Source organism: Haliotis rubra, unplaced genomic scaffold (genome assembly GCF_003918875.1).
Source record: "Haliotis rubra isolate DU_JTF1 unplaced genomic scaffold, ASM391887v1 Scf367, whole genome shotgun sequence".
NCBI classification, from domain to species: Eukaryota; Metazoa; Mollusca; class Gastropoda; order Lepetellida; family Haliotidae; genus Haliotis; species Haliotis rubra.
The window spans coordinates 295,559-439,737 of record NW_025767043.1 but is presented as its reverse complement, the minus strand read 5'-3'; the positions used below and the strand labels follow the sequence as shown (position 1 = coordinate 439,737).

The window sequence follows — 144,179 nt, the reverse complement described above, 5'->3', positions numbered from 1 at the left end:
TTTCAAGTCCGCGTGGGTTCTACCCTGTCTGATCATTACAATCAGGATCAGAGTGCTCCACAAGGCAGTATTTTGTCTATCACACTCCTTAGTATAAAGATAAATAGTTTATCAAGAGTTTTAAACAATTCAATTGATGGATCGTTATTTGTGGATGATTTTAATATTTCTTGTGGTAAAATTATGCATACTATTGAACGGCAACTGCAGTTGTGTTTAAACAAAATAGATAAATGGTGTCTTGAAAACGGTTTTAAATTTTCTAAATCTAAAACTAATTGTATACAGGTTTGTAAGAAATATAAACCGCATAAAGACCCTGAACTGTTTCTAAATTGCTCTCCCATTAAAGTTGTTAAAGAAGCAAAGTTCTTGGATTTAATTTTTGACTCATATCTAACTTTTCTTCCACATATCAAATCCCTTAAAACTAAATGCCTGAAGGCACTTGACTTGTTGAAAGGCGTTTCCAATTCTAAGTGGGGAGGGGATCAAGCTACCCTCCTCCATCTATATCGATCACTGGTCCGTTCAAAACTTGATTATGGCTCCATTGCCTATGGTGGAGCCTGCAAAAGCAACCTAAAACTATTAGATTCTGTCCATCACCAAGGTCCAAGACTTTGTCTTGGGTCCTTCAGAACTTCTCCTGTTGACAGTCTCTACGTCGAGGCAGATGAACCATCTCTTACACAACGCTGTATAAAATTGTCCTTGCAGTATATAACAAAACTTTATTCTATTGAATCTAACCCTGCATTTAACTGTGTCTTTAATCCTCTTTTTGAGGATTTGTACAACCCAAAGCCTTCCCTTGTTCCGCCTCTTGGTTTAGGAATTAAACCATTCATTTCTGCTGCCGGCATTGAGCTGGAAAATATATCTCCTTCCCGTCTTCTTTCTTCTCCGCCTTGGCAATTAGTTAGGCCACAAGTTGACCTAACATTAACTACATTTAAAAAATCAGAAACAAATGAATTACAGTATAAACAAGAATTTAGTCAATTAAGTAATAAATATAATACATACAAATCCTTATTTACAGATGGGTCCAAGGATAGTGGCGCGGTGGCATGTTCCACTGTCATTGGATCCAAAACATTATCTTCTCGATTGCCCAATAACAGCTCTAATTTCACAGCAGAAGCTAATGCCATATTAACAGCTCTTCAATATATTAATAAACACCTTAAATATAAACAAAACATAATCTTTTCCGATTCTCTTCCGTGCCTTCAGGCTATCAAAAATATCTCTTGTAAACATCCTCTTTTAATTGAAACTATTGAATTGTATAATAATCTTGCTACTGGCCAATGCGTCTTTTGCTGGTCTTTTGCTGGTTACCCAGCCGTGTTGGCGTTTCCGGGAACACAGTGGCTAATCTTGCTGCCAAGGCAGCACTCAACAAATCTGTGACACCCACTTCTTATTCAATACTCTTATTAAAACGCTAGCATTAAAACTTACATCTGTGATCTGATGCAAAAGAAGTGGGACACCCAAGTAGGTATTAACAAATTACATGAAATAAAGCCCTATGTTGGTTACACCTACTTGGAATGTCAGTCCAGATTTGAAGAGGTCATCATGGGACGATGTGGCATTGGTCATACAAGGTATACTCACAAATACTTGTTGAAAGGTGAAGATCCTCCATTTTGTATCCCTTGTGATGAGAGAGTCACAGTCAAGCATCTCCTGCTTGACTGTGTTGAATTCTCCATCATAAGGGATAAGTATTTCAATGTGAAAACAGTTAAGGATCTTTTTAACACTGTTAATTTTCATTTAATTATGGGCTTTTTAAATAATATGTTCTGTAGATAGATGTATTTTAATGATTGTTAGTTTAGATTAGTAACTTATATTGTTAGTGGCTGTACCCCCAAAGGAGGTTAAAGAACTGTAAAATTATTGTCCCCCTGAGAGGGTATGTAAGTCCCAAAACATTTGAAGTAAATTTAAGTCTACCAGGTTTTTAATCGTAGTATTTTTGTCATTTTAATGTATGGCTAAATCTCAGTATAAACGCCAATGGCTGAAGGGATGGTGTAAATCAAGCTAGGGTCAATGCAGGTAGCAAAGGTGCTGTAAGTCACCCTCATTTCGACTTGTTGCAAGATATAAATTTGTTGAATTGCCTTTAGCAATCGATTTGATGTCGTTGCCTCTTGCAGATGACTTAATCGTAATAATAATTTCTCCACACAGTTGTGCAGCCATATTTAATAAGATGCCGTGGATTGCGGAGAAAGGACCAACCCAATTTTGTCATTCATCACATAATGAACACGTTTATAAAACAGTATTAATCTAATTAGCTACTAATGTCAACCTTCCTCTTTTGTCTTATCTTTTTAATCTTATACATTAAGTATTATATATCTTATTACTATTATGGTTACTGGTGAGAACATGTATTTGACATCCTCTGCGAGCTTGCCATGGCAGTTGATACTGAGTGATCATATTTAGAGCTACATATACTTTGACAGAATGATATATTACTATTTGCGTTTCAAATCGAAGTACTGGTGATGCATCTCTCCCATAGCCAACATATTTGAAGCGATTTATTGGTAAACTGTCAGACCAAAACAAATTAGAACAACATTTAAAAGGATCCACTCTTCATTATACCCACTGATCATGTTCAATATATTTCTCTATCCACACCCCATCACATTTTGGTTACATGTAACCGTCTCCTACATAAACAGAAATGACAAGCACCAATATTCAAATATCTGAATTGTGAGTGAGTGAGTTTAGTTTTACGCCCCACTCAGCAATATTCCAGCAATATGGCGGCGGTTTGTAAATACTCGATTCTGGACCAGACAATACAGTGATCAACAACATGAGCATCGGTCTGCGCAATTGGGAACCGATGACATGTGTCAACCAAGTCAGTGAGCCTGACCACCCGATCCTGTTAGTCGCCTCTTACGACAAAATTCATGTTTGACAGAGAGCACTGACTGACAGACTGAGTTTGGTTTTACGCCGCCTTTAGCAATATTCCAGCAACATCACGGCGGGGGACACCAGAAATGGGCTTCACACATTGTACCCATGTGGGGATTCGAACCCGGGTCTTCGGCGTGACGAGCCAACGCTTTAACCACTAGGCTTCCCCACCGCCCCTTGAGCGAGAACAGGGTCACATTGACATATTCAACTACCCCGACCGTTACCTCTCGTATATTCTCATAAAGCACTTATGTTTGTTATTATCGACAGTTTAAAACACTGTTTCTTCCATAAAGCTGTGTGGGATGCAGTGTGTAACAGATTGTGATATGCGATGAAGTCAGACCGATGGAGAAATGAACCAGAAATGCAATATCAGGTATCTGATAATAAACAGCTTTCAGTGGTTTCGGCCAATAAGATGTAATGTCAAATAATACCCAGATTGGTATTAATACTCTGAATACTAGATCATTGCCACAAGCATCATACGAATTGTACTTATTTCTGTGAATTTAACAGAACGTTATTTAAAGGTCTTTCAACTCACGTCCTTCTTTTGCCACTTCAAGTGAAAAAAAACAAAACATTCACAGTTATTTGACAGGTTAGCTGAATGCCAATGAAAAACCATCCAGCAGTTCCAAATATTTGTACATTAATCAAACAAATGAAGTCTTTTTGCGATGCATTTTCCAATGGCATCGAAGGAAAATGTAATCATGGTATCTGAATTGCCCTATCATGATCATCGTCTTCTTCTGAACCTTATGAACTTTCAACACAAGAGACGAGACTAGGGATTTCAATCAACGAATTGTCAGCATTTTGAAAATTGCTGCATTGCGAAATAGATCGAACCAAATGGAAGTTAATATCGTCAATATATTGGATAACCGTAAAATAGTTATACTGTATTAATGTTTAATGTTACATTCCATCAGTTATGACATGACAGAGCAACAGCAGTTTTATGGAAGATCGTGTAGTGCTTGACTTTTCTGAGCAGTACATACAATATTATTATTACTAACATAAATCAAGTAGAACAGGTTCCTGTTTTATCGAACCAAAATATAATCACCAAAATGATGTGTGTTGGAGGAGAGTCCATTATGAAAAAAAACAAATATTGATGTTGGTAAGGAAAACTAACTTTCAATTTTTAATCTAAATCATATTTAATAAATTGACACAACTTTGCTAAGGACATCAATTTCCCATGGCGACAAAAGATGCAAGTGCTTCATGAGAACGTCGTTTAAATGATTAGATAGAGAGTGCCATGTTGTAGTTACATCAGTCTTTATTGCAGCGCCAATTGATTTAACAGTTTAAAAACATAGTGTGTGAAGGGGCTGACATTGAGGCAAATCAGAACAAGTAGTAGGTCAGTGTGACCTCACGAAAAATATTGTGTCAACGTAATGAAACAATGACCAGACTAATTGTATGTGTCTTAAATGATCGGTTGCTGCTGGCATCAAATGGAAAGTGCTTTGTCAGCAGAATAAAAAACCTGTCAGTGCAGTATCTATATAGTACTTAAATACATCAATGACCAACCCTTTGACGACTTAAAACATGAACTGGAACAATATGTATTTTTGGGAAGCACTGATGAAGCATTTTTTAATATGGCGCTGCAAAGGCAGATCTAATAGTTACAACCTTTACACGACAAAGAACCATTTGGTTTTCCACAAGAAGAGAAAGTCATCAATATCCCCGGCAATGGCAAAGTAATCTTCATGATTATGTCTACGAGTTATGATTATGTCAAATATTTAGGTGTGTATGTAGAAAAGTGAAGGAGAGCATTGAAAGGTTTTTTTAAGTTCTGCTCCAGAAAGGAGCACAACCACCAATTTCAGTCTAATCAAACTTGTTGCCATGGAAATGCCACAAATATTTTATTCAGAATTCCAAAACTACCAAAAGGCACCAGTACACCACCAGACCAATCTATGTGCCAAGTTTGGTGAAGAAATAGTGAACGGTTTTAGAGTTCTGCTCCGGAAAAGAACACTACCACCAATTTCAGTCTATGTCGAACTTGCTGCCATGGAAACGCCAAATATATTTTATTCAGAATTCCAAAACTGCCAAAAGACACCAGTACACCACCAGATCAATGTATGTGCCAGGTTTGGTGAAGAAATATTTAACGCTTTTAGAGTTCTGCTCCGGAAAAGACAAATGTGCACGGACGGACGGAGTCCATTTTAAAACCCCCCGCAAAACGCGTTGCGGGGGATAAAAACGGGTTGTGTTCACCTTTAAAATGTGATTAGAAGAAATGTGATTAATTGTGCGTTTATCAGGTCATTTAGTTACTGACAATTTCTCAGAATGAACATACCCTCCTTGAACTCTTTATGGCTGTATTCGCTTAAGATTCTTGTTAAAATGTATACTAATTATGATCAATAAAATACTTTGATCACTATATTTCTTTTTGAAAGGTACAGGGTATTACATGTTTACAGACACAATCGTATGAATAAATTTACAATGCATAGTTATGAAGTGATGTTGACACCGTGTCGAACTTATTCCAGAACGGCCAATGAATAGGGGTGATTTCTTACTACTGCACTTCTTAACATTGCACCGCCACCATATAGCTGGAATATTGCTGAGTGCGGCGTAAAACTAAACTCACTCGCTCACTCTTAACACTGCATTGAGTGGAAATGACATGCGTCTGACTCTCTGGCCTTTTAAAGTTAACATTGTAGGTCACTCACTCACTCACTCTTGAATATGCTTTGCTTTTTCGTGCAATTCGAACAACAAATGATTGTTCTGTTTCTTCGACCAGTTTCTTTCTCTGGTTGAAATCCAGAACTTCATTCATAAGATTACCAATGAAAGAATTCCATATAACCATAAAATGTGCTTCTGAGTGCGCTACGTACATGATCAATAAACGATTGTGTTATTGTCGTCCTGCTCCAGGTGTGAATGTGATTACGTTGTTCAGTTGTCACGGAATATTACCCCCTGCATATGTGTATTCATTTTTCAGAGAAAACTATGAAATTTGTATAAATATTCTTGTACAATAAGTACAGCAACAATAGGACATCAATAAAACTTTAAAGTATATCAAAGAAGTTATATTTACAATACATTTTTGTACATCCCAAGGGGTGAGTTCAAGAACTGGATGGCAGATAAATGATGCAGATGAAAAAGCTTAACCTGCTTACGATTAGTCTGATATGATCTGTCTGGTGTAAGGAGGAAACGTTACCCCACCTTAGATAAGTAAAAGGTAAACTGATTCCAATTTCCACCCGCCTAAGAAGACAGGGATCAGTCTGGCAATTGATCGGACCTTCAGTATGATGCATTGCAGAAACAACATCTTGACGTAAACTGATGTTTTGTCAAACTGGTACAGCTGTCTACCTCAGAGAAATTGACGAGATTGATAGGTATTTGTGAATTATGTTCCATAATCATAAGGGTGAGGTTGTGAATCATTCAGAGAAGACAAAAAACACGTGAATCAGCACAATACGAAATAGTTTGCGAGGAAATAATGTTCGATGTATTCAGTTGATACATATATCTTTATTTACTTACACACGTGTACTTCGGAAAGTGCAGGGATGGTTTTATAATGAAAACATCATAGTTTCATGACGGTACCAAACAAGTGATGGATACACATGACACCATGCCAGGTACTCCAACTCAACGATTCACTGAGGTTTTCTCCTATGCACCTTCACATCATCCCGGGTACGTAAGTCCCAAAACTTTCAAAGTTAAATTTAAACTTACCATATTTTTAATCGTAGCTTATTTGTTCTTTTAAAATTCGGCTAAACGTTTCCTACAATCGCCAGCAGCTGAAGGGATAGTGTAAACCCAACTAGGGTCCATGTAGGTAGCAAAGGCACTGTAAGTCCCCATGGTTCCTAGTATGGTGATCTACCTTCAGTTGGCGATCTGTAGCCTGTTTTTATATTGTATCGTCCTCTATAGTTAAAGTATTTTAGATTTAATTACTAGTTTTAAATATACATCTGTGATAGTCTAGTTAGTTTAACTGTCCTTTGTCGACAGATATTTTAAGTTGATTACCTTGTTTCCCTCGCTATATGGCTGTAATATTGCCGATGCGATGTAAAATTGTACTCACTCACATCATCCCGAACAGAAACACTCATGTTCAAAGCATCCCAACTGGCAGTGCACTCTTTCTTTCAACGAAAATGCCAGACGTTTAATCTCTACTTTCCATTCCTGTTCTTTGAGTCCGCGTCTAACATGTCAAGATTCATGGTTAATGCATATATTTCTGACAAATTCATATAAGCGTTTAAAGTCAGTTTAATGCAGAATCGTTATTCAACGTCAACTCTGGAACTGGTTGTCACTGGCAACACCATTACAGTTTAAAGTGTATTATTTCAATATTGACATGCTATGGAAATGTGATTCATGTGTGTTTGTGTGAATCATACAGATTTTACAAGAAAAATGTCTGAACTTTTATTCCCGATAAAAAAACAGCACCACTTTAGATACCATTCCCAAATGCCTGTTTGAATTCCACCACCCCGATTCACTCTGCCATCATACTTTGCCATCATTAGTCAGCACACTATGTCGATAAATAACTGGACTTGTCTGTTGAATGAACTGACTACAGCCCAAACTGGACGTCACATTGCAAACTCAAGTGATACTGGTTATTTTGATATATTTTACAAAAGTATTAAAACCTGTACGAAATGTACATTTTGACCCCAAAGAAAAAAATCTCTTTCAAATGAACATGCATCTTGATTCTAAACTGAGATGTTTCATTTAGCGCAATTGATTTCAATACTGCTTACGGAATATTTTGTTCTCCGATGTCGACTGCCTTGCATGTTATCAATGACGTCGTTCAATTTTAATTCACATTCCTGTTTAAAATACTTTAAGCAAAGAACAGTAAACAATATTTTGCAAGCCATAATGGGTATAATTACCATTACAATTGTAATTATCTTTGAACGTCAAGAAAATATCCAAAGTACATAATCAAGTTTGAATTGTTTGAAATAAAATCGCCTGTAGTGATAAAATATGAATATTTGGCAATGAGTCAAAACTGAAGACATATTTTTAAAGATTAAATTGCAATGTATTTCATCGCGTGCGAAATATATGAGATAGGATCTGTGATGAGCACCGGATTTGAATGTTTTGGTGTGTAAAAATTCAATGTAAATAACAGTTCCTCCAATGACTGGTGACGCAATTAAATCTTCCTTCAAAGGTGTCCGAAAACTTCTTCATATGAATACGTAAATAATGTTTTCATATGATTAAATAAACTTATGTGATTTAAAACCACACTTTAACCTTCAGCCTGTCATTAAAGATTTTATTTAAAATGTCGTTGGTCTTTTCCATGATTTATGATACCAGAGTAAAATTATCGATATTATTAATTATTATATTAATATAATAATTTCAATAATATTATTTGATCAAATATCCTCTGAATAATTCTGTCATGTCGTACTGGAATGAAATGTCTTCGATTGAATGGATCTGGGCCCCGTTTCACAAAGCTCTCGTAAGCCTAAGATCTCGTAACTTTTCTCGTAGCATTGATAGGAATGCTACGAGAAACGTTAAAATGTTAGGCTCTCGAGATCTTTGTGAAACGGGGCCCTGGTGGTCAAGCACGGTGCCTAATAGTTTGTTCATTGCGCGTCACCGTACCGCGACGGTGGTCATCATATCAATCACTGGTTTGTCTTGTCCAGATTCGTTGTTTCCAGGCAGCCGTCATGTAACTGGAGTTTTGCTGAGCGCTGCGTTGAACTGCAAACACACAATAGACACTGCAGCTAAATACTACTCAGACATATCAGCTTTGATGGGTGTATATGTACTATAGTCTGTTTGCAGTGAAAACGTACCGATTAATTTCACTCTAAACAAAAAGGTAAATCGAATAAAGTGAAATTAAGGTTTGCGAATCCTCATAATTTTACCTTGCCAATTGAACATTCAAATCTCAGAATTTTATTCAACTTAGGATAAAACTTGTTTAACAAACGATCATAGTTTCAAATCGCTATTATTGGTTTGTATTACAAGGGGGTATGTACTTTAAATGAAACATCGAGGACAAGTAGGGTTGGTGTAAGTTAACGCTCATCACATACCGCACGTGCATTTGTTTCACTGTTCCATCTACTGCGCTCACCCCCTTGTAATATAAACCAATAACGATTTGGATCTATGATCGTTTGTTAAACAACTTTTATCCTAAGTTGACAAAATTCTGAGATTTAAATGTTCACTTGGCAAGGTAAAATTATGAGGATTCGCAATCTCAATTTCACGTAACTTGATTTACTTTTTTGTTCAAAGTGAAATTCATCGCTACGTTTACACTGCAAACAGACTATATGTGTTGACGACCTAACAGAACCTGTAACATGTTGCTGAGTGCAGCGTTAAACAGCACACAAACAACCCATCTCAGTAAGCAGGCACAAAACCACTTTCCACAACACGTTTTTACATTGTTCAGAAGGGTCACATCGATTCTCATCAACAACACAGACAAAAAACTGTTATTTCTCCATCTTCCATTTTTTCTGCAAAAAGTAAAGAAGGATAATTATACTCTCTACTTTTTAGACGGAACTAATTATATTTTTCTCAGCAATTCCCAAGTCTCTTTTTACCACCGGATTTTACCAGGCCGCTTTTTTATGCCCAACCCACTGCGTTACCCATTCAGGTGGCTGCATCATACGATGTAGGGGCATACAGTAGGAATAGGTTTTTAATATCATAGGTAATATTCTTCTGAACATACTTTGAAAAGAAAATAAAGCCACTCAGAGGCACTTTTACCGGTGAAGACGTTAGCACTGACACGTATGGCTTCCACTGAGCTCTCAGCGTGTACGTGCAGGTCGATATCAATTCATCATTTTAAAAAGAAGTTTATGTCTTGATAAATGAAATATTGCTATTTTCAGAAGAAATCGAAGTGCCCAAGATGATGTTCCTCTGAATTCCACATAATTGAAAACGATTTATCGATAAACTGTCATTTAAAACGAGTTAGACTGAAGGTTCCACATACGATAACTTTAATAGGGTTTCGTTTTATACAGAGGTTCATACCGTCTTAAAATGGCTAATGCGAGCTGCGCCACCCAGTATTCCCCATCAATCGTCGTTGTAACGGTCTTAAAATTAATCTTACCTTAGACAATGGTGATATTGCTTGTATGTTTGCAGGAATACGTGTGTATGTTCTTGTGTTTGGCTGTGCGTGTGCTGTAGCTTTTGATGCTCTGTGTGTTTGTGTGTGCGTGTGTAAATACGTGTGTATGCACTTGTGTTTGTCTACGTGTATGCTCTAGCTGATCGCGATTAATACTGTGTGCGTATGTGTGTTCGCGCCTTTGTGTCTCTTTTAAATGCACAGTTCAACCCAGGAATATTCAATTAAGATGTTTGCGGAAACAGTGTGTGTCTCTTGCGCTGTCACAAGAAGAGTAAGTGTGAGAGTAATTAGGTTTTTTGTCACTCTAATGCTGACAGGATTCACACAAAACTAGCAAATAAACTTCACAATACAAACTCTTTTAATCTCGTTAACAAATTGTGGTGATCGATGGAATTCAGAAGCAAGAATATAACACACTTTCTGGAATCAAAGCAATATCAAGACTAATAGTAAGGATGACACATTCCATTTTCAGTCTTCGGTATTCTTCTGCATTTAACTGGTAAATTTTAAGACTATACACCCTGCTCATGTTTTCTATAAAACCTTTTGAAAGCTTTCGTGAGACCTTGAATGTTCTAGTCATGATCAAACAACTTATGAGTATGAGTGAGTGAGTTTAGTTTTACGCCGCACTCAGCTATATGGCGGCGGTCTGTAAATAGTCGATTCTGGACCTGACAATACAGTGATCAACAGCATGAGCATCGATCTGCGCAAATGGGAACCCTTGACATGTGTCAACAAAGCCAGCGAGCCTGACCACCCGATCCCGTTAGTCGCCTCTTACGACAAGCATGGGTTACGGAAGGTTCGTTCTAACCCGGTCCTTATGAGTATGAGTCGTACGACGATTTTTGACATTTTCGCAGAGGATATGTTCAATTGCGCCTTAACCTAGAGAGACAATAAAGCCTAGAGCTGCTGACACATTGTTCGGGATAAGCTGGATGACTACTGGATAGTTGAAACCACTCCCCTTGCCCTACAATCTTGCGGAATGTTTCTGGTCACTCTTAATCTTTATGTGTAAATCTCAATATGAGTGTATCCTTCATGAGATAAATGCGTACCGATTCTTAAGATGGGTGGATAAATGGATGTGAAAAGTGACCAAACCTTTCTTGAAATTTAGTGATAAATGCATGTAGTTCCTGTAATATCTCAGACATATATATATATGTGTGTGTGTGTGTGTGTAGATATATAGATATATATATGTGTGTATATATATGTGTATATATATATATGTATATAATCAAGTGATTTCTGCAGGTGTGTAAGCAATAAATATATAAAATATGAGTCCAGATATTTCTTCTTTATATCTGCACAAGATCATACATACGCATGATGACGACATAGCTATTACCGTTATGTGTCTCCTATGACGACAGTCAGCTTTCATTGTACACCTGAAGAGCCGTTGAACGGCTTGTGCAGAGATATAAAGGAGATTTGGCAAGAAGAAATATCTGGACTCATATTTTATAAAAAACACTAACAACAATAATATTTGATAATCTGCTTAAAATGAATTCCAAATATATCATAAGCATTTCATTAGGATACCACATGTATGTGAAAAGGCGAACCTATTGTACTCAGTGACACATATGTACCTGTCATATTCAGTACATTACATCGAATACTAACCTTTGGGATCCTTGATAAGGTCTGTGAAGATAAAACTGTTGACAAAAAAACATTGCCAATTCGTACTGCTTTCAATGAAGGTGCAGGACACACGTACGCCATTGATTAATAAGCCGTGAAAAGACGTTACAATCAGTGAAAGAAATTGCTTATTCATGTTTCATGTTCTGAATGCCAATCAATCAAATGACTTCATAAGAAACATTAACGCTGTGATTATACAACTGGAGACGTGAGCATATATTTCAACATCGTTCTGATGCATGTAATACCCAGGAACTGCCTCACCTTCCAACAGCGCCTCGGACGAAACAGGATACGTTCAAAACGCTCCCGTTTGATCTTCAACCACCAAACAAAGCTGTAGCTTGGAGTGGTGGTGTGGAAAGGTGTGTATGTGGAGGGGGAACAATTTTTGTTTGAATGAAATTATTTCAGTCAGTGCTTCCAGACTATTTCTTTCTCTATAAGGAGGAACACACAGTTTTCTTCGGATTCCGTCGTTATTTTCAGAGCAGCAATCATGTCCTGTGAAATATTCTCTTTTGTTAAAAGAAAATATGAATATACAATACATATCCAATCCCAGACCGAAACTCAAACTGTCTTCAGCGAAGCCCATAACTTCATGTCCCACTGACGTCTGTAAACCAGGTAAATGCTTCTACTGATTTACTGTTTTGTGTGACAGTAGAAACTGATGTGAATATATCTGTAGGAATTGTCGGGGGCACATCAATGAATAATCGTGGTTTCGATGCCGGATTTGAATGACAGCCAGCACCATTATGGATATTTCCAATTTGGATTTGCGCAATGTCATTTAAAGTATACATGCACTTGGGAGGCTTCATCATTCACGAAGTTTTTGAATCGGAAAGTTTCTGGAAAGTTAGTTGTACCTGTGAAAGGAGAGAAATGAAAATTTTGGGTCTGACCCTTGACCTGACTTGTGTCTTATCTAGTTGCAAAGCACGGCTTGCATAACTGTAAAACTTCAAACATGTAAGGAGACACACCTCCTTCAAGACAGCCCCTTTGGTGATGTCCCCGTCGTGGTATTGCTGGAATAAAAAAAGTGGCGTAGAAACTAAACTCTCGCACTCACTCCTTTAAGAAAGTACATTCACGGATTTCAGCTGCCTCCTATTTGACCTACCTTTATCAGTGTTAACAAATACATCTACCTGAGTGTTTCAATATGATTTCCATTTCTCTTGGGTACTGATGTCGGTTTTGTGCTTATTGAGTCCTGCATAAATCTTTGCTTTTCTATGTAGAAATCAACTTGTAACCCTGTGGCAGCAGTCTATCCCAGTTAGACGTTTGACGCGTGTACTCATCCAGTGCTCTGAGTGGGTAGCAACATAAATCATAAGCTCAAAATGTAGACATTCATATATATAACGTTGAGACAGTTACAAAGAAAGTTCTAATGCCAGAGGTTACGGGCAATTACATGATTACAAAGTTTCATAACAAAACTAGCATGTTGGCTTCCCACTGATTCCTTGATGTGGAAAATGTTAGAACCGATATTATGCCTCAAAGATGTAATTATTCATGGACAACGTCTTTCATTTTTTACATCTAGATTTCTTCTTTCGAAAAAACACCCTTCCGGGTGATTTCCCCAAATGACAAAAACTTTGTAATTATTCATTGTGGTTGCCACGTCACTGAATTGTTTTTACCACATTCGTAGTCAGTAGACTCAGGCAAAGAGTATACCTTAGGCAAATAAGATAGAGAACCATACTGATGAAATAAAAAATGTCTAATATTTTTTGTCCTATAACAAGCAGTTGTTTGGAGGTGGCAGTTGAGTGTGTACGTCTCTTGATAACGTCACATACAATATCTGGCCTCCGGGAGTCCTAAATCTAGTGATACACGACAGAAACATTTTATTTCGATTTCATTATCCTTTACGTTAACAAGTAATATGATTTTAATCAACCAATTGTCTCCTACAACAAGAAGAAGATCATGAATACTCTTTGAAAATTGTATTGTCTGAAATATGTTTTTTCAGCTGATTTGCTGATCAATATCAATTAAGCACTTTCAGACATTTTTTTCGTAGATCTGAAGCCTTTTCCGAATCTTCCTTCCCTAACAAGGTCTAAGGTGCCACGTGTCTTGGGACCGAGGTCTCGCTTTTATCTGTGTCTCCGTTCTACTGACATAACACACGTTGCTGTTCGGAATCGATTAAGGCTTGTAACTGAATTCATTTGGACAAATATGCTCTTGAGGTTTTTCTGGATGTTATTTCTTCTGTTTCGACTAATGCTTTAGTTGATCATTTACATAGTTGATATGACAAACATGTTTGACTGCTAACTGAGAACTATGTGTCAGACTCATACCACTGTGGATACAGCGTCGCTATTGTAGGTACACCTCAGAGTGCCAAAGATAAACATATGCAAGCCAGCGTCTGTGAGACTTATAAGATTGATATGCATAACAGTTGAAGAACTGACTGGTGTCTTTTTTTGTAAAATTGGGAAAATGGACCATGGCCATTAATAACGATAATGTGTACAAGACTTAGGTATGAGTTTTGGGTAGAGTTTTCGCTAAGCACAAACATCGGTTTAGCCCATAAATGTATAAAAATATTGGTTCATTTCTGAACTGTACTCTTTGAAGTGAAAATGCATTTACCTCTGCTTTACCCCTCAATAATGGCCATGAGTACAGTTCAGATACGGTATGCTCCTCTATTGCTCAGTTCACACTATAACATTGACGAAATCCGTCCAAGCCTTTCGAAAACAACCAATTAATCCAAGTCTATTCTCTTTAACACTTCTGTCAAAGCAAAACTTGACCTATGGAAATGATATCACTTCGGCCCTGCAGAGTACAACCATGTTGTTCCAATGAAATGGATCTATTTGTGAAAGTCTTATAGGGTTTGACAACGATACCTCGTCGCAATCCGCAGGTTACAATACATAGGAGAATTAATATTTATGACCCAGCATTGAAAAGAATGCAAATGCATCTCAGCATCACTGCAGTTGTCAACAAAGCACACTTTATGCATGCTCTATTAGTGCATGATGCACTAGTTATGCTTTTGTCAGATCAAACATCAGCTTTGAAAATACAGATTGCGATGGCATTGAACTTATGAGTGCACATTGAAAACAGCAATTTCATAGGTCTCACGACTGCTAACCTGTCAGACAGAAGCATGAATATTTTACTCGGGTTGGCGCACGTTAAATCATCTGTACGTAAGTTGAGGTACCGGAGGTAACATACTGTCATTTTCTGTTCTATTTTACCAAACTGCTTACCGTCATGTTTGGCTTTTCTCCAGAAGCAATTTTAATTAGGGTCCCTTTGCTCATCGCTCCGTCATAGTTTCCACAATGAATATCGCTTTGGGGGTAGGTCATTAGCATGTTATAGCTGTGTACAAAAACAACTATATCCTCATCAGTTTCCTACGAGTGAAGCGAAATGGCCCGGAAGGGACTTTTACTCTTTGCTCTTATCATATACTTTTTATACGGACTGTTGGAATTTCAACCTTTCTTCTGAAAAATGTATGATTTTCTGACGTAAGTTTCCATAGATGTTTATGTTCTGTTATTGGTGTTTTTGTTTTTTCATCTTCCATGCAACGTCGTTACGGCAAAGGTCTTCCTTGACCTGGTGCAAAAATGGTTAAAATAACTTGGGAACGGTGCGGTGGACTGATAGCTGTGACACTCGCACGTGTTTCCCTGACAGATATGTTAATGTGTCAACATGTAATTATCGAAATATCCATTATATTTTTTAACAGATTGGAACTAAAATGCAGTAGAGAGGCGTCGGGTGTCCTTAGCTCAGTCCGGCTGGTCAAGCTCATCATCAGCTCAAGTACCCTTGTCCCTTCTACACAGAGCCAAGACATCGAATATAGGGACACAGAACATTTTAAAAATCAATATTGAGATCGTGTCGTGATCTCATTGTATTGGTATTGCGAAAAGAATGTGTATCCATCTGATTTGAAGGATCAGACAATCCTTTTCTAGAATCTCCAGCGTGCTGTTCACTGCTGTAGCTTCTGTAACCCGCTTATCACTAACCTGTGCACTTAGAGTGATCAAAATCATTTTATACTCAACAGTGATAGAACACTGGCAATCATGCCTTTCATCCCGTCAACAACAAAAACCTTTTCCGATTGCCCGGATTCCTTGAACTCAGGTGGCATTTAATTTGTTGAAAAGCCTTAAACCTGGACCTTTAAGCATACTACTTCACATTTACATCATATTATGATTTGCACAGAATATTTATTTAAATTGTTTGAAGAATCACAACTATCGGTAAATGAAGATGGTATCACAAGATTAAGGGCTGGAGACATTGTAGGGAATGATGCATCCAGAGCAATGTGTCCTTGATGAAGAATCCCGGCGACTTCAAAATAGGAGCACAAATAGAAGCCCCAGTTGGACCAAAGCGTTATGTACCTTTCCCCTCTCTATTGGGTTATATTGTTTGTACGAGAGAGTAGGTTGACGCCTGGAAGTGATAACACTGCCAAGTTGTGAGAGAATGTTGGTCTGCATAGAATGTGTGATCACTGTAAATGTGTCACCTAAATGATAATACAAAATTTCTTTATGTTCTCTTGTACGGTTACACTTTTGTTAGATTACAGACGCAAAAATTAGACCAGTCAATTCATGAATAAAATTAAGAAATGATAATTTATATAGAATAGACTTAGGTTAATTTGTTGTTTTTAAGAATCATCGACGTATTTGTATCTTAAATATGGTAGTATAACCTGTGTCCCGATGCACAAAACTTTCATAACCAATGACTTAAAGCTTCGAACGCTTTGTGGATTGGGCCCCAGAGCAGTAGAGGAGCATGCGTTGCTCAGGGTGTATTTTTCTTTTTTTTCGTTGTTGTTTTGTTGTTGTTTTGTTTTTTGGGGGGCGAGGCAGAGGTAAAAGCGTTTAAGAACAAATTCCTACCCCACACGTGTCAGGTATTGTACATGTATGGGCTAAACCAATGTTTGTGGTCAGGTATGAGTTTTTGGTGGAGTTTTCCATCACATTACATTCTCTACATATTATTGTTAATTAAGAGCCATTATACATTTCCCGAGTTTTGCGAAAAATGTCCCGTCAGGTTGGTCCAGCCATAAACAACATGATCTTCAACTGTTATGCATATCAATCTTATCAGGCTCGCTGACGCTGGCCTACATTCTGAGGTAACCTTACAATAACATGGATATCGTGGTATGTGTCCACAGAGGTATGGGTCTTATACATAGCTCTCAGGTAGCAGTCAAATCAAATGTGTACATGGATCAACTATAGCATTAATCGAAATAGATGAAATAACATCCAGAAGACGCTCCAGAGTAGATTTGCCAAACTGAATTCAGTTCCATGCTTCTATAGATTCTGGAGAACATCTTGTGCTGTGACAGTAGAACGTAGATACAGAAAACACAACACTTCGCTTCTCAGAAACGTGGCACCTTAGTGAGTGAGTGAGTTGAGTTTTACGCCGCATTCAGCAATATTCCAGCTATATGGCGGCGCGTGGCACCTTAGACCTTGTGAGGGACGTAATATACGAAAAAAATATATCTGAAAGTGCTAAATCGTTTTGGATTCATCAAATCAGTTGAAAAACATAATCCAGACAATACGATTTTCAAAGAGTATTACTTTGTTTATTGTTCGAGGAAACAACTGGTTAGAGATGACAAGACTTTATGGATGATCAACTTCTTTATTTTAACAATGGCGACGTTTCGGTATAGATTCTTATACCGTTTTCAAGCATATGAGGGAATGAAGGGGTACACCAGTTTATATACAAGATAAGATAAGGAGATACCAATAACAAGGGTGGAAAACAAAGCATGTCAGAAGGTTACATGATGAGCTACAATAACATGATGATGAGCTAAGATAACATAAATGAGATGAGTGAGATTACCATGACAATTAGTGACTGTAAGTTAATTAGGCAGAAGCCAAGGTGGTGGGGGATTGATTAGTGGGAAGCCAGTGGTGAGAAATGTAAGTGGCACCGAAACTTCGCCATTGTTAAAATAAAGAAGTTGATCATCCATAAAGTCTTGTCATCTCTATACCACCAACTTCTAGAATGCCACTCAAACAAACAATTGGTTATTTGTCTAAAAGTAAAGGAAAATAAAATTCGAAGAAATCGTGTACGTCCCAGTCGTGCATTTCTAGATTTAGGGCTCCCAGAGACTAGACACAGTTTTGTCGACGTACGCACTCGACATCAAATAACTGCTTGTAAAAAAACACCGAGACACCTTTCAATGCATCAAAATTATAGTACTCTATGTTATTTGCCTACGGTACACTCTTTGCCTGATCCTTTTGACGACGAATGAGGTAAAACCGTTTCAGTGACGTCGTAACCACAATGGGTAATTGCATTTTTTTTTATTTGGGGGAAATCACCCGGAAGGGTATTGTTTTGAAAGAAGAAATCACGATGTAAAAAACTGAAAGAAGTGTCCATGATTAGTTGCATTTTTTAGGTATAATATCGGTTCTACCCTTTTCCACATCAAAGAAATTACACGTAGGAAGCCAGCATGCTCTTTTGTTATGAAACTTGGTACATCATGTAATTGTCTGAAACCTCTGGAATTAAAACTTTCAGTATAACTTCTTCGACGTTTTATAGAAGAATATCTACACTCCTCAATTGATGCGTTAGGTTTCCACGATATGTTTGGAAGTGTATGCGTTAAATTGCCTGAATTGGGTTCAATGCTGCAACGCAATGTCATGATTTGATTTCCACATTGAAACACAATGGTTAACTCAGGAATATATCAGCACAAACCTAAACATTAGTTACGTACATTAGATCACTGAAAACACTAAAATCCTTAGTTTTAGGTAACATAGTAGGCAGTGGAATTATATAACAAGCTTTAGAATTCACGAATGTTCAGAAATTTGTTTATTGTCTTAAAAAGAGGCCTGTCTCCATGTTTGAATTTATAGGAAATTTTGTTTTTTCACAGGGATGCAAGCCATACTTTAGAAGCAGATAAGACACGAGTCAGGCCAAGAGATTTCTCCTCTTTCACAGGTACAGCGAACTTTCAGACACAGTCCGATTCAGAATCTTGAAGACAAAGCCTCCTACATCCATGTATATTATAAATGGCTGTATATATAACACAAACCCATGATGCTCCTGGATGTGGCTTGTGCAGGAGGCGACTAAGGGGATCGGATGGTCAGGCTCGCTGGGGGGATCGGATGGTCAGGCTCGCTGACTTGGTTGACACACATCATGCGTAGATCGATGCTTATCACTCGATTGTCTGGTCCAGACCCGATTATTTACAGACCGGAGCCATATAGCTGAGTGCGGCGTTAATCTATAAACCAACCGACCAACCAACCTGGATGTGATTCAGATCCGACCACGAAACGGATAAATATATTTTGTCCGTTGACAGTTCTCACAGATTATATTCACATCATTTTGTATTGTCATACAAAACAGCAAGTCAGTAGAAGCATTTAACTGGTTTACAGAAGTTAGTGCGCGCACGAACGCACACACACACGCACCTCCCCGCACTACGAACCTTCCCGCACTACGAACCTTCCCGCACTACGAACCATAGCTACAGTCAAATGTTGGAAGATGAGGCAGTTACTGGGCATGACATGCATGCATCAGAAACATGCTGATAAATATTTTGACGTATAATCTCAAGTCTTATGGAGTCCTTGAATTGATTGGCATTTAGAACATGAAACATGAACATGATAGCTTGTTTCATTGATTGTAACGTCTTTTTCATGGCTTATTCGTGTTTACTGATCAGGACGAGGTCTTCACCTTCACTGGAAGCAGTAAGAAATGCCAGTAGTTTTAACAGTTTCATCAACACGGACCGGAAATAATTCCCCTAAACATAGTCAAAATTCATTGGAAATTACTGAATGAAAATACATGACAGAATACGACATGACAGACAACTGGCATCCAAATAAAACTCTGATGATATATTCGGAATCTATTTGCAGGTATTGGTGTCATATATACATATATATTCCAGAGGTTTCAGGCAATTGAATGATGTACAAAGTTTCATAACTAAAATAGCATGTTGGCTTCTAACTGATTCTTTGATGTGGAAAAGGTCAGTATCGACATTTATCCCTCAAAGATGTAATTTGGATGGGTACTTGTTTCTTTTTTCACATCAATACTTTTTGCTTCCGGGTGATTTTTGACGAAGTGACGAAACTTTGTAACTATTCATTGTAGACGCCGCGTCACATTCCTGGCCTTGGGCGAATAATGCAGATAACTATACTTATGGTGAGTTAAGAAAGTGCCTCGACGTTTATATAATAAGCAGTTGTTTTAAGGTGACATTTGCGTGTGTTAGTCTCTGTATTACGTCAAAAAACAATATCTTCTCCCGGGGGTTTCTAAAATCTAGAAATGTACGACATAAACATTTTATTTGAATTTCTTTTACCTCTAATTTAGGACAACTAATTTATTTTAGTCAACTAATTTTCTCGTCCAGCAATAATTTAAACCTATAAATACTCTTTGAAAATCGTTTTGTCTGAAATATGTTTTTTCAACCGATTTGAATTGTCGAAAACATTTTAACACTCTCAGATATTTTTGGTCGTATATATGAACCTTTTCGATTCGACCTTCCTTGATAAGGTCGAAGGTGCCACTTTTCTGAGAACTGGCGTCTTGCCCGCATCTGTATAGCAATGCCCCTGTCATAATACAATTTGCTGCTTAAAATCGGTTGAGGCATGGAACCGCTCACATACATGCTCTTGAGCGTATTCTGCTTGTTTCATCTATTTCGAGCAATACTGTAGATGCTCATATATATTTTGTATGACAAACATGTTAGACTGCTAGTTGAGAGTTTTGTATAATACTCATACCAGTGTAGCTTCAGCGCCGTAATTGGTGGGTCACCTGAATATGTAAGGTTTTAAAGATGAACATATGCCAGCTGGTGTCAGTGGGTCTGAGTATGATTATGTTTCTTTGTAGACTAGTAACAGATTCCCGTGTCCGAACAGTAAATATTTCCATTTATTATTGATTCCAAAATATGCTTTCACAAATTATTAAAAATAAGAATTCACAAAATTATTTAACAAATTCTAAACATCGGCAACAGCACTGATTTACAGCGCCTTTCTTGCTTTGACGTCTGATCTTGACGTTTCACAACATGTAATTTTTATCAATATTTATCTTTTCATATCAATTTCGCCAAACAAATATAGAACCCCTGTCAACATAAAAAGATCCCTTGGAGAGTAAACCTTGAAATATGCATCAACTGAGACGAAAACATACCATCGTCACATATAAGTAAAGACTTATGTGTGTACATGTATCTATATCAACACGACATTACCGTCAAATGACTTCTCCGAATCCTGCCGTGCAACCCTAGTAGGTATAACCTTTGGCTGGATTTACGTCATGAAGTGTATTAATACCTACTTGTACATCCTATTGCTTTGTATTAGACTTCCTATGAAGCATTATTACAGATTTGTCATCTTTATATGGTATAAGAAGTAATAGGAATATGTGCTGCAGCATCAACAAATGTGTCACCACTGACGCCACGGTGGCTCCGTAACAAACAATAGACGATGTATTGGCCAGTAGCAAGATTATGATTTAATTCAACAATGATAAGTAAAAGTGGATGTTTTCCCGACATGTATTAAATAGTCTGCAGGCAAGACAGAATGTCTTAAAATAGCAAGACTATTTATATTAAGACTAGTTAATGATATATCTCAGAGCTGTTACGATGACATTTCCTTCGGCTCTGATAATAGCGGCGTAAATTGGTAATCGTTTTGAATCCAATATCAGTAGTGATAGCAAACAGTCGTCGGTGAGGTTGTAAATATAGATATGCCGGTGTCGTATGTTCTTATTATATTATATTCATGCTGATTTTAAAGCTGGGATGTTTCAGGTTTCATTTTGTGTCCTAATGCAAATACTTTGGACGAAAGGACAAAAGAAGACATTAAATCTATTGACAAGTTCAATATTTGTAGATGGTTGGTTTTTAATTCCTAGAGGTTGAATAACATTTCCATCATGAAGTTCCTCGTGACGAGCTATAAGGAGTCAACTGTAGGCTGGTTTTTCGTCATTTAATCTTAGCTTTCTGACATGAGTAAAAACAGAATTGGCTAAACCGCAAACTACAGACTGTTTATTGAAATTAGAGACCGTAATAGTCACCAGAACTTAAAAATTGAAAGTTGCTTTTATTAGCTTTCCATATATGATGGAGACATAGTTTAGTACGATTTAGTGATTTAAATTATTAAAGGGAATTGACTGGGCACTTTACACACTCTGTTTAAGTTTCGTGACTTTACTTGACTTAAGATGACAAATGATATAATATATGAGTGAATATTATTTAACATTTGTGCTGTCCCTTGGGGCAAATAGCACACCCACTAACTTTGTTTCCTTTACATTCAATTATTTCAGTGATAGCTAGATATAATACTGGGTCTTGCTTGTATTTCGGCAAGAAATTTATGCAGTTTGTAACTGATTTAGGAATCCTTAAGACGTTGTGAGCCATCATTGATTTGTTCTGAACATAACTGCCAAGGTCTTCAAAGGGTTTTGTACCTACCAACATCATCAAACAACAAGGAACCATTAACAATTTCTACTTATTTCAAGGCAAAATATTGTTATTCATACCAGGCTACCTGCTCAGGCAGAATGATCCTAGCCCGAAAAACCAAGTTTTAGAACCCAAGACAAGAAGATCCTGTTACGACAAAAGGGAAATACTCCTCGTAACGCATTACGTTGCCTTAGACCATTGAGGCGTCTGTGTGTTTTTGTGTGGTTTTTTTAAGGTTTTTGGTTCGGTGTTTAAATGTTTCAGTCGTAGGTCCATACTCTTAAGTTTTTGTGTCATTTTGCTAAGGTTTGCAAACATTATCACTGAGTCTGTTGATGTTGCTGTGGTCCGTACCCATGTAACACGCTGGTTTTCGCTCACAGCACGTTGCAGGAACTTCCTCTGTATGTGTACGTTTGAAAACAATCTTCAGATGTTTCTACATGGGTTAGGGTGACTGGTCATCTATTAGATAAATCTGTCAACTTTCACTTAAAATGATGACGTAGTGTGTTAATACGTCAGAGGTATCATTGCACATAAACATATTTCCATGACGAAGTACCTTGAAACCATAGCAACACAGACACACAGCTGATCCCTGTTTACAAGACCTGTCACAACCGAGCGGTGTCTAATAATAGCAATGTATCTGTGCCATAGCTATTCAAAGTTTAGATGAAAATGAGCTGACATAATTGTGCTCACAATGTTAGATTTATTGTTGATTTATTTCTCTAAAACTGACCTGCACCTGGTGCAAGTTAGGCTAATAACTAGGTTGCATTTTGTAATACTGGGATGCACCAGTGCAAGTTGCAAAGAATTTAATCGAGCCCTGTCTAAGATGGCGACTGGTTGTGGAGTCTAAGATGGCCTCTGGTTGCCCAGTCATCCAATGTGAACCAATTCTCTGTGTAGAGCTGCATCATTTATACTCACCAGGTGTTAGATTATTGGTTCGAGTCCAACCTGCGCCCTGTGTTTCTTGGTTTGTCACCTCCTTCGCTGTTTGACCCGTGAAGATCTGGGTAAGAATATTGATCTTCAGTAACCCATGCTACTAACGGGATCAGGTGGTCAGGCTCGCTGACTTGGTTGACACATGTCATCGGTTCCCAATTGCGAAGATCGATGCTCATGCTGTTGATCACTGGATTATCTGGTCCAGACTCGATTATTTACAGACCGCCACCATATAGCTGGAATATTGCTGGGTGTGGCGTAAAACTATACTCACTCACTCACTCCTTCGTTGTTTGCATTACTCTGATATAGGCTGACCATGACATGAAATAACCGAAATACTGTTCAAAGCGGCGTGAAAACTAGCTCCCTTGGAGGAATATTGTTGGAAGGTACTCATTACGGCACGGATAATCAATACCAACATCCCAGTACGCCTACTCCTCCCACTAGGGTGTGATATGTCTTGTGTCCAAAAATATGTAGAACGGGCCACATCTAGCTGTCGCGCAAGGAATATACATACAATGTAAGTTCTTCTTATCCTTCTACACAATTATGCGTTAGTGAGTTTAGTTTTACGCCGCTGTTAGCAATATCCCAGCAATATCATGACGGATGACACCTGAAACGGGCTTCACACATTGTACCCATGTGGGGAATAGATCCTGGGTCTTCGGCGTGACGAGCTTACGCTTTATCCACTGGGCTACCCCACCGCCCACATAATGACGTCAAAGATGCAAAGTACTATTATATTTCAAGTGTATGTGTAAATAATCAAATTAAATTTATAGGTAACAATCCTTGCCGTTTGTAAATGCAGAGCATGGTATCTATTAGACTCCATATTAAACAAACGTATTCTATTATAAGAATTATACGCTACAGTGACGTTGCACGTTAAGACGTTTGTCTATAATGCCAGTTCTATTGTCTAGTGTTAAGAGACTTTTGTCTAACATAGCAAAACTTGTGTCTAACATTTCAAGACCATTGTGTAACATGCCAAGACTATACTCTCTAACATGGAACATATATGCCAATGAAGTGACACAACCAGACATGTGGCTGTACGCGTGAACCTGAAATTGGCTGATTATAGTTATTTACAAGTTGATTTTTATAAATATATGAGAGTAAGTGAGTTGCGTTTTACGTCGCACACAGCAATGTTCCAGCTATATGGCGGAGTAATATATGAGAACGCCCTGGGACGTCCAACATATGCCCGTTATAAATGTCTTCCGAATTTCTCATTGAACAACATATTTATCAAATTGTCCACGGAAACCCAGAAACAGGGTGAAGGAAGCCTCTCCGAAATGTCAGAATGAACACGGGCGTAACATGGAGGAACAATGAATGAGAAGTCAACGACCGCGATATCAACAACGTTGTTTGTGTTCCTGTTGTGTTTGTCGTAGTATCCGACATCCAGCTTGTCGGCTGGTGTCAAGATGCAGCAGAGCAACATATTAAGTCACGCTTCTTTATGGGCGCTCAATGCAATCTAATAGAAACTGCATGGCAGAAGAAAGCATATCTTTGACAATTCGCTTTCAGGAAACAATATAAATGTTCTCAGGCGTTACTATGCTGTAAACACTCGCCGAACAACTGTGAACCTAAGTTCTAGACGTTCCTAGTATGGCGATCCACCTTCAGTTGTTGGCGATCTAAGGCCTGTTTTTATATTGTCTTGTCATTTATATTTAAAGTATTTAGATTTAAGTACTAGTTTTAAATGTATTTCTGTGATAATCTAGTTGTTTTACTGTCCTTTGCAGACATGTAAGTATATTTACTAAATTTCCTTGTATTCATTTATATATGTACAACTCTCTTAGTCACGATATGGCTGAAATACTGCCGATGTGACTTTAAATTTTAACTCACGCATTCACTAAGTTCCAGACAGAACTCTGATACACGTACTAGATCAGTCATAATTGAATAACCTGTCTTGCTTGACAACGGTATAATGATCTCTGCCATAACAACGCTATTATAACGTAATAACGTTCTTATCCCTTAAACGTTTTTTCATCCTTCAGCTTCTGAGAAATGCCTATCAAACATTTCATTTGTTTCGTTTTTAGCCACAATCACGGATGTATAACCAGGAAGTTTACAAGAGCAGTCAATTTATGAGTACTAAAGGCGACGAAGGGATCTACACTTGTTATTCGCTTGAACACACGGCTCACCCATTAAACTAATCTGTGAAAGAATGCAACGTGAAAATGACGACAAACACGTTATGAAATGTGTCCACTCATTGATAGGTGTTCGTAACAATTTCAGAGGAACTAACAGCTGCAAAAACGTATCGGCACCGATACCAGATTGTATTGAATGGAAATTTACATTGAAAACAAGGACGTCTTCAAGGCAAAATAACTAAATATCTGAATGATTATGAAGACAACGATGTACGTCAGCGATTATCGAAATTCCTCTTACGAGAGCAAGGTTCCATCTATCATCTCAGTGAGTCTACAGCTGAACATAGTCTGTGCAAAATAAACCAGAAGCACACCAAGGTTATTGTAAAGCTCTACATCGTTATTGTTTGTTTGTTGTTGTTTAACGCTGCACTCAGCAATATTCCAGCCATATGGCGGCGGTCTGTAAATCATCTGGTCTGGACCAGACAATCCACGATCAACGGCATAAGCATCCATCTTCGCAATTGGGAAACCACGAGCCTGACCACCCAATCCCGTTATTCGCCTCTTATGACAAGCGCGGTTTGCTGAAAACCAATTCTAACGTGGATCGTCACGGGTGAATATAATCTGTGGTAACTGTCAAAGGAATTGTTAAAATATTTAGCCGTTTCTGAATCACATCCAGGTTGGTTAGCTGGTTTATACATTGACGCCGTACTCAACTACATGGCGGCGGTTTGTAAATAATCGAGTCTGGATTAGACAATCCAGTGATCAACAGCATGAGCATCGATCTGCGCAACTGGGAACCGATGACATGTGTCAACCAAGTCAGCGAGCCTGACCGCTCAGTCCCGTTATTCGCTTCTTATGGCAAGCATGGGTTGCTGAAAAACAATTCTAACCCGGACCTTCACGAGTGTGGGCAATACCAAACCAGTCTTACATTAAAAACCTGCGTGAATGTCGTAGCTACGGGTTTGTTTTAATAGAGTAAATTAAGTTTTAAGATGATCATTTGTATGTGAGTGAGTTTGCTTTTACGCCGCTTTTAGCACTATTCCAGCAATATAACGGCGGAGGACACCAGAAATGGGCTTCACACATTGTGCCCATGTTGGGAATCGAACCCGGGTCTTCGGCGTGACGAGCGAACGCTTTAACTACCAGGCTACCGCACCGCCCCCTTCATTTGTATGTGTATGTATGAGCTTCCCTTCATGAAACTACTGAAAACTAAGATTATGACTGAAATCCCATTTGTGGCCATGTTACCCAGTCAGCTGCCATAGAGAGATGTGTGCGACAACCATTTCCTTATATTTATTTATTTTCAACAAAATATGTTTCATGGTTAATCTAGTACGGTATATTTACAATACTTGGGCATTGTTTTAGTTTTTAATTGTCATTTATCGACCGTTTAGAAACAATGCATGTTATATGACTGACTACAGTCAGTTTGATGTGAAAACTGAACGGACGCACAATCAGCGCGAGGCGAAATAGATATTTAATGGCCGCTTCGTATTTGAGAACGCAAAATTTAAACAAGAAGATAATACGTCATACGCATACCATGAACATCTGAATGTACCCTTGTAATATGAAACAATGGCGTTGTTGTTTCCATGGCGAATACATCATAGTAATATAACCGATCCGGAAGTTCTTGAATTTCTTTTGAATCGTATCTCGCTGACCTCGTTGAATCCATGTTATCTCACCACAACTGCTTAGATTGATGCTCATGGTGTCAATCACTGGATTGTTTGACCCAGCCTCGATCTTGTTGTCGTCATATAGCTGAACAATTGCTTAGAGTGGCGTTAAAAGACAAACAAAACCCAAACATAAATGATTTTGAATATCACATGCTAAGCTTTGGGCACAACTGCATGTTGTACATGAAGATCACCAATGCATGTTTCACATGAAGATCACCACTGCGTGTTTTACATGATCACCACTGCATGTTGTACATGAAGATCACCAATGCATGTTTCACATGAAGATCACCACTGCGTGTTTTACATGATCATCACTGCATGTTGTACATGAAGATCACCACTGCATGTTTCACATGAAGATCACCACTGCATGTTTCACATGAAGATCACCACTGCGTGTTTTACATGATCATCACTGCATGTTGTACATGAAGATCACCATTGCGTGTTTTACATGATCATCACTGCATGTTGTACATGAAGATCACCACTGCATGTTTTACATGAAGATCACCACTGCATGTTTCACATGAAGATCACCACTGCGTGTTTTACATGATCATCACTGCATGTTGTACATGAAGATCACCATTGCGTGTTTTACATGAAGATCACCACTGCATGTTGTACATGAAGATCACCACTGCGTGTTTTAAATGAATATCACCTGATGTCACAACAGTTGATTCTTTTGACCGATTTATTTATGTACACATTATTTTGTCCGTCTTCATTCGCGTGTTTCGTGTGGCGTGTGGCGTAAAGAACAAACAAACAAATAAGACAAAAATAAAGCAAAGGAAAAAAAGCAGAATACGCACGCGTACTCAAACATCACACCCAGTCAGCCCTCCAGAAAGTTTCCTGCAATGTCGATGAAAGATACAGAGTTACCTGCCGAAGGGCGATTGGCAGTTCCACCGAGACATAACATGCTTTGTAATTATTGAGAGACATTTAAGTGTCAAAGGTAAAGCTTGTTTGGCTGAAGGGGTAGCATGATATCATCTGAATGAGTCTAGACGTCTCGAGTGCCCCTAGTTGTCTTCTCGGCGGTGTACCTTCAGTACGCAGTTAATGAGAGTTTTTTCTTAATCCCACAACTTACGTCTGGCCAAGAGCGATTAATTCACTGCAAGTGTGTCCCGTCCCGACAAATGTCGGATGAACTTTTGTGGACGAGCCATAACATGATTGGGATTGGTAATTTAAGGTCATGATCACTTGCACTTGTGGCGCCTCGATCAGTTGCAGCCATGATCTGGAAGAATAAGTTAATCAAATGTGTCTGCGTCTGAAGAGACCAGCAGATATAAAAGTCCTAATTAAAGACGTTTTAAACACGCCAGAAATCAAATCATGGTTCGTATCCTCTTACGCTTGATTATGTTCGAAGGTGCGTCAGCCCCACTGGATTGTCAGGTCAAGACTCGATTACTTACAGATCGCCACCATATACCTTTGATATTCCAGGGTGAGGCGTTAAACAATAAAACAAACAAAACAAAGACATTTAGTGTAAACCATATACAGTGGTACCGTCAGTTCTCCCCAGACGAGCATAGCTTCTTCCGTCATCCACGTCGAACAGGTCCGATACGCGTTTGACTGACTGACTGACTGAGTTTGGTTTTACGCCGCTTTTAGCAACATTCCAGCAATATCACGGCGGGGGACACCAGAACCCGGGTCTTCGGCGTGACGAGCCAACGCTTTAACCACTAGACTACCCTACCGCCTCGATGTTATAGTGCTAACGAATGAACACTCAGATACACTTCAGACCAGTGAGGATTCTGGGCAAGAATATGCCCCCACCCACCTTAAACCCACCCACACCCACCCTCCCCTGCAACCTGCTAATGTGCCTTTTGTAATTGGCTACTAAATGGATTGTGGTTAGGTTCGCTGACATGGTTCATGCATGTCACCTTATCACAAATCAGTATAACGATACTCATGAAGTCAATCACTGGATTATCTGGTCCAGACCCTGTTCTTCATAGACCGTGGGGGCATAGCTGAAATATTGCTGAGTTCAGCGTTAAACAATATGCGGTTAGTCAGAAACAAATCTTTTAATTTATATGCGACAGAACGTATTGAAATGCCTATTCTTAAAGAAAGATTTAGTTTTAAGCATTCATAACAGCATGGATTCCTCAATTTTACAAAAGGCTATACCTTCAGTGTATGTACGGTTCCACAAAGGTCCAAGTGAGCTTTTCTAATTTGACTTGATTTGAGCTATATTGTTCACGGTCTCCTTTCTTTGTGGGACATAGATTAGAAATCGGATGCCCTAACGTATGGAATCCGAGAAGGGACATTGTCGCATTGTGGCATTGTCGCGCTTTGGTTAATTTTGCCTCATTTTGCTTGTATTTGAGAGGGCGACAACGCAACAATGCGACAACGCGACAATGTCCCTTCCAGGATTCCATACTAACGGGTGATTGAAGAATACCGCGTATGCAACCGCGTGAAGTACTGATGATAATCCAATATTTTCGTTGAATTTTTCGTCGATACAAATATATGCCTGGCTGTGGTGTATATCTATGTAAAATAACACAACTTAATGCTAACGCCTCACGCTTAAGTGGTGAAACCGAGTGCAGTGGTCATACCAGTTGCAGATGTTATAATTTCAGAAATACACAAATATATTTATGAAACCATTTTAATGGCATAAAAAAAAACACCATTGAACGTGTCTGCAACGTTCACTGAAACAAAAGAATGCTTTTAAAGTCATACAAAAAGTGAGCAAAAGGAATAGGGTAATAGGAAACGGAAGCGTGAAAATTACATAGTCTCACGTCGTTGTGTCGAAGGAACCTACGTAAATATCCGAGGTTCGACTGCAGATTGATGTCATGGCATTGTGTTGCACGTTGGCCTCCTGTTTAAATTTAAAACAACAGAGCACGCACATCTCGTTAGTTCCCACTATTGTTGGGTAAAATGACGATGACGTCATACAGTACCGTCGATGACGTCAACACCAGCCTGGAGTCCATGTATTGTTGTATCTCCTGGGATCGCCTTTAGGGTCACGACCGGGGTAGTTGGCTGGAACCATATGTTTCTTGTATTCCAGAAGGCGTTCTCGTAGCTTAGCAACAAGTTCTGGCATCTCTTCTGCAAGATCGTGTGTTTCCAGAGGATCATCTGAATAAGTGAAGAAGAAACGGTTCTTAGCTCTGGTTCACATACTTTCACAGAGTCCTTATTGTTTATTTGTTTGTTTGTTTGTTTATCTGTTGTTTAATGCCGCACTCAGCAGTATTCCAGCTGTATGACGGAGGGCTGTACATAATCAATTCTGGGCCAGGTATTCTAGTGATCAACAGCATGAACACCAATCTACACAATTTGCATACGATGATATGTGTTACCGAAGTGAGCGAACCTGCTGTAGACCCATTCTAACCCGGATCTTCACGGGTCAGAGTCCTTCGTTCTAAGCATATATTGTGAACCATCAACACCAGAGTATAATCCGTCAGCCACCGAAACTGATTCCATTGTCAAGACTGTGGTAAATAGTATTTGAATGATTAACTATACAAAGTGTAGACATGTCCTACCATGCTGGTGGCACCGCCACTAACACAATTCTATGAATGTGTAATTACTGGTGAGTTTTTACTAAGGATAGAAATACCGACATACTAAGCTCAGCCAATCAAGACGTACTCTCACCATGCAAATGCTTGTATCAGTCAGCGCTTATGTCGGTTACATTGAGCCGCCCATCAGTAAATGTTAAAACCCATAATGCCCAGCACAAGGCAGGGTAATAAAAAGTAACATCTTTTAAAGTCGTTTGCTATAAAACCGACAAAGGATCGAACTACCTCCCGCTGTCTTGCAGGCGCAGACAGTGTTAGTATAAATATACATTTAGAAGAAGATTATACACCACCCACCCTCTATGGTAATACATATCGGACGTCCATAATTATTTTGGAAATATAAAGTTATGACAATGTGTCATTCTAAAAACAGATACCGACGAGGCATGCTAACACGTTCGTACAGAACATTGTTTGTCCTTTCAGATAGATCTAGTACCGAGTCTTATTACATCAGACAAGCAGGAAACCCCTTCAGATATACTGACGTACGTAAGAAAGTATACACCTGGTGTTTTAGGACAAATCCAAAATAATCATATACATTTTGCCTGCAACGTTGTAATTGGGTACGATATCAATGGTATTTTAGAAACACTTACACAATAATTGGAAGGCAGAATCAAAACACTCTTTTAAATATTAACGCTTGTTTTAGGAAAATATTTTACCAAGGATCAGATGTGTACTTTCTTTTGAACGTCAGTTTAGACACTACCGACTCGTAACAGCATGCAAACAGAGGAGGACCCGTGCGTTCTTTGCTCATCGTCACACTCAGCTATATTGCCGCTTTATGACGCTCGTCTATGCGTATTCACATCTGGACCAGACAATCCAGTGTTTAACATCATAAACACCGATCAGCGTAAATGGTGTGTGTCACCCAAGTTAACTTGACACTGCAAACACGAAACCTTCGTTGTTTATGTGCATGGACATTCGACGGAAAACAACGGAAAAATAATTTGATTGAGAGCGTCCAGAAAGTGTCAGGAAATGCGTCGATGCTCATGCTGTTGTTCACTGGATTGTCTGGTCCAGACTCGATTATTTACGGACCGCCGCCATTCATCTGGAATATTGCTGAGTGTGGCGTAAAAATAAACTCACTCACTCACTCACTCACTCACTCATTTTGGGAGTGTACGGATGATAATTCAGTTTCTCATTCCCAGGGTGGTGTATCCAATTTATCGTTCTTGACAAACTGGTTCAATACTTAGACTTCATATACCTTTCAGGTTGAACAAGTAGGCTTCCTTTCCCAGAGGGTCGAACAGGTGCTTCTCGTATATATCATCCTTAGTGTTGTTCATAGGACGATGCCATCCATCCTGGGTTCCGGGGTATCCTAGCAACAATTTATAATCACCCATCCTGCAAAGACACGGATAATGGCGGTACTTGCTTGTTACTGAGCGCTCACGTGATAAAGCATTGCAGCGCCCTTGAAATGAAAGTGAAATGTGTTTGAATTGCATTAGTTCTTCCAAGCTAACAACCACGAGACACCAGTTTCACAATTACAGTATTTCATCCAGTTAGAAATTTAGCGCAGTTTTAGTGTGTACAAAACGTAATTTAGCGATAATTAGGGCTTAAGACATTCCAATATGGAATATAGAGTTTAAAGCGTGACAGGTGAGGTGATATGAAAATGAATTGAAAGTCGCGTTCGAACGGGCAGGATAACAACAGGTACCATATTTTGGTATATCGCTACGGGGAATGAACCTATCATTCCCGGGATGTACACTCTATCGGTGATATCTCTTTTCTAATATCAGTATTATTCATAGTGATGTACGTAGTACCAAAATAGCTCAAAGTTAAGTTATGGCTAGATTATCTAAAATTGCCAATAGCTGAAGGGATGGTGTAAATCCAGCTAGGGTCCATGCAGGAAGCAAATGTACTGTAAGTCCCCATGGTCCCTAGTATGGTGATCTACCTTACTGTTTGCGAACTATAGCCTGTTTTTATATTGTCTTGTCATTTATAGTTAAAGTATTTGAGATTTAATTACTAGTTTTAAATGTATTTCTGTGATAGTCTAGTTGGTTTTTCTTTCCTTTGTCGACAGATATTTTAAATTGATTACCTTGTTTCCATCGCTATATGGCTGTAATATTGCCGATGCGATGGAAAATTTTAACTCACTCACATCATCCCGAACAGAAACACTCATGTTCAAAGCATCTCAACTGGCAGTGCACTCTGTGATAATTTAGTTGTTTTACTGTCCTTTGCAGACAGGTAAGTACATTTGCTAACTTTCTTTTTATTCATTTATATATGTACAACTTTTTTAGTCCCGATATGGCTGAAATACTGCCAGTGTGACTTTAAATTATAATTCACTCACTCATAGATATAGTATATCTGGAGCAAACACGTATTTTAATTTACCTTATGCAAGTGGATTTCTCTGTGCAGAGTAGCGTCCAGAATTGTGATTGCTGGAAATCCCAGATTTCCTCTGATTATGTTGCAAGGATTTGCCAGCAACATTACTGTACTCGTGGATTGTACCAAACATCGAAACATAGTATATTTTTGGACATGCCTGACATGGTGGGCTGGCACGCCGTGAAATAACTAACTACCATTAAAACCGCCGTTAAACCCAACTCACTCACTCACCTTATGCCTGCTTGTCCCTCAGTCGGTATGACGTAGTCGTCTAAATTGTAGATGAACTCTGATCTCTTAGAGGGTCCTCCGGTGCTTACAGATTCCCATTGGTCAACGCCATCGATACCTTTTACTTTATATGAAAATATAATGAGAAAATAACGATAATATGCATAGGTAATTAAAATAAAGTTAGTCGAGATTTTACCTCTGGTCATTGATGATCTGCTATTCCATATTCAAAATCATTAGGACGGCTAAATGCTTATGACATGCATATTTTACAGACGTTTCAACGAGGGAAGTGATTCGGGGATCTCAGGATCAGGGATCAGGAGTGGTCGGGCCTTCGACTGCCCAAGTCGCCATAAATAACTTACTCTTTCAAAATCGGGGACCTGGTGAAATGAAATGTGCTATCCACATATTCTTATACAATACACGGTATACTTATGTTCGCCAGTACAGTTTCACTCAATTACAATAAACCGACTTGAAATACAAATGATTGTTAATGGACCAAGAGAACACCAGTGGACAAGTCGTCTTAGGCTGAGTTACGTTTCTTAGGTGACTCAGGAAACTATGTCCGTGTGATCGAACACATTCATTATTTTCCACTCACATATTATCCTCCCACTGAAATACTGTTCAAGTCATTCACTTACACACATCGTTGTTGGTTCTGACAACTATGCTTTTTCAGTGCAATAAAAAGTACAGTACTCGGTGCGGACAGTATTCCACGTGTCATGGTGTGTCAGCTGACCACTGGAGGAAATACCGACGTGATGCTTGTCGTCGACGTTTACCGTGACGTTAAATTTTAACTCACTCACTCGACGTTTACTGCTCTGGTATGGGCATTGTGCAGACAATAGGTCCGCTTTGAACAACACTATGTCCGAACAAAGCTCAAATTGATTCAAGTTAACCAAAATGGTCTAAAGTAATATTTCTTCAGATAAGTAAAATCTACATGGATGAACAACTTCTTATGATGAGATGCGACGTTGCGATACGGATTCTTATATCGCATGGAGAAACCCCCACTGCATAAGGTAAATATATAGACGTGCTTGCTACATATCTACTATACCTGTTGGCAATACTGACATTATTTAAAAAAGAAAAGATATATCAATGATAGAGTGTATATCCTGGGAATTATAGGGTCGATCACCTTAGCGAGATACCAAAAGATTGTACGTGTTGTTATCGTGCCTGTTCGAACGCGACTTTCAATCTATTTTCACATCACCTTCCCCATCACTTTTTAAACACTACATTCCGTTAAGGATACAAGAACCTGTATCGAAACGGCGCATCACGTGAATAAAGAAGTTGTTCATCCATAAAGTTTGTCCTTATCTGACTCTCCAACGTCTAAAATTGTCACTCAAAGAAGTACTGTTCCCTCACCTGGAGTTCCGGTCCCTGGTTTGGTGATTACCTTCAGTTGTTGGCGATCTATAGCCAGTGTTTATATTGCATTGTCCAAATAGTGCTATTAGTTTTAATTTTCCACACGAGTTTTAGTTGTAATTGTGATATTCTAGTTGTTTTACTGTCCTTCGTCGACAGGTTTTTATAATATACATCTATTCCATTTCAATGTCACATATGTTCTCGTCACGATATGGCTTAAATATTGCCGATGTGACGTTAAATAATAACTCACTCACCTGGAGTTCCACCTGCAGCAGAGATCAATGTTGGCATCCAGTCAACTGCATGGATCATTCTGTGTTCAGGGAAAATATCATTATCAACCAAGCTGATTAAATTACGAATTATTGGGAAATAATAAGTCCCTTGCTAATGACGATTTTTCAATCTGTTGTTCCGAGTTGTGTGTATACAGTCAAACACTCTTTGTTCGAACTTTGGGCTGTCGATTTACAAAGTAAAAGCTCGGTCTCTTCCTATGCTTACTTTATTCATCATTTTTGGTTATGTCAAATCTTGGATAAATCAACGTATTATCATATGTCCTGTAAACGTCGACACAAAGGTGCTTGAGTGTAGGTTGGAAGTTCTTTAATAATATTGCCTAAATGGGACAATGACACGATGGATATCAGAGAAAGATGGTAAAGATAAAATAACAAAAAAAATACGTACTAAATACACATTTGATGAAGCTGATTTGTTTCAGTTGTGCAAGTTTCAATCACATCACCTTGTAATCCTTTGGACAAAATGTACCTGCGACGTCATTGCCGGTGAACAGGTCAGAGCTATGCTCATTTCGGCATGAGCATATATGCAGCAGTCTTTCTCACCCGTTATATGTGTAACCAGTTTTCTTCAGTCCCGCCCCATGCAGGAACGCCGTGCCCCTCGTCCCTCCCTCCCAGATGGAATGTTTCCCTCCTCTCAGGGGCCAGTTGTTGCCGTGGCTGAAGATCTCGGCTCCATTCTGGCAACATGCGATGATGCAGTGTATACACACAAAGAAAAGTCAGATTTCAGAGAAATGGAAACCTTCTAGAAATGGCAAAGAACTTAGGAATTGTGCAGTATAACTGTCAACCGCCACACCATAACGTGAATTCTTTTTTAGTTTTAATTTGTTTAGTTCACAAAGTGCACCATATTTAACATTACAGAGTTATCACATAATTTGCACGAGATGAAATCTCGTTGAATGATCACAAAGGGATGTCAACTGTTCAAAAAGTCAACTGTTCTTCAAAAAAGCATACCTCCTGAGAGGGTACGTAAGTCCCAACACATTTAGAGTAAATTTAGGCTTGCCACGTTTTTAATCGTAGAATATGTGTGCTTTTAATTTATGGCTAGATTTCTCTTCTGTCGCCAATGGCTGAAGGGATGGTGTAAATCCAACTAGGGTCCATGCATGTAGCAAACGTAATGTAAGTCCCCATGGTCCCTGGTATGGTGATTTACCTTCAGTTATTGGCGATTTATAGCCCATTTTTATACTGTATTGTTTTTCCCCTATAGTTAAAACGTTTAAGATTTAATTACTAGTTTTACATACATATCTGTGATATTCTAGTTGTTTTACTGTCCTTCGTCGGCAGGATTTTTATAATATACATATATTTCATTTCAATATCAAATGTTCTCGTCACGATATGGCTGAAATATTGCCGATGTGACGTTAAATATTAACTCACTCACTCACTCACTCAAAGCATACAATACTAATGACACACATCTCTTATATTCCGGTTTTATTAGCAAACTTGACGGGACGTCCAGAGTAGTTATATGGTATTCCTCTGTACTAATGTGTACAGGTTTTGTACCAGACAACAATCATGTACCTCTGCAATATGTTTCTGTCATATACAAGAAAACTAGTTCATCCAGAATCCAAAGAAAACATAATATACTGATATTGTTTTGAGCCAATTCTAGCTTTATGACGACGATTCTGTTAATAATCGATTCTGGATCAAATAACCCAGTGACTGAGCCATGTACATTGTTCAATGCATTCAATTGCCAATGATGTCAGGTGTCAACCAGGCCAGCATGCGAACTAGCCGATCCCGTTAGTTACCTCTTATGACAGTCATATCTTCCTAAAGACGAATTCTAACCAAGATTTTCACAGGTGGACTGAAATTTGTTCTGATTAACTTTTCAGAAATACGCAATGTCTTTGGAAAATGTTTCATTTTAATTAAAAGATACGTCATGAATGTTGGGTTTCCTTAATAACGGGTACGTCCCCATGGTCCCGAGTATGATGATCTACCATCAGTTGTTGGCACCCTATAGACTGTTTTTACATTGTCTTGTCATTTCTAGTTAAAATGTTTTAGATTTCATTACTAGATTTTTATGGATATCTGTGATACACTAGTAGTTTTACTGTTCTTCGTCAACAGGCTTTTATTTTCTATATGTAATTATTAATTGTTCTCGTCACGATATGGCTGAAATATTGCCGATGTGACGATAAATATTAACTCACTCACCTTAATAACGGGGTCAGGTTTAAAAGGGGCCGGTTACCAATAAATTATCCGAAAGACTACAAGACAAGTTAATTTAATAAAACAGCCAGATGCAACTCACGTCCGTTGTGAAAAGAAACAGGGTGTTGTCATACAGACCGCGTTGTTTCAGCGCTGTTGTTACATTACCAATCGCTTCATCGAGAGCGGAAACCATCCCTGATGATGAAAACAATAAAGATGTATTAACAAACAGCCACAAGACTGTCAAACAAGGGTAGCATAATGTTGGCTCTGTGTCAGTTACTTGAAAACAAACAATCATCAAAGACACCTGGAAATAATAACTTGGTATAGGTACAGTGCTTAATATATAGAAGGGCGTAAAGTATAATGTGCACATCCATTTTGGACATACGTTGTTGAGCATAGTATCGAAGTCGCCTAAACCTGCTTATGAAACGTTGTGACCCGTGAAGATCCAGGGTAGAATAGGTCTTCAGCAACCCATGCTTGCCACAAAAGGCGACTATGCTTGTCGTAAGAGGCGACTAACGGGATCGGGTGGTCAGTTTCGCTGACTTGGTTGACACATGTCATAGGTTCCCGATTGCGCAGATCGATGCTCATGCTGTTGATCACTGGATTGTCTGGTCAAGACTCGATTATTTACAGACCGCCACCATATAGCTGGAATATTGCTGAGTGCGGCGTAAATCTAACTCACTCACTCACTATGAAACGTTGTTATAACCTTCACTGCTATAAGTTGACGTTTTAGGTCCTAATTGCATAAACAATATAAAACAAGAGGTTCAGAATACGTCTTATATATTTCCTAAACACAATACAAGGGAACATCATGTACAAAGTTTCTATGTTGACCTTTCAAATTCTTTTATTTATATAATCTAGCGTAGAACGTCAGTGCAAAAGAAAACCCAGTCTTAATTATCCTCAGAAACAAATTCCGTTGGTGTAACGGTTAAAGATAGCTGTAAAATGATGTGAGTGGATCAACGAAATTCAGTGATGACACCAGGTGTTCTCGAAAAGGGAACGCATGTCCTGTCCTACCGTAGCACCCGCTGTTCACAAAACTTGACTACACATGGAAGTATTATTTTTCTGACTCCGCGCAACAGTAATCCTGTCATGAGACGGGAGAAAACCAGACAATCAAGTGATTGATAGACCGGAAAACTAGTGAAATAAGTTCCAATTACGACTGCTACGTGGAAGTACAGAGATTCCAATGCTTACTAGTAAAGAAAAAAAGTTTGGCAAATAGATATGTTTTGCAACACATGTTGGTCAGTTTTAGTGTTAAGACAGATCAACTCCTTGTACACGACTGCAGCCTTTACTTTGGTCATTACGACAGATTATAAGGTAAGATCTCACTGTACCGCTGAAAACCCTCCTTCCTTCGTTGTTCACGTTCTTGTACAGGTTGACATAGCGGGCGGGGGGCCTGCAACATGTGCAAAGGGAATCACAGTCCGCAGTGAAGTGACGGTAGCACAGAATATGATGATAACAATGAAGACAATATTGATCATAATTGCTAAATGCCAAATGATGGTGATTCCTTGGTGTAATTCTGTGCGTCCACCATCGTGTTATGGACCTTCGAGTGTAACCTAGGGGCGGTGGGGTAGCCTAGTGGTTAAAGCGTTCGCTCGTCACGCCGAAAACCCGGGTTCGATTCCCCACATGGGCACAATGTGTGAAGCCCATTTGTGGTGTCCCCAGCCGTGATATTGCTGGAATATTGCTAAAAGCGGCGTAAAACCAAACTCACTCACTCACCCGAGTGTAACCTAGCAGCATTGCTTAAATGTGAACATGCTCCAATAAATCGTCAAAGGGTACCTTGATATTACCATTTAAATATGTAGGTTTCATCGCAACAGGTTTTCATCAGTTCTTATAGAGATTCTGTACTTGAGTACAAAAACATAATTGTCTGTCAAACCCCCCATCAGGAGGTGATCTATACAAGTAAATCTCTGGCTGATCTTTGATCATAGTTGCTTTTGAGGTTAGTCTTATGTTTGTCCGTGTTCATACGTGTGTTCAGTGCATACATGTATCCATGTCAGTGTACAAGTTTGGTATATGTAACCTATGGGTGACTTTGTCAGTAGGCAAGTATGATATATAGTACCTGAGTTGGGGAATGCACAGATTGGAACGGCAGGTAGAGAAACAGTGGTTTGCTCCTTTCATGATGTTCAATAATACTGACGATCTTCTTGGAGTAAAGGTTCTGGAAAACCAAAGCCGAGTTATATACGAAAGTATTAACCAACTACGCCTATGCATGGAGTAAAATTGTATGTAGTACTTAATATCTTTTCCGAATATATATCTGTGCGTTATCACAAACTTTGAGCTGTTGGACAAACGTACATGAAACTGTAGTCATAAAGTTGTATGATCAAATAGGACATCCTTGTATTTGATTTGATCCTTGTATTGACCTTTGAGCGGTTAATAGCCAATGGATATGAAACCGTACCAAAACGTTTCATAGGTAGTATCAATCTATCATACCCTGTTCCAACAGGTGTATGGACGACCTTGGCACTTTGCGACCTTTGACATTGAAATCCAACTCGTTTAGAGATTTCAAGTATTATTATCGCAAAATGTTATCCCAAATTGTTTTGAGAATATGATATTTCTATCTATGAAGAGAAAACAGGTTGGACCTACGATATACCCAAAATAGGGGTGTTATTTGAAGTAACAAGTTCCGCAACACATATTTTTAAGCGTACAAGGGTAATGTCCCTTGGAATATCGTTCGATAATGTTCGATGCGACAACAATCATGGCGAGATACTTTGCGTCCCACATAGCGGCGGAAATGAAAGAAAACGGACGAATACTGTTCTAGAAAACACACTAAATGCACTTCCAAATTCGAAAGGGTAATATAATCGTTACACGGCCATTTGCCAGGTAGTAAGGGATGGTACGGTCCGTTTCAATCCCTATTTCCTCATTCGTGACCAACACGTGTTATTCCGGGACAGACCGAATAGCGACTCGTGCCCCTCGGGAAGTATTTCATATTGGCGCATAAACATCATAACTACTTTAAACAAGAACGATAACTCTACTCCTGTTTGATTCCAATGGTACTTAATATTACCGAAGCACTCGTACATTGTATTGATGCTGTTGATTTTTTTTTTCATTTCAAAGATTTTTAACCTCTTTGTTGCAACTAAAAGAAGGTCAAAACCATATTTATTTAATACGTATTCTAACGTATTTATATTACCAGCTGTTTTTACCTTATATTTCCAATCATATTTCTAAATAGGGTTTAATAATCACACAATAATAACAAAAAATCAGCGTCATTAAATCCTAAAGCAGATACTCAAAACGACATTAAAATATTTCTCAACTGATCATTCATGTAACCTTACTGTCATACCCCTGGTGGAATTTTAAATGAATTTGCTGAACAAAATATGAATGACACCCAAAACGTCAGACTAAAATATCCCCAGAGATGTGAAATATATGCCCAAGGTTAAAGATTAAAGTTGATTAGTTACATACAGATATAACATTATTGTTTTGAAACTCGTAGCGATTGAAAGTTACATTTCCTAAAAATGTTGGAAGCGCACATACAATTTCCAAAAGAGGCCGGCAATATCGTCAGAAATAAACACAATTGGACGCATAAGAGCCGTTATGTCAACAAACGCACGTGTGTGGCATTATCCTAACTAAAATCTACACGAGGCAACACAGTTCTGTTAGCTACGTTCTATGACGATATATATTTTTCATGATTTTTTAAACAAACCAAAAATGCCATAACCGATTTAAGTACTTGGGATTATTTTTATCGAAGCACCGCAATCATTACGCGCGTTTTGATTGGTTTGGCGTATTTTCGCACATAACAAGCATCGGGAGGGGGGCAAGTCTTCTTGGAGTTTACGGAAAGGGGCGAACGGTATTTCCTGAAGCCTTGGCCTACTACCTGACAAATAGTCGTGTAACTAATAGTATTACACATACCGCAGAGTACTGGCCTTCATACTGCCACGCAGCTTCCTCGTCTTGCCGGAAGTCCAGGTATCCTGCTGGAATACACGGAATAAGAGCATCCTCAAAGTCATTTACAGTCAGACAGTTACACATTATATGTGTGCATTCACGTTGTTCTCGTGAGCACATGTAATATATCCTGTTGATGGATGTTCATTACTATCGAGGAAATATAATTGACTTGATGCATTTTTAAAGGAAACAATATGTTTTCCATTACATCAATTTGTGATCGTTGCCATCAACTTTTACAGAAAACGACACGTTCACTAACGGGATCGGGTGGTGAGTTTCGCTGACTTAGTTGACACATGTCATCGGTTCCCAATTGCGCAGATCGATGCTCATGCTGTTGATCACTCGATTGTCTGGTCCAGACTCGATTATTTACAGACCGCCGCCATATAGCTAGGATATTGCTGAGTGCAGCGTAAAACTAAACTCACTCACTCACTCACCCTGTCACCAACAATGAAGTTGTGTGATTTATGAGTCTCGGGAAGGCTGATAAACACAGAGGGTGGTATAACATCACCTTCAGCACCTTTACAGTATCATATGTCTGTTAGTCACAAGCTAGCAATCATCCCTAACAATCAATAAAGCAACGATCATTCAGTCATAGATTACATAAATATTGCTGACTAACCGACCTTGTTCCACTATCGTAAACCTGACAAGGGTCACACTGATAACTAGCATCGGAAATACTCCAGGATCAGTATCTCGTATTGAACAGGTCAGAGTTTACCTAACAGCGCAATACATTTATCTGCATTTCTGTTTATAGTCCACTTAGCTCAAATGAAGGGCCGTCCACGAGGACATTCGTAGCATACTCTCATCATTTGTAGAGATAGCGTAATTGAAGTTTAGTCAGTAAATTATAAATAGAATCATAGCATAAACAAGGGTTCAGCATTAGTATGAATTTCTGGTAACACTGAAGGGTTTTTTCCGGAAATTGAGTAATCCGGGATTGATTACGTCATTTAGGAATACCGTCTTGTGAAAAAAGATTTGAATATTAAGGTGTATAGTTCAGCTCGAGAGTCACGTGACTGACCTTCACATTAGAATTGGTAGAATCGTAATCAGTGTTAAACTTACACAGCTTGTGACTGTAATAGTCCTCGCGGGAGTTGTAGTAGCCGAAGAAGCTGTCGAAGCCTCGGAAGGTGGGAGTGCAGTTCCAGTTGCAGAAGCCGAGGTGCCATCTTGAAACAAGACGCAGTAGTGTTTTTAAATTTCGTTAAGAGACCGCCCAACGCCGAAATTAAACAGTTAAGAGTATGACGCGTGAAGCAGGTAATTTTATTAAACGCCTCAGTATGTTACAAAATTGTATGATTACGAGACAGAAGAACATGTCGTCTGAAAGTTTGATAGTAATTACAATTGCCTTGTGGTAAGGTAACATATATGTGAGTGAGTGAGTGAGTTTAGTTTTACGCCGATTTTAGCAATATTCCAGCAATATCACGGCGGGGAACACCAGAAATGGACTTAACACATTGTGCCCATGTGGGGAATTGAACCCGGGTTTTCGGCGTGACGAGCGAACGCCTTAACCACTAGGCTACCCCACCGCCCTAACATATATGTAAGCACACACGTACTTGCCAACGATGTGAGTAGCATAGCCCAGGCCTTTCAACACTTGAGGCAGAAACGTGTGGTTGAAGGGGGAACAGACGTTTTGCCATTGCCAAATCACCACATGCTGCAACATACACATGTACGGATCATCATTCAAGCAGGAATTATGCCAATAATTTATACAGTCGAACCCCGTTCTGTCGAACTCAGGACCAAGGGAAAAGTTATCCGAAGCTTCGACACATCCATCAGCATAGAAATGACCAAGTACCAACACAACCAACGTGCTTAAAACATCGCTTACAACAATACATCTTTACAATTACCGTTTACTGCAGTACTGGGGCTCCTTTCAAGAAGCAACCTTTACTAAGGTTAACCTTAACTCCCATTCTTTAACATTGCACTAAGGTTACCTTAGTGACTTACGATCAGTTTAGTGCTTTGTGAAAGGAGGCCCTGATCATTAAATGGTATGGGCATGGTATGACAGCAGAATTCCTCAAAACGTTCCTCAATGTACCAAGCTGGTTGGAAAAAAAGGGTCACGTGTTTCAACAAATCTGGTAAGGATGTCAGAGTAGGGGCCGGTAGTTTGGTCTGTAATCAACGTGTCACTAGTAACAATATGATTAAGGTTAATTGTGTGAGTAATAAATCAATTTTATGTTATATATAAAGTATTGGCACAATAACAATACCAACACAAGGTAGTATGAGAAAACCAAGAAACACCCTACCTGAAGACCAACTTTGAAAGGATAGACGCCTGTCATGAACGCATTGCGAGATCTGTAACAGGAGGAGCTATAGTCAGGAAAAATTAATCAAAATGCTAGAGCTACTACTGCTTCTACTACTACTTCTACTACTATTACAACATCTACTGCTGCTGCTATCTAATTATTAACTCATTCACTCTACTGAAAGGTACGTCCTTTAAGATAGCCAGAAACATTGTGATTGTCGGTTCGACGGTAGTCAATGAGGTTGATGTTAAGTATGAATATGACAGACAGACAGGCAGACTGATTTTAATGACGCAAGCCACATGGGCATCTGGCCATACATACTATACAATATAGATAATATTTATGTTGGATGGTGAGGATGACATTATTAACAAGTTAAAAGTTGTTTCTTACACGGAAAGCTTCATACAATATCTGCCTAGAGAGCGTGGAGTATTAATATTTTCTGATGATAATAACTGTATATATTTATAAACTGAATAATTTTTACAATCATATTTCTTTAAATGAATAGATCTTTGGTAGTGTACGATGGACACTTAAGTAAAATGTGAAATTCGTCTTCTATGTCATTAAGATTATAGTTAGTACAAATTCTTTCATCCCGTTGGATTTTATTACTACCATGTCTACCAGTTACAATTAATAATGTATGAGATGATAATCTTAATTTACATAATGCAGACCTGTGGTTATAATTTAAAACATTAACTAAATACATTTCAAAGCCAAATTTTACCTTAAATTGTTTGAATAACATATAGGTAGTAGATTTCCTCATCTCCTGGTACCAATACGTAATGAATTTATCTTGTAGTCGTTGTTTTAATAAAGACATGAAAACTGGAACATTTACCTCAACGGGAGACAACAATGCATAATAAAACCCGTTGCTATATGGGCGCACGTCGCCCTAAAACTATATAAACCAACCAATCAACCGTTGCTCATTAAGATATCTTTTTTTTAGAATACCAGCCAGATCTTTCATCTAAAATAGAATACATTTCCTTCATAATGCAATATGTAGTCTCGTCGATGACAGACACGGGATTGCTATGAGAGCGGGATACACAGAGACATAAAACAACGTACGGACTGCAGACAGGCTGGACATAGGAGCTGTTGAGGATGACCCCTTCTCTGGCCAGTTTGTCTATATTTGGGGAGATGATGTCAGGGTTTCTGAAGCCGACGTCATTCCAGCCTGCAATGCAACAACATATAGGGCATGAAACTGAATTCAATATCAATTACTACCACCAATCATAGCGTCTAATTCAGGACAGCCATCGTCAAAATATTTCTAAAAGCCAAAAAATATGTAGTCCAGCCATGTGCGATTTACTTGTAATCATTTAATCTGCATTCTTAATCCGTATCACTACCGCAGTGTACATTGTCTTGTCAGCCACCCTGTATCACTTTGTCACTGTCATTAATTATTGTATATGACATTTATTGCCTTAATTGGTCATCCCCCTTGACCGTGTCTGCCATCACATCAACTGGTCAAGGATGTGCTATTGTTTCTTTATCTGTCCATTGTTGTCAAAAACTGTATATATGCGCTTATCTATATTGTCACCAGTCCGGTATTCCGACTGTCTGTTTAGGGACGCCCGCCAGCAGGATAATGCCGCTTGTAGGAAACGCCCTGGGATTGAGCAGGAACTCCGCTCGCCTCATTCATGTATACTTGTTTGCCATGTCTTGTGTCACCAACTGAAATGGTTTGGACTCAACTATGCCTTCGTCTTCGTCAACGCACACTTCGTCTCAATTATGAGCTAATTGCCCAGTCGACCATATACCACGCGTTGACACTACCACCAATGCGCCTCACACATCTAAACAGTCTACATTTCAAACTGGGAATTTTACCATGGAGTATCTTGTCTGGACGGATATGTAACAAACCCAATCTCCCGTTACACCTTGAAGGGAATATGCTGAGAAGACGGCCCTGAACAAAAGACGGAGGTATGGTCATCGTGATGCTCTTGAAATCAGCTTCAGTCCCCAAATCATCTCACGTGCTTCTTACTAAATTTATTATTTTACTCAAGTGCCGCAAACGTTGCGATGGAGTAGCCTAGTAATTAAGGCGTTGGCTCGTCACGCTGAAGACCCGGGTTCGATTCCCCACATGGGCACAAAGTGTGAAGCCCATATCTGGTGTCCCCCGCACTGATATAGCTTGAATATTGCTAAAAGCGGCGTAAAAAGTAACTCACTCAGTCATTTTAAAAGCTTTTCTTGTTTACATATAGCCTTTGCACATCGGAACCGAGATGCTGAAAACATCAACAAACGTACATAACATCTCGACGTCGATGACATTACGACAACCATACAGCTGTCACGTCGTTCGATCGAATGGCGTTTCACTATGCATCACGTGCTTTGAATTGAGATTTCATATCCTAATGTGTATAAAAGGCACCAGTAATACACCTTCAATGCAAACTTATTGCACTTTAGCGACAACATCATCTGACCAAGATTAAGCCGCAAATAATGTCAAACAAACGATCGATTGACGGTTGACTCGATGTAAACAGACCCCAGTGCATATGTACTTACCTAGATCATCTGCTACTATGAACACAATGTTGGGACGTTGTGGCGATGGAGACAAGGCCACCATTAAGCCGGCCAGCAACACCGCTATTCCGAGATGCAATATCGTGGTAACCATCTTTGCAGGAAGAAAGTGAGACAGCTTGAATTAGCTGTTTAATAACCACACATCTGTTTGGGACGTTGTTCGCCTCGCACAGCTTATTGATGTGTGAGTCACCAAGATAATATTGATTGTGTTATCAAGCTGTATCCTATGTTACATTCGTATCTATCAGCTTGAAGGTCGTTCCATCGAGAAGTCGCAATGTAAACAGTGAATGAATACGGTTAAACAAGATTTTAGCAATGTAAAAATATCACGGTGGGGAAGAAATCAGCTCCATACGTTGTACCATATGGAGAATTGAACCCGGGTTTTCGGCGTGACGAACGAACGCTTCAGCCACAAGGCTACTCCAACCGCCCCCAGATATAGCTGAGCTCTTGTTATCCAAGAGTGAGTGAATGAGTGAGTTAAGATTTTAAGTCACATCGGCAATATTTCAGCCATATCGTTACTAAAAACAAGTTTCATAATAAATAAAGGTAAATTATAAAACCCCGTCAACGAAGGACAGTACAATAACTAGTTTATCAAAGATTTCAATTTAAGATTAGTAATGAACTTTAAAACATTTTAATTATAGTTGACAATACAGTATAAAAACAGGCTATAGATTGCCAACATCTGAAGGTAGATCACCATACCATGGGGACTCTAAGATATGGAAATCAAAGTGATATTATAAGTACCATGAACAGATTTATGAACAAATGCATTCCTGTGTTTGTCCGTTTACCGTGACGATCTGGTAAGAATTTATCTTAAACGACCTGTGCTAGTAGTAAAATTCGACTATGGGGATCGGGTGATCACGCTTGTTCACTTGGCTGATGTATGTCATCTTATCGTTATTGTAGATCGATGCTCATGATGTCAGTCACTGGATTGTCTGGTCCAGACTGGGTTATTTACAGACTGTTGCCATATAGATAGAATATTGATAGGTGCATAATACAATTTAGTGAGTGGGTGTGAATGAATGAAGAGGGAGTGACGGAGGAAGGTAACACGAATCCTATTCTAGCAATATCTAGAGAAACTAGAAAGGGGCTTCACCCATTTTAAACTGACGGCAATTGTCCCGAATCGAAATTTTAACGGCTTTACGAGCGAGCGTTTGGACCAATACGCTACCCACCCTATTTATACTCGAACGAGTTTTATTTGTTTTTATGATGTGTGGGTGCATTTGTTCAGTACTTGTATGTACGTTAGTGTTGTATCGTCTTGTGCATAAATAACTCCCACAAGTTTGAAAGTAACGTTGGCCCTTGACACCTCACTCCACTTCGTACAATGCGTTTTCACAAAAATGTGCAATACTGATACAATCACAGGAGTTACTGTACTTCCTCTAATAATCGCCGGACCTCTAACAAGCGCCGGGGTTAATTAATTGGTGTCCTCCCATTACGCAGACAGCCAGTTCGCAGACACCTTAAAACAACAACATTTACGGTTCGGGCAACAGATTATCTACTACCTGTTACCGACACATTATAATGGAATAGTCCAAATAAAAACACTAATTACGATTTATTTAGAATAAATATTTAAAATATGCCGCTTCATGTGAATGTGGCCGTGGATGTGAGAATGTTTTTCATTACTTCCTTGAATGTCCATTGTATACTACTCAAAGACATAAACTGTTACAATCTTTAGAAAGTATTGTTGAAATTAGAACACTGATTGGTATTAATCGTATCTTACATGGCAATGCAGGTATCTCATTTACCGCAAATCAGAATGTTTTCAAATATGCACATATTTATATCTCTCCAACAAAACATTTTCTCAGTTAACTTCTGTTGTACATATGCTATTATTGGGAGGGGGCTTTTCTATCACTAAACACAATCAAACCTCTCAGTGACAAACCTGGTTTTATATTCGATAGTAATTGATAGTAAAATCAATTTTGAGAAAATAAATCATTATATTTTATCCACAACAAAGTTCTCTTTAACCACAATCAAACTTCTCAGTAACGAACCTGTTTCAGGCTCACCCGGCTCTACTCACTAGACAGTGGACTGTTCCACTATACCCTATTTAACCTTCTAGTTCAGTGTCTGTCAATTGGATGTCTGTCAAATGGGTGTCTGTCAATTAGGAGATAACCAATTAATTACACCCAGTAAGCGCAATAAGCACTGTGTCTGGAAGTCCGTTGAGAAAATAAGCGCAGTACAATGAGTGCCAATTGCATTTTGGTTCCCAAAATATCGTATTAAGTATAGCAAGCGATGCCTGATTCTAGCCACGCTCGCCCCTGAGTTGTTACCATAACACATCAAGATTGAAGACAGAAATCTACGGGAATCTTGAAATGCTGACTGATAGTAGCATAAAGAATCATACTTAACTGTCGCTGTAATGGATTTCCCAAAACATAATTAAATAATGAGCCAAATCCCATCGCCGAATTAGCGAAAACAGCAATGTGTGTTGTGGCCGCCATGGAAATTGGTCACATGACAGATGGTTTAATACAAAACAGATTACCATGAAACGACTCGGAAAGAAATAATACAGCAGTATTTTATTTATTCATTAAGATTTTATTTACCACTACATCATGAAGCGAATAGTCACTTAACACTCAATCATCTCATTCACAACAACCCGGCTTGTTTGAAATCACAAAGAGCTTCATATACAGTAGAAGTTAATTCGTCAGATCGTCAGAATTCGGAACATAAGACTGAGGTGTTTTTCATCTCTTCCGTATATCGCACAGATAGGGATTTCCTGTGAGTAAGCAATAAACGCCGCCTGACAGGTTAAGCCACTCTGTTTGCTTTCACTGCTATTAGTGGCGGCAGTGCCGGCAATTACTGATTGCGCGAATAATTGACCGCGCGATGTAGTCTAAACTGTCAATTCCGCGAAAATTGCACCACGCGAAAATAAGTACGTTTACAGTATTCCATTATACCCGTAGGTGTTACCCTAATTAACCTTCTAGTTCAGTGTCTGTCAATTGGGTGTCTGTCAAATGGGTGTCTGTCAGTTGGGAGATAACCAATTAATTACACCCAGTAAGCGCAATAAGCACTGTGTCTGGAAGTCCGTTGAAAAAATAAGCGCAGTACAATGAGTGCCAATTGCTTTTTGGTTCCCAATATATCGCAATAAGTATAGCAAGCGATGCCTGATTCACAACACACAGCAATAAAGCTCTTTATCTCAAATACCGCTTTTATATAGCATTTGTGCAATTCGGCATACGAGGTTTGAATGAGTGAGTGAGTGAGTATGGTTTTACGCCGCATTTAGCAATATTCCACCAATATCACAGCGGGGGACACCAGAAATGGGCTTCACACATTGTGCTCATGTGGGGAATCGAACCCGTGTCTTCGGCGTCACGAGCGGACGCTTTAACCATCAGGGTACCCCAATGCCCAGGTTTGAATGACGATACGTGAGCTTCACAACGAAGAAAATTGTACAGTAATATTTTTGGTTGCCATTTCATGATGTCAAAGGGATATAGGTGGGCGAGCTGTCTAAGGCGCCGCGCTAGTAAGCGAAAGATAAACAGATCGATGCCCGCTTGTGACCGGGTGTAAAAACCTTCGAGCTAACATTACTTGCAGGCTTTTCAGTGTTGTCACAACCCCTAGTACGCAAAACACAACCCTGTGCACTTAAAAGAACCCACTTATCCGATGGTAGGTGACCAGGTGACTTAGTTATGTGGTCATTAGGGCCTGACCCTAAGTTCATATTCCTTTGTATGCACATCTTCATTGTAAAGACAATATATAATATGCAAATACAACACAGAGACTCAGGTACAAACAATAATTGTGTATTTCCATCAAATATGCATCCCATCTGTTACAATCAACATAGAGATAATATATTCATAAAATGATTTAAAAAATAGTGATCTGTTCTGTTACAATACAAATCTATTGTATGTTACTATTTACAAAAATATCATTACATATCTACATGTTTCTACAGGTACTAGATGATCTGTTATGTAGCTTGAGTAACTTCAATGTCAACATGGCAGGGTAGCCAGTGGTCTTGGTGAGGCTTGTGGTGTTTCTCAGTCGGATGAAGAGACTATCTAACGGCCCATGTGAGCTGGAAAAGAAATAACATATAAAAACACCTGTTGCACAGTTTAAAACAAATGTTTGAAAAACACTTTTGATTATCCTTCCAAAACTGTTTCAGTTACATCAAGTGACAAAAGGTAGACATTTTCTACCTTGAATAATCGCACGGAAATATTATCAGGTTGTGGAACACTGAAGGCAATCAACACTTCCCAACATTCACGCGACTTAGAAGAAAGGGCAGAGAGAACCTGGAATTAAATCAGTAATACATTCAAACTAGAATATGGAGTTTCATCAATGCAATTATGGTGTATGCTTTACTAACCTCCCATCTGTTGCACCAGTTTCTCTGCCAGCTGCAGAGGTTCAGAGCTGTAGCTGTTGATGAGCTGACACAGGTCCTGGAGCTTCTGTTCAGCCTCTTCCCAGGGGAAAGACTTGTCAGTATGATGTTTAGGTAGCATTCCCTTTGGAGCGGACCGGTCTGGATTCCCTCCCATTGGAGCAGGCTGTACAGGCTTTGGACCATCTAGGTTAAGTAGCCTCTTCATGGGGTAAGGCAAAGTCGGTAGCCCCCCATCTGGACTAGTCATCAGAGATGGACCTCCATTATTACCAAATACTTTCCTGAGCTGTTCTTGTCCTTTCACGAACGACAGCAGCATGCACACACCTTCAGTAGCTTGCCTAACATATTCACGTGGTGCCATTTCTGAAATGAAAGTTGCTCAATGTTGAGAAAGAGTAAAGACTCAAAGGAAATGAAAGGAGAATTAATATCGCCTTGAAATACTTAGCAGACGGAACACACAAACTGCATGTGTTATCAATGATTTGCGGTGTTCCCTTCAATTTATTGTCACAACTATTTATTCCATTGGGACAAATGGTATCCGGAAAGGGTTTATTGGAGTGATATTTATACTTGAACATGGTGATCGTTTTTGCTGACGGGCTGAAGTTCCAGTTATTATATTGATAAGCTCAGCAGCTTCAACCAACTCGCCATGCCAGGTTAACTACAAAATACAAGCAGCAAAAATACCACATCATCCCTGAGAAATTTCTGCTAAGAGACACATTTCGGCTTACCAATTAACATACTCCTAGTGTGTTGCAAAACGAATGCAGAGCTTACAATGGTTTTGTTTGTATAATTTTCAATTAAATCTTTGCACTTGTAGTCAGCAGATGTACTATAAAAGTAACATATTTTTCATGCGTTTCAATGAAATCAGTCAGTCCGCTGTCGTGTCACTGCACTTCCTGCTCAATCAACTACTTGATTGTCTGGTTTGTTTGCATATCGCCGTCGTATGGCAGGAGTATCGCTTCGCAAATTGTTCGAATGGCGGGTGCAACAGGTAGGACAGGACAGGTCAAGCTGATCGTTTTTGCAAACACCTGAGTCAATACTGTTTTCAGCGATCCATTCAAATAATATTCTGACATAATTTGGTATCTACGCCAAATGGGTTTTGTTTTGAAACTGGTTATTTTCTTTCATTGGTGTTTTATATTTATAAATTGAAATGGGGATATTTTTCATAAAATGAAACACCTACCGGAAGCACACGGAGTTGTCATATCTTTGGCGTCTTCGTGCGTTAATGTTGTCGACGCCATGTCATATACAGGTGTTGCCATGTCGTCTTCAATTGCATCTGATGTCGCGTCGGGGTTGACCACTGTTGAGGTGTCCACGTCGTATGTAGTTGTCATTTCCGTGTCAAACTCTGTGCTGGGAGGTTCAGTAGTGTCGACCTGGTACGTTGTACCCTCGTTATAAGGTGTCGTGTCCTCCAACTGCCTCCTCTCCATTTTCTCCAGCAGCTCCAGGAGGCGCCCCTTAAAAGATGGCGAGGAGAGGACGAGGACAGGAAGGAGGACAAAACAGAGGACCAGCTTCATCTTGGAGGAGTGCTGAAAGAAGCAATGTTGTGGTCAGGGGCGCCATATAACGAGATTAATTAAATATTTACATGACTAACACGCCATGCTTTAGTACTTTGGGATTCCGGGTACGAGCTGAGACCGATTAACCTTTACTGTCTAAAGAAAATACTACACCGAACTTCAAGGCCGGGGAAGACAAAGTGACAAAGTGAGTGAGTATGCTTTTACGCTGCTTTTAACAATATTCTAGCAATAGTCGGGAACTCCAGAATTGGACTTCACACATTTACCTGTGTGGGGAATCAAACCCTGGACGACAAAGATATATGGCATATTCGTAATATCAGTCAAGGATACACAAATGAGTATTCAAGTAACTTAACAATTACAATAGCATTTTCCATGAAATAAAAAACAACATAAATTGTTTAAATTTCCTATCGTAAAGAAACGATCCAAAAAATACATTTGATCATAAGATATACCTATAAACAAAGACCTTAAAATCAGCGTCCCCCCACACCTACCTAGTAAACGTTAGCCGAAGAAGCTTTGACTGATGCGGAACAGAACATTGCTGTTTTATATACACGTCTAGCGTGTAATGTTAACGACATTATTGCATAAGAAAACAACTAAGGAGGGATCAACGTGTTGGTGGAATACAATAGAAATGATTTAGTTCCTGGAGAAGTAGATTAGCCCAGAAATAGAAATGGCGTTTGTGAAGGAATTACCGAGATCCAATCGGATAAAGTGTAGACTGAATGGAATGTTAATTATGCACCGTCACAACAACGTCAATGCCAAGCAATGTGTATCCGCTCAGATCGTGTTAATCTGCAATTGTTCATAATCTATTGTTCATAATCTATTGTTACCTGGTGTCTACAGGTATGTGTTAGGTTGGTGTTGAGTGAATCAGTGTGGTGTTATTGTGCGTGATTATAGGAATACCCCTTCCCGGGCCTCAGCCGTCATTAAAGACCGTCAGTTTGGAACAGGATCGGCCGGGAACCTACAATGTGAACCTACAATGTGAACAAGGGGGATAGTTCTGTGGATAAACGACTTCTTTATTACAATATTTGATTTAAACGATGTTTTATTTCAATTAATGTTTACATTCAATATGTTCCATAACATAACAAAATGGGAACGGGATAAGCAAACAGGCCCAAAAGGCCTATATCAATGCTTCTCCGTATATAGTACAGCATAATCAATTCTATGAAGCAGACATTAATGGATGACTCAAAATAAAAACAAAAAGCAAGATACCAAATGCGTTTTATATTCTTAAGGTGTTACTTAATTTCTGTAAAGTGGTTTGTTTCAATTATGTAATTTTGAACTGATTTAATAATGTTTTCATTGTCAGAAGGAGATGAATCTTCATTGAATCTTCATATTAGCTTATCAAGTATCTACACCGAAACGTCGCGAATATTGTAATAAAGAAGTTATCTATGCATAGAACTTTCCCCTTGTTGATCAATGTTTTAAAAGCAGCAATTTGAGAGTGCGTCAGTAATGTTTATGAACATTGAAATTAAACAGAATTAGAGTTTCGTTTTCGTGTGAAGTAGCACAGAATTTCGAACCTCGTATCATTGCGAGGATTAAGGATTTTAAATATATATATTTCACTTTCATATATATTTTCACTTTCTCCCGATGTTGGAGAAGATCCGTGTCGTGTGATTATTTCAGAAACTTCTTCTTATATATGTACTACTGTACGCTCGGTTTTCTCATCACTTTCTTTATATATATATATATCATCCAAAACTGTGTTCCACAGGAGATATCGCTTGTGTGAGATCAAACGATATCTCCTAGGAGATATCGCTTTGACAGTAGATTTTGTACAATGCCCTGACAATGCTATGACGTCATGTACTTGATGACGTCACAATGCTATGACATCGCTGCACTGCAAGTCTAATGGCAGTACCATGTTCAGAGATGTACATTTTTCATTTAAAATTATTGAAGAGTGATTTTGGATGATAAATAGAATTCCACCCTCGTGTCTTCTGATATCAAGTATATCAACACTCGTTGATAAAAGTAAAAATATCCTCGGCAAGCCTCGGATATTTGTAACTTTATCAACTCGTGTTGATATAATTGATATCAGAAGACACTTGGGTGAGATTCTCTCAATATATATATACGATCTGTTTGATTGGCATTTAGAAGTTGGTGACTAATAAGATAGTAAGATTATTTATGGATAACAACTTAAATAGTAAAAGAAGTTGTTAACTATAAAGAATCTTACTTTCTTATACATAATATATACATTTGAGATAACCCCCGACTCGAAATGCTTCACAGTAGACTAAATCGTGTCTACTAGATTTATTGTGCTGTGAAGCATTTCGAGCAGGGGGCATCTCAAACAAAAACATTTCGGTAGTAACAGAGTAAGTTAACATTTAGAGTCACACCAGTAAAAATAACTAGATTCTCACCGTTTGTATTTAACACTAGTGTGTAAGGACAAGGGTTTGTTTATGGATGACAACTTCTTTATTGTGAAGGGTCACGACGTTTCGACGTATGTTCTTACTCCTTCATCAGGTGAATGATGAAGGACTAATTTGGTTAATTTGGCAACTTTTGCTTGTTTTTTTCCCTTCTAGGATGCCGTTATATATATTATCTAGGTATACTTTGCACTTGATTAGCTGCACACTACGCAATAGCGACGATATATTGCACCGGCAGTTGTAAGATTACAGGTCACGTGACACATGACGCCCACCCACCCAGGCAGATGGAATTGCGCAGATACTTCACAACCAGGATGTATTACATGATGTGAATGTAGGATGACATTCTAATAATAAGAACTCCCCTCACTCATATACGTTTCATTACCAAGCTGCGTGCCGCCATATTGTTGGAATATAACTGAATGCAGTGTAAAACAACTAAACACCAAGCTGTGTGAACAGTGAGTTCAGATAACAACGTTTCGCAATAAGGATCAACGAGGACAGTGTCAAACAACGAAGTAACTGAATCAAATGGTAAGAAACCATCCAATGCCATTAAAATGTAATCTGTGACTTCTGAGTCATCTGTACCACTAAGGGGTAAAGAATTAAAACTCCTAGATAGAGTTAGTTTAAGATATTTATACCAAGTCAGTGGCCTAGAGAGAAGTCAACGCCGTGCAACTGATCCAATTTTGTCCATTAAAACATACAACATTAGCCTGATGAATATGAAAGAAGGTGAACCATTTTTTTGTATTACCATAAGGATGGACCAGGCGAGGGACTTGTGCCAGAAGAGTTGCTCATTGTTCCCAGCGATACCCATATGCATAAGCAGTTATACTATCATCAGCAATCCATCTCTTTGTATCCAATGACAACAACGATGTCTTGTTCACCCGGAACCCATATATAGTATGCTTGTCACGTCTCAAAGTATTCATCTTGTGTTTGAATGTTTGGTCATTGAGTGGGGCCTTTTTGTATTTTCGTGTTTATATACTTTTTCACAACATACTTCTTCACACTTATGGCCGTTCTTATTTCACCGGGCACCCGTGAAGAGCCACCTCCTCGTGGTGGGTGCTGGGTAACGCTAAGAGCTCTTCAACCGCCCGTGTTGCCGTGGGTTGCGCCACTGTGTCGGTGGAGGACGGGAGTCTGGTGGTTCAGGGCACTGGTTCCAGGAACAATGTTCCTTTGCCCAACACATCACTTCGCCCCTTACTTCACCTAGACGGGTGGTAGAATGGGCCCGATTCTATCAATCGGCTGGTCACGTCATGCCCTGAGTATGGACAGCTTGTAGTTAACAACTGTTGTTCATGGCAGGTCTATCAAACACTTTTTGTTTTGTTAAATTGCCTAGAGTCCAATGCTACAAGGCGGTGGCACCTGGGCCAATCTGGATATACGAACCTCTTAATTCTGTATTTCTTGGGAAAAGTGTCATGGGCCAAACCAGCCTTGGATTTATTCTTTTAGTAATTACAGCTCTTTCATGTTTTTATATCTTGAGTATAACACCCCTGTAACACTAATGTTGCAGATGGGATTCCGCTGCAACATAGTCCTTGTTGACACTCCATGGTGGGTGGGGAACAGAGGTGTCGAATCCCATTACTATAACCATGGCTCAAAATACCTTTCCTGGTTCATCGAAGCACTAACGACGTCATATTGATGGTTTATCATCTGACGAAGAAATCCTTCAAAACGTCACAGATCTTGGCCGAGATTTCTTATCATTGCATCTGAAGATGGCAATCCGTTAAAACTTAATCTCTTTGTCATTGCTAAAGGCATCAAAGGTGTCTGTAGCGATGTTGAGAATGTTTCACGTCTCCGAGGTGGTTCTACCTAGTGGAATGTGCAAGGAGACAACAATCAGTTAATCTGCTGTCCTTAAAACAGTTTGTTAACACTAAAGTTGTTGTCTCGGACCACAAGACACTGAACTCATGTCGAGGGATAATCAGGGACCGGGCTTGTTGTCTGTCAGACATGAGCGAGGAAGAAATTCCAGCTGAACTAAAGAATCAAGGAGTTGCGGCCGTTAAACGCTTTACCAGAAAACAAAATGATGAAGTTGTCAAAACAAAAGGTTATCTCTTTACTTTTGGCTTTGCATTCCTTCCAAAATCAATCAAAGCTGGGTATTTCAATATTTATGTTCCAAATCCTCTCCGGTGCTATAAATGCCAGCGATTTGGACATGGAACAAAAACTTGCAGATATAACACGGTGAGCTCCCGTTGCAGACCATGAAAGCACTGAGTGCACAAATGTAATCAAGTGCGCTAACTGCAATGAAGAGCATATGGCCTCATCAAAAACATGTTCCTTTTTCCAACGAGAATCTTAAATTCTTAAAATCATATATACCCAAAACATTTCCTTTCTTGAAGCCAAAACATTGGTCCAGATCCTTCTGAAACTCCTACTATAAACTATTCGACTGTGATTTCTTCCCCACCTCCAGTCGCTAAAGTTGCCACAACCTCCGTCATGTGTCAGACATCAATTTCCTGGGTTACAAACCAACTCATTCTGGATGGTGTTACTCAGATGCCCACAAAACAGAGTGACACATCTGTGTCATGTTCTCAGACAGAGGAATTATCGGATCCCATAAGTGACGTCACATCACATAAGTGAGCCAGATTTGCAAAATGGTAAAGATGCATCCAGGAGCCATAAACACTTATCAAACAGTGAAAAGAAAAAAATTAGAGAGAAGGATCAGGGCTCTCCAGCACGTTGAGGTGCCTTCTGAGCCATCTGTTGTAGAGGTTCACAATCCGTTTGAACCTTTAGAGATGGAGGTCAGTCCAAAACTCCCATCCATGGGAGTAGACTCCAATCCCAATCAAGAACTCAAATTAAGCCTCCATGAGCTCGAATACCATTATTCAATGGAATTGTAGAGGTTCTATTGATAAGATGCATGCTGTTATGTGTACACGTTGAGATCTTTACCAACGGTAGAAATGTAACACATGTTATATACTACTCACACTGTGCTAAGGATCACACAAATTCCCAACTTTACTTAATCATAGATTTATAATTTGAAATTGTATCCATTTAAAACTAGATAAATAATGATATGGTAACCCCTCTTTAGGCAAACAGGCACTTTAATCTAGCCTTATGCACTTGGTATATGAGTAACCATAAATATGGTTTTCATGGCAACAATCAACCATTTTGCAAATCATGGAACGAGTCATCGACAAGTACACAACACCTGTGAATAGCAGGTATGGGATCCACAAAATGCAGTGACATACTGAAGCCTAGGATCCATGCTTACAATAAGCTTAGATATTTAAACCAAATTAGACCCCACATCATAGTTTTCTGTTGAATCAAAGGTTTGATCCTTAGCAAAGTGTGAATAGTATATTTGGGATTACACTGTTTAAGTAAAGTACAAATTCTAGTTTTGTTGAATCCCATCGCTATTAAAATCCACACTGTCAAAGTCAGGAACCTAATCGCCAGCACAATTCGTCCATAATAATGGTTTATCTCATAACAATCTAACGAACGAAGCGGAGTTCATAACTGAAGTGATTGGGCTTTGTAACACGGTTATCTCTTCAAAAATGTACGTGCTGACGTCAGCTATCAAACACACTCAGCCACCCTGGCTTCCATGAGAGTCGTGCCGATTTACACATGTCAGAGTGGTATGCAAAGTCCATAATCCAGTCTACCAGTTCTAAGACTTCCATTTTGTGGAAGCCGCGGTGGCTGAGCCAGTCAGATGGACGTTCTCACCTTTATTAACTACCTTCACGATTCAAACGTCATGTCATCAGTAAAACTGAAGTTCAAATAATAGTGTTCTTTCATGATGAAAGAATAACTAAATGCTCTACTTGACCAAACCACAATTTTCTTTTCTTATGCTTTACACAATGAATCGTTGATTCAGAAATAGGTGATAGCAGATCCCGTGAATGAGCCTAAAAGTGGGAGTTAAGAAGAATCTCAAAAACGACGTTAACTGTGTCCTGCAACTTCAACATAAATATGATCGTCAAGTGACACAAAGTTGGCAGTAATCCTGAGACCTGTTGTTCTCATGCCAATGTATTTCTTTCAATCCCGTGTCTCCTCCGCTTAAAACAGTAACACATAACTGCTGTTGCCAGTGAAAGACCCATGACACATATAATTTTACAGACACATAAGTCCCAGAATAGTGACGGACAGTACGAACAATGTCTGGCCAGATGTGGTTGGTGTTGCAGTGGACGTAGATGACAAGGAAGCTGTAGATGTAGTGGCAATTTTCATGAGGTTGGGGATGATGTCCAGCCACAGGGTCACTCGTCTGGGGTAGACGTGGTCACGTACTGACATGTTTGTTGTGAAGGATAGGTAACTCTGGTCGGCCATAGTGAACTCAGGCCACGCCTGTCCAAGCTTTTTTCAACAGCAGGGTTGGGGTTACTGTGAAAATAAAGTAACCACTTTGAAAGACTGATGGATATTCCCCTCGTGTGCGCGAATGTACAAGTATCGCGGTATTTTTAGAAATATGTATTGTTATTATAACGCATTACAATTAAGGACAGATGGCTGATGATATACCCTACACGATTGTGGAAATAAAACCATGACATGATAATGCTTACGTACCCAGTCTTGGCAAAGTCAGCAATGAAAGAAACAAATGTGTCCGCCAGCTGATACTCCTCTGACGTCAGGTTCCCTGAGTAGCCAAACTTCTTGAGCAAGGCCGGATTCAGGTCAAACCGAGTTTGTTGTCCACTCCATGGTTCATACCTTCCACTTCTCTGGTGAAGGATGGATAGTGGTCAAACAAGTAGAAGTAACACTTCCTGTTAGTGTTCAACATCGCATACGTCCTGGCAAAGAGGACACCCGGTACTACGAAGCTGGGGTCACCGTATGTTCCAAGTACCTGTTGCTGAGGCAGTGGCTGGTCAGGTGGTGGTCGGGGGTAGGTGTACTCCACGCTGGCGATGTTATTGATGGATGGAGTGCTAGCTCTTAATGACAGTGATGTAACTGTTGGGAGGATATCTGTGTCATACTCCTTCTGCTTGAACATGTCGGTAGAGTATGTGTAATTATTTGCCATGTCAAATGCTATAGCGCGCGTTAACAAGTGTCCCCCTTCGTTGTTGTTGGCCCCTACCATAACATCGATGTCCTTGATTTACGTGGTATTTAAGAATGTGATGTCTCTCATTAAGATTTGAGGATCGTCTTTGACAAAGATCCCATCAATGGTGGGGACCCACGTGTACTGCATGAGCTCGTAGGTCATCCACCATCCAAAATTGGAATAGGCTAATACTCTCGTACTTTCGGTCTTCCTGATACAGTCTACCATGTCCCTTTGTCTGCTCATTGCGTCACCACCTCCACCATGACAACCTAAATTATATCCAAAACTTATTGCTGTAAGTTCATCATTTCTGTTGATCGCCCAGAGAGATGTGGCAGCTCCACTCTGTAGAACTGCTCTCTGGAACAGCCCCTTTGACCCCGGGCACAACACGTGATAGGCCACACTCGCCGCCCCTGCAGATTCTCCGATGATGGTGATGTTGTTGCTGTCACCGCCAAAAGCTTCAATGTTTGTCTTGACCCACTGGAGCGCCAGGTGTTGATCCCATAATCCGTAGTTTCCCGGTGCGATGGGTTTTTTTGTACTGAAAAATCCGAATATTCCCAGTCTGTACTGGATGGTGACGACTATAACGTCACCTTTTGTCACCAATTGCCAAGGCTCGTACAAAGAAGCGCATCCATACACAAATCCTAACCCGTCAATCCATACCATCACTGGCACCCTGGACGATACATCGGTTGCATTTGGCAGGAACACATTCAACGTGAGACAGTCTTCACTCATAGCTGGAAAGGAATATCGCTGGAGACATGGCAGTCCATGGCTCGAAGCATTAAAAACGTCAGAAACTCCTGGATGTGGTTGAGGTTTTCTGAATCTGAGATCTCCAACTGGAGGTTTCGCGTACGGGATTCCGTAGTAGCCAAAGTAAGGTTGTCCGTCCCTACTGGTCCTCTCCACTCCCTGTATATATCCCCAGGTGGAATTTATCACTGGTGCCTCCATCCCAACAGCGGGGAGGACAACATGGACACAATAATCAGGTAATTCATGATCAACTTCGCTACATCGAACGGTATACTATATATCTGACTTTCCTCAACGACTTCCCGTTTATCAACAATGTTGTTATCTGAACTTACTGTTCACACAGCTTGGTGTTTAGTTGTTTAACACTGCACTCAGTTATATTCAAACAATATGGCGGCACGCAGCTTGGTAATGAAACGTATATGAGTGTGGGGAGTTATTTCGAGTAGGATTCTGATCATGTATTCATATCGTGTTATATATCCTGGTTGTGCAGTATCTGCACCATCCGTCTGCAGGGGTGGGCGTTGGTGTCATGTGTCACGTCATCTGTAATCTTACAACTGCCTGAGCAAGATATCGTCGCTGGGCAGTGTGCAGCTAATCAAGTGCAAGGTATATCTAGATACTATGGCATCCTAGAAGGGACAAAAACAAGCGAAAGTGGCATAATTAACCAACTGCGACAATGCGACAAAGCGAAAACGAGACAACGCGAGATTTTGGTAGCACGGCTAATGTGGCAGTGTGTGGTCTTGTGCAAAGAGCACAGGTCACACAAAAAGTAAAACGTTGGTTGCACAAGGAAGCCTGTGAGCGACAGGCAAGTGAGTCTGTCCATAAAATGTGCTCTGTTCATCCAGCAGTGAATGGGTACCCGGTGGGATAAGTGATACCGGATTAAAAGCAGCATGGGTTATCCAAAGTAATAATGTTCGCATCAGGTATATAGACAGACAGACAGACAGACAGGTTTATTTCATAGATGTGGCCATGAGGCCAATAGTACAAAATGACAACTTAGATTAAATTTTTACAGAGCGCATGGACATGATTTTGTTTACAAAAATTGCTAGACGGAGTATTATGTTATGGTTCTTAGTATTTAGAATATGTACACATTTTGTTTACTTGGGTTCATGATATAGATACTTGGTATGTAGTGAGTTCTTACCGCTGCATATAAAGGACATTTCATTAACACATGATACTCATCTTCTGGTACATTTTTTACAATAATCGCACATAGCTACACTAATGTCATTGTCTTTAGATTTTCTATACGAAACTATTTTTAAATTGGTGGAGCCGCATCTGAATTTTGTTAAGACTCTGCGCAGATGTAAACGAAGAGAGTGCGATCAAATACAATTCCGGAACAATATCAGATTTAAAGGCAGAATACATATGCAGTGATTTTGAGTTTCGTATATCTTGTGTCCATTCTTGATAGTACATGTCTTTACAAAGTTGTTTTAAAAGATTTAAAAACAATTCCCAGTTTCCACTACTTTGATATATCCATACATAAGCAAAGCCATGTTGAAATAATAGTGATCGTACTGCCGAAGCCCAGTTAATATCTCCATTGTCGTATAAACGTTTCAACATATCATACGAGCAACGTGGGTAACGTGTGTCTGGTTGCCGAAGCAGACGTATCCAGAACGAAACATCTCGTGTCATATAATTTACATGTAAGGGGTATCTTCCAAATTCGGCTAAAACTGCCCTGTTCGATGTGCGAGAGCGTTTAGAACGTTTTTACAAAAAATTTAATGTACTTTTTCTATTCCATGGCGGATAACAAATCCCCAAATTTCTGCTCCATATAATAATATAGGTTGGATTTTACAGTCAAAGATTTTGAAAAATATATCGAACGGAATTGTTTTATATCTGTACATGAATTTCTTAATAGGAAATAAGGCTTTCTCTGCTTGCTTACACACAAAAAACCAAGCTTTTGTGAATACATTTCTACAAGATAACGTTAATCCCAGATACTTATAATAGGAGACAGTTTCTAGTTTCTCTGTTCCAATTGACCATTTTTCTCTTTCTGCTATTCTACCACCTTTTTTAAAAACTATGACCTTTGTCTTATTTGTATTTATTGACAATCCCCATTTCGTACAATACTGTTCTAAGATATCTATCCTATTCTGTAGGTTCACAACGCTGTCTCCAAATATAGCGACATCATCCGCAAACAGAAGAATTGACAGTGCATTTATAGTCTCATCAATAAAAGCGCGACTATAGTCGCTGTTTATGATGGCGTTAACTAGTTCATCAATGTACATAATAAATAGGACTGGAGATAAGATACAACCTTGTCGTACTCCAGTCACTGGGTTAAATATTTCAGTCATACTGTACTTCGTACATCTAACAGCTGCTTTTGCATGAGTATACATTGAACGTAAAATAGTGCTAATTTTACCATGTAGACCATTGTCGAGAAGTATATATATATAGGAGCTTGTTTCTGTCAACGGTATCAAAAGATTTTTAAAATCAACAAAAATACAGTAATATTTTCCACGTTTTTTCCTTACTTGTGGATAATCGAATTTAGAACAAATATTTGGTTAATAGTACTGTAGTCTTCTCTAAACCCTGCTTGCGAATAGGAAATGATATCCTGTGTTGAAGCCCAAAGTTTTATACGTGTATCTAGAATACTTGTGAATACTTTGCTAATTATATCAAGTAGAGCAATACCCCTGTAGTTATTGGGATCCTCTCTATCCCCGGCTTTATGTAACGGAACGATAAGACCAAGGTTCCAAGAATCTGGAAAATTACCAGTGTTGAAAATCTCGTTGAAAAAATGTTTATAAAAAGGTAATAATATCAAACAAGTTTCCTTAATGGCCTCCGTCGGAATACCATCAGCCCCGGGGGATTTACCATTTCTCAGATTCTTAACTGCATTCAAGATTTCATCATATGAGATCTCGTCACCCAAGATATCGTCACAGTCTCTACCTTGTTCACAATTAACAACGTCATGGTTTTCAAGAAATGTTCGTACATGTACATCAAACTGTGTGCAATCTGTTTGAGGATCAAAGAGGTTACTAAAGTGTTTGTACCAGTTATCTGGAGTGATGTTTGTTTGTTTGCTGGCAGTGTTACAATACTTCTTGATTGACTTCCAGAACTCTTTGCATGATTTACCGTTTGCTGCGTTTGCAATTTCCTCCGCTATATTGTTTTCAAAAGTAGTTTTTTTCTGTTTACATAGGGCTTTAAATTCTTTTTTAGCATCGAGGTATTGCTTGCAATGTGCTGGGTCGTTTGTAACACTAAATGTATCAAGGAGTGCATATTTATGTCGTTTCGATCTCTCACAGTCTTCATCCAACCATCTGGGCTGGTTGTTACTTCTGTTTGTGTTGATTGTAAATGCTGTGTAGTAACATTTATGTCTGCATGTGTAAAACAATATCTAAACAAAGTCTGGATGGATTCTAGAGCAGTCTATACTAACATGTATACTATCATCAAATTGTTGGGAGAAATAAGTAAGGGATTGCTTTAATATATCGGAGAACTTACCCCTATGTTCTGTTCGCCACGTGTACTTGTGTATTTGATGAGCGGCGTGAGACTGAATGCATGTTGCACGCGCTCGTGTGGGGTCACGTGGTCTTGTCATGTCAACAACTAGAGGGAGGTATTTTCATATTTCTACAGATATCCAAAAGTTGTTTCCCCCTCGTGAATTTCTTAATATATTAAAACTGTCAGAGTCATAATCCTGTGCATCAATTATAAGATAAGAAACATTATCATTTTCAAAAAAGCACTGCTCTCTACCAACACGAGAGTTCATATCACCGAAAAGTGTAAATATAGCTGTATGGTATTCTCTAATAAGACAAAGTAACTTGTCCTCTAAAAGTTCAATACCCGTACAATCCCAAGAGTTAGCTGCTGTAGTTGTAGCATCTTGCACGTACACAAAGCCAAGGATGTTACACTGGGTGGGTACATCAGTCAGGAAGAAGACGCAGTCTGTCCACTCACTGTGGATGCGGGTGAATAGTGTTGACACTGACCTCCTAATGTAAACAGCGATACCTCCGCTGTATCTACCCACTTGGTGCAGCCGCTCCCGTACACATTGATGGCATATGTGATCTGGAAAAATGTGTTCAAAATCGGTAGCATTTTTTGCCCACGTTTCGATGAGTGCAAAGACATCATAATCATTTAGAAAATTGAGGCTATAGATTTTAGAATATAACCCATTAATATTCCAAGACAAGAAAGATAAAGGAATTAGGATACGAGTTTCATGAGTTTGTTCATCAATGTTAAGATTATCATTGTACGTAGCTTGTAAATGTGTATGGCCTCGACCATCCTCCTATCTGTCTGAGTCCCGCTGTGAGCTGAGTCTCTCACGCGCATCTCGGGGCGGGTCTGCGTCTCTGTGTCGTCTGTTCGTGTCGGTGCTGTCCCCTCTCCTGGGGGAACTCGCATCGGAGCTGTAGGGTGGGAGCCGGCTCTCGGAGGACAGGGGGTGGTGTCTTTTCCCGATTTCCACTATAGTCTTCTCAGACCAGTCGTATTCAAACACAGAGCCATTAATGATCAGTTTATCATATGATATGATTATGTAGCAATCATCTCCTCTACTACGATAATCTTTGAAATACTCTCCTAAAACTTTCCTCGCCTGTCTCAAAGTTTCTGGTTTTCTCCTCACTTTCTTTTCATTTTTCGTCCACATTGTCCTTTATTCCCAAAAATATCAAATTATCCCTTCTGGACTGGGCTTCTATTTTTTCAAGTTTGGAAGTCATTAATCTATTTCATCAGGTATATACCCCAATACCATTGTGTAAATCCCAACATACAGAAGTTTGTAAATTGACTTAATACCCAAAATGCAAATGTTATTTTACGCATGAGAAGTACACTGGTATTTATAATCATCATGAAACGTTATGGATTTTGTTTACAAATATGGCTAGGCGTAAAATAACATCTACATTTTGCGTATTAAGTAAATTTACAAACTTCTGTATGTTGGGATTTACACAATGGTATTGGGGTATATACCTGATGCGTAAATCAGAATAAGCAGGGCATTTTAATATCATCATCTTTGGATCTTCTATAGGTTTGTACATACAGTTTACTGATGCCACATCTAAATTTTGTGAGGGATCTGCGGAGTTGCATGGAGGATAATACTTTTAATTATTACCTACGAGGGCGAACATATCGGGGTTCATATTTTTCATGCGATGCCCTAGGGCAAAATATCACTTTTGTGTCGTGGTGACGTGACGTCATGAACATGGCTATGACGTCACGTTTCTTCGGTGACGTTGCGTTCTACATGCGGCGGCGCTGAGCCAGTCTGTATTTGAAAGTAGATTGGGGTTTATTTTCCTCAATTTGACGACTTCGGTAATAAACGGAATATTATATTCGTGCCCATATCATACTATGTTGTTTGAATAGCTTTAAGAACGTGGATCTCCAACTGTTTGGTCGATCCATACATATGCAAAACCGTATTAAAATAACAATGTTCTAACTGAAGAGGTCCAGTTAGTATCTTCATAGATTGTTCATCATATTTGTAGCAACGTTTAGAATGTCTTGTGGCTGGCTGACTGAGTAGTCGTAACCAGTATGATATAACTCTTGTTTTATAATTGACATGAAGTGGATATCTTCCACATTCCGCTCAAAAAGCTTTATTAGAAGAGCGATAACCAACTCCTATGACGCACTTACGAAACTTAGAGTTGACTTTTTCAATGTTTTTACGATACATTGTTCCCCAAATTTCTGAGCCGTTGAGCAAATTGGTTGAAATTTGCCATCAAAACTCAAAGGAATGTATCTGGGGAAAAAGATTTAAATGGACATATAATTTTTTTGATAGGATATAACGCTTCTCGGCTTGTTTACACAGAACCTCACAAGCTTTTTAAAACAGGTTCCGGCATAAAAACACTATACCGAGATATTTGTAATAGGAAACAGATTCCAGTCTTTCAGAGCCAATAAACCATTTTTCATTTTTTGAAAGTCCACCACCTTGTTTAAATACAACAATTTTATAAATACAACAATTGAGTATCATCTACTTTGTTCAATATAGTCATGCCGAGTTTCCGAGCAACATCTTGTAGTATCCACTAATAATCATGGCTATTTATAAAACGCCTGTTTTCAAGCACGTGTGCATGTTCAAGGCGTTAACATATTATTTCTCCGGAATACGTGAATAAAGCATCAACATTATTACTTCGGAAAACCTATGCTGCTTGTAATCCGGTATCACTTATCCCACCGGGTACCCATTCACTGCTGGATGAACAGAGACATTTTATGGATAGACTCACTTGCCTGTCGCTCACCAACGTTTCAACTTTTGTGTGACCTGTGCTCTTTGCACAAGACCTCACACTGTCACATTAGCCGCGCTACCAAAATCTCGCGTTGTCTCGTTTTCGCTTTGTCGCATTGTCGCAGTTGGTTAATTATGCCACTTTTGCTTGTTTTTTATCCCTTCTAGGATGCCATAGTATCTAGATATACCTTGCACTTGATTAGCTGCACACTGCCCAGCGACGATATCTTGCTCAGGCAGTTGTAAGATTACAGGTGACGTGACACATGACACCAACGCCCACCCCTGCAGACGGATGGTGCAGATACTGCACAACCAGGATATATAACACGATATGAATACATGATCAGAATCCTACTCGAAATTACTCCCCACACTCATATACGTCTCATTACCAAGCTGTGCGCAGCCATATTGTTTGAATACCACTGAGTGCAGTGTTAAACAACTAAACACCAAGCTGTGTGAACAGTAAGTTCAGATAACAACATTGTTGATAAACGGGAAATCGTTGAGGAAAGTCAGATATATAGTATACCGTTCGATGTAGCGAAGTTGATCATGAATTACCTGATTATTGTGTCCATGTTGTCCTCCCCGCTGTTGGGATGGAGGCACCACTGGTAAAATCCTACACATATCTGAAGTTGCCACCGCTTCTGGTGTCCGTGTAACCTCCGCCATCAGCGCATGTTCAGTTCCGCTATACTTTCTATACCCGTCGATCGATCCTTCATTTCAAATGCCCTTCTAACGATGTATAACACGTACATGTGCAATATCTTGCAAAAGTGCTACACACACCTGAAGTTGCCGCTGCTTCTGGTGTCCGTGTCACTTCCGCCATCAGCGGATGTTCACTTCGGATATATTTTCTATGTCCACGGTCCGATTTTCAATATGTCTACTGCAGTCGAAATCCCTCGAAAGTACGCTTCCAAAAAACAACGTATAACACGGACATGTGCGACGCTGAGCTCAGACGTTACACACGTCGGTTTATACCGCCGCTTCTTGTGTCCGCGGCCTTTCAAATGGGCCTTTGTTCAGGCTTTGCCTCATCGCGTCTTTGTTTGCTTCTAAATCCGTTATACCTATCTGCAACATACCTGTAGTGATATCATTAGAAAGCGCTTTTGACGTCAGATTTGATCTACCCTGAACATTGAAATATATATTGCACAATTTGTTAGAAGAAAATCGTCATTTTTTGCTATACTTCTGCAGAAAATCCTATATAACTCTTGTTTCCAAAGACAGAAGTCAAATTGGCTTATATTGCCAGAAAGCCCATTAAATGCATGCAAAACGGCGTTTTTCTAACTCTTCAAATAAAGTATTTATTAACTTTTTAAAATGCATAGTACTCTCAGGCGAAAGTCTACCATTCAAACGTGTCGGAAAAGATGGTAGTGCATAGAGAGATAATTCCGACCTCCACCATGATCAAGCACTTGGTTGACTTGGTGCTTAGCTTGTGTAACGGCGCTTGACGTTGCTCATGCTATTCACCATTCGTTCTCCCGAAGATGTTCGATGTACAGACGACCATGGTGTAACAGAACTGAAACAGATTGAGTCTTGACAGGTGGCTCAAATGCGACTTTGCTTGAAGCAAGTTCAAATGTTGGTGTTGCATAGGGGGTGAAAGGGCCACCCTTAGAGTAAAGGCGATGGTGGTGAAGGCAAACCAGTTCGAGTCTCGGCAGTGGCTCAGAGGCGACTTGGCAGTAAGCAAGCGCAAACGGTGGTGATTTTCTGCTGGAAGCAGGACGAAATGCTGGTGTTGCATTGGAGTGCAGGGGCGACCCTTAGAGGAGAGGCGAGGGTGGAAAATGGTAGCTGGCGCACCCAAACCAGTTCGAGTCTCGGCAGTGGCTCAGAGGCGACTTGGCGGAAACTGTGCATGATTTGCCGTGTCAAATATTTGCAATTCCCTAAGGTGTGGCATATGGAAAAGGAGAGGTCTATTGCTGTAGTGTCTGCAGCTATATATGTGAGGCACCCAATTGATGGGTAGACGCGAGGGCATGACATCCCAGACGGACATTGACGTTTTCTGACGTTTGTTATGCATGTTGATGTAAAGTGTAGTATGTGTTGTTCATCACATAAAGCAGTTCCACTGCCATTATCAACAGTACCTGAAGAAATCACAGAGATCTGATCTACCACGACGACCTTCCTACGTAGACCCAACTACGCCTTCACAGCAATCAGACTTTGAAATCAAACTTGTATCCTTCCAGGTTTCATGTTTGTTATCCTTTATTTGTGCTGATATGTTTGAATTATCTGTCCATTGTGTAATTGTTTGGTTATTGAATTCGTGAGCTATGGTTATCCATGTGGATATATATGACTGTGTTGCACACATGCTTTGTCCTTATCATGTTGGTCATACAAATGGAGAATGCAAAAATAAAAGTACAAGTTGACATCGTCTCTCTCTAAACTAAACCACTAACCCCAAACCGGTATAACATAAAATTAACGTGAAAAGGCAGTAAGTCTTTCTCTCTTTAATCTAAATCACTAACCCAAACCGCAATAACATAAATTTAAAGCTTAAAAGCATCAATACAAAGAAGGTTAGAACGTAAACAAACAACACGAAACAAAGAACTAATAATACTAGTAAAATAAAGAGAGTAAACGTGTGTAAAAATCGGGCACGTGAAACTGAAATATAATCCTTGGCACAAGTGATTTCCTACACTTAGTTCAAGTTTCTATACATTCAGTCGGCCGGCCGAGGCATTGGCAGTATTGTTCCCAGGTGAGGGGCACATGCTTTCAATGTCTACGAACTAGCCTGGATAATTTGTCTTTAATTCCACCTGGCGTGATGGTGAATGTTAAACGTTCTTATTGCTGCGCTTAGCCTTAGTATTGTCTTTAATTCCACCTTGTGTGATGGCGAACTCAATTTTGCCATGTTTGCACTTAGTTTGATGTTGTCTGGAAGGATGAAATGAAACGTTTTCATCGCTGCGTTTAGCCTTAGTATTGTCTTTATTTCCATGTGGAGAGAGAACGGAGACACGTTTTTGTGATAGTTAATTCTTATTGTTTGTTACCAAAGGTTACCTTCACACAAGATACGTTCCTAAAGTAGCTTCATGGTGAGTTCTTACTCACAACATTGTCTTCAATTGAGCCTTGATTGATGTCATGTTTGCACAGTTTGGGTGGGGCACACAAGCTTTGCTCTGATGTTTTGATTGTAATGCCTAATCCGAGAGTTTCTGAGTGAGACATGGAAGCCAACCAAGTGTCGGGATGAATGATTTTGTCTGTCATCCTTATTTCATATAGATACAAATTGAATGCATATCCACCTGTACATTCATACGTATCTACATACATACACACATATACGTACCCGTACATACATACATACACATACGTACATACATACATATACATACGTACGTATGTATACACACACACACACACACACACACACACACACACACACACACACACACACACACACACACACACACACACACACACACACACACACACACACACACACATACCCATACCCATACCCATACCCATACCCATACCCATACATATGGCATCATGGTATCTGATGCCATTTGCAGACTTTTTTATAGAAATATCATTGATTGCTCTTGTAATCTTGTATATCAGCACAATTGTAACTATCAATGTCATACGTTGACCAAATGTACTGTACCTATAAACAAGTAAAAAAATGGTAAATAAAAAAAACAAAAACAAAAAACCAAGTGGCGGAAATTACGACTGAAAGAGCCAATCGTTGATTGGTTGTGTAATGCACAGATCAAACCTGGGTGTTATCAAATATGAGCTGTTTTTAATCCCGTCACACGCATTGGGGCTTAGCCTCGGGTGGCTTTAAGGGTGGGAAAACGTGACGGCACCTGCCGTGTCGCACATTACGTGAAAGCTAAGACACGGGGGGTAACAAAGACATGTGGTCGATGTACGAAACATAACAAGTACCCGCAGCGTGAAAAACTGCCGTAAATCGGGCTTAAAAGCGCCCCGGTTAAAGACAGGTCACTTCTGATGATACCACCAGTTAGCCATGTGAACCAACTTCACGTCGATGTGCAACATGTCAATGGGTTGTGCATATTCAACGTCCACGCGACGTTTAAAAGATGCTCGCCCAACAAGGCTCTTTTCTTGGTAAAAAGACATGTCTATAACAGATGGTCAAATGGACGTGGACGTCCAACCAGGTGACCCACGTCGACCTCGTGACAATCGCAGGTGCTTAATGCACGTGGCAACATTTTCATATATGATATGCGTGCATATGTTTCTTTCTCCGGGTGTGAGACAATAAGTGCAAGCGGGATGCAGAGATCCAACCCCTTGTGATATCAAATCTGAGCTGTTTTGGTTCCCGTCACGTGCATGGGGCATAGCTTCGGGTGGGTTTAAGGGTGAGAAAACGTGACGACACCCGCACGCGTTGCACATGACGTGAAAGCCAGGGCACAGAGCTTTCAATCCATAGTAACAACCAAACCCAGTGGTCGATGTACGAAACATAACAAGTACCCGCAGCGTGATAAACTGCAGTAAATCGGGTTAAATCGGGCTTAAAAGCGCCCCGGCGTCGAACCTGTTAAAGACAGGTCACTTCTGATGACACCACCAGTTAGCCCTGGGACCCAGCTTCACGTCGATGTGCAACATGTCAATGGGTTGCATATATTCAACGTCCACGCGACGTTTAAACAACGGCACCCACCGTTGGTCTGGATTGACGGGTTAGGATTTGTTTATGGATCCGCTTCTTTGTACGCGCCTTGGCAATTGGTGACAAAAGGTAACGTTATAGTCGTCACCATTGAGTACGACTGGAAATATTCGGATTTTTAAGTACAAAAAATTACATCAGACTGAAAGTACGAGAGTATTAGCCTATTCCAATTTTGGATGGTGGATGACCTACGAGCTCATGCAGTACACGTGGGTCCCCACCATTGATGGGATCTTTGTCAAAGACGATCCCAAGGTCTTAATGAGAGACATCACATTCTTAAATACCACGTGTATCAAGGACATCGACGTTATGGTAGGGGCCAACAGCAACGAAGGGGGACTCTTGCTGACGCGCGCTCAAGCATTTGACATGGCAAATAATTACACATACGCTACCGACATGTTCAAGCAGAAGGAGTATGATACAGATATCCTCCCAACAGTTACATCACTGTCATTAGGAGCTAGCACTCCATCCATCAATACCATCGTCAGCGTGGAGTACACCTACCCCCGACCACCACCTGACCAGTCACTGCCTCAAGAACAGGTACTTGGAACATACGGTGACCCCAGCTTCGTAGTACCGGGTGTCCTCTTTGCCAGGACGCATGCGATGTTGAACACTAACAGGAAGTGTTACTTCTACTTGTTTGACCACTATCCATCCTTCATCCTTGACATCATCCCCAAGCTAATTGAAATGGCCACTACATCTACATCTTCCTCGTCATCTACGTCCACTGCAATACCAACCACATCTGTCCCGACATTGTTCGTACTGGACGTCACTGTCTTGGGACTTGTGTCGTCGTCCTGTATGTAAAATTCTATGTGTCATGGGTCTGTAACTGGCAACAGCTGTTATGTGTTACTGTTTTAAGCGGAGGAGACAGAAATACATTGGCATGAGCACAGCACGTCGCAGGATTGCTGTTATCTTTGTGTCACTTGACGAACATACTTATGTTGATGGTATGGTGACCTACCTTCCGGTGCTGGCGATCAATATCACATTTTTGAATTGTCACTTAACAGTTTACTATTTTATTTGCTCCCTAACTAGTTTTAAATAAAATGCCATGTACTGTCCTTTGACGGCAGGATATTATAACCTTTAAATATATTTCATACTTTTTTATTGCTGTATAAGGTTATATTGCCGATGTGCCGAATTTTAACTCACTCACTCATACTTATGTTGAAGTTACAGGGCCACAGTTAACGTTGTTGTTGAGATTCATCATAACTCCCACTTTTAGGTGTTGTAGGGGGAGGTGTTGAGCAGAAAAGTCCGGCCATTTAGTTTTTTGATGATGCACCTCGGTGACCTAATTAAACACCTGGATGACCTAACTATGCAGAAGTAGGGAATCATCTAAAAGCATGACCTCATTATGTAGGTGTGTGTGACCTTGTACTTACCCTGCAGAGGCATCGACTATTCTGGGATCTATGACCTCATGACACAGGTGTGTGACCTCACTGCACAGAGGCATCGACTATTCTGGGATCTATGACCTCATGACACAGGTGTTTGACCTCATTGCACAGAGGCATCGACTATTCTGGAATCTGTGACCTCATGACACAGGTGTGTGACCTCATTGCACAGAGGCATGGACTATTCTGGAATCTATGACCTCATGACACAGGTGCGTGACCTCATTGCACAGAGGCATGGACTATTCTGGGATCTATGACCTCATGACACAGGTGTGTGACCTCATTACGCCGAAACTTCTGGAACCTACCATATCACATCAGGGCTAGCTTCTGTCTACAGTATGTGGAGAAACACAATAGAATGTGTATTATGTAGTAATTATTGCATACAATAATTCTTGATATGAAATGTATAAATTAAGCACGACAACACAACTCTGTAGACATTTCTATCACAAATACATGGACGTGGAGCCAAGTACTTCATCGTGGAATATAGCTTTAAAGACGCTTAAAAGGGTATTGTGTTGACCGAGCTGTGGGGCGTGCTAACCATCTTGAAGGACTTGACGGTCGACCAAACTGCTAAGCCCTTTGCCTATACAATAGAACATTCCTGCGTGTGTCTCATTGATAAAACAAGAGTAAATAGATAAAGAAATAGCCTGTCAGCCCGCCTGTCCCATTGATAAAACATATTAATTCAGGGCACTTCAATGGCAAATCGATGAACATGTATAATCTGTTTGCAGTGAAAACGTACTGATGAATTTCACTTTGACAGTGTAGTCGACCGTCAAAATGGCCGACTTTACTGCTCAACACACACACCACCACCACCACCACCACACGCACACACACACCACACACACCCCACACACACCCTTCAACATTTAGGCACATTCAGGGGATCTGCTATCACCTATTTATGAATCAGCGACTCATTGTGTAAAGCGTTAGGAAAACAAATAAAATTTGTAATTTTTTCAGGTAACACCTTTAGTTATTCATTTATCATGAAAGAACAATACTCTCTGAAATTTGCTGATGACAAAGTTTGAATCATGAAGGTAGTTTATAAAGGTGAGAACGTCCATCTGACTGGCTCAGTCACAGCGGCTTCCACAAAATGGAAGTCTTAGAACTGGTAGTCTGGATTATGGACTTTGTATACCACTCTGACATGTGTAAATCGGCACGGCTGACATGACCGAAAGCTATGTGGACCCAAGGTAGTTGAGTGTGTTTGATAGCTGACGTCACCACGTACATTTATGAAGGGCAGACATTTTTGAAGAGATAACCGTGTTACAAACGTCAATCACTTCAGTTATTAACTCCACTTCGTTCGTTAGATTGTTATGAGATAAACCATTATCATAAACGAAGGTACATCTTTTGGCTGAGTTCTTTGTTCATCGAACTAGGAGCCCAGATACATAATCTGCTTAAAACTGCAGACCAATAGGTACATGTTTATGAATGGTATGACATTAAGGATGCTGTATAAATCTATCGGTAATTCTTTCTAATCAATAGTTTGCTCTGAGGTAGTTGTTGTCATTGTTATGCACTTACGTGAACTTTAGTGCAAATGGTTGTATTAAAGGAAAATGGTATTATTTAATAGTGGATAAAGTTTACTACATCCAACATAGATATTGGAAAGTCAAAGGAGCAATACAAAAACTAGTTGCAGAGGCTAAGGTTTATACTGGAACATTTGTTTGGGTATCAGTATGCACAGAGGATGGTGACGCCTAATAAAAGATAGACAAAATGGGTGGTACGATTCCAGGAAGTTGTGTCAAACAACGAAGTAACTTAATCAAATGGTAAGAAACCATCCAATGCCATTAAAATGTAATCTGTGACTTCTGAGTCATCTGTACCACTAAGGGGTAAAGAATGAGAACTCCTAGATAGAGTTAGTTTAAGATATTTATACCAAGTCAGTGGCCTAGAGAGAAGTCAACGCCGTGCAACTGATCCAGTTTTGTCCATTAAAGCATACAACATTAGCCGGATGAATATGAAAGAAGGTGAACCAATTTTTTGTATTACCATAAGGATGGACCAGGCGAGGGACTTGTGCCAGGAGAGTTGCTCATTGTTCCCAACGATACCCATATGCATAAGCAGTTATACTATCATCAGCAATCCATCTCTTTGTATCCAATGACAACAACGATGTCTTGTCCATCCGCAACCCATATATAGTATGCTTGTCACGTCTCAAAGTATTAGACCAATGAAGATCCGGGGTAGAATAGGTCTTCAGCAACCCATGTGCTTGCCATAAAAGGCGACTATGCTTGTCGTAAGAGGCGACTAACGGGATCGGGTGGTGAGTTTCGCTGACTTGGTTGACACATGTCATCGGTTCCCAATTGCGCAGATCGATGCTCATGCTGTTGATCGCTGGATTATCTGGTCCAGACTCGATTATTTACAGACCGCCGCCATATAGCTGGGATATTGCTGAGTGCGGCGTAAAACTAAACCCACTCACTCACTCACTCACTCAAAGTATTCATCTTGTGTTTGACTGTTTGGTCATTGAGTCGGGCCTCTTTGTATTTTCGTGTTTATATACTTTTTCACAACATACTTCTTCACACTTATGGCCGTTCTTATTTCACCATATCAGTTTTCTTCATGGAATACATTTTAGGTCTTAATCCGACGTCCTCTGCAATGGGAGCCCCAGCAAATTCATCTTTCATCTTCCCAATACTTTCTCATTTACTATGCTGTGATGTTCTCTCTCTCACTGACAGCCTGCTTTCTCAAATCTGTGTTCAGCCTTATGCATGGCCCCATCCAAAGACTTTGATCAAACTTAAGAACTCTGTGTATTTTCTTCCATTTTAACCCCAATGATATGTACGACTGCAGATTGCGAAAATGACTGATATATTTTGTTTTGGTACATTTTTTCCACATTGACTAACCTATTAATTCCCATGAAGTTCTGTTGATATTCAGACAGACAGTCTCTATCAACCAGCATTCGTTGGGGAGCGAGTGGATAACTGTTATGATCTCCATGTAGATGTATTGGGAAATCCAAGTCCACTTCAGGGATGTATTCTTTGTTCGGTTCCAGAAAAATAGGCATGCACTGAACTGTCTAGAGAACAGAAATTGGGCACTATCTATGAATTTTTATCCATTCAAAGAACATGATATGTATGTTTCCATGGTAGTAGGAATGCACGTTAAGTTTCCATCGGTCTTTGAGATAGCTTGCATGATGAAATGATTATATCCTCTTCAGTTTGAAAGACGCCAGGATAGGTACTATATTGCCAAAATATGTGCGGCTCCTCTGCATTATGTGATAAAGATCTTGTACAGAATAGAGACACTTATGTATAAAACAGGTTGTCAATTGTTAAAAGAAAGAAGATGTCGTAAACTGTCCTTATTCTATAATATCTACAACAAAAATGCTCCATCCTACCTTTCTGATCTTATGCCTCAAACTGTTGAATCTACGACAATTATAATCTTAGAAACATTCGTGATCATTCCCTGTCTTATTCCCGCACACATCTCTATAGTCAATCATTTTCCCCATCATCTTCACAACTTTGGAATAATCTCCCTTTATATCTTAGAGAATCAGTTTCCCTTAAAAGTTTTAAATCGCATATAAGCTCGCGTAAGACAAAAGCATCAGGATATTTCTCATTTGGTAATAGAAAACTCAATGTAATTCATACCCAGCTAAGATATTCAAATAGTAGATTAAATGGTGATCTATATAGGATTGGTCTTACAAAGAACCCCGAATGTAATTGTAAATTTACCTGTGAAAATTCTGATCATTATTTTATGGAATCTTCTTTGTATTCTAATATCAGACAGGAAATGTTTCAAAATATTAGCAGAATTTGTAACATTAGAGCACCAACAAACTTAGACGTACTATTAAATGGCAGTGCAGATCTTCCATACAGTGACAATATTCAAATTTTTAAAGAAGTTCAAAAATATATATCAAACTCCAAAAGGTTCAGTAATTGGATATAATGTTTATGAACTAAATAATTCACGTATTCATTGTATTGTATATATCCTTTTTAAATATATCTTTCTATCCCGGTACATATAGTTTGTTTCACTTTTGCATGTAAGCACTGTAAATGGGAGAGGGTTTCACTAAGTTGGCATAACTTGTACCCAATCCATTCTCTTGAATAAATATGTTTAAATCAAAAAATCAATCCCTTGTCATACACAGGCATATAGTTTTAGTTCAAGTTTCCCTGATTATTCTCTTGTGTAGGGATACTGGGAACTTTTCTGGTGCAAATCACGGGGGCATTTGTTTTTTACTGAACAACCGCATATACAAATCCACAAGCCTCGTGTTCTTGGGTTTTATGCGTGAAACTTTGCGTTCGGTTTTCTCAATTTGCTTTAAAAGGATTTCAAAGTGGCGTAAGTTCTGTATGGCACTGGCGTTTGTTTAGACTGATTATTGAAATTTAGCATATTTTCATTCTCTTTTGGGATAGCAGTTTGGCAAACACCTCGACAGTCTTTGTGTGCTTCTGAACGACCTCGTCTACTGTAACCACACAAACATAGTGTGCTGAAATGTTACAGTCCCTTATGGATTGATTGCTCGTACACTATTCTGCTCAAACTTTGGATCCAGTTATAGTGAAATTTGCCATCCTTTTCAACCAGGAATAAATTGATCCAGGGTATGTTTTCTGGAACAGGGTTTACCAACACATTAGCATGTCCCAGCACATTTATAGCTAAATCGTTTTGTTTTTCTACCTTTGTGATTTTGAAATTGGCGTTGGCGCATCTATACCTTCAACGTGGAGTTTATCGTCTGTTGGGTAGCTTTAAGGTCTATATGGATGAGAGTCTGCAGTAAGTAATGTTTTTCTTGCTTAATGCTATTTTTATTGTTAACTGTTTTTTCATACTTTTCAAATCATCTAACTCATTATTGATCTGGCAGGCTATGATTGGCTCAACACTGTTACATCAATGTCACCGTATGCTTTTTAAAAAGCTTTTGATGACAAAAGCTCCACGATGCACAGGCGTATTATTACAGTGCACATATTACCCGATACATTTTCATATTATTCTCAAATTATTCTCAACAAAGGAAATCCGTATATGTGCAAGGCGCTGTGCATCATGTTTAAGCCACAACGTGTCAAGAGCAACAACAGTCAATAAGCAAACGCGTCCAAGCCAGTCTTAAGCAAATCAATCTCAGATGAAGTTCGTGAGCTGTATCAACAGCAGCCTTTCTTCCAATGTACATCCCTTGAAGGCCCCGGTTCGATTCCCCACATGGGTACAATTTGTGAAGCCCATTTCTGGTGTCCCCCGCCGTGATATTGCTGGAGTATTGCTAAAACGGCGTAAAACCATACTGAGTCAGTTGTACATCCCTTCGTCAAGATCAGATAAGTATTCCCGTCCCAGAGGGTGCATGTTTTACCATCGGCCATGCTGTAATTAAATCATCCGTTGTTGAACAATGTCCAGATTACCATCTTACCACCACTTTCTCCTGTCGTAAATGGGGCGGTGGGGTAGCCTGGAGGTTAAAGTGTTCGCTCGTCAAGCCGAAAACCAGGGTTCGATTCCCCACATGGGTACAATGTGTGAATCCCATTTTTGGTGTCCCCCGTCGTGATATTGCTAGAATATTGCTAAAAGCGGCGTAAAACCAAACTCACTCACTCCTGTCGTTAATGCCATGGTCAAGCGCTGATTGTTTTGTTACCAGCTGGCGCAGGTTTGACCGTGGCTACACCATAGTGAAAATCTAGTCTTGTTAGGTAATACCCAGATTATCTTCTTACCACGGACTTCGTGTAGTAACCTTTGCCAGTGCAGAGAAGACATCTCGAAATTATAACATTAGAGAAAGTTTATAACTATTAGCGAGTAGAGCTGTGAGGTATATAATCTTAGGTCATTCCTTCTTAAGCACCCTTGCTTGAATAAACCCAAGGAACCCACAGTTCCCAACTTTCTTGTTTCAAGGCTAGTTCCCAGCTAATTCCCCAAATCGAGGTTTGACAGTACCTTTAGCTCACCCACACGTGAAGATCCGGGTTAGAATTGATCTTCAGTGACCATTGCTTGTCGTAAGAGCCGACTAACGGGTCGGGTAGTCAGGCTCGCTGACTTGGTTGACACATGTTATCGTATCCAAATTGCGTAGATCGATGCTCATGCTGTTGATCATTGGATTGTCTGGTTCAGACTCGATTATTTACAGACCGCTGCTATATAGCTGGAATACTGCTGAGTGCGGCGTAAAACTAAACTCACTCACTCACCATCTTTAACTCACCCCGGCAACAAATGCTGTCTTATTTACATTGATGCTCCATTAATTAATTCGCCCTGCAATGTCAGTAGGGAAATACAAATACAAAGTCGGAAGTACAAACATCAATCGTGGTTTTATTTCAATTAAATATCGGTAATAATGAAAGCTGATAAGAAATTCATAACAATGATAAACTACTGATCTCTTTGATTATAATGTACATCTGTTCTGTTTTGCTGTTTATAATGCACTTTGAAATTACCATTGCAAAATATGCTTGTGGTCAGGTGATCTGACTACATGCAACACTGTCAGTTATTCCTTGCCCACACATGGGCAGGTTCTCCAGCGGGCTAGGTGAGGCTGGGGGTTGTTATGGTGTCGGCTCAAGAGACAATCTATGGATCCATGTGGGCTGGAAAAAACACAGCATAGTATCACATGTCCCACGCACTTTTTAAAACAGTCGCGAAAAATACCACGATCAGCCTTAATATGTTAAACATTTTTGACATGCATGGCAACAATCTTACATCTTAATTTTTGTATGACCTCAAGATTCAACGACACAAGCACATGTTGAAATAAGCTGTAATTGGCACTTAATACAAGTGTAACAATACATCGTCGCCACATGTAAAAGAAAAACGTTAAAAGACAAAGTGTGTGAGTTGATTTTGATGCTCCTCTGATTACTATGTCAGGTACGGTTACATGCATGCTGTTTTGGTGTGACGTGTACTTCGTTGATGGAACTCAAGTCCATGAAGCAGAACCAGTTTTCGGTATACGCAAGGGAAGCAACCCAATACAAGTCATACGGCAGACAAAAATGTAATGCATGGCACATAAATTCAGTGTATCAGTGACTTAATTAGTGAGTATGGTTTCTAGCAATAGTCCAGCAATAACACGACGGGGGGACATAGAAATGTACCCATGTGGGGAATCGAACCCGTGTCTTCAGCATGACGAGCGGACGCTTTAACCACTAAGCTACACCACCGCCCTCCAGTGTATAAGGGTACTGTGCATACAATGATCTGAGTAGAAAGTAGTGTTAATACAATATGATCATTATACTCACCTCCCATCTGTTCCACAAGGGCTTCCCTCAGCTTCAGACGACATTAGACATTGAATGTTTGAATGCCTCCTTGAGGACTATCGAAGGTGTCGGTGTTGACCCAAGTTGCTCTGTCGTATACAGGTGTCGTTTCCCTGTAAAACATTGTATTGGGAAGTTGAGTCGGGTCCTGGTACGTTGCTTCCTCGTTATAAGGTCTGTTCTCGTCATATGCAACTTCTTTGCCAACGTACGGATCCGTGCCCATCTCGAACGGATCCGTTGTTCCCTCGTTATAGGGTGTCATGTTCTCGCCATATGCAGTCACCGTTTCCTTGACCGCGTATGGATTCGTGCCCATCTCGGGCGGATACGTTGCTCCCTCGTTATAAGCTGCTCTGTCCTCGGACTGCCTCTTCTCGAGTTTCAGCAGTAGCTTCTCCAGAGGGTCCATCTTCACGAACGGCGCGGAGAAGACGAGGACAGGCAGGAGGACAAGGCAGAGGACCGGCTTCATCGTGGAGGACTGGAAGTAAACAATGTTCTGAAAGTGAACAGAAATGGTCATGTCAGATGCGTCATAAAAGAAAATACTGTTATATCTACATGAAATACTCGCCATGTTGTGGTACCTTTTGGGGATTCGACACTGACAAAGACTGACACTGACGAAGATATATTCTGTTTATTACATCTACATATTAATGAAACACCACGATTTATCGGTGACAATAAATAGTGCTATCAGTCACTAGAAAAAATAGCCGAAAACATGATATCTGTCACAAGTGAAGCCACAGTTGTACCAACTAGAAAATTGTCAAAATCGATTTTACCAAACATATCAACTACAAATAACATATTTTATATTGTTATCCTTTCATTAATGTTATTTAATAACCATGCCTTCTCTCTGTAACAAGGCTAGACAGGATTCTATCTCTTAAAATGCCCGCCTCATCTAACTCCTCATATTCATGCTCCACGTTGAGCCTTTGTCATTAAGTTTATTTTAAAATGCAATGTGATATTATTTACGAAACAATGATTACTGTTTCTGAAACTCTTAGGTGTTATGAGGGGCGGTCGGATAGCCTAGTGGTTAAAGCGTTCGCTCGTCACGACGAAGACCCGAGTTCGATTCCACACATGGGTACAATGTGAGAAGCCCATTTCTGGTGTCCCCGCCGTGATATTGATGGAGTATTGCTAAACGCGCCGTAAAACCATACTCATTCACTTCTCACGTTAACATGTCTGTTTTCCAGAGGCTTCATTTGTCCATTATAAAGGAATCTTTACTGGGGTTTTCTCAAATGCCAAGTAGGTCACATGTCCTGAAGTGATAAGGTCGACATTTTAATCCTGACTGCGCCACTCGGAAAATATCCACCTCAAGACTTTACAGCGTTCCCATACGTACCTTGTAAACGTTACCAAAAGACACCTTGACTGATATGGAACCGAACATTGCTGTTATATATACACGTCTGGCACGTAATGTCAACGACATTATTACATAAGAAATCAATCAACAAAAGTTCAACGTGCAGTGGGAATCTAGTCGTTTGTGAAGGAATTAGAGGGATCCAATCGGATTAAGGGTAGAATGTGAATGAAGTGTTAATTATGTACCGTCACAGTAACACAAAGGCAACGCTTTGAAAATGAAAAGCTGCTTTAATTATGTTAATATGCAATTGTTCATTAGCGTTTGGTGTCCACGGGTGGTATGTAGATACAGAACAAAACAGGACTTTATTCTCATAAATCCTACAAAATGTTATAGAAAACATACGACAGACAGGCAGAATTATTTCAATATAAGGCCACTGGCCAAAAATACATTTATACACATGGAATAGATATACTGCATGCTTTAATTGTGATTTGTTGTGAAAAGGCGTGTAACTTTAGAAGAAAATAACACAAATTCTGCAAAGTAGTTTTTCCAGTTGATTGTAGCAGAGCTTTTAGTATGTTCATCGTTGGATTTTGTAAAAGCGTGGTTTTAGATGTGTCTTCCTTAGTTCACTTTATAATGGGCACTTTAATAGCACATGGAGCTCATCTTCGATGACATGAATGTTATTTTCTTACATCTCTTGCATAATCTTTCTTCCATCTGAATATTGTTATGGCGACCTAGTTCGATTTCTATCTTAAAGTTGGAACACCGGAAGTTAGCTAATATTCTGCATAGTTAAAGGGGAAGGTCAGATATGCTTCAACGTTTAGCACAGATTTGAAATATCTGTAGGTTGAACTCTTATTGCTTAAATGAAAGGAGGAGGGCCAGTCTTGAGTTAATCGTTGTTAAAAAGTTGATATAAATATGTGGTTTAAACATTTTTATTTTCAGAAACCTTGGTTGGTAAACAAGCATTTTTATGCTTATGAAATACCGCCCCAGAAACATAACAATTCCAAAATCGTGATGGTTAGAAGTAAACGAAAATAATTGACAACTCATGTGTTCATAGATAAATAAAGCATGTGTTCATAAGTAAATGAAACAAAGATGCAATTAACAATATGATGATAAGTGCTGCAATGACGGCAAGCAAACTTACAGGCATACAAAGTTCCTAGTTCTTTAGATTTTGCAGTCATAATCATACGAAACTTGCCTAAGCATTTACAAATCGATTGCTTTTAGTTATGAAGTGATGAACAGATTTGAATATATCCATTTCAACATTTGTGCTTAAAAACTTGTTACAACATAAGATAGTTTCTAGATCATATGCGTGGATGTAAAAGAAGGCATTTTTCTGATTTCACTATATTTCGTACAAGTAAAGAAATAATGATATGAATTCTCAGTTTTGTGCCCATAAGAGCAGACCGGGTTTTCTGATATATCTTTGAAATTTGTTCCAGTTAAGATCACTGCATCCTAGTTTCAGTCGACTGTGAGTTATTTGACAGTTTCTGCTATCATGATATACATCAAAGTAAACATTACATTTATTTTGTTCTTTGATAAGGGTTTTGGAATCAGATAGAGGCATACAATTTCTAACTTCGAGAGGCAGTGAATTCCAGAGTTTGATTGTGTCTGGAATGAATGATTTGGCATATATTGTTGTTTGGCACTAAATGCCTTTCAAAATTAGTGCCATCACGCAAGGGATAACGACTAATTTCCCCGACTAAAGGGGATAACAGATTGCACAGATAGTTCGGTGATAAATGGTGATACATTTTATAAAATGTTAGCAGTTTAGAGTCTTTTCGCCTTTCACTCAACGAAGTGAAGGAAGTTTCGCGATAAATCTTTTCATGGCTTGTTCCACGGACAGCACCACATATTGTTCTAAGGGCGTCTAGATGTAGTTTTTCTAAAGTTAGGGCTTGCTGATCTGTACAGTTGTCCCAAATATGAGAGCAGTAATCAAAAGATGGAAGAATATGGGATTTATACATGGTCTCTAGTGTTTTTCTATATATATTTGAAACATTTATGACAATTTATCATGGGACTAACATTTTTAATAATGTTGTGAGTGTGTGCGTCCCATGAACAGTCGTTTTGCAGTGTTATTCCAGGGTGTTTATGACTTTCAACAACTTGGATAGCAATCCCATTCATAATGTTGTGAGTGTGTGCGTCCCATGAACAGTCGTTTTGCAGTGTTATTCCAGGGTGTTTATGACTTTCAACATCTTGGATAGCAATCCCATTCATAATGTTGTGAGTGTGTGCGTCCCATGAACAGTCGTTTTGCAGTGTTATTCCAGGGTGTTTATGACTTTCAACAACTTGGATAGCAATCCCATTCATATTGTTGTGAGTGTGTGCGTCCCATGAACAGTCGTTTTGCAGTGTTATTCCAGGGTGTTTATGACTTTCAACAACTTGGATAGCAATCCCATTCATATTGTTGTCGTTGGCTCGTCACGCCGAAGACCCGGGTTCGATTCCCCACATTGGCACAATGTGTTAAGCCCATTTCTGGTGTCCCCCGCCGTGATATTGCTGGAATATTGCTAAAAGCGGCGTAAAACTAAACTCAGTCAGTCAGTCATATTGTTGTGAGTGTGTGCGTCCCATGAACAGTCTTTTTGCAGTGTTATTCCAAGGTGTTTATGACTTTCAACATCTTGGATAGCAATGCCATTCATAATGTTGTGAGTGTGTGCGTCCCATGAACAGTCGTTTTGCAGTGTTATTCCAAGGTGTTTATGACTTTCAACATCTTGGATAGCAATTCCATTCATATATAAGTTCATCTAAAGATGTCAGTATTTCCTATTTCCTGCTGGATCCAGACTATTCCGAAGTCAAGTTTATATAGGATTGATTTTATGTCTGCAGCCCAAGTTTTTCTCCCTGCATCTGAGGCTGATTTAAGCATAAGATAAGCTAGGTGTGATAATCGAGATGGGTGTAGGTAAATGACACGGCACCTGTAAACGATGGCTCTGGTCATATACACACTCTGGAGATGGGCTTCTCACACTCTCTGAGAACCGTATTGGTTGGAGTTGCCTTGGATAGACCAAGAAAACGCTTACAGAATGAAGTATGAACTGTTTCTGTGATTATACTGAATGATGTTCCCCACACCACGACACCATAACACAATATTTGAACCACCACACTCTCATACAGGTTAACCATATCACTGTAAGCGAAATCGCCGAACTTCCTTTGATGTTGGTTTATAGCTAACATAGCCAACATAGCCAACATACGGATATCTTCTTACAATACAACGTGACAAATGTGTGGGTGAGGTATGTCAGTATGTAGTCTTTTGAAGGATTACGCTGCTTGGAATTTAAATAGTTGAGCTCTCCAATAATCGAATGTACAGAAAGTGAAAATACGACAACACAGACGTATAAGTTTCATGATCTCATTAATAATAATAATAATGTGTCCATTTATTTAGCGCCAAAGTCCACACTAGGTATGCTCGTAGCGCTAACAATCAATAGCACAGTACATTATTACCCCGGATAACCCAAGGTACCTATTAGGCACAAGAAGGTTATAGTCACATGACTTATCACACCGAGTACCCATTTTCTGCTGGGTGAACAGACGCAATTTTGAACGAACTCATTTGCCTAAGGTGAGACCACATGTATGACAGGTGCATGTTAAAGAAACGCCGCACGAAATGGGGTCATTGATGGTTTGGTTTGTTTCATTAACCAGTTCGCACTGCAATGTCAGTAGGGAAATATAAACACAAAGACGGAAGTACAAACATCACTCGTGGTTTTATTTCAATCAAATATCCATCATATCGGATATAATCAACGCAATTATAATAGGAAATTCATAACAATGATGAACGTGTCCACATATGAGAAGGTTATCCAGTGTTCTGGGTGAGGCTGAAGGAGTTTTGGAGTTCTGGGGTTCTGGAGTTTTGGAGTTTGGAGTTCTGAAGTCAATCTCTATTCAAGAGACTATCTGTCGACCCATGTGGGCTGAAAAAAACGAACAGCAAATTATGATAAGTGTTACGCAGTTTAAAACAGTCATAAAAACCCATGCAACTATAAAGTCAGCTTCAATATACCAATTTTAAATCTTGACAATCAAGATTCAATGACACAAGTACGTGTAGATGAAAGACTGAATTGACACTTAAAACTCGTGTAGACAATACCTAAACAAGAAACGATATTTCAGAATCATGTATTCGGAAACGTCACTAGACAACGTGAGTGAGTGAGTGAGTAAGTGAGTCAGTGAGTCAGTGAGTGAGTGGAGTTTAATGCTTCTCCAAGCACTATGTCAGTTACATGATGTTTTTGAGTGAGGTATTCCACTTTGAGGTGGCCTAAATCCATGAAGCAATTTATCCATAAACAAATTATACCGTATGAAAAAGTATGATGACACCAATTATATCTTGTTTAGTATATCACAATCAAAACACATTCACTTTTACGTGCACGTGAATTGGCATATGAAACCAATGTGATCGATACTTTCTGAACTTTGGGCTTGATTTTATTTGAGAATCATTCATGAGGAAACACGAATGGACAAAATGTGTGTGAGTGAGTTAAGTAAATTCCCCTTTGAATAGTATATCGGTTCTTCTTGCATTGCAGTCACAGAGATTTAGTCTTTATGACACACGCGCAGATATGGTGATGATAAATGCAAAACACACAATTAGTTTTTGATGCAACTAAAGGACGCAAACCCATCGTACAACTCATTATTATGCGTTGGATGACAGGGCCAAAGTGATGATGAATTAGATCATCATCCAGAATATTATTTCGAGTAAATGAAATTTGTTCAATCTGTATATTTTACTGACCTCCCATCTCTTGCACCAGTTTCTCTGCCAGCTGCAGAGGTTCAGAGCTGTAGGTGTTGATGAGCTGACACAGGTCCTGGAGCTTCTGTTCAGCCTCCTCCCAGGGGAAAGACTTGTCAGTTGGGTGTTTAGGTAGCATTCCCTTTGGAGCGGACCGGTCTGGATTACCTCCCATTGGAGCAGGCTGTACCGGCTTTGGACCAACTAGCCTCAGTAGCCTTTTTATGGGGTTAGGCGAAGTCGGTAGCCCTCCATCGGGACCAGTCATCATAGATAGACCTCTATGATTGCCAAACATTTGCCTGAGCTCTTCTTGTCCCTTCACGAAAGCAAGTAGCATGCACACGCCTTCAGTAGCTTGCCTGATGTACTCACGTGGCCCCATGTCTGAAATGAAGTTGAAACACGTTGAAGAGGGCCAATATAATAAATAAATAAGAGTCACTTTCGTCTCCAAAAAGGAATGTATGAACTTAATCTGTATGTGAATCACCCACATGAAGAATATGGAGTTTGCATATCCGATGCAAGGATATCAATGTGTGAATCTTCGGCAGCTATTCCTAGGTAAAGGGTGTTAATTAAAGCCATGTGGACGAAAATGAAATATTTAAAAAAGCAGGGGGAAGAGCAGGCATCTTTGTTTCAGACCACTGTTAACACTGAACCATAATGTTACGCATCCTGTAGATACACTGATCTGTATGTACATATATATCAGCAAAAATATGATTCTATGATTCAAATAATTTCTTCGACAGCGTATTACTGCCATCTTCTTTTGAGATGAAGTTTTGGTTGAATATTAATGTCCTACCTGAATGTGGCGTTGTCATATCCCTGGCGTCGTTGTACATTGTAGTCCCCATGTCATAAACAGGTGTCGTAACGTCGCTGTCAGTGGTGTCGGATGTCATGTCGGTGCTATCGGATGTCATGTCAGTGCTGACCGTGCCCACATCATATGCCGTTGTCGTTTGCATGTCCATGTCTTGGGTAGAATATATCTCGGCCTGATACGTTGTAACCTCGTCATAGGATGTCGTGTCCTCGAACTGCCTCCTCTCCAGTTTCTCCAGCAGCCTCTCCAGGAGGTCCATCTTCGATAACGACGAGGAGAGGACGAGGACAGGCAGGAGGACGAAGCAGAGGACCGACTTCATCATGGAGGACTGGAAGTAAAACATTCTGTTCAGTTAGCAACACTGTTCTGCTCAGAAGCGCCATCGACAAGATTAATATAATAAGTCATTGAATCATTGAATTACTATTTAGCATTTCATTATCGTCATTGAATAAGTCTTGAATGAATATGAATTATAACTACGGTTCTTGTTTGTGTTTTGCAGTAGGGTGGTTAGGGGGTGAAAGGTGAAAACTATGGATGTCGACTTCTGTAACGTGAGAAACACGGCGTTCGGTGTATTTTCTTGCTTACTATTCTCTTGGTGAACGAATGAGAAACATCGCGCTCCTTATATCACAGACGTCTACATCAGTAAATAATCACCTTTTTATACATATCATTTTTTAACACCACTCACAGACATCCCTGTTTATATTATGAATCAAATTCTCAGAAGGATGTTTTCAATATAAATGGAATAGAGATAATTATACACGTCAACAGAGGTTACTGAGTAAGAGTAAAGGATCATTAATTTATTTAAACTTGTAAATCTATTTAACAGAGAATTAGATAAGAAACTAAATTCTACTAATGTATGTTTTAATAATACATTGAGCAGGAATGATTAAATACGTGACTGACTGAGCAATATCATTATTCAGACACTGAAAGTTTCAGAAGCATGTTCAAAAAAAAAAAAGCATACATAAAGAGGACCTTAACAGGTGATTGTGAGACCCATGATCAAGTGTGCCATTCCATTTTCGAATCAACAAGCAGATACCTATAATGTGTTCATCTCACTCTCGCCACACAGTTTAACAGTGAGCCGTATTGACTGTAGACACAATGAGAGTAGGCGGGTCACGGACAACGTACATCATTATGCCAGTACTACTCTTGGATGCACAACAACCAGTGACATTTCATGAGCCATTATATTTTCCACAAAACACAGACCTGTATCTTGTAAGTACATAACATATAAACGCAATTTCTTAAAATAGTCATCAAATCCCATCTTAGCAAAAACGTTGCAGAATGTACATTTCATACCATTGATATTAATATATAAATATAGTTCCACATGCGTGGACAAATATACAAAATCTGATACCAAGTAACAGTCCCAAAACGCTTACCTTGTTTAACGTTAATGGTCACCACCCGTACTGATCCAGGATTGGACATTGCTGTTATATATACACCTGCAGCGCGTGATGTCATCAGGACTGTTTCATAACAACAGTAGAGGAATCAGCGGGAAGGCGGAAATCAATAGAAATGTGTGGTTCCCAAAATAGTGGGATTAGTACAGGATTAGCCATGTCGCATGTGAAGGAATTAGCGAGATTGTGAATAGAATGTGTGAAGCAGGGTTAATTAAGTGTCCGTGACCAGAACGCCGAGGCCAAGGTAACGCGTTCAGCTATAAGTAGCCGCTCTATTTGCAGGGTGATCATCATCCTTTGTTTGCAGTCAATGAATCGATCGTGATTTTGCTATTGTATATTATACTTTGTTACAATGGTATGTACAGATCTGTGTTTGAGTATAATGTGTGCATCAGTGTGTAGCTTTGTTCTGACGTGTCTGGACACGGATGCTTGACCTTCAGCCATGGGAGGTGTTGACGGACCACCCAGCAGTCCCGTTATTAGCCACCATTTAATTTTCGGGGCATGCTGTGTGTGCTCACAAAAGGAGTCCCCCTGTGCTAATAACTTGTGGTATCAATGAACACAGATAGACAGGTTTCACCTGTGGATTTCACCTTTACATTCTCATGTTTGCAAACCAGCATTTTTAAATTCGGAAAACATATCGTTCCAAATGTTGAATAAACACTGCCATTTAGAAAGTGATCAAATGTAACCTACGTTATATTTGGGATTACAGAATGTAGTACTGCTTTAGGATGACTTCTATTCGGGAATCGAATCCACCCTCAAAATCTGGCACCTAATCGCCAACACATATAAAGTCAGCGATCTAACCACCTCAGCCAACGCGGCTTCCACAAAGATGGAGGTCGGACAACTGGTAGTCTGAATCAAGTGTACTCCTCTGACAAGAGTAAATAAAGTATTAGACGTTTAGCACTTTGGTCCGGGGTGACACCCAAGGTCACGGGTATAGCATAAACCGCAGGGATCTTATCCTCTTTCGAATTCCGTCACTTCTCCCATACCCTTAACGACGATTTATCCCTTTCCTCAGCATAGGAAAACTTGGTCTCAGATCATGAGGAAGATTTCCGTCGCTGGAGAAATCCGTTAGAAAGACAACATGGAACACAATCCTTTTTACATGTGTCGTAAGAAAATAAAGCAAAGGAATCCTTTTTATGATATATTAGATTTATTGGAGAAACTGTTTCATATGGGAGTTAGGAGCAACACAAAAAAATTACCAACAGCTGGAAATGAGAATTTGTTGGCGTGGTCAAACTAGAAATGGAAAAATATCATGACAGTAACCAGGTTACAGCTGCGGTTTAATTCGCGCACAGATGTAGTTACTGTATGACAACATGCACGTTTGGTCAATTGTTCTCAATAGGTGTAGATAAGTTTGACCAATAATGTAAGGAAGAAGAGAAGACACAGTACAAGACCTTGTTTAACAGCCAACATTCAGGGACGTTGGGTTAGCCTGGCGGTTTAAGCGTAGGTTCATACACATGCACGCAGGCAAACGCACTCGCGTGTATACATGCGCACACACGCGTGCATGCATGCTTACACGTCGCTATATAAGTGAAATACATGTATATAAATAAGAGGTTTGATTGTGATAATTGATTGAAACATATTTTATTCATTCAAGAAGAGGAATGGGCACAAGTTACCCAGCTTAGAAAAGCCCTCTCCCGATAATTACACAATTCATCTTACAACATTTGGAGACCAAACTATGGTAATACGTAAGGGTGCGCAATATAACCGGTTTAGCTTAATCAGGTATATTGATTTGTTGTGTTCATGTTTTATAAATCTAGCATTAACTCGATTATAAGTAGTGTTTTGTCTAAAAATACTTCTTGCAATATATTGCAATACATATCGCTATATATCGCAATATGAAAATTCTCTGCAATACCCACCCCTAGTAATATGTACTAACAGCAGTTTACATCACATGAAGAACACCGAGACGAGAACCGGTACAAGGTAACTACATCCCAATACACCAGTCAAAAACCTGTCCAGTGCAGCATGCATCAGGACATGACGTAACGATGAGGCTCCGCAGGTCACCTCTACATCCCCATATACATTTGTAGTATTCCGACACACGATCTCCTTCTTCGGGGGAAGCTGAGGGCCGTTACAGAGGCTGCTGTTGCATAGCGTGATGCAGATTTGCACATTCGGTTGAACATCGTACGTGCACGTTGTCTCGTTGTTTGGAGAAAGGTTCTGAAGAAGAGGGTACTTTGTGACGTCGAAGGAAAAGGTCTTCCCATCACTACAGTCCCGGATGTAACTCCGGAAGATGCCTACAGGGTGAAGGAGAAACACGAGTTAGTGAGTGGGTTTATAGAATCTGTAAATAATATCTCAACTGAGCCATGACGTGTCATCTTAATGTCAGCGGCGAAGAAGAAGAAGAAGAAGAAGAAGAAGATGCAAGTACCATACGTTTACCATGTAAAACCACGTGAAACCAAACGCATGCGTTCGTTGCTGTCAAACCATGACACATACCGGTAAATGTTCATTCATATGAACGAGACCGATGGACAACCGACCACATGCCATTCGCGTGATGAGTCCCAAATCCCAAGTCCCAAACTGAACTAGCATAGATCTATAACGTCTTTGAGAGGCATTTAGAAGTTTCAGTACAAAGTAAGGATAAGAAATCGCTGTACGCAGATGGAGTTTCTTTGTTTTGCAGTAGCTTTGTGATTAAAGCGTTTGCTCGTCATGCCGAAGACATGGGTTTGATTCCCCAGATGGTTGCGATGTGTGGAGCCCATTTTGGGTGCTCTCCGCCGTGAGTGATGAGTTAGTAAGGTTTTACGCCGCTTTTAGCAATATTTCAACAATATCACGGCGGGGGACACAAGAAATGTGCTTCACACATTGTACCCATGTGGGGAATCGAACTCGGGTTTTTCAGCGTTACGAGAGGGCGCTTTGTGCATTAGGTTACCCAACCACCCAATCCCACCCCCACCCCTTGGTGGAGTTTGCTGGAATACAATTCCGTTTTCATATTTGATTGAGGAGACTTTAGGTTTTACCCTGTGACATGTGTGTTTCAATCATGCACATGTGTTGCTGGACAGCAGCACAGTCCTTATGGTATTTGTTTTTCCGCACATCCTCCCCAGTTTCGTCTTCATCTTCCCCTTCTTTCTCTGAATCTGGGAAGTTCAGAAGGGCAGAGGCATTCCTACAGTCAGCGTCCTTTCCCCCTGAATCAGCACACTGGTAGCATGATAAGGAAGCTTGAAAGAGATAAGGAAAGGTCATGCGTTAGTTAAAAACTGGGGTATATTAAAAACTGGGGTATATTTGCCGTTGTGGTCGTGGTCGGTACAGAGGACATTTTAAATAAGATGTGAACCCTAACCCTGACGCTAACCCTGACCTTCATCCTGATCCTAACACTGACGCTAACCGTGACCGTGACTATGAGCCCAAACTAATCACGAGGGCCATAAAGAAGTGGATATTGAGGATCATTATCACTATGTATTATTTTGTAGATACCTAAATATGATATTCGTACAGGAATATTAGTCTTATGAAAATGACAAAACTCCCTTTGCACGCAATTATGCCGACTGTGTGGTGTCGGAGTATGGTGGATGAAGCGACTGGCAACATATAAGTACATGCAGGATCTTTCGGGAGATGTCGGGAATGACATTTTTCATCATGCGATTTACTTAAGCCATAATCAATATCCGTAACGATCAGGAGAAATAAGAGCGAAGTTGAAAAGTATTGTGTTACATGAATGATGATGATTTCATGTTTGTAAGAAAACCTGTTTTCATTTTCAATCCAGGAAGTGTTCCGGCATGCAACGCGTACACCTCGTGGACGTTTGAATGAGGAAGTGACTTTTGACATCAGTTGGTTTTGTTCAAAATTCATCACAGGCAGTAGTATATCTTAAAACGCCTTCCCATCCTAAAAACTATGAAACGATCCATTTGGACGAAGAATGTAAAATAGTGGTTAAACTTGTATATGAATCAGCTCTTTACAAGTCATACATGACTTCGTTTTATCGAACAAGGGAAGGATTCACTTGATATGATATAACTAAAGTAAACCGAACGATTTACAGAAAGAAAACTAAATAGTCTTCACGATTAGATAAGATGTATTTGATGAAACTGATTCACTGCCGGAGGGATATACCCGAAGTAAACTCATCAATTCACTGATAGGTAGAAATACCAAAGTAAACAGAATCATTCATTGACGGGACAAAATCTCAAAGTACACATATTCATTCACTGACGGGAGATATACCCAAAGTAAACAGAATCATTCACTGACGGGACAAAAACTCAAAGTACACAGAATCATTCACTGACAGGAGATATACCCAAAGTACACAGAATCATTCACTGACGGGAGATATACCCAAAGTACACAGATTCATTCACTGACGGGAGATATACCCAAAGTACACAGATTCATTCACTGACGGGAGATATACCCAAAGTAAACAGAATCATTCACTGACGGGACAAAAACTCAAAGTACACAGAATCATTCACTGACAGGAGATATACCCAAAGTACACAGAATCATTCACTGACGGGAGATATACCCAAAGTACACAGATTCATTCACTGACGGGAGATATATCCAAAGTACACAGATTCATTCACTGACGGGAGATATACCCAAAGTACACAGATTCATTCACTGACGGGAGATATATCCAAAGTACACAGATTCATTTACTGACGGGAGATATACCCAAAGTACACAGATTCATTTACTGATGGGAGATATACCCAAAGTACACAAATTCATTCACTGACGGGAGATATACCCAAAGTACACAGAATCATTTACTGACGGGAGATATACCCAAAGTACACAGAATCATTTACTGATTCTGAATGAGATATACCCGAAGTAAAATTAATCATCCACTGACAGGTAGAAAACATCCTGGTCTCATCGAATATCAATGATTCCGTAACAGTAAAATTTTCGAACACTTTGAATTAATTTGTTTAATTAATTTAACGTAAAATAACGAAGAAACAAGAAAACTCACAGGTATAACCGACAGCGTTAGTCAGTACGACGACTGCGATACACACGGGCAGGTAGCGTGGGACAGCCATTTTGAAAACTCGTAGTTCAATGCAATTAGTTCATGCAGTAGTGTTATATTCGTATTTGATTCAACTGAACGCCTTCGAGATGAATTATTCGTACCAGGAAGAAAGTTCATTGAGCTTTTATGACCCCAAAGTAAGAATGTGTACCTATACACACATTGTATATATCCACATAAGCGTATGGCAGTATGTCAAAGGGCGAGTTGGTGTCTCACAATACGCTGCGTATCCACGCCCTCGTTTCTGTGGTGTTATATTCAGTCGCTACGATGCATGAATTTAAAGGGCTGTAGGTAAATGTGTTGGAAAGGGTTGAATGCATTTCACTTTCAGACAGCAGTAACACGCTTGCTATAATTGAACACATGTGATCGGACTATTGCGATTCTCGTCATAAAAGAGGTACAACGTAAAAATACATTTTTTACTGTTGTCTGTAAACAGGCAGACGCGATCCGCAACATAATAAAATGTAGGTTTATAAAATATATTAAAGTTTTAAGCACATTTAATGTTACTACAATAATTTAGTACAATACAGTTGCCTGCCTTTAGAATTCAGCACTACGAAGTTTATGTACACAATCACATACTTTGGTATGGGAGACCGTGTAATACGACTCTTGACATACATTTTAACATGACATCGTCGAGGCGTTGGGATGGCCTAGTGATTAAAGTGTTCGCTCGCCACGCCGAAGACACGGGTTCGATTCCCAACATGGGTACAATATGTGAAACCCAGTTCTGGTGTCCTCCGCTTTAATGTTAACAGCCAGTTGGGTAATACCCATTATTATGATAGGGGTGGTAGGACTGGCCACGTTCACGTCGACCTGCTGTTCGTGACCACGACGTCACCTACAGGCCCGTATGGCATGGACTAGGCGTCATTCTCGGTGGAATCAACGCCAGTGGTCAGCCGTGTTGTTTACAGATGCAAGCAGGTTTAATCTGTCTTTAATAATGGTCGTCGCAGGGTTTTCCGTCGTCGAGCTGAACGTATCACAGATGCAACTGTTGCTACCCTATTTGGTGGAGAGTCCGTAATGGTTTGGGCAGGGTTTTCAGCAACTGGACGCACTGACCTTTACGTCATCAATGGTAATCCCAATGGTCAGCTTTATCGTCATATAGTGTCATCGAAGTGCCAGACATCCAGGCTATGCATGGGTTTTACGGCCGTGTTCCCATTTTGCAGGATGATAATGCAAGACCACACCGGGCAGGAATAGTCACTGCTTATCTGCGACAGCAAGGTGTTGACCACATGGACTGGCCAGCATGTTCTGACCTCAATCCAATAGAACATGCATGGGACGAGCTGGGTAGGACTGTCCAGGAGCTCCAACGACTCTTAAAACATGAATGGCAGCAGATTCATGAACTTGATACGAAGCATGAGGTCACGGTGTAACAGTGTCATTGACCAAAGGGTAGGCTATACAAGATACTGATCATCTTAAGACTCTATGATTTGCTATTCAGGGCCTAGATTTTCGAAGCTCTATTAGCGCTAAGACAGTCGTAAGTGCCATACATTAACATTAACTTACGACTATCTTAGCGCTAAGAGAGCCTCGAAAATCTAGGCCCTGATTTCTAAGGGTGCCTCTCTTTAATGCTCTATAAAATCGTAAATCCTTCATTTAATGTGAGGAATGTTGCTTTAAACAGATTTTCCATACATTAAAGATGTTATTTAAGTTGAAAGGGGTTGTTTATGAATACAACGTGTCTGTTAGCAGCCTTAAGAAAACTTGACCCTTTAATATTGGAAGTGAGTATAGTTACAGTGTTCACAAATGTAATATAACACAGAGTCTGTCATACAGTGATGCACAGAAATATGTTGTTCTAACTATACTACTGCTCACAATAATTCACCAAAACCTTCGCCTAATTAATCAACGATTTGCCCATGTGAACAAACGCTGTACATTCCCCTAATTACCAATGCGTTTTCTGTGTCCAGTACTCTTGGGGTATCTCAAATGTGTCTCCGATTTTCATCATGGTTTGTTTTCTAATCGTGGGGAAAGTACTTGTGAACAATATAGTATATGCATGCTGTACTAATATACTTTGTGACGTGACCTTCATACAGGGACGCCATGGACGGAAAGGTCACCTAACCAAGCACATCTCAGAATAATCATCTATTTCCCAATAGCACAGAAAACTCTAACCGTGTGTACATGTATACCTAACAAGAGAGTGGATATTTGACATTTGTGGGGCGAAGTTCGACTTCAAGATAGGGTGAGGTGAGGTGAAATTGGGTTTAACGTCGTGCTTGAGAATATTTCGCTCATATGACGACGTGCATGCGTGTGTATGTGTATGTGCGGCTGCTTGTACTAGCCCAGACTTAAGCTGGTTTTATAGTGCTAGCTCACTGAGATACCATGCCGCAGTGAAGCATGAATACCCGACAGAGTATACTGACTCCGAGCCGACCAGTCCTTGTTGTACCCATTAATGCCGAGCTCCAGGCAGGGACCAACAAGTACCATATTTTAACGTCTTTTGGTATGACGCGGTCGGGGATCGAACCCGCGACCTTCCGCTCTCCGGGCGGACGCTCTAACCACTACACCACGGAGGCGGTCCTTTAAGATAGGGCACTGTCCCAGACAATAATATCACATGTTGAATTTGGGGCATTTAAGATTGTAAATTACATTTATACTCAAAACCCACAACACACGTGAAAGCAATGAATTCATCTTATTCTGTAGTGAACGAAGTTTTAGATATGTTTACTGAACGAGTCTGAGTTTTTGTTTTGTTGGTCAACAAGGGTCTAGCATTCATTTGATTGTGTGATGTCAAGCGATCTTAAGATGACACGATTGTTACTTGCTCACGAAATACATACGAAAATATGGTTTGAAACTAAACTGTCATATTTGATGTCATCGATTCAGTAAGTGTATATCAAAAGTGTGAGTGCTTTTGTTTTACGCCGCACTCAGTAATATTCCAGCTCAATGACGGCGGTCTGTAAATAATAGAGTCTGGACCAGACAACCCAGTGCTCAACAGCATGAGCATCGATCTACGAATTTGGGATGTGATGACATGTGTCCACCAAGTCAGCGAGCCTGACCACCCGATCCTGTTAGTTGCATCTTGGGTTACTGAAGATCAATTCTAACCCGGATCTTCACGTGTGGTATATTAAAAGGGTGTCATTACATTCATGCACTGTTCTCACGGTAATAGATTGTATGAAACACTCAACCAGAACTTTCATAAAAATATCAATATGCCTGCACATGATACTGTACTCCTTCATACAAAAAGTATAGCTTATTGTTACAAAATAAATACGGCGTGATTTTTAATAATATCACACACAAAGAGACATATCCATTACTTCACTACTCTTCACAGTTACTTATCTCTTTATCGCTTTACTTTCGAAAAGATTTAGCGGAATTTCCTCGGCATGGTTACAATGAGTGAGCAAACATTGCTTAATGCTGCATCAGCAATGTTGCAAGTGTTTGCTGCAAAATGGTTGCAGGATAACCGGAATATTTTTCATAATTAGCGACGTACCTCGGTACTCCCCTTTGGAATATTATAGTTGAGAAAATTTCGCAAAAGAGCTCAGGTGACTACGGGTGTGCAGGATAGTATATGCAACACGGGGACAGTACATGTGAAGAATATTTCATATACATGCCGTATTAATAAACAATGCGATCTTAAATTCATAGAAGCAGACACCATGGGAGGAAAAAACACGTTATCCACTGTATCTCAGGACAAGCATCCATTGTCCGATGATACAGAATCCTCTAACCGTAAGTACGATTAATAAGGGATTAGTCGTTCGATGTTCCTTGGACTTTCCAATAATGCATTGTTCTAGGAAATTGTTCATGTCTTACGACACGATGATCACATTTGATTTATCCCCCATATTATAAACCTAAGCGATGAGTTTATTCTTTGAAATGTAGGAAAGATCTTTTCGAGTTGTTAATTTTACCAAACATTTGTTCCGTTTGAATGTTGCAAGCGTGCTTGCTTACTATAGTTACTTGCTTGTTTAGAAGGGTTGTTGGTTGCAAATTGCTTACTTGCTTATTATTTTGAGACGATCTTTGCGTGTAAACGTTTCCCAACATCCAACCAAGGACAAACTGGATACTGGAATGTGCAGTAGAAACCTTACCCGATTATAATTATTAAGCAATCTGTAAAGCTTTTTAACCGAAAAGTCCAGCTTTGCTATGTAATCAGTTAATATCAACTCATTTGACAGAAAGTGAGCATTTGTTCAGTTTTGCATGTACTCTAGAGCTATGCTTTTTTCATTTACTGGTATGTAGGTGTGATGTGCCTGGGACAGCAAATAAAGAAGCCTTATTCTAATGTGCCTTGGGCTGCTGATATAGAGATGTAAATGGCTTAATGTAGCTAAGATCTTGCTTGCTTCCCCATGTGTATAAGTTATATACAATTTTATCTATAAATATGTGGCGTAAAACGTCTCAATTTTCAGATTCCATCTGTTGTTCCCAGAGATTAATCGTGGTGTTAATGGTATTTTTCGGGTCAGTCATGGTTGAGTCCAATAGGTCCAACCTCAGCGTGGGCATCGTCTGCATGGTCAACGACACCGACAGCAACAACATTAATGACACAACGACTACAGTACAGTCAGAGGTATAGTTTCACGTTTTGAATAACGCTTAGTTATAACTTTATAATTTCAGTTTTAATCATTTCTTTTTAAAGATTTATGGTAGTTCCAGAACATGGACGTGTGGGCAATCTTTTGAGAGTTACAGTAAGACTTGGACGGATGGAACCTGTGAGGCAGCTGATATGTGATATTTGAAGCCTGTTTTTGATCATAATAATTTGCGTTTTAATTTCGTCACACCTCTTAATTTGTAAGGGGATGAAACTGTAATTCACAAGTGCCTTAAAATCTATTTTGCTTCCGGCTTTTAGGTGCATATAGAATACACGCTCTCCGAATAATGGTCAGGGTTTAAACGGGTGAGAACAATCTGAACATAATGTATACATAGAGATTACTAAACGAGTGTCTGTCAGATACCATTTATCTTACAACGAGTTGTTTCAAAACGTATTTAACGAGCGAAAGCGAGTTTAATACGTTTTGAAACAACGAGTTGTAAGATAAATGGTATCTGACAGACACGAGTTCAGTAATCTGTTTCTTACACACCATAACATCGCACCATTTTATGGTCGAATTCATTCAAATTTCATATTTTCTCATCGTAGCTGCGCAATAATACACAACACAACGTTTATGAATGAGTGACGTCACCTGGCTTCCTAATCACTACTCATCCCCATGGTGACCCTCCACAAAAAAGTTTCCGCCACCTCTTCGCATCATTAAGGCAATAGTGATAATGAAAACTAGATAACATCACAGAAAGTTAATTAAACACTCTAAAACGATGATGTTACCGTGCAAATGAGGATTATTCTAATTCTTGCAAGCAAAACATATTTGAGCATGTGACGTCATCGTTATCGCTTGGTGGTTGTCGTCATCGGAAGATTGTTTCGGATATCTCTACACGTTTGGGATCTGTACTCGTGTGCCAGTTTCTGTTCAATGTTCTCCCATCGACCGGAACCAAAACTATTGAGTGTGTGTAATTAGGTGCACCCAATGTGCTTGAATGTGACATTGCTGAGGTTACGTTCACTATCAATGGGGGACTACTCTTCTTCGCCACAGCCTTCTCGTTTTCCCGAGCCAGAAATGTCATCCTCTGATCAGTCATTCTTTGAAGACTGTAAAACAATCAATTTCAGTTTTTTGTTCAAATGTTTGAATTTTATATTTTTTATTGTTTATATTTTTATATTTCGAGTTATTACAATGAACCTGAACTGAGGAGAAGTAGCGAGAAAATGAACGAAGCAAAGACTAAAGAATAAAACATTCGATTCTTTTTAGAAAAGAACCCGAGAAATTATTCAAATTACGAAGATCGAACTAAAGAGAAAGTATTTTTTCAAATGAGTGAAGTTAGCAAACTAAATTAGATACAAATAATTTCAATAACGGGAAATTTGGATTTAACATAATAAATTTATGCAACCGAAGTGGTTCTATTTGGCTGTCGGAGCTATCTTCTCCACACAGTGCTTCAATGTGAAGGGGTTCGCACAAACTATCACTTAGGTTCACGTGATGTGAATGAGTGAATTACGTTTAAGCACTAAACAGCATAACGATCGCACGTGTAGCCGTTGGTATTTTTCATTCTGCTGCAAAAGAAAGTGTGGTATTTTTGTACATAGTTTGGGCATATTTTAGTTCATGCATATTTTATTATATACAGAAAAAACAACAACAAAAACAAAACAAAATAAAACAAAAGCAATATAACTTTTCCATAAAATATTAAAATTACGTTAAGTGCCATTTGGGTGCTGTAATAGCAGTCATGTCATGTCATGTCATGTCATTTCATTGTCTGGTCTTGCTTGTTTACTAACACTGGTCACCATCTTGGTTCTTCTAATTTTCACCTTCTTTTTGTGAATTGTGAATCATCCCAACTCACTTCATTTCTTCTTTTTTATAAGTAGACTCAAGTCCTTGCCACTTACCTGCCACTGATTGGTGTCTTATGCCAAACAATTCTTTTCTTGGCCCTGATTGGCCCTATTGGTCTTCCATAGTTTTCTTGTTGCCCACCTGTACATTGCCTCTCAGTGTGTGTGCCTGTGTCCTCACTGAGAGACATTCTCCTTTTTGTGCAGGTGAGTCAACCTTTTACAGTTTCATTAAAGAGATAAGTTAAGCATAAGTTTATTAAATTTAAAAAATGTCAATATATGTTAAACATCTGTTAAATTTATTAACTATCAACTAGGAAATACATAAATGTTAACTTAAATTAAAGTATCTGGTTATTTATTCTAATATAAGCTAGTTAAATCATAAACTTGACAATGGCCATGTGCTTGTTGGTGTCGGCCATGGCATTTTTTCCATTAACCTGAAATGTCATAGTTGGCACATGTACTTGTTACCGTAGCATACTGTTCACTGATTGATTTAATGCTTGTGATATTAATATAATGTCACTAGATACATTATGGTTGGCCAAACTGTGTACTATTTTGCAAATGTTGTTAAATGTGAGAGTGTGTGTGTCTGTATCTTCACTGAGAGACATTCTTCTTTATGTGCAGGCCACACGTTCATCTTCACCATCATCAATAAAACTTATTCTTGTTGGCTGTGGTTGACTATTATTCTTACAGCGTCGTCCAGACACCCGAATCTATTACACCCCTGGACCACGGTCTCACACGTATTGTCCAGTCGTGAGAAATGTGGGATATACAAGCCATGAAGTACACTACCGGACAAAAGAAAATATACAACAACAAAATAAAATATAACAAAATTGAAATATACTGCATATCATTGAAAACGCACCACCTATAAATTTTGAAATATGGTAATAGGATTGTTTTGAGAGTGAAAATGAACGTTGGAAATGTTGTTCATAACACAAAAGATAATAAATAATGCTGTACAGTAAAGAACGGATTGTCCGAACACATCATGGAACACATCAAATGACAAAAAACTTCATGCACAACACACACGAAAAGCACAAATTGCATGAGTAAATCATGCTGATTAGGGGTATAAATAACCGTCGGCAAAAAACCGTTGTCATTTCAGCTGTACCTCCGCAAGTACGGCTTATTTTGCAATGCCAAGATTGTCACCAGAGGAACGAGAACGGACGTTGCAGGTTGGCACATCAAGCAGGATTATTGCCAGACGATTTGGTTGTCATCATTCCACCATCATAAGACTTGCCAACAGGTACCAACAAAGAGGAACCACCAGGGACCTCCAACGTCCTGGCCAGGCACGTGTTACCACCCACCCCTCGCCAAGATCGAGACATTGTTCGGCGCCATACTCGGGATCGTACGTTGCCAGCTGCCAGAACCGCCAACGCTGTCCAAGGCCGACGTGGTTTGATCAGTGCTTCCACCGTCCGACGCCGTCTCCGTGCGGCAGGATTACGGGGTCGACGCCATTTTTGTTCGACCCATTCTGACTGATAGACATCGCCGTGAACGCCGACGATGGACTGAACAGCATCGTTTGTGGTTCTTACCACGTTGGCATGGTGTTGTGTTCTCCGACGAGTCACGTTTTCACTTGCGAAATGCTGACGGGCGTCTACGGGTATGGCGTCGACGGGGAGAACGTTACCATCAGGACTGTGTTGTGCAAACAGATCGGTGGGGTGGAGACAGCATTATGGTGGCGCGGGGAGGGGGGTGGATCAGTTATCATCACAAAACCGCTCTGGTAGTTTGTCGTGGTGCAGTGAATACCCTTTACTACCGTGACACCATTCTTCAGAACAACGTCGTTCCCTTCTTTAACCAACATCAAGATCTGCACACATTCCAGCAGGAAAATGCTCGAGCGCACACTGCACGTGTTGCAACACAGTTTCTGGCAAACAAAAACATTCCTCTACTTCCATGGCCCGCATTGTCACCAGATTTGTCTCCCATTGAACACTTGTGGGATTACATCGGCCAACGCCTCTCACGTCGCCCACAGATCAACAACCTTGGGGAACTTGAGAATGCCTTGCAACAAGAGTGGAATGCATTGCCTCAAAAAATTCTTCAGAGACTTATCAGTTCAATGAGGAGACGTTGCACAGCTTGTGTTGCTGCTAACGGTTGTCATACACGTTACTGACTTTCCAATTTCACTCCATCTTTCTTTCATGGTCAGCTGTTTTGCTGTTTTCATTGTTTTGCTGGATTGGTTCTTGTTTCTTTTCTTTACTAATCATTGGACTACAAAAGTGTGTAAAATTTACACCGATTGCTCATTTATGCTCTTGGAAATCCAAACTAATACAGATGGTGCGTTTTCAATGATGTTCAGTATATTATTTAAATTCTACTAGGCAGAAAACAGTCGCAACACCTAAACAAATAGAATGCTATTATGATGCCTGTATTAGTGAGTGAGTATGGTTTTACGCCGTTTTAGCAATATCCCAGCAATGTCACGGCGGGGACGCCAGAAATGGGCTTCACGCATTGAACCTATGTTGGAAATCGAACCCGGGTCTCAGGCTTGACGAGCGAACGTTTTAACAACTAGGCTACCCCACCGCCCCACCGTAAAGCAATATGGTGATGAGCAGCTGAGAGCAGTAGTGTTGTTAATTGTCGTGAGGGGCCGTGGGGTAGCCTGGTGGTTAAAGCGTTCGCTCGTCACGCCGAGAACGCGGGTTCGCTTCCCCACATGGGTACAATGTGTGAAACCTATTATTGGGTCGTTTGCTCTCCATAAGGCTTCGATGACAGCACGTGGAACCGCATAACCAAAGTAAACAAAGGATCGCTACGCAAATGGAAATAGTGTTACACGTTTTAGGATATTTTCTCAGAGAAACTAAATCGTTCTCACAATTATTTTTAATTAGACGTGTAGACACTTCAAAAATAAAAGAGTTAAGAAATATGTACGAATCGTCACATCTTTCTGGCCTGTAGAAGAGGTACTATTCTGGCTGGCCCCATGGAACTCTGGGTAGGAGAATGATGTTATTCCGGGACAAGCCGAATTGCGACACGTGCCCCTCTGGAAGGATTTCATATTGGCGTAGGAACATCAGAACTACTTTAAACAAGAACGATAACGCTACTCCTGTTTGATTCCAGTGGTACTTGATATCACCGAAGCACTCGAATATTGTATTGGGTTTTTTTGTTTTTGTTATTTATTTATTTTAAAGAGTCAAACCTCTAAAACAACAACAACTAAAAGAAGGGGTAAAATTTTGTAAAACACACATTCTAACGTAAGTATTACCAGTTGTTCACCTTATATTTCCAAATGTATACCAAAATAGGGTTTAAGAATCACAAATGAGATTTGTTTTATTGAATTTGCAAATAAAAGAATCTTTTATTAGCTACATTCAATCCTAAAACACACTCAAAAATGACTTTCAAACATTTCTCAAACTGAACATTCGTGTGACCTTGCTGTCATACCACTTGTGGAATTTTGAAATGAACGCGCTGGAAAAAAATATGAATAAACCCCCAATAGTCAGACTAAAATATCCCCAGAGCTGTGACATATAAGCCACGTGTTAAAGATTAAATTTGATTTGTAATATATTAACATGATATTATTGTTTTGAAACTCGAAGCGATTTATAATTATATTTCATGAAGCGCACGTACAATCTCCAAACTAAGCTCCCAAGATTGTCAGAATACCCTTATACCCTATACCAGAGCCGTTATGTAAACAATCCATGACCGTCAATCGCATTAGTCTTATTAAACACTTCACATGGCAGTACAATTCTGATAGCTACGTTCTTTGTACTTTCAATGTGACGATATGTATTTTTCGTGATTTTATAAACAATGTCATACTGCCATAAACGAATTAAGTTCTCAAGATCAATCATTACGCGCGTTCTGATTGGTTTGTCGTATGTCCACACAAAACAAGCATCGGGAGGAAAACAGGTCTACTTGGAGGTTACGGAAGGGGCGAGTGGTGGCGAATGCCTCAAACAACCAGTTCTTGTTATTTTTAGCAACAAAACAATACTGGATGAAAACAGTGTTTTTGAGCGACAGTTTATGAAAAGTTGATTTCTACAACTACAAATGCAGAGACACAAAATGTATTTCCAGCATGCGGAGTTCTACTGGTCCAAGACAGAACAAGCGGGAATTCTCAGCTCCTATTACTATGGTTACATCGTAACACAGTTCCCCTCGGGACTGCTGGCCGCGAAATATGGCGGGAAATACGTCATGTTCACTGGGATGCTGATTGGCTCGATCGCCTCAGTGCTTCTACCAATCGGCGCTCGGACCTCCATTTATCTCGTGTATGCGCTGCGAGTAATACTGGGATTGGCCATGGTAGGTGGGAAAACATAGTTTGGATTGTAACACATATGACCGGCATGTATGTCTCAATTTAATATTTTTATGTTTTGCTTGCATGTTGTTTAACGCCGCACTCAGCAATGTTCCAACTGTAACGTGGTGGTCTAGACCGGACAATCCCCTGAACCATGACTTCACGAGCATCTCCGCAACAAGGATACGATGACATGCATCGCCAAAGCCTTCGAGTACGACAAAGATACTGACTGACTGACTGACTGACTGAGTTTGGTTTTACGCCGCTTTTAGCAATATTCCAGCAACATCACGGCGGGGGACACCAGAAATACGCTTCACACATTGTACCCATGTGGGGATTCGAACCCGGGTCTTCGGCGTGACGAGCCAACGCTTTAACCATTAGGCTAAAAAAAAACACACCCCACCCCACCCCACCCCACGACAAAGATGGGATGCAGGGACCCGATCAACTAAACCTTCGTAACGTTACGACCTGTTATAACTCTATAGTTTACCATGGGCTTAAGAATGTCGTAGAGCTACGAACGAGGATTGGCACCCTGAAGATCAGTTGTAAACAGGATCATTATCGAGCAGTTACGTCTTTTAAACAGATCTCACACATTTAATGAAGACTGAGTGAAAATAGTTTTGACATGTTGAACCAATGTTCGGAATCGAGACCGAACCTTAGACGTGAATGCTTTAATCGCAAGGCTAAACCTCCTCTCCTGTTTGATGATTATGACGATGAAATTTGAAGTTGGATTGATGAACATTAAAATCGGAACTCAAAATATAATTAGCACAGGCCACCACACATTTCGATAGAACAAAGGAAATGCTTTCTATGAAGTATTGAATGATGTACGGTGTTGATTCTTATACCGTTTCTAGATTGCTGCTCATGTTATTGATCACTGGATTGTCTGGTCCATTACGTACATACCGCCGCCATATAGCTGATATATTGCTGAGAAACTAAACTCACTAATCTAATTCACTCACTTTTAGCTTGACTATTATTGACTCACCAACTTCTAGAATGCCGATCAAACATTTAACGAAACGAAATTTTCAGAACTATGTCCTTTCTCGTTGTACTCTCCTCAGGGAGTCTATAATCCGACAACGCAGGCCATGCTTGGTCGATGGGCGCCGCCATCGGAGAGGACTAAACTTGCATCTATCTGCTACGCAGGTCAGTGCTGTGTTCAAGATCTCATTCAAATTAGAAACATTGAGGAGAAAGGTCAAAGAGCATCACATGTTTAAACAACTGTATCTCAAAAGCCACAAGGAAAATGCATTGAATATTCAACACAGTTTCAACACAGGCTGAAATGAATTCAACCAAAGCACTGCTAACTTGATAATGAATTTATGATCAGGAAAACAGTGGGTCGTATTGTGACCTTAGGTCATCCCTACGGTGTAGCCAACCACTTATGGGGGATGTTGCGACACATTTTTCCATGTGTCTATCATTATAAATAGAAAAGTGTTAATATTTATATTTTAATTGCCCTGGAAAAACACCTTTTGTGAATATGATTTTATTATTTAATTTATTTACAGGAAACTGTTTTGACAAAATAATAAAAATGGAAAATTCAGCCTAAAGGTAAGGAATTGTCCACAATCCACAGTGGATTCTTCGTCAATTTTTCGTGCTTTCATTCAAAAGTACCTATTAAAATGCACATAATGAATTGTTTTCTTCCCAGGTTTTCCGTTTGGAATCATAGCCTCTTTCACGATATCAGGATTCCTGTGCATCTATGGATTCGATAACGGCTGGGGGGTCCGTCTTCTATGTCCCAGGTATATAGGACAGCGGGAGAGTGTCAGATGGTCATAGTAATTTCCAATGAACGATACATACATACAATACATTTTAAAAAAAGGTGAGAGGCAAGAAAAGGGAGAAAAGCCATAACCCTGCTGGACACCTAGTATGAGAGAATGAGTGAGACATACACACTATTAAAAGAGGGCGAGGGGCAAGAAAAGGGAGAAAAGCCATAACCTTGCAGGACACTAAGCACTACTGTGTGTCTGAGACGCACATATGCACTGTGCAGAGTTGCGTCCCTTTGGAACACCTGGAAACTGTGATCGTGTGTCCAAAACCATGACTCGACCTGGTTAACATGTTTCTATCTGTGTTTGTCAGCAACACACCCGTGTTCGTGGGTGTTAGTGGTATACGTAAAACCTGCATCACTTCCATCTTCCTCCCCTCGTCAAGCTGGCGCACCGTAATATAACTGAAATACTGTTTAAGCGCCAAAATCACTCACATACCCACGGTGTAGGGTATGCCTTATATTGCTTCTGATCAATAGCGTGGGCTACTTAACGAATCTTAGAATGTATTTTGTTGTCGTCAAGCTGGCGCACCGTATTATAACTAAAATACTGTTTAAATCACTCACAGACTCACTGTGTAGGGTATGCCTTATATTGCTTCTGATCAATAATGTGAGCTACTTAAAGAATCTTGAGTTTTGCATCAAATCAATGATACTTCACGTTCAAAATTTATCTCAAACTTAAAATCGGTCTTCTTTCATCCGTTTTAACCAAAAATGTGAACTGTTTCGCTCAAAACGTAATGTATATGTGGTCTTATACATGTATAGTGAAACCCTGACAAGTCTAGCTACTCTTCATCGTAATCTAACATTCAGCATTGATAATCTGAACGTCAAAAATGTCTTTAAAAGCGTATTCAGCAAAATAGCCGAAAACTGGTTAATCCGGACGACATCAGAGGGAACACATTTTCCGACTTAAATGGGTTCACTTTGTAGAGAGACACTACAAGTTCACGTGTGTGTTGCGAGGTAATTTCATAATGCCATGTGGAAAGGGCATATTTTATTACACATGTTCTGATATTGCTCTGAATATCTTTATCAGATAATTTTAGTAATGTGAAACAGGTGTTGTTTAACCAGCTGAAAGTTATCCAACGAGTGTCGTCTAACCAAACTAGATTATCCAGCGATAGTGATCGACGTCATAATTCCGAACTTTCTGTTGCCACCTCGATATTTTTATATGAACATTAACTCCATTCAAGCTTGTTTTACCCAAAGTGTCAACCAAACGAAACATTAGGTTTGTGGATAATTCTTGAGATTAGTATTGTTTTGTAATTGAATATTTTTAATTGTTTATTTTCATTTATTAAGAAGTCGTGACAGAGTTATCTCCCTTTCGTATTATTTACATCCGGCATCGTCTACTAAGGTGGAGACAGCGAAGGGAGGTAATACAATTATCGGGCCGAGCCGTCGATGCATCCAGGGTACTCGAGATTATCGAGGATGAGAGATTACAAAACGAGTTGGTGCTTTCGCTCGTGATAAATCAAAGTGTTTAATCAATATCGATTTGGAATATTTTTTCCTTTTCAACATCCAAGAGTTTCGTGATCTATTTATTACGCATAGGACAGGAAAACAGTGTGATCCCCGATGACAAATGAAATAGACGATACCTGATGTAAATAAAAGGAAAGGGTGATAACTCTATAATGAAATTGAATGAAGAGATGCATCCAGGGTACTCGTGGAGATTTTTCAGAACGTATACACTGGATATTATCGAGGATGGTAATGTATATGTATCTGACTAGCACGCCTCCATGCCCACAGGAGCTGCATCACTGTTATGGTGCTTCCTGTGGTGGCTCTTGGTCGCCAGCACGCCGGCACAACATCCTCGGATCTCCAAGAGAGAGCGGAATTACATCATACGTAGTCTAGGGGAGAAAACGCAGGTTTGTAATATTTGTTAATGATGTGTCATGGTGATTCTGTTTTATAACTCATTGAACAAAACAAAGGGAGCGGGTATTTTAAGTTGGATAACTTGTCCCCAATCCCTTTCACATTTGTGAATAAAATATGTTTAAATCACAAAACATATGCATCAATGAAAAGTCCTTACCTTTTAGGCCATAAGCACTTTTTCATTATCTGAATTGGCACTCTCTTGTCTAATTACAAATTGCATATGAAAAATATTTTCATCATTATATATTTCTTTCATTCTTCATCATACTTTTGTGTCTATAAAATTAAAATTCATTTATTAAACAATTTTATCCACATAGTTGTCGCCATATTCAATATCGTGGTCGGGTGGTCAGGCTCGCTGACTTGGATGACACATGTCATCGTATCCTAATGGTGTAGATCGATGCTCATGCTGTTGATCACTGGGTTTCTGGTCCAGGCTCGATTAATTACTGACCGCCACCATATAGCTGGAATATTGCTGAGTGCGGCGTTAAACAACAAACCAACCAACCATATTCAATCTATGAACCTATCCGTGAAAATCCGTGTTAAAATGTGTCTTCATCAAACTGTGCTTGTCGTAAGAGGCATCTAACGGGATCGGGTGGTCAGGCTCGGGTCATCTCTGGATCTACAGAACGGGATATTGCTGAGTGTGGAGGCAATCGCTGAAGACCTGCATCACGTTTCCAACGACATTTCACACACCTTGCTGTAACTGAAGGGGCGGTTGGGTAGCCTAGTGGTTAAAGCGTCCAAGCGACCCGGTTTTAATTCCCCACAAGGATACAATGTGAAAACCCCTGTTTTGGCGTCCCCCGTCGTGATATTGCTTGAATATTGCTTAAATAGGCGTAAAACCGTACTCACACACTCAGCCCCTGCTGTAACTGAGATACTGTTCGATGCAACGTAAAATCAAACTGTAACCTGTATCACTCATTGAGACACCTGAACATAAATGGCCAGTGACTTGTGACGTAAGTTCTATGAAGTATGGAATCCTGTTAGGGACACAGTAACCGGTGTTGAAGTTGAAGTAAATTCTCAGAGCTATCCAAGATTCAATACCACCGAAACATGATGAAAGCATACGAAGGGCATAAGCATGTACTTCGAGACAATAGTATGTTCGACTCAACCTGTATTTGACTGTATTAGCGGTCTCGAGTGAGTGAGTGAGTAAGTGAGTTTAGTTTTACGCTCCACTCAGCAACATTCTAACTATATGGCTGCGGTCTGTAAATAACCGCCCAGACAATCAACAGCATGAGCATCGATCTACGCAATTGGGATGCGATGACATGACTCAACCAAGTCAGCGTGCCAGAGCACCCGATCCCGTTAGTCGCCTCTTACAACAAGCATGGGTTACTGAAGACCAATTCTAACTTTTTGAAACAAGACAAATAGTATTACGAAAACACAAGTATGTATTACAGTTTACCATAATGAGGAGCATCCTTCTTTTCAGCATTAACTTGCAAAAATTTATTTAATTATTAGCGGAATTACAAAACGCCATGGTCGGACATCTTACGGTCAAGGGCAATGTGGGCGTTTGTAACGGGACATACCTGTTTTTCGTGGCTAATTTACACTCTGACCACCAACACACCTACGTTTCTTAAAGAGGTCCTGCACTTCAATATAGCAGAGGTATGTACATTTCCTTCTATCAGTATAATGCACTTAATACTCTACATGTATCGGGTAGTTGTAAGTAAATGAGGTTGTTTGGGTATTAAAACCTTGCTCCAAGGCTGTACTGAATGCTGAGCCCATGGATGTATAGAAATTCTATCCTTCGAAGAGGCAAGTTTAGGTAAGAGGACAGTTCACACAGTCTTTTATTCATTTTTAAACCATTACTTTCTACCTTTGAGACTTGTGCAAGTCTAGGATTTTAACGCAGCACTCAGTAATGTGCCAGCGGAATGACGGCGGTCTGTATATGATTGTGTTTCACTAAATTTTGCCATTCTGGCTTAAACATGTTGATTTGTTAGGGCGAAAGAGATGAAAATACCATTCTTGTCATCTAGAACGGCTTGTTGTCTTCGGTCCCCTCGCTCTGTCAATTCGTGTTTGGGTTGCTGGGTGGTCAGCTCTCCGACTTCCTCCGGTCAAGGAAATACCTCAGCACTACAGCCGCTCGGCGGATATTTCAGACAGGCGGTAAGTATGTCAGGGAGTCATCCATAAATGAAAATGGATTGAGGCTAGTTTTTGGTCTCTTCCAAAAAAACAAAAACCGGAGGGCAATAGTGCAGTGATAAGGCGTCTGCCTGTCACGCTGAAGGCCCGAGTTCGATCCCCGGTGGAGGCACCTAGGTTCGGGTCCCGAGATGGGCACATTTGCGTAGTATCCTTGGACAAGATACTCAGATCCACATTGTCTCAGTTCATCCAGCTGTAAAATGGGTACCTGTGAGGATGTGCTGGCAATGTGAGTTTAGTTCATTGCGCCTAACAGGCAGCATGGATGTATGTCCCTAGGGAGTTGAACAAACAAAATCACCAGCACTATTTGCTGTTAAAATCCCGTTCATCCCGCTTGCGACAGAGCCCTGTTCAATCAGAACATCTTGTTTGAATGTTTGCAGCATTCCTCGGGGCAGGTAGCTGCCTGATAGGCACAGGCTTTATGGACGCGGAGAGACGTTATTACGCAGTATTTCTGCTATCGGCCGCGATGTCATTTTTGGGTTTGGGGTCGTCAGGGGTCCTCGTCAACACTACCGACTTTGCTTCAAGGTAGGTATACATTTTAGGAACCGGGGTCCCGATCCACAAAGCATTCATAGTTCTATGGCATTCGTAAGCTTACAGTAAACTATAGAGACAGGTCATAACGTTACGATCGCTTAGTGGGTCGGGACCCAGATCTTTTATGCCTGTATCACGCCTGTTATCTGAATACAAATGATGCTGAAGCGACTTTAGGAACTCAAAATAGGTTAAATATTGAAAGAAGAGCTTAGCCGGATTTCCATAGGTACCCGGTTGCTTGAATTCAGAAACTGATTTTACTACATATAGCTGGAAAAGATCAAGCTAACCTTGGTTTTCTTATGAGCAGATAAATATAGGTTATCTTTCCGGGCTTTTTCCACGTCGAAACGAACATTCGGGAAGGGAGACTGGAAACACAGAACAAAACATGACGAACAGTCTAACTGTATACCTACACTCAAGAACGTCATAACTGAGCATGCGTATTATTTGTAAAACAAATGGATGCGAACTAAAACAACATCGAATTTCTGTTACAGATACGCTGGGATATTGTTTGGCTTTTCTAACACCATTGCAACAACGCCGGGGATGTTAGCACCTCTCCTTGCCGGCGCCCTAACACCCAATGTAAGTGTCCGGGGATGTTAGCACCTCTCCTTGCCGGCGCCCTAACACCCAATGTAAGTGTCCGGGGATGTTAGCACCTCTCCTTGCCGGCGCCCTAACACCTAATGTAGACCCAATTTAGACCATTTTCATAGTATTTCTTTCTCGTTAAAGAATTTCTCCATCTACTTGGCCATGGCCGTATTTTAATTAGTATACAAATTGTTTCATGATGGTCGAATAGTACGGATATTGTTTAACGTAACGTCACCAACATATCATATCACATATGGTAACGTTCTCAACTCGAGACACCGTACTTCTAGTTCCATGGCGACCACTAGATGGCTCAATTGTCAAATTGTCACGCAACTGTTTCACCTGGATACAATCTTTGTAGGTTAAGAACCCAGTAGTCGGATACGTAGAGCGTTACGAATTCATCGTCCTTCAGCACCCCTCCAACCCGTTTTCAAACAGTATGTCAGTTATATTAGACATCGCAAGAAATGTACATCTTTAAAACGTTTACCACTTTGTTAAACTACCAACACGGGTATGATTTTTCATTTATTATTATCATCATTGGATATGCATATACGCACTAGTACATGCTCAAGGCGCTGGTATCTTTTCCCTCGATCATTGGATGTCAATCTCAATGGCACATCTTATTATCAATCTCAACTCCCTGGGGAGCATACAACTCTTCAGCCACAAGGCGCACCGGTTATTTCAGCTTTCCCATCCTTACAAGGTGCCCATTAACAGCTGGGTGGACTGGGACACATAGTCACAGTGATTTGTCATAGTGTACGGCACGTTGCTGTACCCGCAACTAGATGTTTGCAAGTTTTCATGTGGCCACCATCGGTTCATATACCAACGGATTCGTGGGTTCTTTTAAGTGCACAGGGTTGTGTACTGTACACTAAGGGTTGTGACAACACTGATCCGCGCCCCCATGATGTTAATGTAATATGTATGTTTACAGAAAACCCAGGAAGAATGGCGGAATGTCTTCTACGTGTGTGCTGGAGTCTGTGTCCTGGGAACTGTGGTGTTCGGAACAATGGCCCAAGGGGAGCTGCAGCCTTGGGCCGCAGAGAAGATGGAGGTGGTGGTGGAGGAAGGGCAGGGTGTTAATGTGGGGTCGAACAAAGATGTCCAAAATGCCAAGCTTGAACAGGACACGACATACTGCTCAACCCATCTATAAATGGTGGTTCTGTTCAAGACATTCTAGGATATTCCAGGACATTCTTCGTCCACAGCTCGACCATTTCTTCTTCTTGGAATATCCAAATAAATTCAAAAGGTATTTGAACTTAATGCATGTCAGGTTGACTTAAACACAGAATATCCACAAAGTGTTTCCTCCTGTCTATTCCCAAATAGAAACAAATAGGTAACACAAAGAAACCAACAAATAATGAGGAAATGAAAATAAATGCAATTGTATTTTGAAATTGAAAAAGAAATATCTTATGTGTTGATCCCTATGTTGAAACTAAAAGGTTATCTCCGAATTAGTCCGTAAAAGAACCAACAAACAGCAAAGAAATAGCTCCAGTTATATTTCATTGTGATTCATAAACACTGCCATCGTATCGAATTGTTACAATCACTGGATTGCCTGGTTCAGACCCGATCTGTTTACAAACAAAATCAGAGCTGTAATACCTCTGAAACATGATATAGTCAACTTCTCATGATATAGTCAAAATTGTACAATCGACTCTGCTTTTGGCAGAGATTTCTTATGAACGTGGAAAGGGGTTTGTCGCGAAAATAGTGATTATCAACCGAGAGTGATTCCATATCAATTAATATCACACATTACGAATACAAATTGTATTATGTGAGCCTTATAATTACTCTTAAAAAAAAGAAGCAAATCGTACGTGAATTTATGTGTAGAGAATCGAGCATTCGCGTCAAAAATACTTAGCGGTACACCAAGGTGAAGGTCTTTCTGTAAATATTCGAGTCTGGAAGACAATCCAGTGATAAACAGCATGATCATCGATCTGCGCAACTGGGAACCGATGACATGTGTCAACCAAGTCAGCGAGCCTGTCCCGCGCCCCCCGCTGGAGTTTGCTGTAATATTGCGAAAAGAGTCTTAAAACCACTATCATTTAATATATCATTATCATTCCGTTCGCGTACTACTTTAGCATACGATCTAAATGCAATTCCGTTTTCATATTTGATTGAGAAGCCTTTAGGTTTTACCCTGTGACACGTGTGTTTCAATCATGCACATGTGTTGCTGGACAGCAGCACAGTCCTTGTGGTATTTGTTTTTCCGCACATCCTCCCCAGTTTCGTCTTCATCGTCCCCTTCTTTCTCTGAATCTGGGAAGTTCAGAAGGGCAGAGGCATTCCTACAGTCAGCGTCCTTTCCCCCTGAATCAGCACACTGGTAGCATGATAAAGAAGTTTGAAAGAGATAAGGCCGAAATAAACCAATACTTGTGATTTAGATGTCCAAAAGAAAGGTTGAAATACAATTCTGCTTTGAGACAAAGACAAACCATTTAAAGTCACAATTTTTCAACTATTAAAACAAGAAACAACTGTTGAAACAAATATTTTCTGCGAATTTGCATTAGTGAAAACAAGTAAAAACGTGTCCTTGATATTGTGAAAAAAATGTTTAGGAACATCTAATATTATCTTTGTTAAAATGTTTGTTTGCAAAGTAACATTTTTCCATTTTCTGTTTACACATAGCAATATCAATCGCCAAAACGCAGCAATATTCAGCAGTATTTGCATCCATTTCACATGTAGAATGATTCTATAGGGTATAAAGAGAGACTAGAATGCATAATATGATTCACAAGTACGAGAAATATGCCACGATTAACAGCTGAAGAGAGAGAAAGAGCCACTGCGGTGGTGCAGATGGGGTCGACATACATTGCTGTTGCCAACGCCTTCGGATGCCACCATCGCGGTAATAAGACTTATATCAGGGCTTCAGACAGATTGGGGTCACCGTAGCCAGACCACGAAACGGACGTCCACGCATCACAACGCTAGCTGTAGATAGGTACCTCCGTCATTAAGGAAGAAGGGTAACGTTTCTTTTGGCGTTTAGTGTAATCAGGCCTGGTACAGCTTTGTACACAATGCACATCGGTCTATTGTTGATGTCTCCCATCTTCAGACGGATAACAACGTCAACCCGAGGATCTGGGTTCGATTCCCGCATAAATATATTTGTGTCAGATCATTTCTGGTTTCCTCCGCTGCGTCAAATTCTTACTCACCTACATGTACTAAGAGGCACTCGAACGTACCTAAGCAACGTGACGGGCAGATTACAAACTCTCCCTGAAACAGATATCCCATCGGTCGTCAGTAAGACTTAGTGATTGAGTGTGTGCATGCGTGCGTGCGTGCGTGCGTGCGGGCGTGCGGGTCCTAGACATTTACCGCTTTGAAGAAGTGACCCGAGGATGAGTATGGTGTTTACTAACCAATAAACGTAATCAAAGTCAACAGGGATTCGAACCTATGATCATGCGATCCGAGTATGCATAATACCTAAAGGACAGTGAACAGCTGCAATGAACTTAACTGACCAGCTTAGCCTTTCGTCACCACTCGTCCTTTCCGTCAACTCTCCATTCGGCTTGTCACGGAATAACACGAGTGGGTCACGAATGTTACGACAAACATGCCATCTCGTTAAGATCCAAATTACAAACAGCAACCCGTCCTCCTAATGGTATCCGATGGACAGGCTCAATTACTTGTTTCATGTATGTCATCATGCCCAGTTGCGCTGATTGGTGTATGACCTATTAGAGGATTTACATCTAAAATTTCTGAAACTTGCATATGGGCTAAGAAAATCTACGCCGCATTTCATGGTTTAGGGCGAATTTGGCAGAGCTCCAATATATTAAAATATAACAGCGTATGTTATCCTTTTGGCACAAACTAACATATACTGATACACTTAAACTATCCCATGTGTTATATAATTACATTTTAAATAAATACAATAAAAACTTTAAGTCGGATCCTTGGATTCACTTTATCAAAGGTTTATTAGATAGAATTGGATTATCATATGTAAACTGACGTTCAGAAGAAAGTACACAGTCACCTGATTCTTGGGTTAAATGTTTTCTTTAAAACAGCATTAATATTTTAAAAAGTGTTTTGATTCTGCCTTGTCACAAACATTGTGCAAGTGTTTCCAAAACACCAGATATTGTACCCAATTACAACATTGCTAGCGAAATATTTATGGTCTTAATGGAAATAGTCCCAAAACACCAGGTGTGTTCTTTCTTATGAACGTCAGTATATTTGTAAATCCCTCGGTATATACCACGTCTTTTCTAGTTTTGAAAGCTGGACAAGTTTTAACAGACAGTTTATTCAACACTAGAGGGAAAGTATCAAATCTAGCCCGAAAGGAATGTATTATCAACATTACAATCAATTACTTGCTTTTGAAAACTACCTACTTTTACCGAAATATGTTTCTGTTCCTATTTTAAAATTTAGAACCTTAAATGTAAACCTGCCAATTGAAACTGGAAGATGGCAAAGCATACCGAGGGATGTAAGATATTGTACACTTTGTAACTTAAATGTAATCGGTGATTCATATCGTGAACAATATATACCCACCACAAAATGTCTTAACAACATATCAAAATAAGTCTTTGTTCTTTCGCCGACTTCTACTAGATATAATAATTTTTTGTCAAATTTTATCATACAGTTGCAAAAAATGCTAGTCAATCTTTAATAAGCGTTTGTATGTATCTACCTGTTAATATATGCACTTATTTATGTATAGGGAAGTGTACATATGTATAAGGAATTATATATTGTATTCATGCATATGAATTGTACATGAATTGTTATTAGTATATGCTCTTGTACCACCGAAGGTGGTTTTTTGAGTAATAAAATAGTCAAATAGGCACTCTTGCTCGCTTATTTACATACATTACAGTATAGCTGGAATGCTGAACTGGACTTTCAATAAACAAACACGCTCACAAACAAACAATCCAACAACCTTCAAAATCCCCTGGGCACTGTGGTTACAAAGCAAACCACATACCCTATATACGATGAAGTTCACACAGGTACTTATAATAACCTGACCGAACAAGACAATTGTTTGTATGTGACATTGGTACAATCACCGTACGACGTCATTCCTTTGAATTATTCAAACATGCCAGAAGCTCCAGAAGCACGGAAACCGCTTTACCCGTCTCACCATACTTTGGAATATGTAGCACTGTTGATGAGTGAGTGAGTGAGTGAGAACGGCGTTACGCCGCTTTCAGCAATATTCCAGTAATATCACGACGGGGGACACCAGAAATGGGCTTCACACATTGTACCCATGTGGGGAACCGAACCTGGGTCTTCAGCGTGACGAGCGAACTAGGCTACCACGCACACCGCGCGCACTGTAGATGAACTATGAGCAATACAATGTTAAGGCTGAGATGGGAGATAATGTTTATACTTTTGACACTGACATTTTGACATCTTTTTTCAACGTTGAGGAAAGAGAATGTCGTTACAGGAGCATATATCTTCCGGTGACACTAACAGGTTTGAACTGCGAAGGCCCTTTTTATGGTCCCGTGGCTCCAAGAGGGTTAAGCTTCATGACAAGCAACCCTGGTCTTCGGCGTGACGAGCGAATGCTTTAACCACTAAGGCTACCCAACCGGCCCGCAATTGATTGATAGCACCTAAGCCATATTTTCTGCATAATCCAGGACCTAAATTGTCGAAGCTCTCCTTGTGATAAGATTGTCGTAAGCGCCGTAATTAACATTAACTTACGACTTCAAGAGAACCTCGAAAATCTTGGCCCAGGCTTGCATGACAAATTTAGAAAAAACTTACTGACATGATTTGGCTGCAGCAGGAATAATATGCCTGTGAATAGATATTCCAAGGCCATATGGACTCGCGCAGAGCATGCTCTGGCATAATGTCTTCACTGAGTGACGAACATTGACAGATGGCAGGACTAAACTCGTCCTCATTAAAACGATGTTCCAACTTGTAAACGGACCACTTGCTTTCGGAATGCGTCGTCAGAGAAACCATTACGGATATACATCACGCAATCATGGATGATAAAGGTCATTCCAAGATCATTCAGAATAGTGTTGATGTAAGGCTTTACAGACTCGGAACACCAAGAACTTTAAGGTACATTTGTTTAAAATTCTTATCCTCCATTTTAGATGTGACACTAAGGATAAATTGAACTGTTTTCAAATTACCCAAATATGGATTGACTGGGGAATACATTTTTCGTGGTATATTTTGTGTTTATTAAAAGTTTTATTATATAAGATATTCATCTACACGAATTTAATTCCATTACGATGCCGTTATCACGTAATGAATTATTGAAAAATTAATACTAATATACCATACATAAATATGAAATGACCTTCAAACAGGGACGCCATGGACGGAAAAGTCACCTTACCAAGCACATCTCAGAATAATCATCTATTTCGCAACGGCACAGAACACTTTCACCGTGAGTACATGTAAACCTAACAAGGGATTGGATATTTGATATTCGACTTTAAGATAGGGGATTGTCCCAGACAATGATGTTACATGTGGACTTTGGGGCATTTAAGATTGAAAAATATATCTATACTCAAAACCCACAGCACAAGTAAAAGAAATGAATTCATTTTATTCTGAAATGAACGAAGTTTTAGACATGTTAACTGAACCAACCATTGCTGGTCTGGGTTTTTTGTTTCGTTGGTCAACGCCACAAGGGTCTAGCATTCATTTGATTGTGTGATGTCAAGCGATCTTGAGATGACACGATTGTTACTTGCTCACGAAATACATGAGAAAACATGGTTTGAAACTAAACTGTCATATTTGATGTCATCGATTCAGTAAGTTTATATCAAAAGTGTGAGTGAGTGCTTGAGTTTAGTTTTACGCCGCACTCAGAAATATTCCAGCTATGTGGCGGGGGTCTGTAAATAACTGAGTCTGGACCAGACAACCCAGTGACAAACAGCATGAGCATCAATCTGCGCAGTTGGGATGCGATGACGTGTGTCAATCGTCTTGCGAGCCTGACCACCCGATCCCGTTAGTCGCCTCTTAAGACAAGCATGGGTTACTGAAGATCAATTCTAACCCGGATCTTCACGGGTGGTATATCAAAAGGGTGTCATTACATTCAGGCATTGTTCACACGGTAATAGATTGTATGAAACACTCAACATAAACATTAATAAAAATATCAATTTACCTGCACATGATACTGTACTGTTTCATATAAAAAGTTTAGCTTATTGTTACAATTTAAATAAGGCGTACGCGTGGTTTTAATAATATCACACACAATGTTGCTTATCTCTTTATTGCTTTACTTTCGAAAAGCTTTAGCGGAATTTCCGCAACGTGGTTGCAATGAGTGAGCAAACATTGCTTAATGCTGCATCAGCAGGTATTTGCTGCGAAAATGGTTGCAGGATAACCGGAATATCTTTTTGCATAATTAGCGACGTACCTCGGGACTCCCCTTTGGTATCGTTGAGAAAATTTACAAAAGAGCTCAGGTGGGTACGGGTGTGCAGGATAGTATACTAGGCACATACAGAAACTGTGCATACAAAAATTTATAATCTAAATTTATCAAACCTGTGTAGACACATACGGATTTAAACTTAGAGATTAGTGACATGTATCCAACATGCATGCACGTACCACGTTCCGTGACGTCAGTGGGTTCGTCCTTGAGACGTGCAATACGTTGTTGCATGTGTATATTCCGGGAAAGAGAAACAGAGCAAATGAATGCCACACAATACTTTGGAAAGCTCAACCCTTGCCCTTGCGATCGTTCAAAAAATTAAACGGCTATTGAAACGCATAGCATGCCAAGGCTCACGTCTGCACAACGTCATGAGGGATGGTCCGTGGGGGGAATGTCTCAACAAGTGGCTGCACATTTCCACTGCCACCGGAACACCATTTCTGAACTGGTGAGACGCTACCAGAACACAAATGACGTCATCGGTCGGCCACGTTATGGACGTCCACGTGTAACAACGCCAAGACAGGACAGATGGATAAGGGTGACCCATCTGCGCCACAGGTTTCAGACTGCAGTGATGACTGCCCGAACCATCCCAACACAGTTCGACAACGTGTACGTCATCACGGGATCAAACCACGACGTCCCGCCATACGGCCTATCCTGACACAACGTCATCGACAAGCTCGACGAATGTGGTGCCGAAATCATGTCCGCAGACCCTTGTTTTGGTGGAGAAATGTTGTTTTTACAGATGCGTCCAGGTTTAACATTTCCTATAGAGATGGACGTCAACGTGCCTATAGACGCGTGGGAGAACGTTATGCACAGTCCTGGGCTACAGGGATCATATTCTTCGACCTGAGGCAATTCCTTTTCTGCAACGTCATGGCCCTGGGTTAACATTCCAACAGGACAATGCCCGCCCCAATACGGCAAGGGTTGCTATGGATTTCTTGCAACACCACAACGTTGACTTACTGCCTTGGCCTGCAAATTCACCGGATCTCTCCCCAATAGAGCATGTTTGGGACGAGATGGATCGACGTCTACGGCGTCTTCCTCATCCACTAGATAACATCCTTGACCTTACAACAGAACTTGAGAGAATCTGGTGTGACATCCCACAGGCCTTCCTTGCACGTTTGATAGGCTCTATGCGTCGTCGATGCACTGCTGTTCTCAATGCCGATGGTGGACAAACCCGTTATTGAGCTTGTGACATGGTCGTTTGACCCATGTCCCGCTTGTGGACTCGTGACGTCATTGTGATTGACATTTCAATTGAAATTCTCCCGATTTGTTATGGTCTCATGATCCCTCCATTAAAGTTTATATGTACCTTTGACATTGTTATCGTACTTATCAACTGGGATAATATTTTGACAATGCACAGTTTCTTTATGTGGCTAGTATATATGCACCACGGGGACAGTACATGTGAAAAATATATCATATACATGCCGTATTAATAAACAATTTGATGTTAACTTCATAGAAGCAGACACCATGGAGGGAAAAAACACGTTATCCACTGTATCTCAGAACAATCATCCATTGTCCGATGATGCAGAATCCTCTAACCGTAAGTACGATTAATAAGGGATTAGTCGTTCGATGTTCCTTGGGGCAAGAGTCTCCAATAATACATTGTTCTAGAAAATGGTTCATGTCTTACGACACGATGATCACGTTTGATTTATCCCCCATATTATAAAACTAATTATATAAGCGATGAGTTTATTCTTTGAAGAGCTAGGACAGAACTTTTCGAGTTGTTAATTTCACCAAACATTTGTTCCGTTTGAATGTTGCATGCGTGCTGGCTTACTGAAGTTGCTTGCTTGTTTAGAAGGGTAGTTGGTTGCAAATTGCTTGCTTGCTTATTATTTTGAGACGAACTGTTGGTTTACACGTTTCCCAACATCCAACCAAGAACAAACTGGATATTGGAATGTGCAGTAGAAATCCTTAGCCAACTAAGCAAACTGCTAAGCTTTTTAACCGAAAAAGCCGAGCTTTGGTATGTAATCAGTTAATATCACCTCTAGAGCTATGCTTGTTTCATTTACTAGTATGTAGGTGTGATGTGCCTGGGACAGCAAATAAAGAAGCCTGATTTTTATGTGCCTTGGGCTGCTGATGTAGAGATGTAGATGGCTTAATGTAGCTAAGATCTTGCTTGCTTCCCCATGTGTATAATTTATATACAAATTTATCTCTAAATATGTGGCGTAAAACGTCTCAATTTTCAGATTCCATCTGTTGTTCCCAGAGATTAATTGTGGTGTTCATGGTATTTCTCGGGTCAGTCATGGTTGAGTCCAATAGGTCCAACCTCAGCGTGGGCATCGTCTGCATGGTCAACGACACCGACATCAACAACATTAATGGCACAACAACTACAGTACAGTCAGAGGTATAGTTTCACGTTTTGAGTAACGCTTACTTATAACTTTATAATTTCAGTTTTAATCGTTTCTTTTTCAAGATTTATGGCAGTTCCAGAACATGGACGTGTGGGCAATCTTTTGAGAGTTACAGTAAGACTTAGGCGGATGGAAAATGTGAGGCAGCTGATATGTGATATTTGAAGCCTGTCATAATGATTTACATTAATTTTAAATTTTGACACACCTCTTAATTTGTAAGGGGAAGAAACTAATTCAAAAGTGCCTTAAAAATTACATTGCTTCTGGGTTTTAGGAGCATGTAGGCTAAACGCTCTCCGAATAATGGTCAGGGTTTAAATGGGTGAGAACAATCTGAACATAATGTATGTACTTGAGAAGATGGCTTGTTAACAGCCCAGGTCACTCGCGCTCCCACCTGATGTCGGCTGATTGCAATCGCCATGCTTGTGATCACCATGACATTCAGAATGTCATTCTCTGATCAGTCATTCTTTGAAGACAGTAAAACAATCAATTTCAATTTTTTGTTTAAATTTTTTGAATTTTATATTTTTTATTATTTATATTTTTATATTTCGAGTTATTACAATGAACCTGAACTAACGAGAAATAACGAGAAAATTAACGAAGCAAAGACTAAAGAATAAAACATTCGATTCTTTTTAGAAAAAAACCCGAGAAAATATTTGAATGACGAAGATATGATGGAACTAAAGAGAAAGTTACTCGAGACGTACTTTTAAAATGAGTAAAGTTAGCAACATAAATTATTTACAAATAATTTCAATAACTTGGAAATTTGGATTTAACATAATACATTTATGTAACCAAAGTGGTTATATTTGGCTGTCGGAGTTATCTCCTCCACACAGTGCTTTGAACAATATCAAGGGGGTTCGCAAAAACTATCAGTTAGGTTCACGTGATGTGAATGAGTGAAACACGTTTAACCACTAAACAGCATAACGATCGCACGTATTGTCCAGTGATGAGAAATGTGGGTATACAAGCCATGATGTACACTACCGGACAAAAGAAAGTATACAACAACAGAATAAAATTAAACCAAATATTACAAATCTTATTTAAATGCTACTAAGCAGAAAACAGTCGCGAAACCTAAACAAATACAATGTTATTATGATACCTGTATTAGTGAGTGAGTGAGTATGGTTTTACGCCGCTTTCAGCAATATCCCAGCAATATCACGGGGGAGGTGCCGGAAATTGCCTTCACACATTGTACCTATGTGGGAAATCGAACCCGTGTCTTCGGCGTGACGAGCGAACGTTTTAACCACTAGTCTACCCCACCGCCCCATTTTTCGAAAGCAAAGAGATGAGCAGCTGTGAGCAGTTGTGTAGTTTTATTTTTTGTTTGTTTTTTATTGGTTCCCAAAATTAAACTATTACATATATACAAAGCCGTGATACATACGGCTTAAAGTAATATGGCTACATGACGTAGAGGTGAGATATTACTGTATTAATATTTTTATAAACATGCATAATTCATTAACTAGATAATGTATAAATAATGTCAGGTACAAATCAATAAGTTTGAGTCATCTAAGTACAGGGGAGAGAAGGCTCCATTTATGATGGAAATTATTTATTTTATTATTTTTTGTTGCTATATGATTTTCCACAGAGAATATTTCTTTTAGAGTTTTTATATATAAAGTTAGATTTGAAAGTATATTTTAATACTGCATAAGTGAATATGTCACTTCGCAGCAATGATGATGTGATTTAGTAGTCTATTTTCACGTTGAGTACCAAACCAAATCATATTTTTTGATAATTTCAATGGATGTGGATAACAATTGTTAAGCCAAATTTGTAGGTTTATCCAAAAGGTTTGACTCTCCTGACATTCCTAGTACACATGACACACACTCTCATTTACAGCTTTGCAAAAACAACACAAACTATTGTCAACTTTTTTCATTTTGACCAATTCCTTTTTTATGTAAATAATAGATTGTAGAAATCTATATTGAAAGTCTATAAGATTTGGATCTTAAATCCCTTTCTATATACTGTAAATATATTTTTCCAATCCAAATCAGTTTCAGGAAATAAAAGCTGCCATTTATTACAAATGTATAGATATTTATCATTACAAACAAGTATATCATTAACAGATCTGCAGCCTTTTGATGCTTTTACTAAATTTATACTAACATTCAAATTACTGACTGGAATAGAGAGACAGTGCTTTTAAGTATGTTTCCAAGATTCAGGTAATATGTTCACTAAATATCTGAAATCTAAGAAAGTACCTTTGATATGATAATTTTTCTTTTAAAGATTCTATTGATAGCAATCCATTCTCATCACATATATCCCTAATATTCATAATCCCTTTCTCTGCCCAATTCTTTAAGAAATATGTAGAGTTTTTGAAGTTGTGATTGAACCATAGAGGTTGGGATAGAATTTCATTAATGTTATTTGGGTCAACATAATGTTGTTTGTGAAATAGTTTCCATGCTTTCAGCACATCATGCCAAAAAGGTTTTTCAATCTCAATAAAAGTTTCAGAATTTGCACCAAAGTTAAATATATCTTTGAAAGGTATATTGCATGGATTTTTATTTTCACATTTTTAAAATAAAATCTTAAGGTGGATAATTTCAAAGCATCAACAAATCTACTTGTATCAATCATTCTCAATCCTCCTTCTTCATATTTATCTTTTATTACGCTCCTCTTTATTTTATCATTTTTATCATTTCAAATGAATTTAAAAAATAGTTTTTCAAGTTAAGTAATAAATTCTGCTGGTAGGTTGGGCAAAGAATTGAAAATATGAACTAGTTTGGAGATTGATAGGGTTTTTATTACTGTTATTTTACCAATTTTCTCCAAGATGCTGATAGTCTATTAATTTCTTCCAGTCTCTTTCTGGTGTTGATAACCCATAGGTTTTCAAGATCTGGTGTAAATTTAATACCTAGTACATCAAATTCACCCGTTGCACATTCAATTTTCAGGTCATTACATATTTTATCAGAAGTTTTAGCTTTTGATCCAATCCAGATTGCTTTTGATTTTTTAAAATATATTTTCAAACCTGACTTTATATAAAATGCATTAATTGTGTCGATAGCAAGATATAAACTCTCCTCAGTTGCATCAAGAAATAGTTCGGTATCATCAGCGTATTGATCCAGTTTATATTCCTTATCATTGATGACAATATCTTTAATGTTTTCATTGTTTCTTATCATACAACCAAGAATCTCAGCTACAAAAAGAAAAATGTAAGGGGAAAGTGGGTCTCCCTGTTTACATCCTCTTCCATTAGCAAAATATTCAGAGAGATTACCATGTTAGATGACACAAGATGTTGGTTCAAAAGTCAATATATATCCATTTTATCATTTCAGGGCAAAATTCAAATTTATGTAAAACTAGGTTGATAAAATCTTTAGAAACGGTGTCAAATGCTTTTTCAAAATCAATCAGAATTAGCAAGCCAAGAATGTTTTGTTTCTTTGTTTCGAACATTATGTCATATAGCAGTCTTGTATTTTCGCTAATAGTCCTACCTGGTATAAAACCAGTTTGATTACAATGAATAAGATTATCTAAAGTAGCTTTTAATCTATGTGCAATACAGGAGCTGATAACTTTATAAATGACATTGAGTAAAGTGATAGGCCTCCAGTTTTTAAGTAGTGTTCTGTCTGTATTGGATTTTGGAATACAGGTGAGGACACCCCTTTTCACATTTGAAAACATTTCATTCTTAGTTGATACCTTTTTAACAAATCTATAAATCCATACTTTTATTTTTTCCTATTTTTTTAAAGAAATCCATAGGAATTCCATCAATCCCTGGGCTTTTATTATTCTTCATCTTATAATCAGCATTGCTAATTTTCTCCATACTGGTTTCTTTTTCAAGATTGTCTCTTAGTGTTTTGCTAAGAGTTGGAGTTTTTGTATCAACGCGTGATTCAAGAAGTCTTCCTCCTTATTCTGTTCCTTTACTTCATTAAGTATTGATTTACTGTCTGTAATTTCTTTGTAATCATTAGTTATCAATTTATTGATTGATTTTTTTAGAAAAATCTATTTTCCAGATGGCAGAAATATTTTGAAGGTTTTTCTCCTTCTTCGTACCAAAGAATTCTGTTTCGGATTTGTATTCCTTTCATTTCCTCATTTTTGATTTCTTCCATTTCTTTCTTATACTTTGATAATTCACTAAGAAGTTCTCAATCTATCTTTTGAAAGTTTTTTCGAATATTGTCCTCAACCTGTTTTATTTTTAGTTCCAGTTCTTCTGTATATTTAACTTTTTTTTTTATGTAGAATGAGAAAGATATAGTCTTTCCTCGAATTTTCATTAATAAAGTTTCTAGAAATAAGGAATCAGAAATTGTAAGATTAATATGTTTAATGTTTTTAAAATCATATGTTTTTTTCTGTTGAATATTCTTGAATAGTATCATTTAGGACAGTTCTGACTAAATTACCATATTCAGGGTTTAACAGTAAGGAACTATTAAACTTCCAATAGCCCCTTCCTCTTTCCTGTTTAAAATGTTCGAAAAGGTTAATGTTATTGTTGAGTGATCACTTTTATAGCCTGGCAGAATATCTGAATCCAACGTAATATCGCAAATGTCTTCTGATACAATAAAGAAATCAAGTCTGGCTTGTTGTCTTGGGTATTTTTTCCACCAGGTATATTTTCTAGATTTATCATTCAACTTTCTCCAAATATCAATAAGATTATAAGTTTCTATAAATTCTACTACAGTATTTCTCGATTTTGGGTTGTTTAGCATTCTTATAATTCTGAAGATCAATTGCGGGGTCAAGTCACTAGCTTCCAGTCTCCAACTAGTGCTACTTAATCATTTTCAAATTTTCAAATATTTTCAAATACATGTAGTTTAATATAAAATTGAGGATCATCATTATTAGGTCCATAGAGATTAGTTAGTGTAATTCCTTTATCTTCTATTGAAATATCAGCAATAATACAATTGCCATGTTCATCTATTAAGGTCCTATGTATCTTGTTATCATTATTAAAGAGCATTGCAACACCTCTAGAATTAGATTTAATAAGGAGCTATGATGGACTGTAAACCCCATTCATATCTCATGATATTTGAGGTAGATTCATCGAATATCTTGCAAGCATATTATGGAATATAATTTTTTCCTATATATATTCATCAATTCTTTTCTCTTAGATTTATTTGCAACTTCTCTACAATTAGTGGAGATTAATTTGATTTTTATATATTACTCATTGTCATTAAGGTTAATTTTCATAAGGAATGGTATCAGGACATGTCCAGTCTGTTAAGAAATTTTATCATTGCAAATTGAATGGTGACAGCACGTGGAGCCGCACAACTCATGTAAACAAAAGATCGCTACGCAAATTGAAATAGTGTTACACGTTTTAGGATATTCTCTCAGAGAAACTAAATCATTTTAACAATGATGTTTAATTAGACATGTAGACTCTTCAAAAATAAAAGTGTTAAGAAATATGTACATTATATTGAATGGACTGTGTAAGATCTGACGAATCGTCACATCTTTCTGGCCTGTGGGTACTCTGGATAGGAGAGTGATGTTATTCCTGGACAAGCCGAATAGCGACTCGTGCCCCTCTGGAAGGATTTCATATTGGCGTAGGAACATCAGAACTACTTTAAACAAGAACGATAACGCTACTCCTGTTTGATTCCAGTGGTACTTGATATCACCGAAGCACTCGAATGTTGTATTGTTGTTTTTGTTTTCGTTATTTATTTATTTTAAAGAATCAAACCTCTAAAACACCAACAACTAAAAGAAGGGGAAAATATTGGTAAAACACACATTCGAACGTAAATATTACCAGCTGTTCATCTTATATTTCCAAATGTATAATTCTAAATAGGGTTTAAGAATCACAAATGGAATTTGTTTAATTGCATTTGCAAATAAAAGAATCTTTTATCAGCTACATTAAATCCCAAAACACACTCAAAAATGACTTTCAAACATTTCTCAAACTGAACATTCGTGTGACCTTGCTGTCATACCACTTGTGGAATTTTTAAATGAACGCGCTGGAAAAAAAATATGAATAACCCCCCCAATAGTCAGACTAAAATATCCCCAGAGCTGTGACATATAAGCCACATGTTAAAGATTAAATTTGATTAGTAATATATTAACATGATATTATTGTTTTGAAACTCGAAGCGATATATAATTATATTTCATGAAGCGAACGTACAATCTCCAAACTAAGTTCCCAAGATTGTCAGAATACCCTTAGCCCCCATGAGAGCCGTTATGTAAACAATCCATGACCGTCAATGGCATTAGTCTTATTAAAAACTTCACATTAGGCAGTACAATTCTGATAGCTACGTTCTTTGTACTTTCAATGTGACGATATGTATTTTTCGTGATTTTTTAAACAATGTCATACTGCCATAAACGATTTAAGTACTCAAGATCAATCATTACGCGCGTTCTGATTGGTTTGTCGTATGTCCACACAAAACAAGCATCGGGAGGAAAACAGGTTTACTTGGAGGTTACGGAAGGGGCGAGTGGTGGCGAATGCCTCAAACAACCAGTTCTTGTTATTTTTAGCAACAAAACAATACTGGATGAAAACAGTGTTTTTGAGCGACAGTTTATGAAAATTTGATTTTTACAACTACAAATGCAGAGACACAAAATGTATTTCCAGCATGCGGAGTTCTACTGGTCCAAGACAGAACAAGCGGGAATTCTCAGCTCCTATTACTATGGTTACATGGTAGCACAGTTCCCCTCGGGACTGCTGGCTGCGAAATATGGCGGGAAATACGTCATGTTAACTGGGATGCTGATTGGCTCGATCGCCTCGTTGCTTCTACCAATCGGCGCTCGGACCTCCATGTACCTCGTGTATGTGCTGCGAGTGATTCTGGGATTGGCCATGGTAGGTGGGATAACATAGTTTGGATTGTAACACATATGACAGGCATGTATGTCTCGATTTAGTATTTTTATGTTTTGCTTGCATGTTGTTTAACGCCGCGCTCAACAATGTTCCAACTATAACGTGGTGGTCGAGACCGGACAATCCTCTCATCCATGACTTCACGAGCATCTACGTAACAAGGATACGATGACATGCATCACCCGAGTTTGACCACCTGATCTTTTCTGCCGCATGTACGACAAACACAGGATGCAGGGACCCGATCAACAAAACCTTCGTAACGTTATGACCTGTTGTAATTCTATAGTTTACCATGGGCTTAAGAATGTCGTAGAGCTACGAACGCTTCGTGGATTGGCACCCTGAAGATCAGTTCAGTTGTAAACATGATCTTCATCGAGCAATTACGTCTTTTAAACAGATCTCACACATTTAATGAAGACTGAGTGAAAATAGTTTTGACGTATTGAACCAATGTTCGGAATCGAGACCGAACCTTCGACGTTAACCGAATGCTTTAACCGCAAGGCTAAACCTCCTCTCCTGTTTGATGATTATGATGATGAAATTTGAAGTTGGATTGGTGGACATTAAAATCGGAACTCAAAATATAATTAGCACAGGCCACCATACATTTCGTTAGAACAAAGGAAATGCTTTCGATGAAGTATTGAATAAGTCACGGTGTTGATTCTTATACCGTTGTTTTAGATCGATGCTCATGCTGTTGATCACTGGATTGTCTGGTCCAGATTCGATTATTTACAGACCGCCGACATATCCCTGGTATATTGCTATGTGGGGTGTAAAACTAAACTCACTTACTCACTCACTTTTAGCTTGACTATTATTGACTCACCAACTTCTAGAATGCCGATCAAACATTTAACGAAATGATATTTTCAGGACTATGTCCTTTCTCGTTGCACTCTCCTCAGGGAGTCTATAATCCGACTGCGCAGGCCATGCTTGGTCGATGGGCGCCGCCATCGGAGAGGACTTTACTTGTAGCTATCTGCTACGCAGGTCAGTGCTGTGTTTAAGATGTCATTCAAATTAGAAACATTGCGGAGAAACGTCAAAGAGCATCACATGTTTAAACAACTGTATCTCAAAAGCCACAAGGAAAATGCATTGAAAATTCAACACAGTTTCAACACAGGCGGAAGTGAATTCGACCAAAGTACTGTTAACTTACTAATGATTTTATGATCAGCAAAATCATGGTCATCACCATGGAGTAGCCAACCTCTTATGGGGATGTTGCGATACATTTTTCCACGTGTATATCATAATGAATCGGAAAGTGTTATCATTTATACAAGTGTAAATTGACCTGGAAATACACCTTTTATGAATATGATTTTATTATTTAATTTATTTACAGGAAACTGTTTTGACAAAATAATAAAAATGGAAAATTCAGCCTTAAGGTAAGGAATTGTCCACAATCCACAGTGGATTCTTCGTCCATTCTTCGTTCTTTCATTGAAAAGTACCTATTAAAATGCACATAATGAATTGTTTTCTTCCCAGGTTTTCCGTTTGGAATCATAGCCACTTTCACGATATCAGGATTCCTGTGCATCTATGGATTCGATAACGGCTGGGGGTCCGTCTTCTATGTCCCAGGTATATAGGACAGCAAGAGAGTGTCAGATGGTCTGAGTAATTTCAAATGAACGATACATACATACAATACTGTTTTAAAAAAGGGTGAGAGGCAAGAAAAAGGGACAAAAGACATAACCCTGCAGGACACCTAGTATGAGAGAATGAGTGAGACATACACGCTATTAAAAGAGGGCGAGGGGCAAGAAAAGGGAGAAAAGCCATAACCCTGCAGGACACCTTGTATGAGAGAATGAGTGAGACATACACACTACTAAAAGAGGGTGAGAGGCAAGAAAAAGGGACAAAAGCCATAACCCTGCAGGACACCTAGCAGTACTGTGTGTCTGAATTGCGTCCCTTTGATATATCTGGACACTATGATCCAAAACCATGATTCGACCTGATTAACATGTTTCTATCTGTGTTTGTCATCAACACAACCGTGTTCGTGGATGTCAGTGGTAAAGGTAAGACCTGCAACACTTCCATCTTCCACCCTTGTCAAGCTGGCGCACCGTATTATAACTAAAATACTGTTTAAATCACTCACAGACTCACTGTGTAGGGTATGCCTTATATTGCTTCTGATCAATAATGTGAGCTACTTAACGAATCTTGAGTTTTGCATCAAATCAATGATACTTCATTTTTAAAATTTATCTCAAACTGAAAATCGGTATTCTTTCATCCGTTTTAACCAAAAATGGGAACTGTTTCGCTTTAAACGTAATGTATATGTGGCCCTATACATGTATAGTGAAACCCTGACAAGTCTACTCTTAATCGTAATCTAACATTCAGCATTGACAATTTGAACGTAAAAAATGTCTTGAAAAGCGTATTCAGCAAAATAGCCGAATACTGGTTAATCCAGACGACATCAGAGGGAACTCATTGTCCGACTTAAATGGGTTTCACTTTGTAGAAAAGACACAACATGTTCACGTGTGTGTTGTGAGGTAATTTCATAATGCCATGTAGAGAGAGCATGTTTTATTACACATGTTCTGATATTGTTCTGAATATCTCTATTAGATAATTTTAGTTAAGTGAAACAGGTGTAGTTTAACCAGCTGAAAGTTATCCAACGAGTGTCGTCTAACCAAACTAGATTATTCAACGATAGTAATCGACGTCATAATTCCGAACTTTCTGTTGCCACCTCGATATTATGAATTAACATTAACTCCATTCCGACATTTTTTTTACCCAAAATGTCAACCAAACAAAATATTAGGTTTGCGGATAGTTCTGGGGATTAGTATTATTTTGTAATTGAATATTTTTAATTGTGTATTTTCATTTATAGAGTAGTCGTGACAGAGTTATCTCCCTTTCGTTTTATTACATCCGGCATCGTCTACTTGATTTGTCATCAGGGATCACACTGTTTGCCCGTCCTGCGTGTAATAAATGGATCACGAAATTCCTGGATGTTGAATATCGACAACATTCCAAATCAATATTTATGAAAAGGTTTGATTTATCACGAGCGAAAGCACCAACTCGTTTTGTAATCTCTCATCCTCGATAATCTCGAGGGTGTACGTTCCGATAAATCTCCGCTAGTACCCTGGATGCATCTACGGCTCCGCACGATCATTGTATTACCCTTATTACCCTTCGGGTGTCTAGGCTGGGAAGTTGAGCGTACCAGGAAGGAACGAAGGTGGAGACAGCAAAGGGAGGTAATACAATTATCGGACCGAGTCGTAGATGCATCCAGGGTACTCGTGGAGATTTATCAGAACGTATACGTACTATAGATTATCGAGGATGGTAATATCTGTGTATCTGACTAGCACGCCTCCATGCCTACAGGAGCTATAACACTGTTATGGTGCTTCCTGTGGTGGCTAACGATCGCCAGCACGCCGGCACAACATCCTCGGATCTCCAAGAGAGAGCGGAATTACATCATACGTAGTTTAGGAGAGAAAACGCAGGTTCGTAATATTTCTAAACGATGTCATGATGATTCTGTTTTTATAACTCATTGAACAAAACATATGCATCAATGAAAACTTTTAGGTCATAAGCACTTTTTCATCATCTGAATTGGCACTCTTTGTCTAATTATACACTGAAAAATGTTTTCGTCATTATATATTCTATCATTCTTCATCATAATTATGTTTCTATAACATTAAAATTCATTTATTAAACAATTGTATCCACATAATTGTCTTCATATTCAATATCTTAGTCAGGTGGTCAGGCTCTTTGACTTGGTTGACACATGTCATCGTATCCCATTGTGTTTTACGCCGCACTCAGCAATATTCCAACTATATGGCGGCGATCTGTAAATTATCGAGTCTGGACCAGACAATCCAGTGATCAACATCATGAGCTTCGATCTGCGCAATGGGGAACCGATGACATGTGTCAACCAAGGCACGCAAGCCTGACCACCTGATCCCGAAAAACACAAGTATGCATTACAGTTTACCATAATGAGGAGCAACCTTCTTTTCACCATTAACTTGCCATTTATTTAATTATTAGCGGAATTACAAAACGCCATGGTCGGACATCTTAAAGTCAAGGGCAATGTGGGCGTTTGTAACGGGACATATCTGTCTCGCGTGGCTACTTTACATTCTGACTACCAACACACCTACGTTTCTTAAAGAGGCCCTGCACTTCGATATAGAAGAGGTACGCACATTATCTTCCGTCTAATGTTGTATAATGCCGCACTCAATATTCTACATGTATCGGGGAGTTGTGATATGAGGTTGTTTGGGTTTTAATGGCCTTGCTCCAAGACTTTACTGAATGCTGAGCCCATGAATGTATAGTAATTCTATCCTACAAAAAGGCAAATCTAGATAAGCGGACAGTACACCCAGTTTTATATTTATTATTTTTAAGAAATTATCATTTAAACTATTAATTGTTACCTAAGAGACTTGTGCAAGTTAGGATTTTAACTCCGCACACAGCTGAATGACGGCGGTCTGTATTTGATCCTGTTTTATTTTGCCATTGTTGCTTAAACATGTTGATTTGTTAAGGCGAAAAAGATGCGAATACTATTCTTGTCGTCTAGAACGGCTTGTTGTCTTCGGTCCCCTCGCTCTGTCAATTCGTGTTTGGGTTGCTGGGTGGTCATCTCTCCGACTTCCTCCGGTCAAGGAAATACCTCAGCACTACATCCGCTCGGCGGATATTTCAGACAAGCGGTGAGTGTGTGAGGGAGTAATCCAAAATGAGAATGGATTAACGTTGGTTTTTTGCCTCTTCCAAAAACCTTATATAGCGGGGGAAACCATAAGAAATGTTTCCACCCACCTGACAATTTCACGTTGTCACAGCGTTATTCTGTAAACTCTCATTTACGTTATCAGAACGCTGTGGCCTGACATTGTGAATCGTCAGTTTTACGGGACGTTATTTGATGGTAAACTATTTTACGTTGTCTTACTTTCTATTCGTTAATAGTTGAATAGTTTGCTCAGTAGTGAACAGAACAGAAACAAAGCAGAAATTCACTTCAATATTTATTAGTCAATTTGTATGTTGTTTTGGTCGTGTGTTTTCTGAGGCTGTAGCTGAATAGCGACGAAAGAATCTCAAAGTGAAAAGTTTTACTATCGTGACACCAAGTTATACGAAACGTTGTTTTAGCGTTGTGAGGAGCCCAAAGCATAACGTTCCCTCAACATATATTTGCAACTTTGTTATTACGTTGTGACATAACGTTATAAAAAGACGTAAAACTAACGTTGTCCTGACGTTACCAATCTACAGCCCTCCCAAAACGTTGTGTGTTAGCTGGGCATGTGGGAATCAAACTAGAGCAGTCGGCATGAAGTGAATACCTTAACTGCTCCGCTACCCTATCGTTCTTAGGGTCAGTGTTGAGTGCATTGCTCAATCTACCGGTCAGTTTTCAGTTTATTGGTAATGCGTTTTACTGACATCTGTTAAGAAACAGAAAGCAAAAAAGAAAATGAAACATAACATGGGGTTGAGGTTCATACATACAAATAAAATGCAACTTTTCTACTTTGCTGTATTTCATTTTACTTTTTATTTATTTCTTAGGAAAGGGTTAAAACTTCGAACGCTGAAAATGTTTCAGAGGCGAACCGATCCAGGCACTGGAGCTTTATTATATATGAGCTAATACAATGGGATTCATTTGCAAATGTTAGGCATTTATTTCTGACGAACATATAATTTGATAAAGGAGTATCAGATGTCATTATTTATCAATGACGGGCCACCCATTGTCTTGTAAAGGGTACACAAGTTGGGTGGTCGTATACCACGATGTCACAAAGTCACACTGTGTTGTGTGACGTCATTTCCATGTTACGTCATAATTGACGCCGTTCGAGCTTTCAACTCTCCTACTGTCACATCTTAGTCGATTTGTCACCGAAAATAAGTGTTGTCTTAGTTAATTCGTAAATTTAAAGTTGTCACGTGTCATTAGCTTGGAACACCCCTCGACATTCAGTGCAGAACAGACCTGTGAAGATCCGGGTTAGATCTAGTGTTCAGCATCCCATGCTTGTTGTAAGAGGCTCGGTCACTTGGCTGATCCGTGTCATCGTTTTCCAATTGCATAACCCGTGATGGACCGGGTTAGAATATTGATCTTCAGTAACCCATGCTTGTCGTAAGAGGCAACTAACGGGTGGATCGGTTGGTCAGGCTCGCTGACTTGGTTGACACATGTCATCGGTTCCCAATTGCGCAGATCGATGCTCATGCTGTTGGTCACTGGACTGTCTGGTCCAGACTCGATTATATACAGACCGCCGCCATAAAGCTGGAATATTGCTGAGTGCGGCGTAAAACTAAATTCACTCACTCACTACAATTGCAAAGATCGATGCTCATGATGTCAATCACTGGAGTGTCTGGACCAGACTCGATTATTGACGACCACCGTCATGTAGTGGCCATATTGGTGTGTGTGGCGTTCAACAGCAAACAAAAAAGTTCAAATGAGTACTTGTACAATTTGCTGTTAAAATCCCGTTCATCCCGCTCGCGACAGAGACCTGTTCAATCAGAACATCTTGTTTGAATGTTTGCAGCATTCCTCGGGGCAGGTAGCTGCTTGATAGGCACAGGCTTTATGGACGCGGAGAGACGTTATTACGCAGTATTTCTGCTATCGGCCGCGATGTCATTTTTGGGTTTGGGGTCGTCAGGGGTCCTCGTCAACACTACCGACTTTGCTTCAAGGTAGGTATACATTTTAGGAACCAGGGTCCCGATCCAAAAAGCATTCATAGTTCTGTGGCATTCGTAAGCTTACAGTAAACTATAGAGACAGGTCATAACGTTACGATCGCTTAGTGGGTCGGCACCAAGCTCCTTATGCGTGTATCGCGGGTTTCTGAATACAAACGATTTTGAACGACTTTAGGAACTGCAAATAGGTTAAATATTCTTAAAAAAAGAGCTTAATCGGATTGCTATAGGCACCCGGTTGCTTCAGAATATTGCATAAAAAGATCAAGCTAAGTTTGGTTTGTTATGAGCAGACAATGGTAGGTTTCACATCGAGATAGTTTGAAATAAGAGATCTTTCCGGGTTTTGTTCACATTGAAACGAAGATTCGGGAAGGGAGACTTGAAACACAGAAGAAAACATGACGAACAGTCTTACTGAATACCCTACACTCAAGAACGCTTATAACTGAGCATGCCTATTATTTGTAAAACAAATGGATACGAACTAAAACAACATCGAATTTCTGTTACAGATACGCTGGAATATTGTTTGGCTTTTCTAACACCATTGCAACAACGACGGGGATGTTAGCACCAATCCTTGCGGGCGCCCTAACACCCAATGTAAGTGTCCGGGTATGCTAGCACCTCTCCTTGCCGGCGCCCTAACACCCAATGTAAGTGTCCGGGGATGTTAGCACCTCTCCTTGCCGGCGCCCTAACACCCAATGTAAGTGTCCGGGGATGTTAGCACCTCTCCTTGCCGGCGCCCTAACACCCAATGTAAGTGTCCGGGGATGTTAGCACCTCTCCTTGCCGGCGCCCTAACACCCGATGTAAGTGTCCGGGTATGTTAGCACCTCTCCTTGCCGGCGCCCTAACACCCAATGTAAGTGTCCGGGTATGTTAGCACCTCTCCTTGCCGGCGCCCTAACACCCAATGTAAGTTTCCGGGTATGTTAGCACCTCTCCTTGCCGGCGCCCTAACACCCAATGTAAGTTTCCGGGGATGTTAGCACCTCTCCTTGCCGGCGCCCTAACACTCAATGTAAGTGTCCGGGGATGTTAGCACCTCTCCTTGCATATCACAGATGGAAACGTTCTCAACTCGAGGCACCGTACTTCTAGTTCCATGGAGACTACTAGATGTTCAATTGTCAAATTGTCACGCAACTGTTTCATCGAGATACACTCTTTGTAAGTTAAGAAAGTAAGCAGTCGGATACGTAGAGCGGATACGTAGAGCGTTACGAATTCATCGTCCTTAAGCACCCCTCCAACCCGTTTTCAAACAGTATGTCAGTTATATTAGACATCGCAGGAAATGTACATCTTTAAAACGTTTACCACTTTGTTAAAATACTAACACGGGTATGATTTGTTATTTATTATTATTATTGGATATTTATATAACGCACATATGCTCGCACTAGTGCATGCTCAAGGCGCTGGTATTTTTTCCCTCGAACATTGAATGCCAATCTCAACAGCACATTTTATTATCAATCTCAGCTCCCTGGGGATCATACAACTCTTGCTGCCACAAGGCGCACCGAGTTATTATGGCTTACCCATCCTTACGAGGTGCGCATTCACAGCTGGGTGGACTGGGACACATAGTCACAGTACTTTGTCCAAGTTTACGGCACGTTGCTGTACCCGCAACTAGGTGTTTGCACGTATTCATGTGGCCACCATCTGGTCATATACCAACGGATTCGTGGGTTCTTTTAAGTGCACAGGGTTGTGTACTGTACACTGAGGGTTGTGATAACACTGATCCAAGGATTTTACACCCGGTCACAAGTGGGCTCGATCCCGGCACCTTATGCTCACTGAATCAATAGCCTGGCGCCTTGGCCACTTCGCCCACAACGCCTCCATGATGTTAATATAATATGTATGTTTACAGAAAACCCAGGAAGAATGGCGGAATGTCTTCTACGTGTGTGCTGGAGTCTGTGTCCTGGGAACTGTGGTGTTCGGAACAATGGCCCAAGGGGAGCCGCAGCCTTGGGCCGAGGAGAAGACGGAGGTGGTGGTGGAGGAGGGGCATGGTGTTCCTGGGGGCTCGAACAAAGATGTCCAAAATGCCAAGCTTGAACAGAACACGACATACTGCTCAACCCATCTATAAATGGTGGTTCAGACAGTCCTGTTCAAGACATTCTAGGGTATTCTAGGACATTCCAGGACATTCTTCGTCCACAGCTCGACCATTTTCTACTTCTTGGAATATCCAAATATATCTCAGCTCGTTGGGGATATATCGAGAAGTAACGTGTAGATAACTAGTAACCAACAATAAAAATGTAATGTCGTTGCTTATTGAACCTTGTCTTCAATCAACGAACTATAACGATGACAAGAAGCTGGTTGGATTTGAATGGCCGTAGATCCATCTGTGTTTTTGGGAAAAAGCATCAAGCTCTAGGTCAGTGGCACTTTACCTGGATCTTCTCCTTCTCACATGTTTCACAATAGTTAATATAATCAGAGTCATGTTTTGCCCGTATGTATGTACATGAACTGGAGATAAAAATTCTCAGACACTCGGTATGCTCGTAAACGGTAATTACATCCTCATCACCGGATTATCCACGGAGGAAGGTATTTGAACTTAATGCATGTCAGGTTGACTTAAATAGAATATCCACAAAGTGTTTCTTCCTGTCTATTCCCAAATAGAAACAAAAATGTAACACAAAGAAACCAACAAATAATGAGGAAATGAAAAGAAATGCAATTGTATTCTGAAATTGAAAAAGAAATATCTTACGTGTTGAACCCCATGTTGAAACTAAAAGGTTAACTGCGAATTAGTCCGTAAAAGAACCAACAAACAGCAAAGAAATAGCTCCAGTTATATTTCATTGTGATTCATAAACACACGCTCTGCCATCGTATCGAATTGTGACAATCACTGGATTGCTGGTTCAGACCCGATTTGTTTACAAACAACATCAGAGAGCTGTAATACCTCTAAAACATGATATAGTCATCTTCTCATGATATAGTCACAATTGTACAATCGACTCTGCTTTTGGCAGAGATTTCTTATGAATGTGGAAAGGGTTTTGTCGCTTCTATTTACATAAGGGAAAATAGAGATTATCAACCAAGAGTGATTCCGTATCAACTGATATCATATATTACGAATAAAAATTGTATTATGTGAGCCTTATAATTACTCTAAAAATGAAGCAATTTATATCGAGAAAATCGAGCATTCGCGTCAGAATATTTAGCGGTACACCAAGGTGAAGGTCATCCTTCACACACACACACTAACACACACACACACTAACACACACACTAACACACACACACGTAAACTCGCGACGATGTCATCAATGAAATGTTAACGTATGAGGATTCGCATGGCGTGTATGGAATTTTGTGAAAGTAGTTCGTGTATTGACCTAATTTGCTGTGCGTCAGAGGAGGGTTCTAGTTCATTCAAGCACACAAATATAGCACAGCACAGCACCGCACAGCACAGCACAGCACCTAACTGACTCTGCAGTATAACACAGAAATGAAAGTACAAAATATGGTGGTGGTACAATTATTTGACACTGTTGATAATTTCACTTCGACAAAAGGAAACTTGACAAGGGAACAACTTGAATTTTTGGAAAATATTTGACACAAACCAATCCATGCTGAATCCCAACATGTGGAAGAATGGTTGCCGACGACAAAACGTTTAAAAAAAGAAACGTTGAACGTTACACTCACGTTTGTAGTGAATTGCTACATAAAATGTACGTGCATCATGAAATTGTGTATCACCCCGAGCTGAAGCCTATGACTGTAGGCTTTAAAAAGCCAAATCAACGGTACTCCACATGCATTGTTTTAAGCCACTATATACGACAAAAGAATGCCAAGACAGACAGAAGCCCAACGACACAACGACACCGGCCATTTACAAAAATATATATTTGTATAACTTTGCTATTAAGTTACTCATGCTAATATATGTATAGCGCCAATATCCAGCCCAGGTGCTAAAAGGCGCTGTGTTTAAAGTTAAAGACATCACTGGACCTTCAGTCTCTTTCTGAAACTTAAATTGTACAAGAATACATAATTGTAGAATCTTTTTTTTTACTGTATATATAACAATATTTTGGAATACCTAATAGAAATATGAAACCCTTTTGATTTCAAGAAAGGACAGCCGCTGGCGTATATTTGCACTTTCGAACATTGGTCAAATGATGACATGAATCTGTTAATTAATAACGGCGTTTAACGTCACTTTGCTCTTTACGTCATTTCAAGGACACCATACTTCAGCTTAATAAACTATGATGTCACCCTCATTACTATTCAAATACACAAATTCCGCAGTCACAGGGGCACGCATACAATGAAATGACATTACCACTGACCTAGTAGACGTGCATGACCAAGGTGATCCGGAATCATCTGGTAGTTTGAAGTATCAACTGGCTACGATGAGCTCTTTTGTATGTCAGAGTGAAGAAAAGTGTGCCTGGGCATAATGTGCGTGTGTTGGCTACACTAAACTGTCGCTTTTTTAACAAAATGTATTTTTGCTCAAAGTTGGAAGCCGAACATTTAAAGACTTAAATACAAATCTGGATATGTGTTTGACTTACATCTGTATTATAGTTTGACGTGTTTGACTTACATCTGTATTATAGTTTGACCCTGAAAAGCCCTAATAGCTTGGTATTTGCATTCTGAATTGACGGTGGGTGGTAGGGAAGCCAAATGGTTAAAGCGTCCTCTCATCACTCTGAAGACTCGAGTTTCCACATGGATTCAATGCGTGAAGCCCATATCTGGTGCTCCCGCCGTGATATTGCTGGAATATTGCTAAAAGTGGCGTGAAAGCATACTCACTCTGAATTGACGGAAGACAAGGGTTGCATGAAGGCTTATCATCAGTCAGGATCGGAACTAAATTAGGCAATGCATATATTGTGTTTTCCATATGTCGAGCTAGTTTATCTGTAGATTTAACTTCCCTTATCCAGCCTCATGTAAGAATTTCGAGTTTTGATTGGTTCACGTGACTCTGATAAAATACCATGTACACCCGTCACGATCCGCGAGCAGGGAGTACAAAAGTCGTATCATCCCGCGGCCCCTCGGTGACCACACGAAGTGAGAAAAGCGTGCATCGCCAAGCCTTTAATAACGTGCGCTGCATTGAGGTCAATTGATCAGCTGGTGTCAACATGGCAGCAAGGAAACGTTTTGCCACAACTGAGAATGAAATTGAAGCGTATTGTTTTCTCTTGATTTAGTAAAAACATTCGGCTAGATAAATGCGTTATCACATCGTGTCGAGGGAAATACGGGCTTTTATCAGTCCCTAGTAAGGTTGTATTCCCCTCGCCTCCGACTCGGGGAATACAACCTTACTCGGGGCTGATAAAACCCCATATTTCCCTCGACACGATGTGATAACTTATATTATTGTGGAAGCGAACTTGGAGTGCGTGAGATCTCAGATGTGATTCAGCGCGTCATATCCATAAATACCGATACTCATAATTATTGTCACTCTTCAGTAATAGAGAGGAGGACAGAAAGTCACAGGAAAAATGTCACTATACAATAATATATTTTTGGTAGGTTGTAAAACTGCCAAACAACGCAATTTAACTGTTTCGTAATTAAACCAATTACTTAGTATATTACTTTGATTACGCTTTGTTAATATACTAGTTACTGGGTGCCTTCTCAAATGTTATAAAGGCACTATGTCCACAATTAGCTATAATCTTTTTGTGTGATAAATAGATAACTGAGTGCTTCTGTTTATTATTTATTCATTAATGTATGATTTATGATCAAGATGATATTAACTTATTGAATTCATGTAGAAAATTCAAATCTAACCTGCGTAATCAAATATTGAACATATTGGATGATTCTATCCACAATCCTGCTATGTTCTGGAAACAAATTCCTTCATGTGGAAAGAGGTCAAATCCTAAAAGTAATATTTCAAAATGTGAATCGACACATTTCAAGGTTTTTCTAATGATGCTGTCATGGTGATGGCTATCCCTTCGATGATGATATTATCTCTTCGAATGACTATCACACTGTTGATCAAATGATTTTGGAAACACAAATTTCAGTAGATGAGATAAAGAATGCTATAAATCACTTAAAGAGCGAAAATGCAGCTGGTCCCGACAATATTACAATCGAAATGATTAAATGTTCTCAAGTCGAGTTAATGCCCTTCCTCCATAAGTGTTTTAATACTGTATTTGAAAGTCGCTCCGTTCCAGAAAGCTGGTCTCGTTCAATTATCGCCCCTATACATAAAAAGGCGGCTCAAGACAATGCAGATAATTATAAAGGCATATCTTTAATGAGAGTTATTGGGAAATATTTCCAACTGTTTTAAACAACAGAATCTAAAACTGGTCAAATCTAAGAAACTTAATTCCCGAATGCCAGGCGGTTTTTAGAAAAGATTATTCAACTGCTGACCATATCTTTACACTATATGCAATAATCCAAAAGTGTCTATCGCATAGTAAACACAAACTTTATGTATCATTTGTTGACTTCAAGAAAGCTTTTGACTCTGTGGGTCGTTGTAAATTATGGCACTGCTTACGAAAGTCTGGTTTACAAGGGAAAATGAATTATTAAATATTAAAATCTATCTATTTTTTCGACTGTCTCATGGGAGTTCGGCAAGGGTGTATTTTGGGCCCTATATTGTTCTCCTTCGTTATAAGCGAACTGTATTATATATTTTTCATTCGGGTAAACATGGTGTGTAAACGTTTCCAGATATGACTGAACTTTTTATCCTCCTTTTTGCCGATGATGTTGTTTTAGTGTCAGATACTATCGTCAGTCTACAAAACCAAATGAATATTTTGGAACGTTATACAAATGAATGGAAATCATTTATTAATATTGAAAAAAACAAAACATAGTTATCTTTAGAAGAGGTGGGCCTGTCGCCTCTAAAAGAAAAATGGTTTTTGAATGGCAAACAATTATCTATTGTTAATCACTATACCTATCTCGGACTAGTGTTTTCCCATACTATGAAGTTTTCAAAGAATGTTATAGATCTGAAATCACGTGCTAATTAAGAAGGCTTTTATTACAGTTATATCAGTTTCCCAGAATTTTGGAATTTTAACACCGAAAATATATTTCAAATTGTTTGATTCACAAATCCAACCGATTATGCTTTATGGGTCTGAAATTTGGGGATTTCAACGGCATGAATGTCTAGAGAAACTACACCTTTTAACATGTAAAAGAT

The 144,179-nt window shown here is 39.5% G+C and overlaps 7 protein-coding genes across 7 annotated transcripts; 2 read left to right on the top strand and 5 right to left on the bottom strand.

Moving 5' to 3' along the window:
- Positions 1-30,355: 30,355 nt before the first annotated feature.
- LOC124285715 (arylsulfatase B-like) lies at positions 30,356-46,924 on the bottom strand. Its single transcript, XM_046721992.1, has 14 exons — positions 46,729-46,924; positions 45,238-45,349; positions 44,131-44,182; positions 43,411-43,514; positions 42,902-43,008; positions 41,762-41,826; positions 39,878-39,980; positions 39,118-39,180; positions 37,830-37,927; positions 36,059-36,195; positions 35,459-35,517; positions 33,783-33,906; positions 32,374-32,516; positions 30,356-30,669 (listed from the first exon to the last, which is right to left on the bottom strand). Exons 1-14 carry the CDS (start codon positions 46,841-46,843, stop codon positions 30,497-30,499), a joined length of 1,455 nt encoding a protein of 484 aa, XP_046577948.1. The 5' UTR covers positions 46,844-46,924; the 3' UTR covers positions 30,356-30,496.
- Positions 46,925-50,918: 3,994 nt separating this feature from the next.
- Positions 50,919-52,838, bottom strand: LOC124285714. Its single transcript, XM_046721991.1, has 3 exons — positions 52,479-52,838; positions 51,239-51,625; positions 50,919-50,935 (listed from the first exon to the last, which is right to left on the bottom strand). The coding sequence occupies exons 1-3, from the start codon at positions 52,822-52,824 to the stop codon at positions 50,919-50,921; spliced, it is 750 nt and encodes a 249-aa protein (XP_046577947.1). The 5' UTR covers positions 52,825-52,838.
- A 2,762-nt stretch (positions 52,839-55,600) lies between these two features.
- Positions 55,601-139,222, top strand: LOC124285712 (uncharacterized transporter slc-17.2-like). Its single transcript, XM_046721988.1, has 12 exons — positions 55,601-55,850; positions 122,202-122,288; positions 122,959-123,122; positions 129,845-130,078; positions 131,020-131,107; positions 131,618-131,713; positions 133,517-133,641; positions 134,204-134,356; positions 134,751-134,883; positions 136,753-136,903; positions 137,428-137,518; positions 138,807-139,222. The coding sequence occupies exons 2-12, from the start codon at positions 122,213-122,215 to the stop codon at positions 139,029-139,031; spliced, it is 1,536 nt and encodes a 511-aa protein (XP_046577944.1). The 5' UTR covers positions 55,601-55,850; positions 122,202-122,212; the 3' UTR covers positions 139,032-139,222.
- LOC124285713 (juvenile hormone esterase-like) lies at positions 60,517-61,440 on the bottom strand. The gene has a single exon (XM_046721990.1). The coding sequence runs from the start codon at positions 61,438-61,440 to the stop codon at positions 60,517-60,519; it is 924 nt and encodes a 307-aa protein (XP_046577946.1).
- Positions 86,488-87,949, bottom strand: LOC124285719. Its single transcript, XM_046721995.1, has 2 exons — positions 87,540-87,949; positions 86,488-86,691 (listed from the first exon to the last, which is right to left on the bottom strand). The coding sequence occupies exons 1-2, from the start codon at positions 87,922-87,924 to the stop codon at positions 86,663-86,665; spliced, it is 414 nt and encodes a 137-aa protein (XP_046577951.1). The 5' UTR covers positions 87,925-87,949; the 3' UTR covers positions 86,488-86,662.
- On the bottom strand, positions 91,714-95,162 carry LOC124285718. Its single transcript, XM_046721994.1, has 3 exons — positions 94,930-95,162; positions 92,921-93,127; positions 91,714-92,170 (listed from the first exon to the last, which is right to left on the bottom strand). Exons 1-3 carry the CDS (start codon positions 94,997-94,999, stop codon positions 91,806-91,808), a joined length of 642 nt encoding a protein of 213 aa, XP_046577950.1. The 5' UTR covers positions 95,000-95,162; the 3' UTR covers positions 91,714-91,805.
- Positions 107,069-115,533, top strand: LOC124285716 (sialin-like). The gene is made up of 8 exons (XM_046721993.1): positions 107,069-107,156; positions 107,683-107,779; positions 109,621-109,745; positions 111,274-111,426; positions 111,813-111,945; positions 112,374-112,524; positions 113,043-113,133; positions 114,107-115,533. The coding sequence occupies exons 2-8, from the start codon at positions 107,737-107,739 to the stop codon at positions 114,329-114,331; spliced, it is 921 nt and encodes a 306-aa protein (XP_046577949.1). The 5' UTR covers positions 107,069-107,156; positions 107,683-107,736; the 3' UTR covers positions 114,332-115,533.
- Positions 139,223-144,179: the final 4,957 nt, after the last annotated feature.

Coding starts and splice junctions, on each gene's coding strand:
- LOC124285715 (XM_046721992.1), bottom strand. CDS start 46,843: ATGGTTACCACGATATTGCATCTCGGAATAGCGGTGTTGCTGGCCGGC. Junction 44,183..45,237: donor GTCCAGCCTGTCTGCAGTCC/GTACGTTGTTTT, acceptor CTCCTGTTACAG/ATCTCGCAATGCGTTCATGA. Junction 43,009..43,410: donor GCTACTCACATCGTTGGCAA/GTACGTGTGTGC, acceptor TCTTGTTTCAAG/ATGGCACCTCGGCTTCTGCA.
- LOC124285714 (XM_046721991.1), bottom strand. CDS start 52,824: ATGAAGCTGGTCCTCTGTTTTGTCCTCCTTCCTGTCCTCGTCCTCTCC. Junction 51,626..52,478: donor GACAACTCCGTGTGCTTCCG/GTAGGTGTTTCA, acceptor CTTTCATTTCAG/AAATGGCACCACGTGAATAT.
- LOC124285713 (XM_046721990.1), bottom strand. CDS start 61,440: ATGGAGGCACCAGTGATAAATTCCACCTGGGGATATATACAGGGAGTG.
- LOC124285719 (XM_046721995.1), bottom strand. CDS start 87,924: ATGGGGCCACGTGAGTACATCAGGCAAGCTACTGAAGGCGTGTGCATG. Junction 86,692..87,539: donor ACTGGTGCAAGAGATGGGAG/GTCAGTAAAATA, acceptor CGTTTTTTTCAG/CCCACATGGGTCGACAGATA.
- LOC124285718 (XM_046721994.1), bottom strand. CDS start 94,999: ATGGCTGTCCCACGCTACCTGCCCGTGTGTATCGCAGTCGTCGTACTG. Junction 93,128..94,929: donor TAACGCTGTCGGTTATACCT/GTGAGTTTTCTT, acceptor ATCTCTTTCAAG/CTTCCTTATCATGCTACCAG. Junction 92,171..92,920: donor TGAAACACACATGTCACAGG/GTAAAACCTAAA, acceptor TTCACCCTGTAG/GCATCTTCCGGAGTTACATC.
- LOC124285716 (XM_046721993.1), top strand. CDS start 107,737: ATGGATTCGATAACGGCTGGGGGGTCCGTCTTCTATGTCCCAG. Junction 109,746..111,273: donor GTCTAGGGGAGAAAACGCAG/GTTTGTAATATT, acceptor TTTAATTATTAG/CGGAATTACAAAACGCCATG. Junction 112,525..113,042: donor ACTACCGACTTTGCTTCAAG/GTAGGTATACAT, acceptor TTTCTGTTACAG/ATACGCTGGGATATTGTTTG.
- LOC124285712 (XM_046721988.1), top strand. CDS start 122,213: ATGGAGGGAAAAAACACGTTATCCACTGTATCTCAGAACAATCATCCA. Junction 131,714..133,516: donor GTCCGTCTTCTATGTCCCAG/GTATATAGGACA, acceptor CCATGCCTACAG/GAGCTATAACACTGTTATGG. Junction 136,904..137,427: donor ACTACCGACTTTGCTTCAAG/GTAGGTATACAT, acceptor TTTCTGTTACAG/ATACGCTGGAATATTGTTTG.